Below are 121,896 nucleotides of genomic sequence, written 5' to 3' on the forward strand. Positions count from 1 at the left end.
CGCTATTGACGATTTTTCACAATAAATTCCCCAAAAATATGCAAAAAAATTTTTTTTCGGAAATGACTGTTGTAGTATGATTATCAGGTGACCCTTGTTGTGTAGCATGATTTTGGTCATCCTACACTGTATAATATTAACGCTATTGACGTTTTTTACAATAAAATTACCCAAAAATATGCAAAAACACATTTTTCTGAAATCACTGTTGTAGTATGATTATCAGGTGACCATTGTTGTGTAGCATGATTTTGGTGAGTATACAGTGTATAATATTAACGCTATTGACGATTGTTCACAATAAAATTCCCCAAAAATATGCAAAAAGATTTTTTTTCGGAAATGACTGTTGTAGTATGATTATCAGGTGACCCTTGTTGTGTATCATGATTTTGGTCATCCTACACTGTATAATATTAACGCTATTGACGATTTTTCACAATAAAATTCCCCAAAAATATGCAAAAACACATTTTTCTGAAATAACTGTTGTAGTACGATTATCAGGTGACCATTGTTGTGTAGCATGATTTTGGTGAGTATACAGTGTATAATATTAACGCTATTGACGATTTTTCACAATAAAATTACCCAAAAATATGCAAAAAGATTTTTTTTCGGAAATGACTGTTGTAGTATGATTATCAGGTGACCCTTGTTGTGTATCATGATTTTGGTCATCCTACACTGTATAATATTAACGCTATTGACGATTTTTCACAATAAAATTCCCCAAAAATATGCAAAAAGATTTTTTTTCGGAAATGACTGTTGTAGTATGATTATCAGGTGACCCTTGTTGTGTATCATGATTTTGGTGAGTCTACAGTGTATAATATTAACGCTATTGACGATTTTTCACAATAAAATTCCCCAAAAATATACACAAACACATTTTTCTGAAATAACTGTTGTAGTACGATTATCAAGTGACCATTGTTGTGTAGCATGATTTTGGTGATGATACAGTGTATAATATTAACGCTATAGACGATTGTTCACAATAAAATTCCCCAAAAAAATGCAAAAAGATTTTTTTTCGGAAATGACTGTTGTAGTATGATTATCAGGTGACCCTTGTTGTGTATCATGATTTTGGTCACCCTACACTGTATAATATTAACGCTATTGACGATTTTTCACAATAAAATTCCCCAAAAATATGCAAAAAGATTTTTTTTCGGAAATGACTGTTGTAGTATGATTATCAGGTGACCCTTGTTGTGTATCATGATTTTGGTCATCCTACACTGTATAATATTAACGCTATTGAGGATTTCTAACAATAAAATTCCCCAAAAATATGCAAAAAGATTTTTTTTCGGAAATGACTGTTGTAGTATGATTATCAGGTGACCCTTGTTGTGTATCATGATTTTGGTCATCCTACACTGTATAATATTAACGCTATTGACGATTTTTCACAATAAAATTCCCCAAAAATATGCAAAAAGATTTTTTTTCGGAAATGACTGTTGTAGTATGATTATCAGGTGACCCTTGTTGTGTATCATGATTTTGGTCATCCTACACTGTATTATATTCACGCTATTGACGATTTTTCACAATAAAATTCCCCAAAAATATGCAAAAAGATTTTTTTTCGGAAATGACTGTTGTAGTACGATTATCAGGTGACCCTTGTTGTTTATCATGATTTTGGTCATCCTACACTGTATAATATTAACACTATTGACGATTGTTCACAATAAAATTCCCCAAAAATATGCAAAACTTTTTTTTCGGAAATGACTGTTGTAGTATGATTATCAGGTGACCCTTGTTGTGTATCATGATTTTGGTCATCCTACACTGTATAATATTAACGCTATTGACGATTTTTCACAATAAAATTACCCAAAAATATGCAAAAACACATTTTTCTGAAATCACTGTTGTAGTATGATTATCAGGTGACCCTTGTTGTGTATCATGATTTTGGTCATCCTACACTGTATAATATTAACGCTATTGACGATTTTTCACAATAAAATTCCCCAAAAATATGCAAAACGATTTTTTTTCGGAAATGACTGTTGTAGTATGATTATCAGGTGACCCTTGTTGTGTATCATGATTTTGGTCATCCTACACTGTATAATATTAACGCTATTGACGATTTTTCACAATAAAATTCCCCAAAAATATGCAAAAAGATTTTTTTTCTGAAATAACTGTTGTAGTACGATTATCAAGTGACCATTGTTGTGTAGCATGATTTTGGTGAGTATACAGTGTATAATATTAACGCTATTGACGATTGTTCACAATAAAATTCCCCAAAAATATGCAAAAAGATTTTTTTTCGGAAATGACTGTTGTAGTATGATTATCAGGTGACCCTTGTTGTGTATCATGATTTTGGTCACCCTACACTGTATAATATTAACGCTATTGACGATTTTTCACAATAAAATTCCCCAAAAATATGCAAAAAGATTTTTTTTCGGAAATGACTGTTGTAGTATGATTATCAGGTGACCCTTGTTGTGTATCATGATTTTGGTCATCCTACACTGTATAATATTAACGCTATTGACGATTTTTCACAATAAAATTCCCCAAAAATATGCAAAAAGATTTTTTTTCGGAAATGACTGTTGTAGTATGATTTTCAGGTGACCCTTGTTGTTTATCATGATTTTGGTCATCCTACACTGTATAATATTAACACTATTGACGATTGTTCACAATAAAATTCCCCAAAAATATGCAAAACTTTTTTTTCGGAAATGACTGTTGTAGTATGATTATCAGGTGACCCTTGTTGTGTATCATGATTTTGGTCATCCTACACTGTATAATATTAACGCTATTGACGATTTTTCACAATAAAATTACCCAAAAATATGCAAAAACACATTTTTCGGAAATGACTGTTGTAGTATGATTATCAGGTGACCCTTGTTGTGTATCATGATTTTGGTCATCCTACACTGTATAATATTAACGCTATTGACGATTTTTCACAATAAAATTCCCCAAAAATATGCAAAAAGATTTTTTTTCGGAAATGACTGTTGTAGTATGATTTTCAGGTGACCCTTGTTGTTTATCATGATTTTGGTCATCCTACACTGTATAATATTAACGCTATTGACGATTTTTCACAATAAAATTCCCCAAAAATATGCAAAAAGATTTTTTTTCGGAAATGACTGTTGTAGTATGATTATCAGGTGACCCTTGTTGTGTATCATGATTTTGGTCATCCTACACTGTATAATATTAACGCTATTGACGATTTTTCACAATAAAATTCCCCAAAAATATGCAAAAAGATTTTTTTTCTGAAATAACTGTTGTAGTACGATTATCAAGTGACCATTGTTGTGTAGTATGATTTTGGTGAGTATACAGTGTATAATATTAACGCTATTGACGATTTTTCACAATAAAATTCCCCAAAAATATGCAAAAAGATTTTTTTTCGGAAATGACTGTTGTAGTATGATTATCAGGTGACCCTTGTTGTGTATCATGATTTTGGTCATCCTACACTGTATAATATTAACGCTATTGACGATTTTTCACAATAAAATTCCCCAAAAATATGCAAAAAGATTTTTTTTCGGAAATGACTGTTGTAGTATGATTATCAGGTGACCCTTGTTGTGTATCATGATTTTGGTCATCCTACACTGTATAATATTAACGCTATTGACGATTGTTCACAATAAAATTCCCCAAAAATATGCAAAACGTTTTTTTTCGGAAATGCCTGTTGTAGTATGATTATCAGGTGACCCTTGTTGTGTATCATGATTTTGGTCATCCTACACTGTATAATATTAACGCTATTGACGATTTCTCACAATAAAATTACCCAAAAATATGCAAAAACACATTTTTCTGAAATAACTGTTGTAGTACGATTATCAGGTGACCCTTGTTGTGTATCATGATTTTGGTCATCCTACACTGTATAATATTAACGCTATTGACGATTTCTCACAATCAAATTCCCCAAAAATATGCAAAAAGATTTTTTTTCGGACATGACTGTTGTAGTATGATTATCAGGTGACCCTTGTTGTGTATCATGATTTTGGTCATCCTATACTGTATAATATTAACGCTATTGACGATTGTTCACAATAGAATTCCCCAAAAATATGCAAAACTTTTTTTTCGGAAATGACTGTTGTAGTATGATTATCAGGTGACCCTTGTTGTGTATCATGATTTTGGTCATCCTACACTGTATAATATTAACGCTATTGACGATTTTTTACAATAAAATTCCCCAAAAATATGCAAAAACACATTTTTCTGAAATCACTGTTGTAGTATGATTATCAGGTGACCATTGTTGTGTAGCATGATTTTGGTGAGTATACAGTGTATAATATTAACGCTATTGACGATTGTTCACAATAAAATTCCCCAAAAATATGCAATAAGATTTTTTTTCGGAAATGACTGTTGTAGTATGATTATCAGGTGACCCTTGTTGTGTAGCATGATTTTGGTCATCCTACACTGTATAATATTAACGCTATTGACGATTTTTTACAATAAAATTCCCCAAAAATATGCAAAAACACATTTTTCTGAAATCACTGTTGTAGTATGATTATCAGGTGACCATTGTTGTGTAGCATGATTTTGGTGAGTATACAGTGTATAATATTAACGCTATTGACGATTGTTCACAATAAAATTCCCCAAAAATATGCAATAAGATTTTTTTTCGGAAATGACTGTTGTAGTATGATTATCAGGTGACCCTTGTTGTGTAGCATGATTTTGGTCATCCTACACTGTATAATATTAACGCTATTGACGATTTTTCACAATAGAATTCCCCAAAAATATGCAAAAAGATTTTTTTTCGGAAATGACTGTTGTAGTATGATTATCAGGTGACCCTTGTTGTGTATCATGATTTTGGTCATCCTACACTGTATAATATTAACGCTATTGACGATTTTTCACAATAAATTCCCCAAAAATATGCAAAAAAAATTTTTTTCGGAAATGACTGTTGTAGTATGATTATCAGGTGACCCTTGTTGTGTAGCATGATTTTGGTCATCCTACACTGTATAATATTAACGCTATTGACGTTTTTTACAATAAAATTACCCAAAAATATGCAAAAACACATTTTTCTGAAATCACTGTTGTAGTATGATTATCAGGTGACCATTGTTGTGTAGCATGATTTTGGTGAGTATACAGTGTATAATATTAACGCTATTGACGATTGTTCACAATAAAATTCCCCAAAAATATGCAAAAAGATTTTTTTTCGGAAATGACTGTTGTAGTATGATTATCAGGTGACCCTTGTTGTGTATCATGATTTTGGTCATCCTACACTGTATAATATTAACGCTATTGACGATTTTTCACAATAAAATTACCCAAAAATATGCAAAAACACATTTTTCTGAAATAACTGTTGTAGTACGATTATCAGGTGACCATTGTTGTGTAGCATGATTTTGGTGAGTATACAGTGTATAATATTAACGCTATTGACGATTTTTCACAATAAAATTCCCCAAAAATATGCAAAAAGATTTTTTTTCGGAAATGACTGTTGTAGTATGATTATCAGGTGACCCTTGTTGTGTATCATGATTTTGGTCATCCTACACTGTATAATATTAACGCTATTGACGATTTTTCACAATAAAATTCCCCAAAAATATGCAAAAAGATTTTTTTTCGGAAATGACTGTTGTAGTATGATTATCAGGTGACCCTTGTTGTGTATCATGATTTTGGTGAGTCTACAGTGTATAATATTAACGCTATTGACGATTTTTCACAATAAAATTCCCCAAAAATATACACAAACACATTTTTCTGAAATAACTGTTGTAGTACGATTATCAAGTGACCATTGTTGTGTAGCATGATTTTGGTGATGATACAGTGTATAATATTAACGCTATAGACGATTGTTCACAATAAAATTGCCCAAAAAAATGCAAAAAGATTTTTTTTCGGAAATGACTGTTGTAGTATGATTATCAGGTGACCCTTGTTGTGTATCATGATTTTGGTCACCCTACACTGTATAATATTAACGCTATTGACGATTGTTCACAATAAAATTCCCCAAAAATATGCAAAAAGATTTTTTTTCGGAAATGACTGTTGTAGTATGATTATCAGGTGACCCTTGTTGTGTATCATGATTTTGGTCATCCTACACTGTATAATATTAACGCTATTGAGGATTTCTAACAATAAAATTCCCCAAAAATATGCAAAAAGATTTTTTTTCGGAAATGACTGTTGTAGTATGATTATCAGGTGACCCTTGTTGTGTATCATGATTTTGGTCATCCTACACTGTATAATATTAACGCTATTGACGATTTTTCACAATAAAATTCCCCAAAAATATGCAAAAAGATTTTTTTTCGGAAATGACTGTTGTAGTACGATTATCAGGTGACCCTTGTTGTTTATCATGATTTTGGTCATCCTACACTGTATAATATTAACACTATTGACGATTGTTCACAATAAAATTCCCCAAAAATATGCAAAACTTTTTTTTCGGAAATGACTGTTGTAGTATGATTATCAGGTGACCCTTGTTGTGTATCATGATTTTGGTCATCCTACACTGTATAATATTAACGCTATTGACGATTTTTCACAATAAAATTACCCAAAAATATGCAAAAACACATTTTTCTGAAATCACTGTTGTAGTATGATTATCAGGTGACCCTTGTTGTGTATCATGATTTTGGTCATCCTACACTGTATAATATTAACGCTATTGACGATTTTTCACAATAAAATTCCCCAAAAATATGCAAAACGATTTTTTTTCGGAAATGACTGTTGTAGTATGATTATCAGGTGACCCTTGTTGTGTATCATGATTTTGGTCATCCTACACTGTATAATATTAACGCTATTGACGATTTTTCACAATAAAATTCCCCAAAAATATGCAAAAAGATTTTTTTTCTGAAATAACTGTTGTAGTACGATTATCAAGTGACCATTGTTGTGTAGCATGATTTTGGTGAGTATACAGTGTATAATATTAACGCTATTGACGATTGTTCACAATAAAATTCCCCAAAAATATGCAAAAAGATTTTTTTTCGGAAATGACTGTTGTAGTATGATTATCAGGTGACCCTTGTTGTGTATCATGATTTTGGTCACCCTACACTGTATAATATTAACGCTATTGACGATTTTTCACAATAAAATTCCCCAAAAATATGCAAAAAGATTTTTTTTCGGAAATGACTGTTGTAGTATGATTATCAGGTGACCCTTGTTGTGTATCATGATTTTGGTCATCCTACACTGTATAATATTAACGCTATTGACGATTTTTCACAATAAAATTCCCCAAAAATATGCAAAAAGATTTTTTTTCGGAAATGACTGTTGTAGTATGATTTTCAGGTGACCCTTGTTGTTTATCATGATTTTGGTCATCCTACACTGTATAATATTAACACTATTGACGATTGTTCACAATAAAATTCCCCAAAAATATGCAAAACTTTTTTTTCGGAAATGACTGTTGTAGTATGATTATCAGGTGACCCTTGTTGTGTATCATGATTTTGGTCATCCTACACTGTATAATATTAACGCTATTGACGATTTTTCACAATAAAATTACCCAAAAATATGCAAAAACACATTTTTCTGAAATCACTGTTGTAGTATGATTATCAGGTGACCCTTGTTGTGTATCATGATTTTGGTCATCCTACACTGTATAATATTAACGCTATTGACGATTTTTCACAATAAAATTCCCCAAAAATATGCAAAAAGATTTTTTTTCGGAAATGACTGTTGTAGTATGATTATCAGGTGACCCTTGTTGTGTATCATGATTTTGGTCATCCTACACTGTATAATATTAACGCTATTGACGATTTTTCACAATAAAATTCCCCAAAAATATGCAAAAAGATTTTTTTTCTGAAATAACTGTTGTAGTACGATTATCAAGTGACCATTGTTGTGTAGTATGATTTTGGTGAGTATACAGTGTATAATATTAACGCTATTGACGATTTTTCACAATAAAATTCCCCAAAAATATGCAAAAAGATTTTTTTTCGGAAATGACTGTTGTAGTATGATTATCAGGTGACCCTTGTTGTGTATCATGATTTTGGTCATCCTACACTGTATAATATTAACGCTATTGACGATTTTTCACAATAAAATTCCCCAAAAATATGCAAAAAGATTTTTTTTCTGAAATAACTGTTGTAGTACGATTATCAAGTGACCATTGTTGTGTAGCATGATTTTGGTGAGTATACAGTGTATAATATTAACGCTATTGACGATTGTTCACAATAAAATTCCCCAAAAATATGCAAAAAGATTTTTTTTCGGAAATGACTGTTGTAGTATGATTATCAGGTGACCCTTGTTGTGTATCATGATTTTGGTCACCCTACACTGTATAATATTAACGCTATTGACGATTTTTCACAATCAAATTCCCCAAAAATATGCAAAAAGATTTTTTTTCGGAAATGACTGTTGTAGTATGATTATCAGGTGACCCTTGTTGTGTATCATGATTTTGGTCATCCTACACTGTATAATATTAACGCTATTGACGATTTCTCACAATAAAATTCCCCAAAAATATGCAAAAAGATTTTTTTTCGGAAATTACTGTTGTAGTATGATTATCAGGTGACCCTTGTTGTGTATCATGATTTTGGTCATCCTACACTGTATAATATTAACGCTATTGACGATTGTTCACAATAAAATTCCCCAAAAATATGCAAAAAGATTTTTTTTTCGGAAATGACTGTTGTAGTATGATTATCAGGTGACCCTTGTTGTGTATCATGATTTTGGTCATCCTACACTGTATAATATTAACGCTATTGAAGATTTTTCACAATAAAATTACCCAAAAATATGCAAAAAGATTTTTTTTCGGAAATGACTGTTGTAGTATGATTATCAGGTGACCCTTGTTGTGTATCATGATTTTGGTCATCCTACACTGTATAATATTAACGCTATTGACGATTGTTCACAATAAAATTCCCCAAAAATATGCAAAAAGATTTTTTTTCTGAAATGACTGTTGTAGTATGATTATCAGGTGACCCTTGTTGTGTATCATGATTTTGGTCATCCTACACTGTATAATATTAACGCTATTGACGATTGTTCAAAATAAAATTCCCCAAAAATATGCAAAAAGATTTTTTTTCGGAAATGACTGTTGTAGTATGATTATCAGGTGACCCTTGTTGTGTATCATGATTTTGGTCATCCTACACTGTATAATATTAACGCTATTGACGATTTTTCACAATAAAATTCCCCAAAAATATGCAAAAAGATTTTTTTTCGGAAATGACTGGTGTAGTATGATTATCAGGTGACCCTTGTTGTGTAGCATGATTTTGGTCATCCTACACTGTATAATATTAACGCTATTGACGATTTTTCACAATAAAATTCCCCAAAAATATGCAAAAAGATTTTTTTTCGGAAATGACTGTTGTAGTATGATTATCAGGTGACCCTTGTTGTGTATCATGATTTTGGTCATCCTACACTGTATAATATTAACGCTATTGACGATTTCTCACAATAAAATTACCCAAAAATATGCAAAAACACATTTTTCTGAAATAACTGTTGTAGTATGATTATCAGGTGACCCTTGTTGTGTATCATGATTTTGGTCATCCTACACTGTATAATATTAACGCTATTGACGATTTCTCACAATCAAATTCCCCAAAAATATGCAAAAAGATTTTTTTTCGGAAATGACTGTTGTAGTATGATTATCAGGTGACCCTTGTTGTGTATCATGATTTTGGTCATACTATACTGTATAATATTAACGCTATTGACGATTGTTCACAATAGAATTCCCCAAAAATATGCAAAACTTTTTTTTCGGAAATGACTGTTGTAGTATGATTATCAGGTGACCCTTGTTGTGTATCATGATTTTGGTCATCCTACACTGTATAATATTAACGCTATTGACGATTTTTTACAATAAAATTCCCCAAAAATATGCAAAAACACATTTTTCTGAAATCACTGTTGTAGTATGATTATCAGGTGACCATTGTTGTGTAGCATGATTTTGGTGAGTATACAGTGTATAATATTAACGCTATTGACGATTTTTCACAATAAAATTCCCCAAAAATATGCAAAAAGATTTTTTTTTCGGAAATGACTGTTGTAGTATGATTATCAGGTGACCCTTGTTGTGTATCATGATTTTGGTCATCCTACACTGTATAATATTAACGCTATTGACGATTGTTCACAATAAAATTCCCCAAAAATATGCAAAAAGATTTTTTTTCGGAAATGACTGTTGTAGTATGATTATCAGGTGACCCTTGTTGTGTATCATGATTTTGGTCATCCTACACTGTATAATATTAACGCTATTGACGATTTTTCACAATAAAATTCCCCAAAAATATGCAAAAAGATTTCTTTTCGGAAATGACTGTTGTAGTATGATTATCAGGTGACCCTTGTTGTGTATCATGATTTTGGTCATCCTACACTGTATAATATTAACGCTATTGACGATTTTTCACAATAAATTACCCAAAAATATGCAAAAAGATTTTTTTTCGGAAATGACTGTTGTAGTATGATTATCAGGTGACCCTTGTTGTGTATCATGATTTTGGTCATCCTACACTGTATAATATTAACGCTATTGACGATTGTTCACAATAAAATTCCCCAAAAATATGCAAAACGTTTATTTTCGGAAATGACTGTTGTAGTATGATTATCAGGTGACCCTTGTTGTGTATCATGATTTTGGTCATCCTACACTGTATAATATTAACGCTATTGACGATTTTTCACAATAAAATTCCCCAAAAATATGCAAAAACACATTTTTCTGAAATAACTGTTGTAGTACGATTATCAGGTGACCATTGTTGTGTAGCATGATTTTGGTGAGTATACAGTGTATAATATTAACGCTATTGACGATTTTTCACAATAAAATTCCCCAAAAATATGCAAAAAGATTTTTTTTCGGAAATGACTGTTGTAGTATGATTATCAGGTGACCCTTGTTGTGTATCATGATTTTGGTCATCCTACACTGTATAATATTAACGCTATTGACGATTTTTCACAATAAAATTCCCCAAAAATATGCAAAAAGATTTTTTTTCGGAAATGACTGTTGTAGTATGATTATCAGGTGACCCTTGTTGTGTATCATGATTTTGGTGAGTCTACAGTGTATAATATTAACGCTATTGACGATTTTTCACAATAAAATTCGCCAAAAATATACAAAAACACATTTTTCTGAAATAACTGTTGTAGTACGATTATCAAGTGACCATTGTTGTGTAGCATGATTTTGGTGAGTATACAGTGTATAATATTAACGCTATTGACGATTTTTCACAATAAAATTCCCCAAAAATATGCAAAAAGATTTTTTTTCGGAAATGACTGTTGTAGTATAATTATCAGGTGACCCTTGTTGTGTATCATGATTTTGGTGTGTATACAGTGTATAATATTAACGCTATTGACGATTTTTCACAATAAAATTCCCCAAAAATATGCAAAAAGTTTTTTTTTCGGAAATGACTGTTTTAGTATGATTATCAGGTGACCCTTGTTGTGTATCATGATTTTGGTCATCCTACACTGTATAATATTAACGCTATTGACGATTTTTCACAATAAAATTCCCCAAAAATATGCAAAAAGATTTTTTTTCGGAAATGACTGTTGTAGTATGATTATCAGGTGACCCTTGTTGTGTATCATGATTTTGGTCATCCTACACTGTATAATATTAACGCTATTGACGATTTCTCACAATAAAATTCCCCAAAAATATGCAAAAAGATTTTTTTTCGGAAATGAGTGTTGTAGTATGATTATCAGGTGACCCTTGTTGTGTAGCATGATTTTGGTCATCCTACACTGTATAATATTAACGCTATTGACGATTTTTCACAATAAAATTCCCCAAAAATATACAAAAACACATTTTTCTGAAATAACTGTTGTAGTACGATTATCAAGTTACCATTGTTGTGTAGCATGATTTTGGTGAGTATACAGTGTATAATATTAACGCTATTGACGATTTTTCACAATAAAATTCCCCAAAAATATGCAAAAAGATTTTTTTTCGGAAATGACTGTTGTAGTATGATTATCAGGTGACCATTGTTGTGTAGCATGATTTTGGTGAGTATACAGTGTATAATATTAACGCTATTGACGATTGTTCACAATAAAATTCCCCAAAAATATGCAAAAAGTTTTTTTCCGGAAATGACTGTTGTAGTATGATTATCAGGTGACCCTTGTTGTGTATCATGATTTTGGTCACCCTACACTGTATAATATTAACGCTATTGACGATTTTTCACAATAAAATTCCCCAAAAATATGCAAAAAGATTTTTTTTCGGAAATGACTGTTGTAGTATGATTATCAGGTGACCCTTGTTGTGTATCATGATTTTGGTCATCCTACACTGTATAATATTAACGCTATTGACGATTTTTCACAATAAAATTCCCCAAAAATATGCAAAAAGATTTTTTTTCGGAAATGACTGTTGTAGTATGATTATCAGGTGACCATTGTTGTGTAGCATGATTTTGGTGAGTATACAGTGTATAATATTAACGCTATTGACGATTGTTCACAATAAAATTCCCCAAAAATATGCAAAAAGTTTTTTTCCGGAAATGACTGTTGTAGTATGATTATCAGGTGACCCTTGTTGTGTATCATGATTTTGGTCATCCTACACTGTATAATATTAACGCTATTGACGATTTTTTACAATAAAATTCCCCAAAAATATGCGAAAAAAACATTTTTCTGAAATCACTGTTGTAGTATGATTATCAGGTGACCATTGTTGTGTAGCATGGTTTTGGTGAGTATACAGTGTATAATATTAACGCTATTGACGATTGTTCACAATAAAATTCCCCAAAAATATGCAAAAAGTTTTTTTTCGGAAATGACTGTTGTAGTATGATTATCAGGTGACCCTTGTTGTGTATCATGATTTTGGTCACCTTACACTGTATAATATTAACGCTATTGACGATTTTTCACAATAAAATTCCCCAAAAATATGCAAAAAGATTTTTTTTTGGAAATGACTGTTGTAGTATGATCATCAGGTGACCCTTGTTGTGTATCATGATTTTGGTCATCCTACACTGTATAATATTAACGCTATTGACGATTTCTCACAATAAAATTCCCCAAAAATATGCAAAAACAAATTTTTTTCGGAAATGACTGTTGTAGTATGATTATCAGGTGACCCTTGTTGTGTAGCATGATTTTGGTCATCCTACACTGTATAATATTAACGCTATTGACGATTTTTCACAATAAAATTCCCCAAAAATATGCAAAAAGATTTTTTTTCGGAAATGACTGTTGTAGTATGATTATCAGGTGACCCTTGTTGTGTATCATGATTTTGGTCATCCTACACTGTATAATATTAACGCTATTGACGATTTTTCACAATAAAATTCCCCAAAAATATGCAAAAAGATTTTTTTTCGGAAATGACTGTTGTAGTATGATTATCAGGTGACCCTTGTTGTGTATCATGATTTTGGTCATCCTACACTGTATAATATTAACGCTATTGACGATGTTTCACAATAAAATTCCCCAAAAACATGCAAAAAGATTTTTTTTCGGAAATGACTGTTGTAGTATGATTATCAGGTGACCCTTGTTGTGTATCATGATTTTGGTCATCCTACACTGTATAATATTAACGCTATTGACGATTTCTCACAATAAAATTCCCCAAAAATATGCAAAAAGATTTTTTTTCGGAAATGACTGTTGTAGTATGATTATCAGGTGACCCTTGTTGTGTATCATGATTTTGGTCATCCTACACTGTATAATATTAACGCTATTGACGATTGTTCACAATAAAATTCCCCAAAAATATGCAAAAAGATTTTTTTCGGAAATGACTGTTGTAGTATGATTATCAGGTGACCCTTGTTGTGTATCATGATTTTGGTCATCCTACACTGTATAATATTAACGCTATTGACGATTTTTCACAATAAAATTCCCCAAAAATATGCAAAAACACATTTTTTTCGGAAATTACTGTTGTAGTATGATTATCAGGTGACCCTTGTTGTGTAGCATGATTTTGGTCATCCTACACTGTATAATATTAACGCTATTGACGATTTTTCACAATAAAATTCCCCAAAAATATGCAAAAAGATTTTTTTTCGGAAATGACTGTTGTAGTATGATTATCAGGTGACCCTTGTTGTGTATCATGATTTTGGTCATCCTACACTGTATAATATTAACGCTATTGACGATTTTTCACAATAAAATTCCCCAAAAATATGCAAAAAGATTTTTTTTCGGAAATGACTGTTGTAGTATGATTATCAGGTGACCCTTGTTGTGTATCATGATTTTGGTCATCCTACACTGTATAATATTAACGCTATTGACGATTTCTCACAATAAAATTCCCCAAAAATATGCAAAAAGATTTTTTTTCGGAAATGAGTGTTGTAGTATGATTATCAGGTGACCCTTGTTGTGTAGCATGATTTTGGTCATCCTACACTGTATAATATTAACGCTATTGACGATTGTTCACAATAAAATTCCCCAAAAATATGCAAAATGTTTTTTTTCGGAAATGACTGTTGTAGTATGATTATCAGGTGACCCTTGTTGTGTATCATGATTTTGGTCATCCTACACTGTATAATATTAACGCTATTGACGATTTTTCACAATAAAATTCCCCAAAAATATGCAAAAACACATTTTTTTCGGAAATGACTGTTGTAGTATGATTATCAGGTGACCCTTGTTGTGTAGCATGATTTTGGTCATCCTACACTGTATAATATTAACGCTATTGACGATTTTTCACAATAAAATTCCCCAAAAATATGCAAAAAGATTTTTTTTCGGAAATGACTGTTGTAGTATGATTATCAGGTGACCCTTGTTGTGTATCATGATTTTGGTCATCCTACACTGTATAATATTAACGCTATTGACGATTGTTCACAATAAAATTCCCCAAAAATATGCAAAAAGATTTTTTTTCGGAAATGACTGTTGTAGTATGATTATCAGGTGACCCTTGTTGTGTATCATGATTTTGGTCATCCTACACTGTATAATATTAACGCTATTGAGGATTTCTAACAATAAAATTCCCCAAAAATATGCAAAAAGATTTTTTTTCGGAAATGACTGTTGTAGTATGATTATCAGGTGACCCTTGTTGTGTATCATGATTTTGGTCATCCTACACTGTATAATATTAACGTTATTGACGATTTTTCACAATAAAATTACCCAAAAATATGCAAAAACACATTTTTCTGAAATCACTGTTGTAGTATGATTATCAGGTGACCCTTGTTGTGTATCATGATTTTGGTCATCCTACACTGTATAATATTAACGCTATTGACGATTTTTCACAATAAAATTCCCCAAAAATATGCAAAAAGATTTTTTTTCGGAAATGACTGTTGTAGTATGATTATCAGGTGACCCTTGTTGTGTATCATGATTTTGGTCATCCTACACTGTATAATATTAACGCTATTGACGATTTTTCACAATAAAATTCCCCAAAAATATGCAAAAAGATTTTTTTTCGGAAATGACTGTTGTAGTATGATTATCAGGTGACCCTTGTTATGTATCATGATTTTGGTCATCCTACACTGTATAATATTAACGCTATTGATGATTGTTCACAATAAAATTCCCCAAAAATATGCAAAAAGTTTTTTTTCGGAAATGACTGTTGTAGTATGATTATCAGGTGACCCTTGTTGTGTATCATGATTTTGGTCATCGTACACTGTATTATATTAACGCTATTGACGATTTTTCACAATAAAATTCCCCAAAAATGTTTTTTTTCGGAAATGACTGTTGTAGTATGATTATCAGGTGACCCTTGTTGTGTATCATGATTTTGGTCATCCTACACTGTATAATATTAACGCTATTGACGATTTTTCACAATAAAATTCCCCAAAAATATGCAAAAAGATTTTTTTTCGGAAATGACTGTTGTAGTATGATTATCAGGTGACCCTTGTTATGTATCATGATTTTGGTCATCCTACACTGTATAATATTAACGCTATTGATGATTGTTCACAATAAAATTCCCCAAAAATATGCAAAAAGTTTTTTTTCGGAAATGACTGTTGTAGTATGATTATCAGGTGACCCTTGTTGTGTATCATGATTTTGGTCATCGTACACTGTATTATATTAACGCTATTGACGATTTTTCACAATAAAATTCCCCAAAAATGTTTTTTTTCGGAAATGACTGTTGTAGTATGATTATCAGGTGACCCTTGTTGTGTATCATGATTTTGGTCACTCTACACTGTATAATATTAACGCTATTGACGATTTTTCACAATAAAATTACCCAAAAATATGTAAAAACACATTTTTCAGAAATAACTGTTGTAGTACGATTATCAGGTGACCCTTGTTGTGTATCATGATTTTGGTCATCCTACACTGTATAATATTAACGCTATTGACGATTTTTCACAATAAAATTACCCAAAAATATGCAAAAACACATTTTTCTGAAATCACTGTTGTAGTATGATTATCAGGTGACCCTTGTTGTGTATCATGATTTTGGTCATCCTACACTGTATAATATTAACGCTATTGACGATTTTTCACAATAAAATTCCCCAAAAATATGCAAAAAGATTTTTTTTCGGAAATGACTGTTGTAGTATGATTATCAGGTGACCCTTGTTATGTATCATGATTTTGGTCATCCTACACTGTATAATATTAACGCTATTGATGATTGTTCACAATAAAATTCCCCAAAAATATGCAAAAAGATTTTTTTTCGGAAATGAGTGTTGTAGTATGATTATCAGGTGACCCTTGTTGTGTAGCATGATTTTGGTCATCCTACACTGTATAATATTAACGCTATTGACGATTGTTCACAATAAAATTCCCCAAAAATATGCAAAACGTTTTTTTTCGGAAATGACTGTTGTAGTATGATTATCAGGTGACCCTTGTTGTGTATCATGATTTTGGTCATCCTACACTGTATAATATTAACGCTATTGACGATTTTTCACAATAAAATTCCCCAAAAATATGCAAAAACACATTTTTTTCGGAAATGACTGTTTTAGTATGATTATCAGGTGACCCTTGTTGTGTAGCATGATTTTGGTCATCCTACACTGTATAATATTAACGCTATTGACGATTTTTCACAATAAAATTCCCCAAAAATATGCAAAAAGATTTTTTTTCGGAAATGACTGTTGTAGTATGATTATCAGGTGACCCTTGTTGTGTATCATGATTTTGGTCATCCTACACTGTATAATATTAACGCTATTGACGATTGTTCACAATAAAATTCCCCAAAAGTATGCAAAAAGATTTTTTTTCGGAAATGACTGTTGTAGTATGATTATCAGGTGACCCTTGTTGTGTATCATGATTTTGGTCATCCTACACTGTATAATATTAACGCTATTGAGGATTTCTAACAATAAAATTCCCCAAAAATATGCAAAAAGATTTTTTTTCGGAAATGACTGTTGTAGTATGATTATCAGGTGACCCTTGTTGTGTATCATGATTTTGGTCATCCTACACTGTATAATATTAACGCTATTGACGATTTTTCACAATAAAATTACCCAAAAATATGCAAAAACACATTTTTCTGAAATCACTGTTGTAGTATGATTATCAGGTGACCCTTGTTGTGTATCATGATTTTGGTCATCCTACACTGTATAATATTAACGCTATTGACGATTTTTCACAATAAAATTCCCCAAAAATATGCAAAAAGATTTTTTTTCGGAAATGACTGTTGTAGTATGATTATCAGGTGACCCTTGTTGTGTATCATGATTTTGGTCATCCTACACTGTATAATATTAACGCTATTGACGATTTTTCACAATAAAATTCCCCAAAAATATGCAAAAAGATTTTTTTTCGGAAATGACTGTTGTAGTATGATTATCAGGTGACCCTTGTTATGTATCATGATTTTGGTCATCCTACACTGTATAATATTAACGCTATTGATGATTGTTCACAATAAAATTCCCCAAAAATATGCAAAAAGTTTTTTTTCGGAAATGACTGTTGTAGTATGATTATCAGGTGACCCTTGTTGTGTATCATGATTTTGGTCATCGTACACTGTATTATATTAACGCTATTGACGATTTTTCACAATAAAATTCCCCAAAAATGTTTTTTTTCGGAAATGACTGTTGTAGTATGATTATCAGGTGACCCTTGTTGTGTATCATGATTTTGGTCACTCTACACTGTATAATATTAACGCTATTGACGATTTTTCACAATAAAATTCCCCAAAAATATGTAAAAACACATTTTTCAGAAATAACTGTTGTAGTACGATTATCAGGTGACCCTTGTTGTGTATCAGGATTTTGGTCATCCTACACTGTATAATATTAACGCTATTGACGATTTTTCACAATAAAATTACCCAAAAATATGCAAAAACACATTTTTCTGAAATCACTGTTGTAGTATGATTATCAGGTGACCCTTGTTGTGTATCATGATTTTGGTCATCCTACACTGTATAATATTAACGCTATTGACGATTTTTCACAATAAAATTCCCCAAAAATATGCAAAAAGATTTTTTTTCGGAAATGACTGTTGTAGTATGATTATCAGGTGACCCTTGTTATGTATCATGATTTTGGTCATCCTACACTGTATAATATTAACGCTATTGATGATTTTTCACAATAAAATTCCCCAAAAATATGCAAAAAGATTTTTTTTCGGAAATGACTGTTGTAGTATGATTATCAGGTGACCCTTGTTATGTATCATGATTTTGGTCATCCTACACTGTATAATATTAACGCTATTGATGATTGTTCACAATAAAATTCCCCAAAAATATGCAAAAAGTTTTTTTTCGGAAATGACTGTTGTAGTATGATTATCAGGTGACCCTTGTTGTGTATCATGATTTTGGTCATCGTACACTGTATAATATTAACGCTATTGACGATTCTTCACAATAAAATTCCCCAAAAATATGCAAAAAGATTTTTTTTCGGAAATGACTGTTGTAGTATGATTATCAGGTGACCCTTGTTATGTATCATGATTTTGGTCATCCTACACTGTATAATATTAACGCTATTGATGATTGTTCACAATAAAATTCCCCAAAAATATGCAAAAAGTTTTTTTTCGGAAATGACTGTTGTAGTATGATTATCAGGTGACCCTTGTTGTGTATCATGATTTTGGTCATCGTACACTGTATTATATTAACGCTATTGACGATTTTTCACAATAAAATTCCCCAAAAATGTTTTTTTTCGGAAATGACTGTTGTAGTATGATTATCAGGTGACCCTTGTTGTGTATCATGATTTTGGTCATCCTACACTGTATAATATTAACGCTATTGACGATTTTTCACAATAAAATTACCCAAAAATATGCAAAAAGATTTTTTTTCGGAAATGACTGTTGTAGTATGATTATCAGGTGACCCTTGTTATGTATCATGATTTTGGTCATCCTACACTGTATAATATTAACGCTATTGATGATTGTTCACAATAAAATTCCCCAAAAATATGCAAAAAGTTTTTTTTCGGAAATGACTGTTGTAGTATGATTATCAGGTGACCCTTGTTGTGTATCATGATTTTGGTCATCGTACACTGTATTATATTAACGCTATTGACGATTTTTCACAATAAAATTCCCCAAAAATGTTTTTTTTCGGAAATGACTGTTGTAGTATGATTATCAGGTGACCCTTGTTGTGTATCATGATTTTGGTCACTCTACACTGTATAATATTAACGCTATTGACGATTTTTCACAATAAAATTCCCCAAAAATATGTAAAAACACATTTTTCAGAAATAACTGTTGTAGTACGATTATCAGGTGACCCTTGTTGTGTATCATGATTTTGGTCATCCTACACTGTATAATATTAACGCTATTGACGATTTTTCACAATAAAATTACCCAAAAATATGCAAAAACACATTTTTCTGAAATCACTGTTGTAGTATGATTATCAGGTGACCCTTGTTGTGTATCATGATTTTGGTCATCCTACACTGTATAATATTAACGCTATTGACGATTTTTCACAATAAAATTCCCCAAAAATATGCAAAAAGATTTTTTTTCGGAAATGACTGTTGTAGTATGATTATCAGGTGACCCTTGTTATGTATCATGATTTTGGTCATCCTACACTGTATAATATTAACGCTATTGATGATTGTTCACAATAAAATTCCCCAAAAATATGCAAAAAGATTTTTTTTCGGAAATGAGTGTTGTAGTATGATTATCAGGTGACCCTTGTTGTGTAGCATGATTTTGGTCATCCTACACTGTATAATATTAACGCTATTGACGATTGTTCACAATAAAATTCCCCAAAAATATGCAAAACGTTTTTTTTCGGAAATGACTGTTGTAGTATGATTATCAGGTGACCCTTGTTGTGTATCATGATTTTGGTCATCCTACACTGTATAATATTAACGCTATTGACGATTTTTCACAATAAAATTCCCCAAAAATATGCAAAAACACATTTTTTTCGGAAATGACTGTTTTAGTATGATTATCAGGTGACCCTTGTTGTGTAGCATGATTTTGGTCATCCTACACTGTATAATATTAACGCTATTGACGATTTTTCACAATAAAATTCCCCAAAAATATGCAAAAAGATTTTTTTTCGGAAATGACTGTTGTAGTATGATTATCAGGTGACCCTTGTTGTGTATCATGATTTTGGTCATCCTACACTGTATAATATTAACGCTATTGACGATTGTTCACAATAAAATTCCCCAAAAATATGCAAAAAGATTTTTTTTCGGAAATGACTGTTGTAGTATGATTATCAGGTGACCCTTGTTGTGTATCATGATTTTGGTCATCCTACACTGTATAATATTAACGCTATTGAGGATTTCTAACAATAAAATTCCCCAAAAATATGCAAAATGATTTTTTTTCGGAAATGACTGTTGTAGTATGATTATCAGGTGACCCTTGTTGTGTATCATGATTTTGGTCATCCTACACTGTATAATATTAACGCTATTGACGATTTTTCACAATAAAATTACCCAAAAATATGCAAAAACACATTTTTCTGAAATCACTGTTGTAGTATGATTATCAGGTGACCCTTGTTGTGTATCATGATTTTGGTCATCCTACACTGTATAATATTAACGCTATTGACGATTTTTCACAATAAAATTCCCCAAAAATATGCAAAAAGATTTTTTTTCGGAAATGACTGTTGTAGTATGATTATCAGGTGACCCTTGTTGTGTATCATGATTTTGGTCATCCTACACTGTATAATATTAACGCTATTGACGATTTTTCACAATAAAATTCCCCAAAAATATGCAAAAAGATTTTTTTTCGGAAATGACTGTTGTAGTATGATTATCAGGTGACCCTTGTTATGTATCATGATTTTGGTCATCCTACACTGTATAATATTAACGCTATTGATGATTGTTCACAATAAAATTCCCCAAAAATATGCAAAAAGTTTTTTTTCGGAAATGACTGTTGTAGTATGATTATCAGGTGACCCTTGTTGTGTATCATGATTTTGGTCATCCTACACTGTATAATATTAACGCTATTGACGATTTTTCACAATAAAATTCCCCAAAAATATGTAAAAACACATTTTTCAGAAATAACTGTTGTAGTACGATTATCAGGTGACCCTTGTTGTGTATCATGATTTTGGTCATCCTACACTGTATAATATTAACGCTATTGACGATTTTTCACAATAAAATTACCCAAAAATATGCAAAAACACATTTTTCTGAAATCACTGTTGTAGTATGATTATCAGGTGACCCTTGTTGTGTATCATGATTTTGGTCATCCTACACTGTATAATATTAACGCTATTGACGATTTTTCACAATAAAATTCCCCAAAAATATGCAAAAAGATTTTTTTTCGGAAATGACTGTTGTAGTATGATTATCAGGTGACCCTTGTTGTGTATCATGATTTTGGTCATCCTACACTGTATAATATTAACGCTATTGACGATTTTTCACAATAAAATTCCCCAAAAATATGCAAAAAGATTTTTTTTCGGAAATGACTGTTGTAGTATGATTATCAGGTGACCCTTGTTATGTATCATGATTTTGGTCATCCTACACTGTATAATATTAACGCTATTGATGATTGTTCACAATAAAATTCCCCAAAAATATGCAAAAAGTTTTTTTTCGGAAATGACTGTTGTAGTATGATTATCAGGTGACCCTTGTTGTGTATCATGATTTTGGTCATCGTACACTGTATAATATTAACGCTATTGACGATTCTTCACAATAAAATTCCCCAAAAATATGCAAAAAGTTTTTTTTCGGAAATGACTGTTGTAGTATGATTATCAGGTGACCCTTGTTGTGTATCATGATTTTGGTCACTCTACACTGTATAATATTAACGCTATTGACGATTTTTCACAATAAAATTCCCCAAAAATATGCAAAAAGATTTTTTTTCGGAAATGACTGTTGTAGTATGATTATCAGGTGACCCTTGTTGTGTATCATGATTTTGGTCATCCTACACTGTATAATATTAACGCTATTGACGATTTTTCACAATAAAATTACCCAAAAATATGCAAAAACACATTTTTCTGAAATCACTGTTGTAGTATGATTATCAGGTGACCCTTGTTGTGTATCATGATTTTGGTCATCCTACACTGTATAATATTAACGCTATTGACGATTTTTCACAATAAAATTCCCCAAAAATATGCAAAAAGATTTTTTTTCGGAAATGACTGTTGTAGTATGATTATCAGGTGACCCTTGTTGTGTATCATGATTTTGGTCATCCTACACTGTATAATATTAACGCTATTGACGATTTTTCACAATAAAATTCCCCAAAAATATGCAAAAAGATTTTTTTTCGGAAATGACTGTTGTAGTATGATTATCAGGTGACCCTTGTTATGTATCATGATTTTGGTCATCCTACACTGTATAATATTAACGCTATTGATGATTGTTCACAATAAAATTCCCCAAAAATATGCAAAAAGTTTTTTTTCGGAAATGACTGTTGTAGTATGATTATCAGGTGACCCTTGTTGTGTATCATGATTTTGGTCATCGTACACTGTATAATATTAACGCTATTGACGATTCTTCACAATAAAATTCCCCAAAAATATGCAAAAAGTTTTTTTTCGGAAATGACTGTTGTAGTATGATTATCAGGTGACCCTTGTTGTGTATCATGATTTTGGTCACTCTACACTGTATAATATTAACGCTATTGACGATTTTTCACAATAAAATTCCCCAAAAATATGTAAAAACACATTTTTCAGAAATAACTGTTGTAGTACGATTATCAGGTGACCCTTCTTGTGTAGCATGATTTTGGTCATCCTACGCTGTATAATATTAACGCTATTGACAATTTTTCACAATAAAATTCCCCAAAAGTATGCAAAAAGATTTTTTATGAAATAACTGTTGTAGTGTGATTATCAGGTGACCGTTGGTGTGTGGAGTGAATTTGGTGAGACTACAGTGAATAATGTTTGGAGATATTGAATATTTTTTGCTTTGGTACTGCACTTTGTAGACGGTCCCTAAGCGCTCGCAGCGCATAGAGAGCAATATATTTCCTGCAGCCTGGATGACGACTCGTTTTGGCGAAAATTAGTTTGTAGTCAATAGTCTACCTTACTACGATAGGAAAGAGCCTTTTTTTATGTTTTAACAATGTTTCGTTTATGAGCTATTGATCGCTGAAGTTGGAATCTGCCAATCTCTTTCTAACTTTACCCAAGTCTTTGTCCCTCCGTTGCGGGGCAGCTCTCCCGCATCACTCTCTCGGTCACCTGACTGCAGCTGGATCTCTCTCCTCTCTGACGGAGCTACCAAACTCAACTGTTTCTGTCAAAGATATCGTGTTGTGTCAGGCTTTTATACAAGCTAATGGACGTTAACATTAGAGCTGACCTGCTAGGTTACGTTACAAGGCTGCCGGTAAACGTTGGCTGCGCTGTTTCTTACCTTGCTCTACGTTGACTTTACTAGTTCCAGCTTCACCGTCACCACCTTTTTTTATTATATTTATATTTGTTTAGAAAATCTCCAAGGCCTCTATTTTCTTCTTCTTCTCTTTTCTTTACTTTTCTGAGCACCGGACTTGGGCTGACCGGACATTTTTAGCGTACTGAACTTCAAATGACAACATCAAATTGTGATCAGTGGCCAAACCATTTTTGTGTTGGGGGTGGGGGGGTTCTTGACCACTATTTCAAGAGCGATTTGGAAGAAAACAATTAAAAGCTTTTATGTAACTCAAATATTACACATCTTTTCCACAAATAGGCCTATTTTTAAAAAATTATTCCATAATTTAATGTGGGCCCAGTTCTGGGGTGGGACGTGAGGTCTGCACTGAGGTTAAGGTGAAGTTTAGGTTTATAAACTTCTTCAGCAGAGAGCCAGCAACACAGGTCACCATTTCTGACGGTCACAGATTTTGGTGTAATACAGGTTAAAAAAGGGAAAATATATTTTTTCAGACAATACTTGTCATACTATCATAACCCATCCTTACCAAGATATAGAAATTATTACCTAGATTTTAGTTTTCAACATATGACTGTTTTCATTAACAACTAGATCATATTTCACAATGTGACTATGCATGTAAAGCAGTGGCGGCTGTTGACAAAAATGTTTGGGGGGGGGGGCGCAGTTTGATGGTTGGTGGTCCTAGGGTTAGTGTCAAATAAGCCGTAGCACCACTTCATACCGCAGCAAAAAAATATAAATAAGAAAGAAAAACTAATCTAAAAACAACACAACACACTATAATGTCCCCTGGTTTGTCCCAGTATGGTATCTCTGACCCACAGAGAGAGGAATACAAAATTATAACCAGACATGATAAAATGCCCATTTCACTCACATCACTTAAAGATACCAGCAGTTAAAGCAGAGTTACCAATAAGGTAATATGCTTAAAAAGAAACACCACCTATATTTTAGTTATTGTGTCTTCAGTCCTGATTTCACTGTAATCTGTTAGTTGTTGCAATACCTAAACATGACAATAGATGGCGCATTAAGCACTATACACTGCTGTGATTAGGCATAATTTATTTAACTTATTTTAATAATGAAATGTACCCAAATCAACTGTAATAGTCAAAATTACTTCCATCATTTCTTATCCTGCATTTATGCATTTTAGTTTTTTACACTTCATAGTTATGTCTTTTATAAAGTATTTTTTAACACTTTACAATATTAATAAGAGGAATGCAGCTACTACCTGATCTTTTATATGTCCTGTTGGAGCTGCTGGATGCAGCCACTGACTGAATCTATGTTCCTCTTCTGGAGCTTGGCATAGCAGAGGTCTACATGTGGCCAGATGTGGTGAAACAGCTGCAGAAAGAGCTCAGCAATGCTAAGTCTGCTAAAAACAACTTAGCTCCATGCTATTGTCTCGAAGGCTGCAGCTTTCTGTTTGATTTTTTTCAGAGAGATGTTTTAGGTCTCGTTCCCCTGTCGTTGTCCACAACGTTTCGGTGCTGACACTTTGAAACAGCAAACAGATAAAGCAATAAAAGGAATAACTCACACTGCATCCAGCTAGCCAGCTCCGTTTATCATAACAGCAGCAGGAGATACTCTCAGCTCCTCCATCACCTGCTGCTGCTTTATCCTCTTTCTCTCTTCTAGTGAAAGTCTTGTGAAATTAAGTTTTTGTAGAGAAATTACAAAATAATCTTCTTTAATTTCCGCGGCTCCACTTTAACGTCATCTCCTGAACCTACCGTGAGCAGGAGTTTGGGTGACAGCAGCTGACGGGAGGGCGTGAATGACAGCCGGAACTGTCCAATCACAGTAGATTAAAAAACATGAAACAACAACAATTCGCTGCCAATAAAAGTGGGCGTGTCCGGGGCGCACTGAGCTGCGCCCCGTGGGAAACGTGACGCAGGCCAATGAGAGAGCAGCCTCAGGTCACATGCTTGTCAAAAGTTTGAGGGCTTGCATTGACTTCCATTAGTCCGGCGCCCCACATACAGGAAGTACATATAGAAATTAATAAAATACCATTTGGAATCGATTTATAATGAATGATGACAGGTGCTTAGAGGCTAACAGGACCATCTTGCTAACAAATACTATTTATTTCATAATTATTTAGCATTATCTAATTCATTTATGTTTAATATGTTTAAGTAGATTTTGGCCAGATATTTGATGGGGGCGGCGCCCCAGCGCCCCGCATTGACCGGCCGCCACTGATGTAAAGCCTAACCTTTTCAGGCATTGTGTCCACTATATTACAATTTAATCTGTGTGTAATAGCGTATATAAACATTTTTCAGAAATCCCATTATCAATATATATTGACTTTGTTAACCAGTGGTGTGTCATCATGAAGTATCTCATTTTAAAAAACTGTCTTGACTTTTCAGCAGTGCGCTGTGAGGACAATTGCCACAGAATGAGACAGCAGAGTTCATTGGAGCCGCCTGAGGCTACAGGTACTCATACCTTCTGATTAACCCTTTCATGCCTATATATGCATATATTTCAATTAATGTACAAATAAACATAAACATACTGCTGCTTCACTTTCTTACCTAGCTGCTAGCATTACCATGCTAATAAAATACCTACCTATCTAACTAATACATCCCACAGCAACAACATTAACAATTCTCGTTTACATACACCATCTCATTCACACATGGCCTAACATGTTCTTGGTTATGTGGATCTAATTTCAAACAACTATCTGATGCAACTAAACTCATGGATTATAATTTACTCAACAGCATTAAAAAACGCATTTGAAATATTTACTTTTCAGCTGAGCGCTGTGTGAAAAAGCGAAAGAGACTGATGAGATCATTGGAGACACCTGCAGCTACAAGTTCTCATACTTTCCAATTAACCCTTTAAGACATTTGCCCGTAACCAACATGTGGCCCCTGGTTATGTTTATCTAATTTCAGACAACATTCTGATTTTTAAGGTCAACGATGAATGGCAGCTCAGCAATGGAAAACAACAGACAAAACCAGAAAGAGGAATCAAAACTTCAGAAGAGCATGGACAGCTCCACACCAAGTCACACATGCCGTTCCATTTGATACACCTCACATGGATTAAGTCTGCGTCTCCTGCACTGCTTTTATGTTCCCTTGGGAGACATATAATTGCATGTATTATATAAATTCAAAGTGTCAGTTAACAAAGCCAGTATTACAAATATGAATATAAAAACAAAATGAACACAGCAAGTAGACAGAAAGTAAATAAATAATTAATATAAATGGAAATAAAAGCAGCCGAATCAATAATTAAAATCCGCTCTATATCACTGTGTTTTGAGGAGTCATTTAAAATGTGACACTGATTTAGCACACCTGATATCCTCATGCAGGTGTTCCAAAGTCTGTGGCCTCTGAAAGCAAATGTCACCTTGAGAATGGAGATAAGTGTAAAAAAAAATTATAATAATATATATAGAAGTAGTCTATTTCTTAATAAACACAGGATTTCATAATGGGATAAAGTTTTTTTTTAATAAACTTATTTTATTTTATTATCATAGACTAATATTAACTAGATCCTGTTCTACATACTCAAGTACGGTAGGTGGCAGTATCTACCTAAGAGGTGGCATTGTACTCCGCCAAACTACGCAAAGAAGAAGAAGACAATATGATGCCTTCAGGAGCAAGAAGTGTTTTATAATTAGCAATGATTTTCGTTCTTTTTCTCGATTCATTTGCTACATTGTAACATTTAACGACTCCCTGTGGTTTAGAACTGCAACATAGTATCTGTGCAACGGTGGCAACTGTTTTTACGGGTCTGGTGTTATATTTGTGGAGCTACTTCACAGACACAAGGGGGGACATCACTGGATCTTTGCCACATTTGCACCATGTATCCACACCTGAATGATAGCTTCTTACCTTGCTGCCCCCTGCCTTTTCGTTCTTCTACTGTTTTTCTTAAATTGTAAGATGAAATGAACACATTTATATATAACAAGCCTATATTTTTTCATCTAGCCAAAATGTCTTGAAGAAGTTACTCAATGACGTTATTATAGTAGTAGGAGCGTCCACACGGTAAACATTAACGTTGCATACTGATTTATATATAGCGAGATAGGGAAGAAAGCGTCGAAGCTGAAGTATCCTACATTACGAGGAGCACCCGAACACAACACCAGACCTCACCAACTGTCATGGCGTCTCTCTTGAAGGGGGTTTGGTGCTGGAGAAAGTAGCCGCTGTCATTTAGCAGTTTTCTCCTCCGCGCGTGGTAGCAAGTCCCAACTGAAGAGGCTTTTAGGCGCGGGTAGTAACCATGGGGACTGTCCATGCTAAGGTAAACGTCGTTTCTTCCTGACAGCTTCTTCTTACTGCTCATTTATTTGCCATGACCTCCCCGCCAGCCTGTGCTCAAAGCCTGCAGTGTTGCAGGCTGGGAGCTGTTGTCACAATGAGATAATATTTTATTAACGGCATTAATATTCGATTTACATATTGTGGCGGCAACTGGGGCAGTGTTGGTGCTTTTCAGGTGGTGTCTAAACAGAGTAGCGTTATATAAAAGCCATTTTATGAACCTAGAACAGCGTAATAATGTCATAAACTCATTGCACGTCTCTGTAATAGTGTTCCACTATGCTTCAATTACCGTAAATACCAGAGTATATCAAGTCTCATATGCTATAAATGCTGTTATGCGCCGAGTCAACTCTCATCTACTCATCTGAACTAACTGTACTGTGACATTCACTGGTCATAGGACATCAGATACTCACTGAAAGCCCCACCCACTGACTTTCCTGCCCTTTCTCTCCCAGACAGACAGCTGCCATACATAGCTTTTTGTACTGTGTTAGTTTTAAAGGACAGGTTCACTTTTTTTTTTTTCAAGTATGTCTCATAACAAGTCTCTTTCGTTGTTCATATGGACACCTGGAGAAATTGTGAACCTGCCCTTTAAATGCAAGCGTTCATGTTTTTCTCTTCTCTATCTTGCCTCACATTTTAAGATAAATAAATAAAGAACACCACAAAGCACAGAATCACTTAGTGGACCCAACTCCTCTCTGGACACAAAACATTTTCCCAGACTAAAATGAATTGTAGGGTTTTCATGTTTAATTGCATTTGACTGACTGATGTAAGAAAAAGTATTATACTTGTCCTTGGTGCAGAGTCTGGATCCTGTCCCGATGCACGGCAGAGACCTGGGCGTCCACCCCGATGACTTCGTGGATACTCCGGAGCCGGAGCACGAGGCCAAGCAGGAGATCCTGGAAAACAAAGATGTGAGTTGAATATCAATCTGAACACATTAGCATCAGTATCAGTAGGATGACAGTATTTATGAATTATAGATACGTACAAGGAGTTAGTCATTGTAACAAATAAAAAGCTCTGTGTCTTAACATATAACACTGATGTAAACATTTTTTACAGGTGTCAGCTGTGAGAAGGCCAAGTCCATTTTAGATGACAGTGATGTAGAATTAATCCACATAAAATCTTTCCTTGCAGGTGATCGTCCAACATGTGAACATCCAGGGTCTGGGCAGGACTAAAGAGGATCTGCTGGGCTACGAGATCTCTGATGTTTTCCACGCCAGAAACCTCATCGATGTATGTATTTATCACATTATTCACTCTAATTAGATTATTTTCATGTCTGCATTATGTTGAACTTCAGTAAGCACAGAGCTCTGTGATCACAGGTGATGAAAAAGGCTCACCTGGCCAGACAGAAGCTGCTCCGCCTGGGGATCTTCAAAGAGGTGGAGGTGCTTATTGACACCTCTGAAGGTAAGTCATTCACTGATACCTACAAAATAAGAACCACAATACATACAAATATATATAAACATATTCTAATCTCTAAGCTCTGATGTGAATTAAAGAACATTTTCAGAATTTTGCAGCAGATTTAATGTATCTCCTGCTCTTGAATTCATTTACCTGTCAGCTAACCTGTTAAATGTGACTGTATGATGAACCTTCTTTACTCCTTCAGGTGCGGACGCTCTGCCCAACGGTCTGGACGTCACTTTTGAGGTGACAGAGGTAAAGAGACTGACAGGAAGCTACAACACCATGGTCGGCAATAATGAAGGAAGCATGGTGAGACACTTTAAAATGTACTAATAAAGCTGTTTTTAAATGTTATTAACAAATGAACAATTACACTTATCAGCCTAAATGACCACTAAATATTATCATTTATCAATGTGTGTGTATTTGTGTGTTTGTGTGTGTGTGTGTGTGTGTGACCCTCTGTCCTATCTCTACAGGTGCTGGGTCTGAAGCTGCCCAACATGCTGGGCCGAGCCGAGAAACTCACCTTCCAGTTCTCCTACGGGACAAAGGAGACGTCCTACGGTCTTTCCTTCTTCAAGCCCCAGCCCGGACACTTTGAACGCAAGTATGGACAGAACACACACATCACACACACAACACCAGCTGCTGCAGCCAAACACTTCTGAAGCATCATAGATACACATATTAATGACTCATTTCATTTCTTTACTGCTGCAATTTTAACCCTTTACACCCCCTGGAGGTTACTTTCATCAATAATCACACTCCCCCTAATAACTCAGTCAAATTCAATTATATGGTATTAAATTTAAATAACTGTGTGCCCAACCATAATGGCAGTCTGTTTTTTTACTGACTCTTCAATCCCACCCCCCACCCCCATTGCATTATTATGCTATTATATTATCATTATATCAGTGGTATAAAATGATCTTCAAAATGACAATATCATTTATTATTAAATATATTAAAATTATCATATACATATTTTCAGATTCAGAGTGGTTTGTGCAGATGTTTCAATCAAAGAAAAATGTCCATAAATTTGCGTTGAAGTCTATATTTAAAACAGACACTCCTCATAATTGCAGATGTTTCCTTATAATCATCAGGTTTAGAGTTTTCTTCAGTATCACAATAATCAGCAATAGGTGTCTATATGTCTGTGCTCACAGTGCAAACAGGAAGGGCTAATAGTTCATTCAGTAGGACTTTACATGCTGACATTTGTTTTTTTTATTCATAAAAGAAAAAAATACATAATGCACGAAATATACATAATACATGCAGAACATTGAGATTAGAAAAAGAGAACAAGAACAATAGAGAAATGTGCAGGATGAGCACTGAAACACATAAGGGCTTGTCAGGTGGTCCTCCTATTGAGAGACTTATAACATCAGAACTATAGAGTAAAGAAATCCATTATTAAAGCTCAGAATGTCCTATCAACATGCTTCTTGGTTCATGGAACACTGGCAATCTTGAATGTTCATTCAAGCTGGAAACTTTACATACTTAAAATGTTACAAAACTATTTCATACATTAAATTATTCAGTTGTTTGATATTGATTGAACCACCATGTAGGAATTTTTATTGATGTCTTTCTCTTCTGTTTCAGCTTCACTCTAAACGCGTACAAAGTCACCGGCCAGTTTCCATGGAGCTCCTTAAAAGAGACTGACAGAGGCTTGTCTGGAGAACTAAACGTAAGAGTGTGTGTGTGTGTGTGTGTGTGTGTGTGTGTGTGTGTGTGTGTGTGTGTGTGTGTGTGTGTGTGTGTGTGTGTGTGTGTGTGTGTGTGTGTGTGTGTGTGTGTGTGTGTGTGTGTGTGTGTGTGTGTGTGTGTTCCATACTTGTCTTGACCTTACAAACACACATCCAGCAGCTAAAGGTAAAGATTGGTTTACTTTAATGAATGTTCTCCACCTTCCTGTCCTCCCTGCAGTTTCCTCTGGGGATGACCAACCACACGCTGAAGTGGGAGGGTGTATGGAGGGAGCTGGGCTGTCTGGCACGCAGCGCTTCCTTCGCCGTGCGAGAGGAGAGCGGACACTCGCTGAAATCTGCCCTCTCGGTACTTTCTCAATCCTTTTACTACTATTAAACCTACAATGTGTGTGTTTTTCTATTGATGAAATGTGTATGGTTGTGTCTTTTGCAGCACACTGTGTCCGTCGATTCAAGGAATTCTGCCATCTTCCCCAGCAGAGGTGCCTTACTGCGGATCAACCAGGTCAGTTTGCATAGATTAGCACATATACATACACATGCACACTGATACTGACATCCGGCCCAGTTGCTGACTCTGTTTCAAAATAAGATGTATGAAGTAATTTAGTCCATTACTGACTTAATACTGTACATTCACTTGTTTGCAATTACAGATATTTTCTCATTTCTGCAGCTTAACATAAAAGAGAAGGAAAGAGTTTTCAATGCAGACAGTACACAGGACAGAATAGAGAACCTGAATTGGGAGCAGGTGGAATTGTCTCACTTTATTGTGGAAGAAAAGAGTTTTAGAGCTGAATATGGCCATAAATGATCTATTCAGAGGAAAAGAAACTGCAGTGTAGCCAAGCCTCAAACGATATGCTTTTAAAAGCCAAATAACATCCGGAGCTGAAACTATGAATCTATTATTGGATACTAGTTACATAAAAGCAGAAATGATGGAACTCGCTGGTTCCAGCTCATTGAAATGTAAGGATTTGCCAGTTTTTTTCTGTTTTCTATCATCATTAAGTTAATATTGTCGGGTTTCGGACTGTTGGTCGAACAAAACAAGACATTAACAGATGTTCAAGAGAGACCTCATATAGAAAAAAACAGATAATGCAGAAAATAGGCAGTAGATAATTGTCTTATTTGCAACCCTAGCTGGTACTTGGTCCTTCATCAGGACGGTTATTCAGTAACAGTGGATGTGAAAGCTCACTGCTGATGAGCACAGTTCACAGTGAAGTTTTGAAACATCCCTGTGTGACGTTACAAACTGTAACAAAATCACAGAGTCTCGTATTTTTGCTTGTTTTCTCTCTTTATAAAAAAAAAACACATTGCATAACTGTCAGTCTCTTTAAAGTACTGCATGTATCTTCCTTGTTAAGTCCAGTGATGCATACATGAAACTGAGTGTGTATGTGTGTGTGTGTGTTTGCCCCTGCAGGAGCTGGCCGGGTACACAGGAGGAGATGCCAGCTTCTTGAAAGAGGATTTTGAGCTGCAGCTCAACAGACGGCTCTTCTTTGACTCAGTAAGACAGAAAAAGTCCCTCCAGACCTGTTCAGCAGGATTGTAGACTGTTAGAGGTGTACCAAACACCAGGGGGCGCCAAGTCATTATTAAATAGTTATGATTTTGGTATACTCTTTTCCTGAATATTTTCTATGTGAGGTTTTGTGTATTTAAGGCAACGTTTTGTGTCCTCAGGTCTTGTCTGCATCTCTGTGGGGTGGAATGCTTTATCCCATTGGAGGACAGCAGTCCTGCATCGCTGACAGGTTCGTCTCATTCATCCAAGAGTCATCTGGCTTTGACACATCACTGCCTGCTGTGGGAGACCACAACAGTTTATAATTAGAACAAAACTGGCTTTGTATGAAGAGAATGATCTCAGACTGTTAAAATCAATTCCTCTTAATGGCTTCTTTATGAAAAACTCATTTTATCTTTAAAGTCATATTTTTTGCTATAAATGTGTGCTGTCAATCATCTCACTTGTTTTAAAAGGCAGATATTTGATTAGGAGATGAAGCTGAACTCTGATTGGATGATTCAGTGATATTTCTGTGTTATGTGCAGGTTTTATCTCGGAGGTCCCACCAGTGTACGAGGATTTGGGATGTACAGCATCGGTCCACAGAGTGAAGGTAACAATGATTCTTACTGTCTGCCCAGCTGAAAAACTCAAAAACTGCTTCATATCTGAATGTCTGCAATAAGTAAAGATTCTGGTTTTGTTGTAGTTAAATAAGGGTTTTATGGGTTTATGGGTTATGGGTTCCATAAGAGGCAATACAGCCATATTTTGTTGTCCTCAAATTGAGACAAATTAAGACTATAATAATCCTCAGTTACAGTATCATTCAAACAAAAAACTACATTTATGCATCCATGGTTTCATATTTTATCAACATTTCAAAAGTGAACAGTGAATAGTGGTGTGTAAGTATCTGAATGTGTGTAAAATGAATCTAATGTGAATGGCCTTGCTGTGTTTCAGGGGACTACCTGGGTGGAGAGGCGTACTGGGCAGGCGGTCTACACCTCTACACCCCTCTACCCTTCCGACCAGGGAAAGGCGGTTTCGGAGACCTTTTCAGAACACACTTCTTCCTCAACGCCGGCAACCTGTGCAATCTCAACTACGGTGGGCGGGACTCAGAATATCACTAGATACTAGATCTCAAGACAGACTGGATTGAAATGAAACGGTCTTGGTTGTGGTGTGACATTAGTGTTTGGTGTGTGTGTGTGTGTAGGTGAAGGTCCCCGGGCTCATCTTCAGAAGCTGGCTGAGTGTATCCGCTGGTCATACGGAGCTGGTATCGTGCTGCGCCTAGGAAACATCGCAAGACTGGAACTGAACTACTGCGTGCCCATGGGAGTTCAGAGTGGAGACAGGTAGGAGCCAATGACCACTGCTCAACTACACTTATCATTTTACTGTATTTTTAAGACTCATCAATATTGCTTTTATATCAATCTCAACCCAAAAAATACATGATTTTGAGAGGTGTGTCACTACATCCAGGTTTATAATCCTGTTACTAATTTTCCTAGCTGTACTACTGCAGTCACAAGAACAACACACTACACATGTCCACATGTTCCTGTAGTGTAGAGTGTGGTGTAGTGATGGCTAATGAAACATAAAAATAAGATTTAAGGCTTTAAACGTACTGAATGGGGGCCAAGCACTACAACACCTCATTGATTTTATAGCTTTAATCTCACATGTGTGTAATACAAGTCCAGTCATGCATGTTATTTAGAAAGCTCTAACACTCTTGTAGCCGACATATACAATCCTTTTGTTGACATGATTAATCACGATTTAATATGATTGGGGAATGATGTTCATTAAAATGATTTTTATTACCTTATTACTTGGTATCAGCTGGAAGAGTTGCCATACTTATTGTGTTTCTCTAATGTGTTAATTGCCATAAGTCTCAGTTATTCTCTGTTGTTATTAGGGCTGGTTGATATGAGCAGAATCAAATATCACAATATTTTTGACCAAATACCTCGATATCGATATTTGACAATATTGTAGGGATGACTATCAGTGCTTTCACAAAATATTTACACAATGATATTTTTGATAAATAATCATCAGTAATGTGTATGTAATGACTAAGTGGATAAAGGCAGATAATAGAACAATCAGTTAAGGTCAGAAAGTTACATTTTTGCTGTCATGCAGCTTTTAAAAGCAGGAAAAGACACTTATTCCACATCACCATAATACAATATTCAAAATCTAAGACAATATCTACAAAATATCATGATAAAGATATAATATGGATTTATTGCCCAACTCTAATTGTTATCCCACCAATGTGGGCATCACTTGAAGTAACTTTTAAAACTTTCAGAGCAGCAGTTCTTTTCCTCTGTAAATAGGCCTGTCACAATAATTATCGCCTCATACAATAATGTAATCATCATGTCTATATATGGACTTATCGTATGATACATGGACATGACCTTGATCTTTTTTTTTACCTCAGTATTGCCACTCTCCAATTCATTTCTCTTCCTTTCCTCTCGTAGGATATGTGACGGTGTCCAGTTTGGAGCAGGAATCCGCTTCCTGTGAGGTCATCACTCCGCTGCTCCTCAGTGTTAAGTGCTCCTAGCAGAGGCTGCGATGTGAAAAAGGGAGATCGTCTTGTCATTTCGTCACCTGTAACTTGTTGTAGAGTGTATCACTAGCATGGGTCCTACGTCCTGGGGAAATGTGCCTGAACCCCCTCCAAAAAACCTTCTTTTGATGCACACCGTTTGAAGTCGAGGTGCCAGTGTTGGAAAACTTTGTACAAACACTATTTCACTCATAAGTAAACCTCAGCAACAATCACAAGCAAATTTGAGCAATTATACAATCATGGTGGCTCCTTCACTAAATTTCTACAGTATATCAGGAATGGTTTATGGTTTTGCCCTTAATTTAATACACTTTGGTGGAGATGTAGTTCAGGAACACTCCAGCATTGGCACCTCATCTGTGCAAAAGTCGTCTAGCGGTGGTTTCCTGTGGTGACACAAAGTAAATTATTCTACAGAATGTTAAGAGAGATTTTTTTTTGGCATGTTCTCTGTTTGCCAAGACGACTTTTGTCTTTGTTTGAAAGTTAAATGAGCACCACACACTCACACTGATGATTTGCAGCAGCGTCGAATGAACGAACTGAGGGAAACCAGCACTTTTTAATCAAAGCAGAAAAAGGCTGGTGTAAGAAAAGGAACGGACCCTCCTCCTGCCGAAGCAGTTCTTTGTCGTCGTGATGTGAAGAACAACGGTTTGATCTCTCGGGCCGGCAGAAGAGGTGGAACTTCTCAAACCTCCCCCCCACCCTTACCCACCACCCCCTCCTCCTACTCCTACTCTTTGAGCAACATCCACCACCAGTGCTCTTACTGTTAGTCCTCTTTTTTTGATGTTGTTGAAACAGTTTTGTTCTATATACGAATAAATCACAGTTGCTCCCCTGGATTCTCTTTTGGATTCTTTCTTTATTCTAAAAAAATACACATTCAACCAATCACGTGAAAGAATGACGCAGGTGCCAGCTCTGGATCAGGGTTCATGCACACTATGATTAATGTGGTATTTATTAGTGCTTCATGCTGCCTTAAATAGAACTATTCTTCTGTATTAAAAGCTTGGCCTGACCTTGATCAGGTGTATAACATTTTACACCTGTCATACATGTTAAGAACTTTGGTTTTCTGGCAGCTTTGCAAAGGTGTAACAGCATTATAATTTGATTGATGAACAGATTTATTGCCATATGGGACAAAGGGACATCCAGTTTGTGGATTAAAAGCTAGATAACCAACCAGAGAGTTCAATTCAGTCTGCTCTTTCCTTTCCAGATGATATGAATGAATGTGTGTGTGTGTGTGTGTGTGTGTGTGTGTGTGTGTGGGTGAGGTTACAGGCTGACCGCTTCACTTGAACCTTTGCTCCGCGTGAACCTGAGCGAGGCAGTTGAGAGTGGATGGTGCCAGACGTGTGTTTGATCAGGGTTTGTTCTGTGTGGGAGTCTGGGCAGGTGTACAGCAGGTAAAAGACCCAGAGCTAATGCAATGATATTTCCGGAATTAAATTACATAGAAGTTTGTCTTTACTGGGAATAAAATGGGTTTCATTTAAGGAAACGTTTTCAGTGTCCTTAAAATGATAAAAAAGATAGTACCAGTGCCAGCATACTGAGCAGCAGGCTACTTTCATGGTTAAACATTAAGTCATGTGTTTGATGAGTGCTTTATTAATGCATCCTAACTTTACTGAAGAATACTACCTTGTTACACATGTGGCATTTTCTTCAAAGGACAGGTTAAAGCTCAGAAATAAATATCGATTACATGAATGATTAATAAATGTATCAATCTCACACAAGACAATTTGTTTAGCTGCTATTATGTTTGAATGAATGTGTAGTAGTTTGAGGTTAAACACTGAGCATTAAATGATGAATGGTTGATGACCTTTGGCTCTTGGCATCGGTCATCAAAGAGCAGCAGAAAAGCTCCATGATGATTTTACAGCATTAGTTAGACAGCAGAGTGGGAAGTGATACAGGAGTACAAACTGTAATAAAACATAAGTACATTTATTGATTTAGAAGAAAAAATTAAAGATTTCGATAAATGAATAAATGATCAGAGTTGTTGGAGTCATATGAGGCCAAATATGAATGGTTGTTAAGTCTCCTGGGAAGGGATTAAAGGACACCATTGTAATTGGGTGTAGCCCAGATGACCTCAATTGAACCCTCCTTGGATACTATAAGAACGTGAATTAACCTTTATATATGCACATATTCCACCTCACTTTTTCCATTTACATTTTTCAATTTAACTAATGGATTGTATTGTTGTTTTGTCACTCACAGATGAGTTTTTTGTTTTTTCCCATTTTTGCAGGTGTATATCATATATGATGATATACATAATATTCTATCATTCAGTTACTTTTAATGACATGTTTTGACCATCTCATGTCCAACAGCATGTCCAAATGATTAGACCCAAGGAGTTACAACATACACTGCCTCTGGTGATTGCAACAGCTGAAATGTAGTGAGGTGGGGAGTTCACCAACCTTTCCATGCTGAGGATCTTCAAATATATAGAACAGAAACCTTTTGGTGTGGAACCCCATTCAAACTAAAAGTGGTACAAAACATTGCCAGAGGTATAGAAGTAGATAAGTGAAGAAGGTCAAATGTATTTGGTGTGTGATCTGTGAGATGATGATAATAATTCACCTCAGTAAACAGCTGTTTTAGTTCGTACTTATGTGTCAACAAACCAGTCCTCTAGATGTCACTAAATTCTACACACTGCATCTTTAAATTGGGATTTCCTTGTCTTTTCAGTGTGTTCCTCACTTCTTTTAACATTGTAACTGTTAACTTAAACATCATTAACATATGACGAGGTGTTTGCCACAGAAACATCCTACAGTTTACCACAGATCTACTCTCTTACTGTCCTACACTCTTTGAGAAAGTAAAGAAAATCATAAACTTTGTTGTTTTTAAAAAAAAATTATCTGACATGTAAAATGCCATTCAGCAGCGTTTAGACAAGCAAATTGTTGCCACTAGATTTTCCAATTTGGCGCCAGCGTGTGTTGTCATCACAAAGTAGGCGTGGTCGTCATGACGACGAGGAAATGACGTATACGCGCTCTGATGTATAAGCCTGCTGAGACGAGTCCAGACACACTGCTAGTCACACACTGACACACACACTCACAGAGGCAGGTGTGTGTGTGGCCTCTGCAGCGGCTCCAATTAATTCTGCAACATTCGGATTTATTTTTGTATTCATATTTTTTTTTAAATTTTTTAACACACATAAAAAAACACCGCCATCATGTTGTGGACAGCGAGTCAAGTGTTGAGGAAATTCTCCACCTCTTCTGTAAGTAATGATGCCTTTACTGCTTCACTGCAACAATCAATCAATGCTTCTATTGATACTTGTGTTGCATTCAATGAAATAAATCACTGTGGTAAATAGTGGAATCGTGCCAGATCGCGGTGACATTAGAGGACTGAGCCGGGATCGATGTGTGATTGCGGATCAGTGAGTCATAGTTCAGATCCAGGTCTTGACAAGTCCCTCTGTGACTGTATTGGGGGGTTTAAAACGAACAATTAAGACAATTAAGCCGGTAGCCTATCAGTGCCAGATGCCACGTTACTGTGCCTCTCTCCCTCTGCTTCAATGCTCGGACTGTACTGGCCTCTACTGTACAAGACCTGCAAGAGTTGCATCAGCTCTGAGCTTCATACTGTACACTGACAACGGCTTAGTTCCGATCCTGAAGATCTCCAGGCATCAATCTACTCATCCACTTATGATCAGTGAGGGGTTTTACATCCAGGAACAATATAACCCCCCCTATATGTCTCTGTGTATGTGGAGCTACCGGCTAACGGTGCTGTCAGTGTAAATGAATGGCTTTGAACGCATCATTTCAGCATGGGGAAACATGAAGCCTTCCTTCACACATGTGCTGCAACTAGGGGGCCTCTGGCATGCACTTGGACTGCTCAATCTGTGTATGAGGGTTGTTCTCTCTGTCAGCCAATAGCTTTTCTCAGATCTGCTCTAACCAATGGTAAAGATTGAATGACCATTAGGGCAGGGGCGGACTTGAATGAACAGGGAAAGGCAAGCATGGGGTCCCCTGAAGCCCATGCTCTGTTTATACATTGACAATCAGTGTGGATAATTAAAGGGAAAGCTACAAGAATTAAAAGATTTTTTTCAACTATGAAGGGTTTAATGGGTCATTGGGGTCATCAGGTGGGAACCCATCCTTCCTTAGTGTTTTGTTAAGAAGCCCACACAGTCACAGAATTTTAAGAGGATCAGTCTGGGTTTCTTCTGTACAGCAAGATTTGCAGATTTTCTCTCTTTTAAATCTCTGTGAATGACATAAAAACATTATTATGGGGTTTTGGACTGTTGGTCAGATAAGAGAAGCTGGGCTCTGGGAAACTGTGAGGAGCGTTTTCCACTATTTCCTTCTTTATTGAACAAAAAAAATACCTGACCGGTCAGTCGATAATAGAAATACTTATCTGTAGCTGGGTCAATGACGTATAAGGATTTTCAACAACTCAATTTTAAATAATAAAAACAAGCATATCTAATGCAGTCGTTCAAACATTCAGAATGTTGTGTACCTGACAATTCATATTACAATTTGAAAGTGATTTTAGTGGGGGTTTTTCAAGATTAATTGGCACTGGCCTGAAAAAAAAAGTCATGTGGTGCGACCATGATTCATCTTGAAATATCTTATATAAATAAAAGATCATCATTTACAAAAAAATGTTTAAAAAATGCAAATACTTTGTTTCCAAACACTTTATATTACTGAAAACTTGTAAAAAAAAGATGTGAAACGTGTTAAGTATATTAATTTATTTCAAGATGAATCATGGTCGCACCACATGACTTTTTTAAAGGCCAGTGCCAATTATTCTTGAAAAAACCCATTAAAATCACTTAATTTCAAATGTATAATATGGATCTTCAGTTACACAACATTCTGAATGTTTGAACTACTGCATTAGATATGCTTGTTTTTTATTATTCTACAATTGAGTTGTTCCAAATCCTTATACGTCATTGACCCAGCTGCATTGTCACTTAAAGTTTCCAAGAAATAGAGTTTCTACTATTGCTAGAAACACTATCAGCATTGGTGATGCTGTTGGTTATTTTGCTGGGGAAAAAAAGGCTTAAAGATATTGATGAATTAGTGAAGGTTTGACAAAGTAACCCTGATGATGTCATAGTGATGTCAGCAGGGGTTAGCTCAGCTTGGGTTTGAAGGCTACATGCTTTTATTTGAATAGAAACTGAAATTTGAAAGATATTTGAAAGACATTATCAGGCATAGAGAGACAAACAACATTTCAAGTTGCATTATGGGTATTGTAGGATATAGCATCACCCATACTAGAGAGTTAAAGTCAGGAAATGTTGGCGTCTGTTGCAAGTCCTCCAGCTTTATGGAGGTACAATAAAAAAGTGGTGTTTTGTTGGCTCTGCTCTCTCCTGTCTCTGCCTAGTATTTAAACCGCCTCTGCATTGAGGCGTTCTACCAGTTGCATAACATCTATAGAAATAACATAAGGTCTACTGAACAAAAGCTCAATGTACACATGATGCTTATCAAAGCACTGCGTATGAATAAGATGTGATGCAGATGAGTATTTCCTGTACCTCCAGTAGTTCCAGTTAGAACTAATGTGTTTTTCTCTCTTGTTACAGCATTATTACCAGAATAAGCTGAAACTAGCGATCATTGGCCAGAGCCTGTTTGGCCAGGAGGTGTACAGCAACCTCAGGAAGCAGGGTCACAAGGTGGTGGGCGTGTTCACGGTCCCTGATAAGGATGGCAAGGCCGACCCACTAGGTAAGTTACCTCTACCTTTCCTCTGTGTTGGTTCTCTAGTTCTCTCTGATCTGTGCTGTACAGACTGCTATGAATTCATGTTGGCCTGGTCCTTCATGAGTTACTATACCAAAGTATTCAAAGGAATCACTTTAGAATGGTTTATCTGATACCTGGAGACTGAGTCCTACAGTTTGGTTCAAATGGTGTCATTTGATCTGTAGTTACAGCTAATAACCAACTTACTATACAATACTTTATCTTTCTCCAAGCACATGGTTAGGAGTGAAAACACAATCCAAAACAACAGGAAACACTAAAAAATACCAAGCTTTTATAAATGTAAGAAAATATATGTGACAGCCAGCAGTTGCTCAGATTAGTAGTAACATTATTTACTCTAAGTAGTTCTCAATTTAACTCAAAATTCATTTTGTATTTATAATAAAAAAGTTCTTGTTTGACTGCTTGACATTTGACAGCTTTTGCTTCTTTTAGTTAAAGCAGTATTAATCATTTTTTTGCCAGTAGAACAAGCTATAAACATAAAGTTAGCATATTATCAACATGTTAGCCAAGTTGTTACGGCTAACATGTTAGCTAGCGGTTGCTTATTAACAAATCCAGCAGACACGAGGCAACATTATTATTCATTGTGAGTAGTGTTTATGGCCACCTGGTGAATGTAGGTCTAATATTGACTTTTCCTTTTAGGTCAGCTTTTGGTCTCCACCAACTCCAATAAATAAATACTCCACTATGTTCACCAGCTAGATGCTAACGTTTTCTACTGCAATTATTAAGAGGAGGGAGATGGCTTGGGAAAAAGTTGCTGACACATTATTTACGACGAGCGGTTCTCGTCCTTATTTATGGTTTTATTTCCGTTAATAAATTAACATTCAGAGCACTGACTGTGGCTGAGCTCTTATAGTGATCACATCAGGTCAAATATCACTATCAGATATTACAACCAATTTCATATATCTTTATTTCTCATGCATTACCATCCAATGGACACTTGTGTAGCCCTATTATTAGGCTACATGAATATGAAGTAACAGACTGGGCACAGTGCGTGCACATTTTTGAAGCAGCAGGGCTTCTGACTTTTGCCAAAGACAGACTCCTTCTTTTCCTCTGTGGCAGAACAGGTGAAGAGACCCCTTTATTGTCATAAGTTGTATTTGTCATTGAGAGAAAATGACACTGTGAAAATGGAAAATATATCATTTCAACACTCTACATTTTAGAGCAAATAAAAGTACAGTACCTATATTATTGGGACAGTAATGTCATCGAAACTGATTGTGAGTCTATTTCTGGAATATGTCCATTTAAGCCTTTATTTACCAGTAGATAATGAACTATGCTTCAGTGTGTAAATACAGTCAGACTCTGTAGCTAAAAGTAATTAACTTACCAAGACATAAAGTACGTCATCTAAATATTAATACAAGAATAAGAGTTCCCTGGTTTCGCTGTAGGTGAGTATTAAATACTCTGTATAACAAACATAGACCTAGTTAACATAAGTCAACTAATACAGATTTTACAGTGTATATTTTTCCTTGTGTATAAATGGTTCTAACACCTGCATCACTTTCTAATTGGACAGTGTGAAAATATATAAAAAATGCATCAAAAGAAAATATTATAAATAGAACAATAAAGTTTAGGTGTGGTGTCAGATGTGCCTGTGATGATCCTGTGTGTTCTGGTTCCTCTGTGGGTCAGCAGGGGCCTGTGCTGTGGCTGAGGTAGATGCGTGTTGACTCTACAGTGCTCCTGGACAAAGACGGGCCTTTATCCTGCGTTAGTTGCGGGATAGTGGATCCATTGTGTGTCCGGGGTGGAGAGGCCCGTGTGTGGCTCATCATCGTCGTTGTTGTCATTGTCCAGCTGGGTGCTCTGAGCCTCCTCCTCATCTCTAAGATAGTATCCGTGTCACAGGTGGTGTGTATCAGGCAGCAGAGGAGACTCAAATGCAGACTATAGAGGCAGCAGGGACAGTTCAGTGAGTTTATTGTCGAAAGGGAAGATACAGAAAGCTCACAGTCACTGGTTGCAGGGGTGAGATACAGTAGGGTCCAGACAGGCAGAACAGCAACATGATGAGGATCTGGGCCAGTATATAAAGTAAATGGTTGATGAGAGAATGAAGTGCAGGGGAGTACAGTGAAGATGGGAGTAGCAGGATTTGGAAAAGCAAGGATTAAAGTCTAAGGGCATCTGGTGGACTGCTGGAGAATGGCAGCTAGATTTGAGGAAATTTGAATGCAGCTGGAGTAAGACATAAGTAAGACATAGAGCCAAACTGTGAAGATCCAACAATTTCCTCTCACTGCCTCTGGTCATGAACACATTCCTGCTGTAGCTGAACTGATTTGAGTTTTTATTCTTTGAAAGCATTTCAGCACCCAATTCCAACCATTGTTATTTACCACATTGAATTGAATCTGAATCATTGAATTTGTGGCCAATCACAGCCATTGATCAGACTAACCAGAGCAACCTGAACAATTGATAAACTACATTTTTTTTAATGCACACTACTGTATTATATCACTATTTCAGGTGTAATATCTCTTTCAGTTCAACTGTGCAATATCAGTATTAGACTCAGGTATGTTATCATTATGACAGCACCGATATTCCTCTTGTACATAATGTTACAATTTTTTTTTATTTCTTGTTTTACTTCTTATTTATTTTATTGATGCTCTCTCTATTTCTGCTATCTACATTGCTGCTGTAACGCTGTAACTGTCCCAATAATAGGACTAATAAATGATTATCTTATCTTATCTTACAAGCCTGACCGGAATACAGTCTCATATTACAGTCAGTGAATATGAACTGCAATCCAACAGTTTAGTTTGTTTAGTAGATTGACACAAAATTGATCCGTTTATTTATTTTAAAAGCATTATCAATCAGTCAATTAATTGATTAGTAGATAATATTAAGTAAATCCAATTCATCAACTTATGTATTAAATGCAAAATGTCTAAAGGTTTTAGTCAGACAGAAGAAGCAGATTGAAAACATCAGTTTATCATATTTTTTTACCAATTTTTTTGCATGATATCGATTGAATGATTAATCGAGAAATATAACAGAAGATCAATAATGTAAATAATCATTAGTTTGATGATTGTTTTTATTAATAGCATTGTTTAAGCTGTCTATAAAACACACTCACAAGCTCTCACAGTGAGACCTGACCTACACCTTGTTACTATTCTTTGTCCCCCTAACCCATTTAGTCAAATCAGACTATATTTCTATGTTAGCAGTATTATTGGTTTTGGAGCAGTTGGGGCCTGTGACTCTGTGTCTCTTGTGACCTCAGTACTCAGTAGTGTCATGTGGCACATGGAACCAGCTGTAGGACTGAACAGGAGAGAACTGGTTCATCTGCAGCACTGTGCCGTGTTTATTTCAGCTTTGTATGTGCAGGAGCAGCAGGCAGGACCGGTTCTGACAGGATTCAAGATGAGAATCCAACATGTGTTACTAAAGCATCACAGGCTCATCACACAGAACAATTTAACCCAGTTTTTTCTATCATTAGAGTTCATGATGTATTACCTCAGCAAGCAGGTACCATTCTATAAGCTTTTCTTGTTAGTGCACCACCCCTATTATTTAAATAACTCACGAAATGATGCAGAAATTATAACATTATCTGCTTCCAGCTTCTTAAACATGAAGATTCACAGTTGTACTTTGTTACATATAATTCTAAACTCTGGTTACTCTGGTAACTTCTGGTATTTTACAGTTGTTACAGCTGCCTGAATCATTTATTACGTTGTTAAAACTCTCAAAAAAACATCCTTTTTGTTGCATTTAAAGACAGTCTGATGTTAAAACACTGATTGGCAGTTGCTAAAAATCATTTTAGTGTTCACAGTACACAGAGGTGACTAATTAAATCAAGAAGATAGTAAGTAAGTTTTATAAAAAACAGCAATGTGACTGTCTTAATTTGTTCACCTCACTGTTCACGTCAAATAAATAATACGACACATTTTTCCTCTTAACCTGGCTGTCAAAACTCAGATTTTGGAGCATCCTTGAACACACCAGTAGGGAGAGTTTTTAGAAAGTTCCATGCTGGGATATGTAGCTCACACATGTTTCAAGTCACTGCACCTTTTATCACACATTAAAATAATCTGAAACGTGTGTCTGGAAGGTGTGAAATGAGTCTTAAAACCAGAGGTGGAAAGTAACAAATTACATTACATTACACTCGCGTTACTGTAATTGAGTAGTTTTTTTGTGTACTTGTACTTTTTAAAGTAGTTTTAAAAATCTGTAATTTGACTTTTACTTAAGTATGTTTTGTGTGAAGTATTGTACTTCGCTACATTTTAAATCACATCCGTTACTGAGTTAAAAAAAATGGTTTAAAGCAAAGGGGATCGTACAGCATCAATAACCAGCATGATACAATAACTTAACATTCATAAATGATTGCAGCCTGTGACAACCTGGCAGATAGCTCTCGTGTGCCGTCATCTGTCTCGCTCCTCAGCTGTCTCACTCTGCAGCTGTCTCACTCTGCAACTGTCTCACTCTGCAACTGTCTCACTGTGCAGCTGTCTCACTCTGCAACTGTCTCACTCTGCAACTGTCTCACTCTGCAACTGTCTCACTGTGCAGGTGTCTCACTCTGCAGCTGTCTCACTGTGCAGCTGTCTCACTCTGCAGGTACAGGCATTGAGCATGATGCGTTCACGTGAAAAGGACAGCGTCGGAAATGAGAGAATTGAGCGAATGGTGCACAGGGGCACAGCCTTTTAAACAGGGGTACTTAAGTCAATAGAGTCCCTTCCCCCATTAACAGGAGGTAAGAGCTTCCATTTCTGCTCTCTAACCTGCATCATTCCTCTCCTCTTGACTCTTTCAGCGGTGGCGGCAGAGAAGGACGGCACGCCCGTGTTCAAGTTCCCGCGGTGGCGCGTCAAGGGGAAGCCCATCCCAGAGGTGGTGGAGGCCTACAAGGCGGTGGGCGCCGAACTCAACGTCATGCCCTTCTGCTCCCAGTTCATCCCCATGAACATCATCGACCACCCCCAGCACGGCTCCATCATCTACCACCCCTCCATCCTGCCGCTGCACAGAGGAGCCTCGGCCATCAACTGGTGAGGAACAGAGGAGAGAGAGGGGGGAGACTATACTCATACAATTTAGCACTACAAATATAGTGCTAAAAGGATAAGCTACCCATGAATAAAGAAATTAAAAAGCTGAATTACACACATTTCACAATCTTTACAAGCACTGGACAGAAAAAATAAACATTGTATTGAAAGAGAGTGCAGTGGTTAACACCCCACATTTCTAACACCTGTAGTGCTGGTCATGTGACCTCAGATACCAAAAATCTATAACCTATGTATAATGTAACACAATGTGATGCGGTGCTTGAAACATCACTTTATAGGGTGTTAAATTATACAACCTGCAGAAACAAATAACAGAGTGATGTGCAGAAACTTTCAGAGTTGTGCATCCACATCATAAATCGAATCATTTCCCACAATGCAACAGAAGTCATTGCACAACTGTTTTTACAGGCTGATTGATTATCCTCATGACAAGTTAATTGAACTTAATTTATAAAGTCGGTGTTGCCACTTTAACCTACAGTTCCATCCCTGGTTACTGTGTGTTATTGCTTTTAATTGGACCTGCACTGAATGTAGCAAAGTAGTAAACGTCCTCACACAGGTTAAACTTTACTTTTGGCTCACTGCCCACATGAATTCAGAGTAGTAAAAAAAACATCTGTCGCCATAAATAAACAAGACAGATAACAGGTGCTTTTCTGCCTGAGCGTGAACAGCTGGCAGGTAGCCAACAGTAACCATACAGACTTTATGCTTTAACTGATACATACAGAGAGCAGCCCCGCCAAGACACCTACAACTGTAGCAGTCAATCAGGGAGATGCAGCACATGCTTTAATCATTTACATGGCAGCTGGTAATTGCAGCTCATTAACAGGATTAACAGTGTTTATGTAGTTTTATCCTCGCTAATATGGCCGACCTGTAACTACTGCATGATCACTTTCTACATTTACAGTATGCAACAGTGGTGGAAATTAAAGTACATTTACTTATGTTCTATACTTATGTGTCAATTTTCAAGGAACTGATGCTTTACTGATGCTGTATTTCAATTTCATGCCAGGCCTGTCACTGGCATGTGTTACTCCACTCTATTTATGCAGTAAGCTTAAAAAACACAATGAATTGATAAAGATTAAACTCAAAGCTTACTCACCAAAAGGCTTTTGCTCTGCACTACATAACTAAATGTATGTACATATATATATAGTTCACAGACCTTGACACCTGTATGTTTACCTGGTCAGAATAGAGGAAGTGGAGGGTTTACAGCCATCTGTCTGGCATACGAGAGGTTTAAACCAGTTCAGTTTGACCCCAACCTCAACTGAGCTGGTTTTCTTATCACCCCCACTCCTGCTAGTCTGGTCTGTCCTCCACCCTTTACTATCTCTCTGGGTTTGTTATCACTGTGTGTGAATGAATAGTTACCATCTGTTTTTAACTGAAAAAACACAACTTGAAATAATTTTTTTTTACAAAGATAGTGTCTGTTAGGTTTGGAGGTTTGAACCTTTGCTGCTTCTTTACTCCCTTGTTGAGTCAGTCATATCCAGTCCACTTTGCACCATTTCCTTGTGACTGCCCTCTTGATCACCACTAATAGAACATGTATAATATTGATATTTCCCTGTGTTTGAAATACAACCCAACACACTTTTTTGTGTAACAAAAAATCCTTGTTTTTCCATGTGAATTCCTTCCATAGCCTGGAGCTAATGGCTGTATGTTGTACTTTACACATGCTGTATTCTACCAGGAATGATTGATTATAACAACCTTGAGTTCAGATTCCCATTTATATCTTAATATACAAAGTTAAGTTCCCTCTGTCTGTCATAAAACCTTGATAAGACATTGAAGTCTCTCTACCAGTAATCCTCTTGTATTACTCAGGGTCATTATTATGATCAAAGATCCCTGTACGTGTGATCATGACTAGTCTAAACTCAAATTCAAGATATCTTGAATGTGGATTGAACTACTCTCATTTTTAAAGGAGGTACTCAAAATGTATATTTTAGGTAGTCAAAATGTAACTGTACAGCTTTAAATGAGTGCACCACCCATTTATAAATAGTCAGAAAAGGTTTTATACAGCTTTCTTTCACATATGTAGAAGTACTCCCAAAGATGTGTATGCTCCAATCATTCATTTGTCCATTCTCTATATATGCTGGGGGCCAGTCCGTATGTGCATAGGGAAAGAAAGCAAGAATATACCTGTACAGGTTTCCAGTCTTAACACAGGGCTAACACTAATTGGGGTTTATTACATATGAATAGAAAGAATTACCAGTCATACGAATTAAAGAGAATGTAATTAGATATATTCTAAATTAACATTTTGACATGGGGATATTAGTAATATGAATCCATTCAAGCTAATATATGCTAACTAGTCTTGCCACTGGCCCATATTTATATATTTATTGCCCAGTACGACCTTCCATTAGCTCATACTCTTATCAACAGTCTGATAGCCATTGTCTAATTCTCTCCAGTTGCAGTCAACTTTTATCTCTTCTTTATCAGTGTCTGGTCCATTTAAGTCAGGTTTATGGCCTATTTTATATCTAAAGATACATGTGTTATGGCATAACTCCAAGTGTTTATTTTCTCTGTGCGTATGTGTGTGTGAGCAGGACCCTGATCCACGGTGATAAGAAAGCCGGCTTCACAGTGTTCTGGGCTGACGATGGTCTGGACACCGGACCAATCCTGCTGCAGAGGGAGTGTGCTGTCGAACCCAACGACACCGTGGACACGCTCTATAACCGCTTCCTCTTCCCAGAGGGCATCAAGTCCATGGTATGCACTTGGAATTGAACCTTTTTAGATGAACCAGTTCTTTTGATGTGTGGTTCCCAACTGGTGCAGCCTCATAGTCCAAATGTCCCATCACACATCAGATCAAGATTCACACCCGATTTAATATATTGCCATCCACCTGGTATGACTGCCAGTGGATTGAAACCCAGCTTCACAGCTCTTACTGTGAGCCTCACATGTCTAATATTCACAAAATGAAGGCTGAAATATCAAAAGTAAGGACTTAAAACCAAAAGTGTTGCAATAGCCCTTACAAGATAATGATAAAGAGTTTTTCCAGCAAGATCTCAACCCAGGCTAGTACTTAACTGCATAAAACCTTTTCTGTCTTCCTCTTTTGTGTGTTTAGTCTAAGTAAAACCAAGTCACATGACCTGCATTGTTCTTTGAATTCACAACCTTTATGTTTTTTTCGTTATGTTGACCCAAAAGTTCGAGACCCCTAACCACACACAGTAGACTCTCCAGCTGGGAACCACTTCCTTGACCATGTAACACAGAAAGGATTGTACATTTCTCACATTCAGTAATAAAGAGACTAGTCAAGGCTTTGTAATTCATACTCAACTCATACTACAAACCATGGAGCATACGATAAGATTCATGTTGTCATTAGTTGTAAGCCAGCTGTTGCTGTTTTGTGGTGCAGGTTAAGTCGGTGCAGCTCATCGCTGATGGAAAAGCCCCTCGAGTTCCCCAGTCAGAGGAGGGAGCGACCTATGAAGGCATTCAGAAGAAATCCAATTCCAAGGTGAGTTTTGTCTTTATATCATTTAAAGTCAGAGGATGAATCCTACTGGCCTGATCCCGTCACTTTACCTCTAGTGTCACCATGAAGTCGACGTTATTAGCTTTCAGTGAAATATCTGTTGGATGGACTGTCATGAAATGTATTCAGACAGTCATGTTCCCCTCAGTATGACCTGTAATGACTTTAGTGATCCTTTAACTTTCCTGTAGTTCCAGAGGTTTGCGAGCTCAGGGACGGTCTGTGTCGAGCTAGCTCAGATTTAGTTCCAGAACATCACATGAGCAGAGCCACAGAGGCCAAAATAACATGCAGGTTATAATAAATAGTTCAAATCTTGACGTAAGTGTCCTGACTGAAATAAAAACTCATACCTGAATTTTCTCCAAAGCAAACTAAGCATGTTACCATTGTCATTGAGCAATGCTAGCATTGCTAACATTGAGCATGTTAGCCTGTTGACGTAAGCACCTTGCTGTGCCTAAATACAGCCTCACAGAGCAGGGCTGTAGCCTCTTGTTACATAATCTGGAGGCCCTGACTCATAGAGGTGGTGGGGCTCTAGACATCTTCTGTAAGCTGTTAAACAGAAACAACAATTCTTAAAAGGCTGCTACTGATCAGTGTCAGTGCTTTATTAGCAGTGAGGCCCATATGTCATTTGTGAGCCAGGGTTCCTGACAGGTTCATCCAGCCCTGCATACTGTATAGCCCACTAACCTCTCTTACATAAAGACACTGCTGGTATTGTGCTGCTTTAAGCTGCTCAGTACTTCATTCACTGACAAGCATGGAACTTTCCTATCAGCTCAACACGTTGCTCAGGGTCAGAAATGTATGGCTGAGCGTCTGGCTGCTGTTTATCTTACAAGGAGAAAGTTAGAGGTGGGGCTGACCTCAGCTGCTCTCTGATTTGTCACTTGCTGCTACGTTCCTGGCAGTGTGTAAAATATGTGCTATTCTTAGTACGCCGGGTTATTTTCCACGTGAAGTTGAGCTAGCGGCAGCCAGCTGTTGGATTCCCCTGTCGTTCTAAGAAATTTCATGCAACTGTGTGTGAAAATGAATTTGAGCCCACTGACTCCAGCGCCTCTCTGTCCCTTAGGTCAACCTGGCTCAGCCAGCTGAGGCCATCCACAACTGGATCCGTGGCCATGACAAAGTCCCCGGTGCCTGGGCTGTCATTGGTGGTCAGGTGAGTTTCCTGGAACACACAAGCAAAGAGAATACACACACTAAGTGTCGACTGTAAGGTCAGGTGGATAGAGATCCTGATATTTTTGGTCTCAGGCTGACATTCAGTACCTTGAACATACGGTCACCATGACCTGGAAAAATTCTTAAAATGACTGAAAATGTTCTGAATTTTGGCCTTAAATGATTTTTAATTCAGTTTTGATAATAAAATGTGACTACTGCTATGGCCTGGTGGTCGAGTGGTTAGGATACATGCCACATAATTGCAGTGTCCCTGGTTCGAATCCGGCCAGGGAGCTATGCTGCAGGTCATTCCCCTCTCTCTCTGCCAGTTACCATCTGAATAAAGGCAAAAAAAGCCCAAAATAAATCTTTAAAAAAAAAAAAAAAAAATGTGACTACTGCTAAATAAAGAAACTTTTGGTATACACACACACACACACACACACACACACACACACACACACACACACACAAAATATGAATTTTTAATGCTTCTCCTTCTGTTTTCTCCCTCAGCCTGTGACTCTGTATGGCTCATCCGTGTTGGGGGGGTCTGTCCCAGCCGGTCAGCCCCTGGAGATCGAGGGGGCGTCACAGCCCGGCCTGGTCACCAAGAACGGGCTCGTCCTGCATGGAACTGATGGGAAAGCAGTGAGTGTCTCTCGTCATACTACAAAACAAATATTCAAAGCAAACAAATGTAGAGCGGGGCGAGTGTGGCAATGCCTGTGTTGACTGTCAGCTGTGCAGCCGGTTTATTATTTTACTACAGCTGAAGATCATGCAAATAAACCATGTGTCGGTATGTCTCCTCTTGCCTTCCTCCTGTATTTAATCCAGTCTGTGTTTGCTCCACAGGTCATGGTGAAGAACCTACAGTTTGAAGATGGGAAGATGATCTCTGCCTCCAAGTACTTCTCCTCGGGAGAAAGCTCCAGCGTGGAGCTGACCGACGACGAGAAGAAGATGGCAGAGGAGATCAGGGTAAATTGTTTATTTAATTGTAAACCATCCTTCTCTTGGATGATATGTTCTCTCCATGATTCAGATGTTCCTTCCTTTTTTTTTACCTGGTGTTCCTCACTTTTATTTACCACAGAACATCTGGAAGGGCATCCTTAGCAACGTCTCAGCCATAGAGGACACCACAGACTTCTTCAAAGCCGGGGCTGCCTCCATGGACGTGGTCAGGTGAGGGAGGAATCCAGTGCAGCAAGTCTCACATTAGTAGTATCAAGTTATAGACAAGTTACAAATTAATCAGGTCTACGTCATTTAGTTAAAATCATAGTTGAAGTTTCTAGTGCTGACTATTTTAACATTTAAAAAACCTGTTAAACCATCTAAGATTTATCTATATTCTGAAGCACTCAACTACATGACACTAAAAGTCAAATATTACTAAAAATCCATATAACCAAAGATCTCTCATGGTCCCTTAACACCTCCCACCTGGTGAAGAAAGCTCAGCAGCGGCTTTTCTTCCTAAGAAAACCCAAAATTCCATCTCAGGTCCTAATAAACTTTTACAGAACCTTCATAGAGAGTATCCTCTGCTACTGTGGCATGTTATTTACCAGCTGGTCCACCAAGAAACCGAAGGACTTAGTCAAGGTGGTAAAAACAGGCCTAGCAACATCAGTAAGGACCCAACCCAGCCAGGCCACAAACTGAAGAACAGCTTTTTCACCAGAGCTGTAACCTCCATCACCTCCTACCATCCCAAAGCTGCTGAGGATGGAGGACTGTAAATATCACCACCCACCTCCTACTTCCCAATTGCTGCTAATGCACTCCAACACTATTACATACATCTGGCTTGATGTGCGATACCTTTTTTTTTTTTTAATTATTTATTATTTTTTATTATCTTGCTCTCTAGTGCTGCTGGACACTGAGAGTTACCAAATGTAATTTCTTAAGTATGTATTAAAAACAAATTTAGAAGGTCAGTAGCAGACCCAAAACTATTAGAAAATATGAATCCAGTTGACGTGTCACATGCGGTCATGTGACACTCACAGAGATACTAGAGAAGAGAATACAGTTGTTGTTGATGTTACACTGTCAGCTGCAACACAACATGATACTGGATAGAGAGCTGCAGACATACAGAGGCAGCTGTCACAGTGAGAGAAGCTTCCTAGAAATGATTGAAATGTAGAAGCTGCTTCACTACAATATATATATCCTAAAAATCTAAAGGTAAATTTAGTAAAGTGGCAGCCATGATGATTATATTTAAATTCCCAATTAATTCAGATTAGGGCATTATATTTGTAAGTCAAACAAGTGTTGCTCTCAGAAGATGATATATTCATGACATGTAGACAAGGTCCGGAATGCAACAAATGTTCTTAAATCAATCGTACAGGCATCTCAAGAGCAAATGTGTTAGTACTGTACCAGTGCGTCCTGCATGAGGCTCAATGAGTCTATCCTACAACATGGTATTAGAGTCAAGTTCAAGGTCTGGTGAAGAGAGCAGGGAAGATATTGTTCAAATATTTGGCTGGCCATTAGGATTTCATCTGATTATTCTCATGTATTGAACTGAGTGTGAACTAATTCCATTCTGGTAAGAGGTACAAGCTCCTATTGTACAAACACAGTCATTACCAACGTCAAACCACCAGTTAGAAGGATATTATGTAAGGTTGTGTACTAGTGATAGACACAGTTGTACTAGCCGTCACCTATGGCAACCACGCATTAGTATTGACTTCTGCAGTACTATATTTGGTGCTGTATTTACATCCAAGTCTGTCAAGCACAACAAAATACTTCCAATACACAAACAAGGACGACAAAAAAACGTGATAGTAAATATTGGTCACAGAAAATGTGATTTGTGTATCTTTACATAAAAACTTAGTTCAGTTCAAACCTGTTCTGTCAGGTCTCTTCATTCTCATTAGTTGCTCAAATTGTAACTTAAATTTCTTGCATGACTCGCATGTTTTTACCAAAAAGGAATAGTAGCTAAGAAGAAGACAAGTAGCCTGTGAATAGAGATCCACCAGTTCAAATGTCCTGACATCTTGGGATGATCTGGCTGATAAAACTAGTAAAAATCAGTCATTCTTTACCCTCTTCGAGCGACTCATGTGGAAGTTCGTGAAAGAACTTGAAGCAGTGGTGAAGTGTTGGTGTGTGTGTGTGTGTGTGTCCAGGCTGGTGGAGGAGGTGAAGCAGAAGTGCGAGGGCGTCCAGCTGCAGACCGAGGACGTGTACATGGCCACCACCTACAAGGACTTCATCCAGATGTTCGTCCGCAAGCTGAGAGGAGAGGACCAGGAGGAGGAGCAGGTTATCGACTATGTGAGTCCGAGCACCGACGATTATTGTCTCCCGGCAAACCCGTGTTTCTTCTTCACCTTTGAGTCTCTGTGGGTGATTTTTGATTGTTGTTTTGTAACCAGGCAACCAAAGACGTGAACAACATGACAGTAAAAATGCCGCACCAGTGTTTCCTTAACGGCAGTTTCGAGGATGCAGAAGACGGCAAGACCTACGCTACCGTCAATCCTACTGACGGATCGGTGAGTACACAGAAAAGCTTCTAAAGAATCTTTTGTTATATAATATTAACTCATACTCAATATTGATCTGTGTGTGGCCGTCACATCTCACCAGGTGATCTGTAACGTGTCCTACGCCTCAGTGGGGGATGTGGACCGGGCGGTGGCAGCTGCCAAAGAAGCTTTTGAGAATGGACCATGGGGCCGGATGAACCCTAGAGACAAAGGAAGTCTGCTTTACAAGTGAGTGGCTCCACCTAGAGGACTGTGGTGGAATTACAAAAAAAACCCAAACATTCAGATTCAGATTGACCAATATTATAAAAACAGAATAGATTGTTGAGGCATTTGTTTAGGACAGGCTTATATAACAGATAGGCTTTTTTTTCTTATTCCCCCTGTTTCCCTGTTTTAATACAAACTTATGCTCTTTATAAATTCAGTATTATGTCAATATTCACAGCACACATTTATTACCTCAGAGGTCATGTCAGGTGTTTTACTTTGCCTTTTTCCCCCTTTATAATGACTGCAAAAGAAACTCAACACAAGTAGATAATAGATCAAATAAATGACCAGACCCTCTACCTTGTAGGCTTGCAGACCTGATGGAGGAACACCAGGAGGAGCTGGCAACCATCGAGTCCATCGACTCAGGAGCCGTGTACACGCTGGCCCTCAAGACCCACGTAGGCATGTCCATCCAGACCTTCCGCTACTTCGCAGGCTGGTGTGACAAGATCCAGGTATGTAAACATTCAACATGTTCCCCCTGTCACTGGAAGCTTTATTAACATTCATCACTGATTATAACTCTTGAGGCTCATGTAACTGTTATTTGCTGCAGGGTAAGACCATTCCCATCAACCAGGCCAGACCCAACCGCAATCTGACCTTCACTAAGAAAGAACCACTGGGGTAAGATTTATTGAGCATTAGATCAATTTAAAAAAGGGCCTTTTGGGATTTATTGTATTCAATAAGTATGTTGTTTATGTAGTATGGCCGTTCATTAAGTGTGTTTCTCTCATAGTGTGTGTGCCATTGTCATCCCATGGAACTACCCTCTCATGATGTTGGCATGGAAGAGCGCTGCCTGCCTCGCAGCTGGAAACACACTGGTTCTTAAACCCGCACAGGTGACCAAACACACACACACACTCTTTCTCTCTCACACACAAACACACACACACACACAGTTTAAATAAAATCATTCAAACTGAATACTCACCTCTTTAAAGGTAATACAATGACCGCAAACCAATCCAGCTGTTTTGTTAGAAGAATATAGTTTTCACATCTTATTTGTAATATTTACAGGTCACTCCGTTGACAGCACTGAAGTTTGCAGAGCTGTCAGTGAAAGCTGGATTTCCAAAAGGAGTCATCAACATTTTACCAGGCTCAGGTAATAAACACAGATACAGCATCCATGAAAACATCTCAAGGCCCATTCAGCATCAAATGATCATCAACAAATGGAGCATTTCTAATTGCCATGGAGCTGTAGTTGTACATAAGCTAATACTGAATTGAAGTATTTACAGTGTGTCTTCATCACTCCTGACCCCCTCTGTCTCTCTCTCCTGCAGGTGGGATGGTGGGACAGCGTTTGTCCGATCACCCGGACATCCGCAAGCTGGGTTTCACCGGCTCTACGCCTATCGGCAAACAGATCATGAAAAGGTATGAGCCAGTAAAATCCCTTCCTATCATTTGAGGTGATTTGTCACATGACACTTAATGCTCTCTCTGTGTAACTTCCTCTCACAGCTGTGCACTCAGTAACTTGAAGAAGGTTTCTCTGGAGCTGGGAGGGAAGTCTCCTCTCATCATCTTCAGCGACTGCGACATGGACAAGGCTGTTCGCATGGTGAGAGAGGGAGGGGGGCTGTTAATGTTGTCTCAGGGTGGGAGCACACTAGAGGATTATCAGGCTGCTTTTACATCGTGTTAGAGCTGAAACAATTCTGTGTATGTGTGTGTCTGCTGCCTCACAGGGAATGAGCTCTGTGTACTTCAACAAAGGTGAGAACTGCATCGCTGCCGGCCGTCTGTTTGTGGAGGAGTCCATTCACGATGAGTTCATCAGCCGAGTGGTGAGTGAGCCAAAACTCTGACACACTGTATATTAAAGGAGTAATCCAGCAATTCAGTGTTGCACCTACATACGTATATATGTGGGGGATTGATGAGGATGCAACAAAAGGCAGGGATATCTAGACTTTTAATCCCTAATAAGAGTGAAGCTCTAATGAGGTTAAATCCTACACTTCCCATGATGCAATTTAATAGCATCTCTTCATTAGATTCTCCTTAAGTTTATTTGCTGAGGTTTGATGAAGCTACCCTGATGTGTAAAATCTATAAGTTCCTCTTTAATTATAAGAGATCGCAGCCTAACACAGCAGGTTTCTATTTCGTCACTCTCACCCTTTTTAAGGTGGCGGAGATCAAGAAAATGAAGATCGGAGACCCACTGGATCGCTCCACAGACCACGGCCCTCAGAATCACAAAGCCCACATGGACAAGCTGCTGGAATACTGCGAAGTCGGAGTGAAAGAAGGAGCCACGCTGGTGTACGGAGGCAAACAAGTGGACAGGCCAGGTAACACACACACATTTTGTCTACAGTCTTACATTTTGGCTCTTATTTTGAAAAGTTGCAACTTGCTAGTACATTTAGGCCTGCAACAAATGATTAATTTTACTATCTAACATTATATATATATATTTATAATTACATACTAAAATTCTAAATATGGTTGTGAGGAAGATTTCTTACTTAGTTTTAGCTTTTAGCATTCAATAAAAAAACCTAGGTTAAAGAGAGATAGCGCTTCACTTTATGCTAAAATTAGCAACGTAGCAGATATTTTCATTCAGGAAATGACTAAATTAAAAATATGTTTTAAAAGTGAGATTTATTCACTTCAAAATGTGAATTGATAAGCTGTCTGTGAATAGTTATTTCAGTATTTGCCACAGAGGAGCTGCTTTGTTCCCTTTTCGCTCTTCTCTGTTGAAGCTTTAGCATCATTGTTAGCATGCAGCTAATCTTCATTACTCTCATTTCCCCTCAGGTTTCTTCATGGAGCCCACCGTGTTCACTGACGTCGAGGATCACATGTTCATCGCCATAGAGGAGTCCTTTGGGCCTGTCATGGTGGTGTCCAAGTTCAAAGACGGGTGAGTCATCACAAGAGCACCTTGCAGCAGCGCTATGGCGCAATTTCAATCGCTAACGTTATCCTCTGTCCTCTGTCTCCGAATCCCAGCGATGTGGAAGACGTGCTGCGGAGAGCCAACAACACAGAGTACGGCCTGGCTTCAGGCGTGTTCACCCGCGACATCAACAAGGCCATGTACGTTAGCGAGCGGCTGGAGGCTGGAACAGTATTCGTCAACACCTACAACAAGACCGACGTGGCTTCACCTTTTGGAGGCTTCAAGCAGTCCGGCTTCGGCAAAGACCTCGGTGAGTAGAGGCATGGAAATTATGTCATGGGGACCACATCTTGGACATTTTCTGGTTTCATAGTTAGGACATGGAATTCCAAGGAATTCCCAACAATTAGAGAACTATAACTTGCTATTTATTGTAGTATTAAGTTTGAGGTCTTCATGGATTAGTAGAAAGGAGGATTAGAAAATGTCTATTTACTAAGAGTCCCATGTGCCAATAATTTAATTTACATATCACAAGAAAAAGAATGGATTAGGTCACAGCTCAGACTAGTGGTTCCCAATCTGGGGGTCAGGACCCACCAAGGGGACATCATCACAACACAAGAGGACTAAGAAATGAATATTAATATTTCTGTCAAACAAAATGATTTTTCATGGCTTTTTGAAATATCATTAATATTCATGTAGCTTCCTGACAGTTAAAAATCCCTATTTGTAGTTTATACACATAACTGTATATTTAGAATTCTATCCAGTAATTACCAGATAAAAGTTAACCTCCACTTCTCCGGGTATTCTGTGTGTGGGTATTGATTATGTATCATGTCTTTATCCCTTGTTAGACTTTCTTTCCTCACTAACCCAACACACTTAGTATTAGTAAGTAGTATTGAGCTGACACATGTTTGTTGTGTCTGACCCACAGGAGAGGACGCTCTCTCGGAATACCTCAAGACCAAAGCAGTGACTGTGGAGTACTGAGGCACAGACTCTCCTAACGAACTCTGACCCACATCTGGATAGGAAGGGACTCATCTGTCTGTCTGCTCTGATCAGACATCCAGCTACATACAGCATTTCTTCTGGGACAGCGTGTGTGTGTGTGTGTGCGCATGAGTGTGTGTGTGTGTGTGTGTGTGTGTGTACAGTACGAGTGAGAGGAGAGCTTTGTTGTTTATGTCGGCTCAGTTTGAACAATGTGCCTGTCTGTTTTTGGCTGTCTGCGTGAAAATTGACATCACGGACAAGTAACGTGAGGTTTTTCTTTGTTTTTTTTACCCGCCTCTGTATCAACACATACAACACACAGTTGGACGCCGCTTTGCCAGACGGGAGCCGAGCTTTCTGACTGTTTTCTTTTATTCTTTTTAAAGATTTCAGTTCTTCCACAATCAATGTGAAAAAACACAAGAAAGCTGTTTTTTACATCAAAACACTACTCACAAAGTTTCCCCTGAAACCTGTTTTCCGTTCATCAATCATGTCAGTTAAAAATGTAGACATAATCAGCCTTTTTTTATTAACTGTGAAGCTGCCCTCACCATTCCTTTAACATCATTTTTTCTACCTAGTTTGGTAGCTTGTAGGCTGTTGTGTATCGTAGCAGAAAAAAGACAAAGGCATTACATATGAGATAAGTTAATTTGTATATGAGTGTGAATGTTAAGTGTGTGCAGATACCTTTTTGGGTTCAGTTTTGGAGAATATGGTGCCCTTACAGGACTACACAGGAGAACTGCATCCTAGAAGCAAAAAATAGTCCCAATAATGAAGCTATTGATCAGAATTGAATGTCAGGTTGATGGGGAAACAGGGTTCAGGTTAAAAAAAAAAAAAGTCAGTTATTTTGAGTCCTTAATCCACATGAAACTAGGTCTGACAAAGTAATCTCAACTCAAGGTCTACTTACTAAGTTTTAACCCCACTCAAAAGCTTACAACAAACCTAGTACATTGATCTTGAGTTATAGAGTATCTTCACAAAAGGCTGAAAAGCAACATTTCACTGTTTTCTCTGGTTGGACCTGTGCGCCTCTACCTGTAACCATACCCAAAGTGAATGATCATGGTGCAGTTACACACCCTGGAGTACGGTATAACATCTCTTTTTCACTACAAGAGGTGTTAGGTTTCTCTTTTAATTATTATTTTGTCAGACTATTATTTCCAAGCTCAAGAATCAACTTTGACACTTATAAAACAAACTGGTAGCATTGAAAGAAGGGACTGTTTTAGGAGTGTTTTATTTAATTAACTGATTTAAGTCTTAAAGAATGAGTATTTATGACGAACAAATGCTGGTGAAGAATTATACTTTTAGATTGATTTCCCTCCTCCCAGGCACGCATTAATTTCAATTAGTTTCACACACTGGAAGTCTTGCAGATTTGGTTACAACAAGGTAATCCATCACAGTAAACATTGAGACATGTATATGTAACTGAAAGCTGGGACTCCTTCATTTAAGTGTGTTTGTGAAACTGTGACATCCATGGTAGTAAAGATGACTATCCTGAAAAGAGCAAGTCGTTTCTCGCATTAAAAATCTTGCTTCCTTACATTTGACTCTAGAATCTCAGATTTCGCAGCATCCTTCAATGCAACATCAAGGAATTCTCGAGATTCACTGTAACGTTTACAAAAAGTAATCATTTCCTGTGATGGATTACCTGCCTCAAACATATTTTAAATTATTGCTGTTAATAGTCTTCCTTTATTTGTTTGTGAACATTGAAAACACAAAAGCACCAGAGTTTGTACACTCTTAAAGCACTTAAGGTATTTAAAAGTGCCAAAAAGTGAATTTTGTGACATCTAGCGGAATTGACTTGGCAGAAAATGTAATATAATATTTATAATTACACTAATTAAAGTTTTAATTAGTGTATAATCACAAGAAAATAAAAATTTGAGTTTGTTTTTATATTCCTACATACTTGTAAGGAATGGGCGAGGGGTATTCAGTTAGTTGCAATCTGCAACCTCACCACTAGATGGCACTACATCCTACACACTGGTCCTTTAACTGTTGATTTGGTAGTGAGCCATTTTTATTTGACTCTGGTTGTTCACATCATGTTCTTGCAGCTGTCTGTTCCCACATTGTAACTTAAGACATTTACTCTCTCTTCCCTTTTTTCAAATTTGACTTTCTTTGTAAATATTTTTTAACAAAAGAGGGGGGAAAAGGACTTATTTGATATATTTTTGACAATGTATTTGTCAGACAGAGGAAGAGTGTATGTCGTAACACTATATTATATTTGTCAAAAACACACCAGCTAGATGTTTTTATGCATCACTAAGTTGTGAAATTAGGTTTTTTAATTTTAAATTTGTCCCATGTTCTCAGTAGAGGCAGTAAGGGCTAAGAAGCAAATGTTTTCTTTCTCAGTCTTTGTGAAAATGGAGAGCACTGTCCCCTCAATCACCACCCCTCAAACAGTATGTCTTAAACCAGTAATGTCATACAATGGTGAATAAAGGTTGATTTGAATTTTACTGTACAATGCTGCTGTTACTCAGACAATGTGCTAACAGACTTTGTACATGATGGGAGGAAAAAGTCATGCTGCTCTTTCCAGAGCTGCTGGTGCTATTGTGTAGTATTTACTGTTATATTTAATATCACTCATTTAAAGTGTCTTCCTAGAAATATATTTACAGTAAATGTAATCTTGGACAAGCATACTTGTATCTGATGCATATAAAATACAATATATAAATTCTGCACAATTCAACAGTGATATAAATGAGTTGGTACATTATTGAGCTTCATAATTAGCTTTAAAGCCAGACTGTGTAGCTGTTGCTGAACAATGGCCATATTTATGTGTTGGCCATTGTTATGACCTTCAATAATGGTAAATAGGAATTTTTCACAACCTGCCAAAACAAAAGTATGCTATTAATTGCTTATAAAGGGATTTATGAAGGGGTCAGTAAATATGTATAAGCTTCTAATTAAGCCATTATTGAATCCTTATAAATCCTTTATGAAGGATGCCTAATAATGAAATGGTACCGCTATCTATAGAAAGTATCCTATACCTCTGAGTGTTGAATAGAGCAAATGTATTTTATTGCTTATGAATTTAACATATCATTTTTAAAATGAGCCTGGGTTCATCAGCCTGGGTTCAACAGAGGTTAATGGTTATTCTAGTTTGTAGCAGTTAAGATTTGCCACAAACTATCAAACTGCAACACATCTTTCCTTGTTAGTCTGGATGCTCTGAATACACCTGAACATTTGGATTCACACAAAGGCAGACATACAGTTTTACTTCTTGATTGTATTCCTTCTGAAATTAATACTTAAAATAACTTTGATAATAAATATTTTCAGTGAAACTACTGGACTTGTAAATATCACCAGTCAAAATATTAATAACCAGATCCATTTATTTTACTAGTTAACTCATTTTTCTAAGAGAGTGGGATCTGACAAACTTATAGCCAACTTTGAGCAGCTTGTGTTTTGTTTGGTGGTTGGTGATGGTTTTCCCATGTTTCCTGCAAATCATGTGTCATACAGTCAATGAGCTGAAATGCTTTACCAATAACACAAAAGCAGACTGCGTCACAATCTGTTCTGGTGAGTGCGGATCAGTGGCTGCCAGTACAAATATACGGCTGGGATTTCCACTGTTATTGTTATTGCGTAAGTGAATAAAATATCAGACCCAAAAACCCCAAAATATACCCAAAGTATCAGTCCACAGTCCCAGATTTGAAGTTTTACCTCAAATGCTGATGTTTAAAGGTACCAAAATGTTAGGGGCCATTGTACTTTTTTCCTTTTGCTAACCGCAGAGTTGTATTAAGTGACTAATTTAATTTAGATACCTATTTTTTAATGTACAAAACATCATTAAAAATCTAAATATTGCTTTTCAAATGTGATGTCAGCCGATACTGATAGGATGTCAAAATGAATGACATTTTTCTCCAAACAGACAACACAGTATCCACCTTTTAAAGTATTGCTTCAAGGAGCTGAAAATCATGTAGACATGCTGCAAATACCTTTTTAAGTGACAAGTGACACAGATATTTAAAAGTAGACCTTTAGATTATTTTAAAAGGTCAAAAAGGCCAAACATTAGCATGCTAACATGTTGATGTTAATCATAAGGTATAATGGTTACTGGGATCATCTTAGTTCAGTGTGTTAGGATTTGAAAATTAGGACTAGGCACAGAGTACAGCTGAGTTTGATTTCTGATGTTCCTATTATAGATTTCTTCATAGATTTATGTTGAGAGATGTTCTGTGTTTTGACAGATAGCTCTAAAGCCCTTGCTTCAATCCATTTTGTTCAGTTTACAGTCTTCCACATGAAATCCTCTTGAATCCCTGATCTTTGATAGATCCTCAGAACTGTCAGATATGAAGACAGAACTCAAATCTGCAACTCATGTAAAAGGAGCTGTTCTCTTATCCAGGCCCCAGGTGGAGGAGCTGCTGTGGAAGAACTGTAGCCACTACAAACTGCAGTGGATTCACAGTTTAAGAAGCATCATGTTAACCCAACATCACAGAGAGTAGAAGCACTCACAAGATCACTTCAGATTTAGTTTTTTTTTTTTTTTTTATCGAATTCCACACCACATCTTTAAAAGACAGTCACAAATATGAACAATAGGTTGTTAAAAACTGTAAAGGGAGCAACTGAAGGGGCATTTTTTAATAAAATAAAATTCATTGATATAATCCGAGTAAGGATAAATAACTTTTCTTCTGTTTCAAAATCACTGCAACAGCACTGTCCATGGTCCTGAAACAACAGCTCAGCAATAATCACATGTGCCAATCATTTTTGTTGTTTTTTACTATTTTTCTATAGGGGTTACGAGATCCTTTATGGATGAAAGTGATGCTGGAGCTTTCTAGGATGGTTTCTTGACTTCCACACAGGAGTCCTGCCATGAAATCAAAAGCAAACATTGTTAATTGTCAATGAAGGTAGCTGTAAGAAATATCATCCATGTAGTGTGTGTGAAGTTGGCTTTAGCCTATCACCACATCACGTCAATTTAGATAGTTTTGCATTCTTAATAAGGGGCTTACTTTCTCTGTTAGTTGACTGAAACCATGCTCTTGTGCTTGTCTTTTTGAATGGTGGAGGAGGGTGGGGTGGGGGGTTTAGGGATTCACCTCTTCTGATTGGGTCTGGAAGAAGGTTTGGTGCCATTAACACATCTTGAACATACAGTATGTTTATGTCAATTTTGGTGATTTTCATAGTCTTGATTAGAGATTTACTTGTTTAGTCTACTGAAGCTTTTCCAGCTTATCCTGTGGTCTGTCCAGTTTTCTTCTTTGTTATCACAGAAAACCCTGGATGTGTTGCTTACAGGTTGAATCTCTGTTCTCCATGTTGGATGTCCTGGGTGAAGGTTAATGAGGTTCCTATAATCCTGGAGGCTGCGTATATACAACAAAACAACAGCATGATGGAAAGTAATCTGCTCTTTTAAACAGGGTGGCCTTCAGAATGTGGAGTAATAAGAACCTGTGATACATAACTCTTATTGAAGTGTGAGGTTGTGGCTCTCAGGATCAGGGTTGTCTGATTGGTGGATGGGTGGTTGCTGGAGATTAGCATGTGCACTCACTGGTGGACAAGCTGCAACACACTGAAGCTCTGTGGACAATGCTGATTGAAAAAAAATACCATTTAACTTGGTGGGGTCAGTTGCTGTATACATTTTAAAAAACTAAATAAAACAATAGAGTATTTTTTACTCATTTAATGAGTGACATAAAATGGATAAATAAGACATCATTAAAAAAAATAATAAGTGAAATTAATTGGGGAAAAAACAGGTCACTTTCATTCCATGACAGAAGCTTTTACTTACGTTTCTTAACATTAAATTATTTGCAGTTGCGTGGGTGGTCGAATGGATCCTCTGTTAAATTAAAGGTTGTTGTTTTCTTCAATCCCTGGCCCCTGCCAGTCACAAAGGCCAGTCCTCAAGGTTACAAAGAGAAAATACAGCTACAAATGAAGATGGATGGCTCGGCCCTGGTGCAAGACGCGACCTAGGACATACAAGCCCCACCAGGTGCAAAGGCTACCCACAGAATAGTCAGCCCCATCAGATGTTAAAAAGAAACCCACAGCCCTCAAGTACAAAAGCCTTTCCAGACATAAAGGCCCACCTTCAGGCTTTCAAATGCAGAATCAAGCCAATACATAGAGATAGACCCTGGTGCCAGACGCTATCGAGGGCTACTACCAGCCCTGCCAGACGCAAAGGCCCTCCTTCAGGCTTTCAAAAGCAGAATCCAGCCATAACACTGAGATAGACCCTGGTGCAAGACGCAACCGAGGGCTACCACCAGCCCTGCCAGACGCAAAGGTCAGCCTTCAGGCTTTCAAATGCAGAATCCAGCCAATACATAGAGATAAACCCTGGTGCAAGACGCTACCGAGGGCACTACCAGCCCTGCCTGACGCAAAAGCCGGCCTTCAGGCTTTCAAATGCAGAATCCAGCCATGACATTGAGATAGACCCTGGTGCAAGATGCTATCGAGGGCTACTACCAGCCCTGCCAGACGCAAAGGCCCTCTTTCAGGCTTTCAAAAGCAGAATCCAGCCATAACACTGAGATAGACCCTGGTGCAAGACGCAACCGAGGGCTACCACCAGCCCTGCCAGATGCAAAGGTCAGCCTTCAGGCTTTCAAATGCAGAATCCAGCCATGACATTGAGATAGACCCTGGTGCAAGACGCAACCAAGGGCATTACCAGCCCTGTCAGACGCAAAGGCCCGCCTTCAGGCTTTCAAATGCAGAATTCAGCCAATAGATAGAGATAGACCCTGGTGCAAGACGCTAACAAGGGCACTACCAGCCCTGCTTGACGCATAGGCCAGCCTTGAGGCTATTAAATGCAAAATCCAGACACAAATTTGAAATAGACCGTGGTGCAAAAAGCTACCAAGGGCACTACCAGCCCTGCCAGACGCAAAGGTCAACCTTCATGCTTTCAAATGCAGAATCCAGCCATGACATTGAGGTAGACCCTGGTGCAAAAAGCTACCAAGGGCTACCATCAGCCCTGACAGACGCAAAGGTCAGCCTTCATGCTTTCAAATGCAGAATCCAGCCAATACATAGAGATATACCCTGGTTCCAGACGCTATCAAGGGCATTACCAGCCCTGCCTGACGCAAAGGCCAGCCTTCAGGCTTTTAAATGCAAAATCCAGCCACAAAATTGAAATACACCCTGGTGCAAGATGCTACCAAGGGCATTACCAGCCCTGCCAGATGCAAAAGCCCGCCTTCAGGCTTTCGAATGCAGTATCCAGCCACTAGATAGAGATAGACCCTGGTGCAAGACACTACCGAGGGCTACCACCAGCCCTGCCAGGCGCAAAGACCAGCCTTCAGGCTTTCAAATGCAGAATCCAGCCATGAAATTGAGATGTTGAGACAGTTGGCTCCTCTTCTCCATGGCTTTCCTCACAACTAGAGTCTTCAGAGAATGTGCTCCATTCAACATCATCATCATCCTCATCATCATCAGGTTGTCTAGCTGTTCAGGAAGATGATGATGATGCGCTTGACGTTCAAGAAGCTGATGAAAAAGTTGAAGATGCGGATTAGCATGCTGAAGATGTTGTTGTGGCAGTTCAAAATGCCAATGAAGAAAATCAAGATGTTCTTCCGCTTCCATCAGGTCGTCCCAGCCTGGTTCCAGTGCTGGTGGACCTTCGAAGGGAAGAGGTCCCATGTTTTCTTCATCCCTATCAAACTCATCAAAATCCTCATCATTGCCATCAGCAGCATCATTGCCATCGTGACCCTGATAACCATCGTCATCGTTTTCATCGTCCCCTTCCATGGACTCATACCCAGAATCATTGATGCTTCTGTCAGACAATTCAGACAACTCATTACTATCATCAGTGTCTTCGTCACTCTCAGCCTCTTGACGATTGTATTCCTCGTTCTCATCTTCTTCACTGAAAGATCTGTCCCTCAAGACACCCTCAAGACCATCATCAGCCTCTTCTTCCTCTCCTTCACTGTCCGAGGACAGAGGGGAAATGCCTTCACCTTCATCTTCTTCTAGAATGATCTCTGCTTCCTCATCGTCCGAGGAGATGTAGATTGGGAAAGCATCACCTTCATCTCCGTCGATGATCCTGATTAGCTCAGGGATTCCTTCAGCGGCAGGTTGTTCAACGATGTACAAGACACCTGCAGGGACCAGATTAATAATAGATAAAAATAATTACATTTAAGAACTATCAATCTGCTTGATCCAGACTGAGTATGTGGTTTAGTAAGATTGGATTGACAGTGGTATCTTTCTTGCAGCATCAGCGGACAATCATTATTATTATATATAAAATAATAAACCAGACATTAGCTTTTTCCAACGCAGTAACATCTTTAAACAAGAAGAATGACAAACACATATACATGGGAAACATGTATGTATGTATGTGAAACAGGTAGCACTCTAATTTTGGCAGATAATATGGTATTATGTTTATATATGGAATCGCAGATGTCAAGTTGCAAAGGTCATGTTCTGTGAAAGAGTTCGAGGCAGAGTGTATGTGCAGAGATTTAGCTAAAGAGCAGGATATGTGGTGTGAGAATGCAGGAGATCAAGCGCAGTTTGCGAGCAGAGTATGATGATTCTCCACTTCTACAAAAATAGTTTACAGGTGACCTGGTAAAGCCTACCACATCCTTTACTATCACTAATCAATATGCATATCATTTTAACACGAATATATTTGTGAATTAAAATCTAATATATGGTATTAAATACATATTAATATAAAATCCATATTTACATAACACCGTTTTACATCCAAAACAATAATATTTTCCCGTGGGCTCACCACAATCCAATTTATCTACAATTCAGCTTCATCACATCATGTAGCTATTCTTTTGGAAAGGAGACAAACATGAGATCACTGGAAACAGACAGTTCATAATCTGTGTGTTTGCAAGAAATGTTTAAAATACTGAGCTGTAGCCTTGCAGTTTTCCAGTAGCCTATACGTGTTCATAGATCATGCGTAATTAAGCACGCTGGACCCTTTGAATTTTAACAAATCACAGGACTCCTATAAATAACAGCACAAACACCTGAGCCTCTGTGCTCACTTTATCTGCTTATTAATCTCACACTTTATGAGTTGTAGGCTACATCATCATGGAGCGTGCAGGAGACTGTGGCCTCCTGAACGCACGGCGCGCACATTCAGTCACACGCACAGTTGCATAACAAATCAACAAACAGGCACCTCTTCTATTTTCTCTCACTAGGAACGAAAATATATTTCAGTGCAAAGATAATAAAATACACGTGTGGCTGTATGAAGAGGGTTGATTTTTGATAGGTAATGATTATACTCAACAGTTCAAAAACAGACAACTGCTTCAACCTCTCGCCTTCACGCACGTTCATAACAATATCTAATGTTGCGTTTGGAGGAATATGTAAAAATGAGTTCAATGAGGGGGCAAAACTGTGACTTTAAAAGGACTCCGGATCCTTTTTATAACATCTCAGCTGTCCAAACAGTATGAAACGGGCTCCGGTTTGTTTACACATACGCGTTCTTACGTGCTGACGTGCTGACTTATAGCTCTCCTAAAACTTCCATTATCTCCATGGTTACACAAAATATACATTTTATGATTTTTTTTATAACGCCAAACCTAATTAAATGTATGCACTCAAACCAACAGTGTTAAATCCATACACTAGCTACTGTTAACACTTTCCACACCTTTCCTGACACATTATACATACATACATTAATACATTTAATAATCATTTACAGAGAGAAAACGTCATGTGTCACCCAATCTGTGTTTTTCTAACTGTTCATAAACAATCCAGCACTTGTCCATCTTAAAATTGAACAAATTATGTTCATTTTTTGTACTGAAGAAGCTTTTGCATTTTTTTAGGGAGATGCATGAATGATGTAAAACATGAATTTATTTGTCTTACCTTCCAGCAGATGATCGGGGTCACGCAGGTGTTCCTCTCTAATGGGTGGGGCGTTGACAGGCATTTTTCCAGCAGGTTGCTCTTTCCAAGTTAGATCTGTTATCCTCCGGTTTATTTCTCCAATAATATCCGGGTTTTTCCCCCCAGATATATAGATATTTTCCAGCGGTCAGGATTTGCCAACAAGTCCAACAAGTCCAGTCCGAGTTCAGAGTGAGACAGAGGAAAGCTCGTGTCATCGTTCTGTTGCCATGACTGATATTATGATATGTTATTATATTTTCTATACTTTATATTGATAGAGTTTAACATGCTGACTGATGCTCTTATGCTTGGAAACATTATTTAAAAAGCTGATGGTGTTACATCAGATAACATGTTATATTCTCCTGCATGTCTTTAAGAATTCAGTGTAAGCAAAGTTTTCATTTACCAACAAAATCTTATTTCATTCAATTACAATGAGAAAAAGATTTCTGAACTAAGTGTTATGTTAAGTCAACAGATTATAAAAATGAAACAATAATTTCTGAAAGAACTTGAAATGTTGAAAACTCAACTTGTATTCAAATGTTTTTTTATTTATGAATCATTATTTATGTTTTATTTCAAAATGGCATTTTTCCTGATGACATTTTTATTCCATGTCACATTTTATGTCTCCATCACTTCTCTCCACATAAAACTTTACTGTGAAACAAATCAGTTCTTTATAACTTGTTTCCCCCCCAAATGTCCTCAAAAAGTTATCCATCAGAACTGGAGAATTGAATAAAGTGAAGTAAAGGTGTTGATCAACTATAAAAAAAATACAGCCATAAATTCAATCTAATCATCAGCAGAGTTGGAATGAATGTCTGGTCATTTTTTATCGTAAAAAATATTCATTGATTAGTTTCTAATTTAAATAAAAATCATACTTCATTTTAGGCTTTATTATATATTTCTCCAAGTAACTTACTGTAAAAGTAGTTTTAGTATCATGTGTTGGATCAGCAACAGTTTAAATCATCATACTGTCATGTTGTGTCAGACTAAACACCATTTATAGGAAAAAACAATCTCTATATAGTTTATTTACCTCCATACAGTAAAATAACTGAATAGAATACAAGTTGGCAATAATTGACAGTTATCTATAATGACTCACATACACAAAATCATTCATCTGTGCTTCTTTAAATGTGGCTGTACGTTAGGAATCATATTCCTTCTTCTCCATCACATCACAAAGGAGCCTCAGGAAGGTTGTAAATATGATGGACAATGATACACAGGTCAGGAGCAGCTTTAAAAACAACTCTAATGACCTGTGGTTGAATCAGATCTCCACATACAGATTTCAATCCACTTTAAAATGTGTTACCGTTGACTCACGAGCCTGTAGCAGAAGGAGAACTGCACCAATCCACACAGACTGAAAGCTGCAGCTACTGAACACTGACATGAAGGGGTTAAACACTGCTGCAAAACAGGTATCTTGTTTTATTTTTCTAATCACTTTGACATTAAAGTCTGTTGATCAGTATCTAATAAAAATGTTTTCTCAATGAATCGATCAGTCATTTGGTCTGTAAAGTGTCAGAAAATGATGAGAACTGTCATCATTATTTCCCAAAGGCCAACATGCAACTTAAAGTGTCTTATTTTGTCCTGATCAACAGTTAAAACTCAAATATATTCAGTTTACAGTCAAACTGAGGACTATAGAAAACAGAAAATATTCACATGTAATACACTGAAACAAGAGAATTTGAACTTTTCTGCATAAAAATGACTTAAAATGATTCATTTATTTTCAAAATAGTCACTTATAAATGTTTTGTTGAATTGTTGCAGCTTTACTTCTAATCTCGAGACATGTCCGACCACACAAACTTTACATGTGCCTTATAAAAAGGAGAAAGTCTGCTGTATAAAAACATGTATTTCCTGTGAAGAAGGTGATAGAAAAAGAAGCTGAAAACAAGAGGATCCACACATTGTTGTGGCTGAATATGACAAATGAGAGGTCATAGCGTACAGACTGGATCTGTTCTGGCTCCAAAGGCACTTTGAAGAATATGACCTTAATGTGTAAAAAATAATAATAACTGTTGTTCCCATAGGGATGAGGAAGGTCCACATCTCTCCACACATGAGCTTACTGTCCACTGTCTCTGTGGAGCAGGTTTATAATCCCTTCACTCCTGAGGTAGAGGAGGTTTCATCGTCTCCTCAGAGGATGAAGGCAGAGAAACCTGATACACAGCTGACTCGTCTACTCCACCTGCTGGCCCAGGACTTGGATGTTGACTTTCTTCTTCTTCTTGGCTTGGTGTCCAGGGAGTTTCAAGTTCTGCTCTGTGATCTTGCTTTCGTCATCGGAGTCCGAATCCTCCGACGATTCCGAAGAGTCGTCGTCTCCTTCAGAGTCGCTGTCCGACCCGCTGAGCTCCACCAGAGCTACGTCCTGATGGCGAGAGAATGAAATCATGACTCGGCGCCACAGTTGGTGTGTTTTATCTCTGGGATTGTCTTTCTAGTTCAAATATTAAAATGTGACACTCACCATCTCTATGACCCTCTCCGCCTCCTCCACGCTCTCTATGTCAAAGCATCCAGCGGGGGATTCCTCAATCTGCTGCTTCAGCTTCTCGTTGGCCTCGGCCATCTGTGGGAGGAAGCTCTGCAGCCGCTCCAACACTGAGGCACAACAAAGCAAAGCACACACCATGACTCCTCTAGCTCTATTTTTTTTAAATCTTAGTTTTGTGCAATTAAAAAAAAAAGTATAAAACCAAATGAATAGCAAGTTAGCATTGAAGGATGTTGAATCTCACCGCTGCTTCTTGGGACTCTCTCTGTCTGCAGAGATCCGCTGGCCTTTGGCTTGAGGAGAAGCTTCTCATTGAGACCTGGAAGCACATTTAACATTCATATTAGAGGATGTCTGAGTTGTATTTTCCTTTAAATGCAAGAAAATGTACTTTGCAGCTGTAACCTGCCTCATAAAGGTTGTGTAAATATTCAATATCAACCATCAGATGTCAGTCAAACTATATGATGATGATGTGATGTTATTCTGTTATCATTAAACACATTTCTGTTGTCAACGTGAATGAATCTGGGCAACCTCTCGTTAAAAATGATTCATTAAAGTCTTTGTTTGACACATTGAAGAATTTGGTCTCATGTAAAACATATCCATTAATCGGATTATTTCCCCATTAAACTCATTTTACATGTGTTCTGTAATGTTAGCAAACTGTGAACATGTCCATTACAAGTTCCAAGAGCTTGAGAAGAAAACTAAAGAGAATCAATTTATTGTCATAGGAGAGTATAAAAGCAGAAAACATTGACATGTCTTCTCAGGCACTTGATCATTTTATCTAGCACTGGTCTTTTTAATTGCTGCTGCCCGTACAGTATGTGTTTCTTAGGTATGATTAGTTATTCATTCTATTTTCTCTTGTGCTTTGGTCCTGAGAAACGCAATTCGTTCCACTGTATGTATTTAATAGATATGGTTGGAATGACAAATAAACTTGAACTCGATTTGGAACTCAAAATCAGCGACATTTTGACAATTTTTGCTTAAAATTGCAGAAATACCGGCATCTACCTTTTTTACTGATCAACTAATCAATTAATCAACTAATCATTGCAGCTCTAGCAGTGGCTCTGAGATGCAAAACACAACAACATTTCTGGGGAATCATTTTCTGAAATGTTTTTTGTGTTTTTGCACCTCAGGGCCACCGTACACTCTACACACAACATCTTTTAGCATTAAATTGACTCTTTTTGTTGTGATTTTGCACACATTTACCACATTGATATGATAGAAGATGGTTATTAACATTAAACTTATATCAGGATGATTATTTTAACTATATCAGTAAGTTCCACATTTCTGCCTAGAGAATATACATGTATTTGTTTCTTAGTAATTGTTGTTTATTTTGATCTTTCATCTCTTCTTTATGTTAGCACTGGTTCTGTCTTACTATCAGCTTGTCAATCAATTATGAAGCACTGAATGAACTACATTAACCTGTATGCAAGCTGCTATATAAATACAATTTGACTGATTGATTTCTTAAACATGAATCACTCTTTGCATGACACTGCCCATGATTTTGCTGCCCTAATGTCTTACACTACTGTATGAAACTGTACTTATATACATTTAACATGTACATTATTTTCTCACAGCTTTGGAAATATTTCAGTTATCTGCAACATGTCCAGAGCTGGTACATATTTATACAAATGACAAGCTTTCCTGTGAATGAATGAACTCATGTGAGAGGACAGAGATAACCTACAAAACACTTTAATGTTATAATAAGAAACCTATAGAGATACAATGAAGTTAATGTAAGAATAACGTTATACCGCATATGGTGAGTTTAGGTAACTTTCCATTCTATCACAGCCTAACAAGCATTTTACATTCTAACTCTCAACATTTCTTTAACACTTTAACACGAAAGAAAAACATTCAAACCTCCTCCATTGCCACATGTCAGCAAATCCTGCGAGCTCGTTTTCTTTATATTTAACTCCATTTGTGAGGCGATGTTGTTTGCATCGGTACCAACATGTGTAGCTGGTGAGACTAACATCCGGGTGGAAGGTAGGAACATTACTGTGTGTGCTGTGCTTATAGCGCCCTCTGCTGTTTGGGAGGAACTCGGTGTAACACTTGCAGCAAACATTACAGGACTACAGCAGGTATGAAGGCTTCACTTTAAATTAATTTATCTCAAAACACGAACAATAAAAACACGTTTAGATATATACTATATTTGTTATCTACGCATGCGCACTTGCGCAGTACAATCAAAATACCTGTGTGGCACTTTTTGTCCTAACTGGAAAGAAGGTGTGGCAAAAGAGGTCTCACTCTAACTTACTTTTGTTGTGTTTTTTAATTCTGCCAGAGTCGATTTTTACAGAACTCATTGTTTAAACTGACTGTTTAAAGCAGAAAATTGTATTTTGAGTTTTTGATTAGAAAATTAGTCTCCCAAGAAAACGCAATGACTAAAATTAGGAATGAATCATCTCGACTGTGGAAAATCTTTGAATTAATGTTTCATACTACTACTTCAAGTTTTTCTCAAGAATTTCTATGAGCTATATTACAATTAATTTACGCTTATGCTATTATTATTAACCTATATACGCTCGAGTCGTGACACACTTGGACAGTTTTATTAAAACTACCGAGTGAACCTCCTGTAGATATACGATCTTCGGTGGCACTGTTAGCTCTGACGGGGCTCTCTGGGAAGAAGAGAGTCGCATCTTTTTCTCCTGGCTGAAACATCTCCGTGGCGGAAAAAACGACGGTGAAGTTAGCTTCTGATACACCGCAAAAGGTAACAACAACTGCGAAGCTTATATAAGTAGTTTGCTATGTTCTTCACACAGGAGCAAGTAGGTAGCCGTGCCTCCTGCTGTTTTGATGCCTACATAGCCAGCTAACATAGCCCAGTTTAAGCTAACATAAACAAATATGCACAAATAGGGCTTTTCAGTATTAACCGGTGTAGCAGAGAAAACATTAGCTTATTATCTCTACTACAACATATAAATGCTATAAACTGAGACTGAGAAAGAAGGTAGTTGTTTTAAAGGCCTTATTATTAAAAATTAGTGAATTGCTAATGAAAATGTACGCAAACTACGTTTTCTATTAATGTGCGACAAACAACACTGGTAATCGCAAAACTGTTATTAATTTCAGAATAAAGGACATTTTCCATTTTGTCATATGCACTCTGTCTACTCCAGCTAAGCTGTTAATGATGGTGTTCAGTGAACTCTGTTTAGACATGACTCATATTAGGAAGTGAATCAGCCATAAAAACCACTAAGTGCTTAAAATGAGAACAAATAACAGATGTATTGTTTTCGTTGTTTTTTATCCTCGACTTTTAATGTGATGATACAGTATCTTTCCTGCTTTGCTTTCACTTTTACATTCAAACTAAACCCTACCAGTACTACATTCCTCTGCTTGTTATTTACATTCATAGTACGTGACTGTCTCTGTCTGTGCAGCATATTGGCTGACAGCAGTGTGAGATGTTGATGTGTGTTTTTTTTAGGCTGTGGTTGCCAACACATTGTCCAGCAGTGAACTGTGAACATGGAAAAGTGTATACAAGATATAAACATAACGTGATCCCCTTTGGCTTCAACTGTTGGAGCTCATTTAGTTAAAGATAGCCTCCAGACATGTATTAAGACATGTCAAATATTCAACCTAGAAGAATAATGTGTCTTGACATGTATGATGACCACGTTAACATGCTTAAAATGACATCGCCTCTACTCTTATCTAACTTTATTCTTAAAAGTAAAAGAAGCTATAAATATGCTTAAATATTTTTCATTTCAAAAGTTTAACTGCTAGACACAAGATGTCTCCTTCTGCACTTTAAAGTCCATTGTCCGTGTATGTGCGCTAATGCTGGGTGATATGGATAATATCAAATACATTAATATAAGATAAGATAAGATAGCCTGTATTGTCATTGTACAGTCACCTTTACCTATCCATATTGTGACAATATTGTAGGGATGAGTATTGGTGCTTTAAGAAAATATGGACACAATATAGGGTGAAGGCAAATAATAGAAAAGCTAGAATAGTCTGGTAGGTTCAGAAAATGACATCACTTTACTTTAGCACAGCCTTTAAAACCAGAAAAAGACACTTATGCTATTTCACAATATTATGATATCCAAAATCTAAGACAATATCTAATCTCATATCTATATAAAATTGCTATATTGCTCAGTCCTGATGTGCACTGAATGCTACACGTTTCTACATCACACCTAAAGTTTAGGTAAGGGGAGGGTAAACTTTATTGATCCCCCTAGGGGGAAATTCAAAATTGACGTGATAAAAATACAATTAAAATAAAAAACGATGTACAATAAAATAATCTCTAAATACTATAAACAATAAACAATAAGAATAATCTAATGAAACCAGAGTTGGCTTCCAAACTAGTTGTGTTGTCACAAATCCTGCTCACAGGTTCTCCTCCTTAAAATCAGATTTTCAGTGAGCTCAGAGAAACTTTCCACTCTCAGCAGATGAATGTGAAAACAAACTCTTTACATATATTATTCTGCACAGTGAAGCTCAAACATTCAACTGAAGGAACAAGAAGAAAAACATTTTTTTAAATGTGTAGTTTGTGTAAAAGCTGCTCTGTAATTCATTAGAAAACAGCATCACTCTGGTTTCCAGTTGAGGATGTTTTATTTACTCTTCATAAGAAGTGACTCAGCTGTTACATCAGCTTAAATATTGTTCATCCTCCTATTCTCTGCTCTGTTTTCTTTCATTGTGTATTCTCTCCAGGCTGATGATGAGTCCCTGAGCAGGACTTCTAACATGGACGGTGCACCTTAGCCTGCGTAAAACTAATTTTTGCTGAGTCTCTCTTTTGACATCATCCTCAGACTGGATGACGGGAGATGAGACACCGCAGCCTTGGACCGCATCATGAGTATCCAGAGTCTGGGAGGAGCTATAGGGGAGTCCCTGGGCTCTAGCCTGACTGTGCGTATGAGCGGAGCGGGTGGCGGGTGGAGCGCTCTCTCCCTCAAACCTGTTTCCTCTGGGCGCATCGCCTCTATTTTCCAAACCATGGTGCCCACCGGCTACACCAAGCTACAGGAGGAGCGGCTGTCCATGGTGGACCTCGGAGCTAAACCAGACATTGGCTCGCTCCAGAACGGCTACAGGCAGGAGACGTCTCACATAGAGGGCAGACGGCTCCTGGACCGGGCCTCTAGGTCCTCTGTGACTTTATCAGACTGTGGAGACGGAGGTTACTCTGAGACTGAGCCCATGCTGGCTGAGAGGAGGCTCTCCGGGGAGGAGGCAGACGAGGAGGAGGAAGACGACGACGACGAGGAGGCAGGGCTGGGACCCGCTGCACAGAACATGCCCAAGGAGTCGCCTCTGGCTATGGCATTGCAGATCCTCTTGCCTTTCCTGCTCGCTGGATTTGGAACGGTATCAGCTGGAATGGTGCTGGATATTGTGCAGGTAATCTGAGACACAATGCAGCTTTTATTCAAACAGGAACCAGCAGAGTTCAGTGCTCAAGTCAAGCTGGAATTAAAGGTTCATTCCAGTTTATTATGACATCTGCAGTCTTGATTTCATAATTGTAGCCGTCATTTCTATCAGTTATGACTTTACACTCTGCAGTTACTAACATGTGGGCGAGTGTAGTTTCTTTTTTTAACAAATAAAAGTTATGTTTATACAGATGTTACTCGCTAAAATGTATAATGTGTGTTTCCCTGAGGTCTAATGATAATGTCGGACACATTTCCTCCCTTATAAAACATTTTTAAAGCCAGTTCTTCTTAAAAGTTTGAATCCTGCATTGTTAACATGTTTACGAGCCCGTTCCCAGGCTCATTGCTGCATATCATTGTGCAAAATAAGTTCTGTAGCACTACTAGAGGTAAAAAACTCCACAGGGTATCTTTTAATTAAACAGACACACATTTGTTCTATTTTATTTTTATTTTTTTTGTAGCATTTTTGAGACATTTTTGCCTTTTTATTTGATAGCAAACTGCAGATGAATGGCATGAAGTAAGGAGGGGGGAAAGCTCTGCATGTTTCCTGGAGCTCCAACAAACATGTTGAACATATCTAAATAATGTATTATTTATATTCATGAGTGCAAGCTTGCAGTCTTCTTCTTCGTCACTGCTTTTGGTGGAACATCTCTACATTTGTTGCTACATTACTAGCAACTGTTGATTGGCAGAAAAGCATGAAACCATTGGCACATGTTGTTGCATGCTCGTATGCAACCATGTGAAATGATATTTGCACCATTTTTTTAAAACCAAAAGTAAGACTGAATGCTCCTGAAAATGTCAAATGGTGTAACCACAAAATAATAATAAATATTCAATATTTTATCCACCTACAGTGTATTTAAGTGTAATTACTAAAAAATAATGTAAATGTTTCCTGATCTCCATGATTCTCCAGAGTAAATGTAATATATAGAACAATTGTATTCCATTATCTTTATTTAATATAAAAGTTATAATGTAAGATCATGCCAAACTAGTTGATATGGTGTTTTATTGAGAATTTAGTTTTTTTAAGCAAGTTGAATTATTTGGTACAAAGTTTTTATGGTTACACCACTTAGACATTTTTACCATAATCCTCTAATATATTCTCTCTAAATGGATTAAAAGCAGAAATTTGATGCTGGGTCCACAAAAAAAGAATGTGTGCAAGTTATTCATACGTTTATTTTCACATATTAACCCCTTTAAATTTAAACTAAACCACATGGACACAAGAAAACCTCATTGAGCCCTTTTTAGAGAAGATGGGACCCATACATGTGTCAGCCATCTTTGCACGATAATGAGAATTTCCCGTCAGATGATTAATGGAATAACTGTTTATTAGAAGAGATGTTGAGTTTGCAGTATTGTGTTAAGTCGTCCCTCCTCTGGAGGACATGGAGATATAAAAGAGCTTATTTGACTGTATTTTTTTGCCTAAATTAGCATTTTCGGTTAGTTTTAAACACTTCAGTCTGATAACACTGTTGAATATAATTCATGCACATTTTTAAAGAGGTTTTCTTTATCTAAATTGTAGCATTATGCTTGAATTGTAAAGCCAAATGAGGCTGTGAATGAAAAGAGAGTCACTATAAGATCAGAACAAACGTTACAACAAATGTCAACACCGTCACTTCCTCGTGTCGTCTGCAGCACTGGGCGGCGTTCCAGTACATCACGGAGATCTTCATCCTGGTTCCTGCGCTGCTCGGCCTGAAGGGAAACCTGGAGATGACTCTGGCCTCCAGGCTGTCCACAGCGGTGAGACAAACACACACCTACACACACACACACACACACTCTCTGACAACATTGAGGAAGACACACCGCCGTGGTATTTTTATGTGCAGTGTGAACTATAAAGCATAGACTAACCAAATAAAGATTTTAGTTGTTGTAAAGGATTCAGCTCTTGTCAATAAAAGACTGGAGCTATATTAGATAGTAACTGTGTGACTGTAGAGCTGCATTCATATATACTTTTTATCTGTCTGTAGCTGCTTTAAAAAGAGCTCCACAGACTTTTATTTTTTATTGTTTTGTTTTATTTGTTTAGTTTTCAGACACAACTTTCTCTTCTTGTAATTGGGTGGCTTGAGTCCAACATTCTGACCCATTTTACACCAAGCTACTTTAGATTGTGTTGCACTCTAAACCCTCGAAATCAAAGGTGGAATGGAGGATGTAGCCACGCTCCCAATGTCACATCCAGCAGGCGTGTCAAGAGGGAAAAAAACACACACATACTCGCACGTGTTGAAGTGCGGCGAGTCATCATTACCTCTTCTAACTTGAACCTGCAGCCAGTTAAAGACACCATGGCAACCGCTGATATAATAGGAGACGCATCAACCGAACTCGAACCCCCTCCCGCTTCACTGAAATCATCCATGTGGAAATATTTTGCGTTCCCAGTGAGTTCTGATGGAGATTATATCACTCATGACACCATGTAAGACCACCTTTATGAAATAAGAATTTGAAAATGAACACCCCTAACTGTAAAAAGAGTCGGCTTAAACTCTGCTTGACAAGTTTCTCCTTCTGTAGATGCAGGTGGTGTATGTGGGTGCGGAGGTGTGTTCACTTGTTATTGGACTGTAACTCTTCTCTTCTGTCAGGTGAAATGAAGCAGAAAACACAAGTGCAGCTGTCTTCACTTTCATTTTCTCAGTACAGGTTATATTTATGTACTCTGGAAAGTTGTTCGGGAGCATCTTGAACAGATTTCGGTGTAAGAGCCTCGCGGATTTGGAATTAGCGGAGGAATTTGCTGACGTAGCGGAGCAAGGGGTGATTTCATGTAGGAGGAGGATAGTCCAAACAGTCAGGTGGTTTATTGTTCCACTTTAATCTCTCACAGTGTGAAAAGGGGAAGAGAGTTAAAGGGAGGGAACAGGTACATACTGTACTTTATCAGCCATAAAACTGTGTCATAGTCCCCACAAAAGCTGCATAATTACAGGTTAAGTCATCGCAGATAAGTCCACAGAGCACTTATTCAGCACAACCTGTTATTTCTCAGTGTGTGTTCACATCTCTGTGTTTTGCCTCCACCCCCTTAAAAAAAAACAAAAAAACTCTGATAGAAGAAGAAGAAGCGACGGAGCAGAATTCTCTCTTTGTTTGTTTTTCGGCTCTTCCTGTTGGCCTCCGGTTCCCCGTGTACAGACTCCACATTCATTCAGCGCTGTGTCAACACGGACAGCAGAGCTCAGTGTGAGCTGATACTCTTCAGTACCGTCCCTCCAAAAAAAACAATTTACTGTCCTCCTCAGACCCAGCTGTAAGACAGACAGCGAGGGTAAACCCAAACATGCTCTTTTCCTGTGTCATTTAAAATGATGTTATTAAAATAGTAAAAAAATGATAGATTAATTGACTTTTTAAAAATGTTATATATTATATATTTTTATGTATATTTATATTTAGTTTTTTGTTTTTATTCATTTTTTATTGATCTTTTCTTTATTGTGTTTTTATGTGTGACTCTTTACATTTTATTTAGGTTAAACGGTGTATATTGTATTATATGAAGCATCTTGTGCTTCATATAATGCTGTCCACCACTAACAGGAACAAACTGACAAAAATAACACACACCGCATTCATGATCATCAACCATCCCACACCACAGAGCAGTCACACGCCTCGCACAAGCAATAACTAACGACCCGGACACCCTCTCTACCCTCACTTCACACTGCTGCCGTCTGGTTCAGGTACAGGACTCTGAGATGGAGACAGGCACGCTTCAGCAAGAGCCTGGTCCCGTCTGCCATCTCAGCACTCAATTACCTCCCCCAATAACCTCATATGGACCCAGCCCTCCTGAGTGTGATAGATATATGTCGGTTGTTCAATGTTTGGTGGAGTTTGTGCAGTATGTGTGTATTTACATGTTGCTCAATGTTTAGTTAAAATAACAATGACAATAAAGGGCTATCTATCTGTAACTTCAGTTTGGAAGGTGCTAAAGACTCAAAGTTCACTATTATTATTATTATTATTTATTTTTTTAAATATGTATTGATATGAAGTGTTGATATGAGTTGCGAATGTGGGACAAGACTGAAGTTGAAACCCATCCAGGCCCAGAGACACCTGTTTTTAAAACAGCTGCTCACCTTTGGCTCGGTGCGCCTGTCGATGATGTCACACTCTTAAGATATCAGAGAGATGAGCTTTGATACAAATGATCGGCCGAGTCAGTCACTTGTTCTCAATCCAGCTGAGGTCACGTTTCACCCGTCAAAGGCCAGACTTAAACCAAAAAAGTCCCTGAAACAAGCCAAAAAGATTTGTTTTGATATTTGTTTTCAATTTATTTTCCACTGATTTAAAAAAAAAACTTGCTATAGTGAATTTACTGCTCAGCCTCTGAAAAGCAGTTATATAATGAGGTTCAATGTGGTCTGTGGCTTTATAGGAAGGTTGTCAAATCCGGAAAAAGCAAGAGGAGATTATCTCAGCTTTTGGTTTGGTGGTGACTCATTTTAGCTTGTTTTTACAAACTTAACAGAGTAGAGTTTGAGTAGTGTGTGTGTTTACGGAGCAGGGAGGTTCTAACAAAAGATGTTATCGACCTGTATTGTGGGAAATGTACAACTAATAGTCAGGATGTTTTGAACTATGCTGCTACTAATTTTTCCACTTACTCTTGGTTCCCTAAAATTGTGCACTGACGTAGTTCTAACCATTCATATGAAAAACTTCTTCTTTTCTATGTTCAACACAGGTGAATGTGGGCAAGATGGATTCTCCCATAGAGAAGTGGAATCTAATCATAGGCAACCTTGCACTGAAGCAGGTAATCACACACACACACACACACACACACACACACACACACTAATGCTGCCTTTGATCATCCACTTACATGTCCGGTCATATAAAAACAATAATAATAATAATACTCTTTAGTGCTTCACAGGGCAATAAAACAGAACAGATTACATAAGAGTAGAGACAGCAAGAGCTACTACTACTAAAAACAGAAAAGCACTAAGATAGATCAACAACAAATAAAATAATAGAAAATTAAAGAGTATGGAATAAAAATCCATTAAAAATAATAGAGTAAGTAGTAAAAATGTGCCTGATAAAGTTTCACAGTCCCGTTTAATTATATGTGATATATGGATAAAATCTCACTGTCATATTTATGTTAAGTTATGGTACATTATATGACATATCTCTATCTCTATATCTCTTGATATACATAACATAACAAATGTGGTAATTGGTCCAGGTGGGCGTTGACTCAGACTACTGTATTGATCTCTTTGTGTAGTAGGAGTGAGTACAAGCTCTGCTAATCATCTACCCACACACTGATAAACACACCGTAACACACAAAACATCACAGAGTTGTAATGAGTTGTTGTTTCACAATAACATCTGTCAGCAGGAAGTTGTTGTCAGGTGTTACGTAATAGAAGTGCCTGCTTTGACATGCTTTTAATTACATTATTTTACAACCATGTGTATATGGAGACTTACCTACTATAATCCTCCTGTTGTTTTTCTTTCTTTTTTTTAATCAATAGAAAACACTACAATACAAGCTGTTTGATTTGTTCTGCTTCCTGTCATTTCATCCATTATCTCCCCTGCTTCTCTTTTCCAGGTTCAGGCCACCGTGGTGGGTTTCCTCGCAGCCGTAGCAGCTGTGGTCCTCGGTTGGATCCCGGAGGGGAAGTTCCAGTTCAGCCACGCAGTGTTGCTGTGCTCCAGCAGCGTGGCCACGGCCTTCATAGCCTCCCTGCTGCAGGGTAAACATACACACACACACGCTCACTCTAACAGCTGAGACCCACTGGTTAGAATAAACTGTTAACACTGTCCGTGTGGAGACGCTGGGGTCACGTCTGTCCACGCTGTCATTGTAACTGATCTCCCAAAACACTTATTTCTTGCTGACAGTGCATGTTAATGATCATGTTTAAATGTTACTTGTGGTTGCTGAAGTGCCCCCCCCCCCTCCTCCTCCTCCTCCTCCTCCTCCTCTTCTTCATGTCATGCTCAGGTATCATCATGGTGGGTGTGATCGTGGGCTCAAAGAAGACAGGCATCAACCCAGACAACGTTGCTACACCCATTGCAGCCAGTTTTGGTGACCTCATAACCTTGGCGATCCTGGCCTGGATAAGCCAAGGCCTCTACAAGTGCCTGGGTGAGTGAATAACTAACTACTTAGTCTAGGTCTAGTCTAGGCTCTCACTACAACAGGTAAGGACATGGCTGTTGTTATTTAAAATCCTCGTATAAGACAGCGCATCACTGAAAGATATTATTCTTCACTCCTTGTAGATTGCAGAATATGTAATGAAAAAGTCCTAATGGCTGAATGATGTAATCAGAGGAAATACACTGAAACAGAGGATCAGACATGAAAGTATGTGATTCCTGTTAGTTTGTGTTTTTATATCAAGCAGCTACAGTGATGCAGTGTAACATGAATAAAGCTTATTAGTTTCAGTACAGATAAAAACAATACTTCTCACTACCTTACTCACTTTGAACATTCTCTACAAATCATGCTATTTCATCACAGAAGCCAAAGTTCCTAAATGTGAAATGTTTAAACACAGGGTGTCCTCTTTGGCTAAGGAACACACAGTGCAATTGCAACACCCTTAGATCGATTCCAACGTCATTCCCAAAAATTCCCAACACGTCATAAGAAGAAGTTGTTTGAACACAAGCAGTTGTACAAGAACTTTGCCCCAATAAAATACATTATAAATAAATAAGCTACATTTTTATTTAAATTTGAGTGTCTGATCAAAGAATAAGGAAACAAGACTATAAAACTGAATTTGATCCACTTCGTTTGTGCCTTTTTTTTAGGTGCAAATGTGACGCTTTTTGTCCCAAAACCCATGAGGTGTGTTTATCTAGCTGGGGTCATAGTTGGTGCGTCATTCCTCTTAGTGTGTGTAAGGTCCACTCTCAGTATTACATATGCATCTAATGTAGGATCAGGCAATTTAAAAGACGCGTTGACAGACGTTGATAATGTATTCTGATGCATTAGCTAATTTGTGGCATTCAGAGTGCAGATTGGTGATGAGTCATGAAGCAGGTGTGATAGGAAGAAAAACTTGACTTTACCATCATCATGACATCAGACATCCGCACCACAAACACATCCAGAGACCTGCATTTAATTAGTTATCATTTATATAAACTTTAGAGCTATAACTAAATACTTGCAATGAAAAATATAGCTATAATTAATAGTGAACGTCAGGGACCATCAAACAGACAGAGTGCAGATAGTTGTAAATGTTGTTCATTTAACTTGCACTTAAACTTGATTACTTTATAGCAAAATAACTAGAGGCTGCAACTGCACTCTTCTGTCTTTATTTAATGCATTTAACTGCCTACATTTAACTCCTACTGTAGTGAAACACACATTTGTGCTGCACCTTATTGAGGTCCAATATCCATTCCTAAACATGCCTGATCATCAGTCTAAATTTCTCTCTTCTTTGGATACATGCATAGTTGATGTTGACATTATATACCATTTTCCCAAAGTTTCCAGTTATAATAGAGTTTGAATCCTCAGTTTCATAGTCCTGCTAAACATTTGTTAACATGGTCTCTCCTTCCAGAATCTCAGATGCTTTTCTTCTCATGGTTCTCTGTAGCGAGTCACTTCCCTTAGTCAGCCAGTAGAGGTCCCTCTTGCCTCACTTTGTAGCGATGCTGCCCACTGGCAGCAGAACAGACCATCTCTTTTTCTCTCACCACGCATTCCACGTTTAGTTCATGTCACACCCAGGCCTGTGTTACACCACCATGTATGACTTAATTACAATGAACACTGGGAGCTGTTTCCTCTGGCAACCGTCTCATACTAACTAACCCTGTCAGGTCTAATTGTATGACATAGATGTTCATCACTATGAAAGGAACAGTTTAAAGGGGACTTATTATCCTTTTCCTTATTTTTACACACATAATGTTTCAGTGTTGGATGTTCATGTTAAAAGTGGCCAAAGTGTCAAATAACAAGGTAAAAATACAGATATAGAAGTAATCCCGGGCTCTGTTTGCTCTGTACACTCGGTTCCAAACGTTTTTTTCTACCTTCAGTTTGAGCTGACATCAGCTTGGGACGGATTTCTTTATATGGTCATCTGCTCCACACAGAGCGCGTGAGTTCACTGCTCCGCTCTGTTTATATTATGGCATTTTGTATTGGGGGTAGTCACTGAGCCATGACTTCAGCTGAGCTGTCATACTGTGTGTATTTTTCCATTATACATCAGGGAAAAGTAATAAGTACTACAGTCTACCTGTTGGAGGTGAACTGGACATCTGCAGCTCTTCATCATACAACATCATCATCACTCGGGCGGTTTATACTTGTACTATTTCCCCCTGCACAAACGGCTCTTAATATCGTCTGGTTTTAGGTGCTAATGATGCTCTGCTAATTCAGTGAGGAACTTGTTTCATTTCCTGAAAATTCTTCAGAATAAAAAGTCTCCTGTTGTTTAGTCATTTAAAAGCTTTTCAATATGAAGCAGTGGAGCAGGAACTGTTGGGTTCAGCGGTAACGTAACACAACTCTGATATGTGCTTCCGGAGAACTGACCAATCAGAACAGAGTGGACTCATTGGGAGGGGGGCCTTAAAGAGACTACCTGTTAAGAGACAGAGGCTGAACTGAGGAGCTGCATAAAGGGCCAGCGTAAGATACATTTTTTGAACTGCGAATCATGCAAATCTAAAAAATACAGAGCTGGAAATGAGCATAATAGATCCCCTTTAATGCTGAGAGTTAATTTATTAAACACATTTCATATTTCCATGGCAAGGCTGAGCAGTGAGGCTGTCTGGCTGTGTCACTTTCAAGACAGTGGCTCTGTTGTTCTTGAGCCCAGCCACGCTGACACTCTCTTCCAAAATTGGAAGTGGCCAGTTTACTCTCAACTGAACAGAATTTAAATCATGCTTATCTATGCAAGTTCCTTCTGATGGTCAGGCCAGCACCTTAAAGTGTGTGTGTGAGAATTGCATTTACAATTTATCCTATACAGATAAAAACGTAATGTCCCTAATGTTTCTAATTGTAAGGGAAACCAGCTGAGTAGACAGGCACTGGACAGAGGCGAGACTAAGTATTTGCAGGAGCCAAGTGGAGTCCAGTCAAGTTTATTTACACAGCGCGTCCAACAACAAGATTGTTATAGAGTGCTTTACTGAGAGGGCTCAACAATAGATAAAAGCACGGATAATGGGAGCATGAGATGGAACACAAACGCCAAGAAATGGAGCCCAGAGCTTCTGAGCATGCACGGAATGAGTGCGTTTGAGTGTGTTTGTGTCGATGTGGCACCACTGGGCCATTTCAGGGCAATCCACAAGAGTGATGAGACGAAAATGAAGATAGATTGAAAGAAATGGCTCATTAATACATCAGTGTTTGTTTAGATACTGAAACACTGGCTGCATTTATGCCGACACAATGGGCTAATCAAATATCACACTATTATGACATTATTCTCACAAGAAAATATTAGATAGAATGGGGCATCATCTGCAATATCGGATAGGTTTTTTTTTTTAATTTACAGATTTATGATGTGCTGGCAGAAGGCCGTGCCAGAAATCACAACAGGTCTAATAAAATGTTTGGAGAAAAGGATGAGAGCTACTAGATTTACCACAAAATATTTCAGCAAACAGTTTCATATTTAGACTTCCAGCAGACTTGCAGCAACATTTTCTTTTGAAGTTGTGTTAAGGCCACCTGAAGAATGTAAGTCCTATAACTGCTTTTGTTCTTTTTAATCTCCACCGACTGCTGAGAAATAGATCTGACACTTAAGCTGCTAAACGCTCCTCTATTTGAACCAGCTATCCTCTAGCTTTGTCTGCCGTTTGTTGTTGGGCAGTGTAGTGTACACTGGGTTTATCAGAGCTTTTTTATATGCCTACTGCTGCTGGAAACAACCGTAATCGGTGAGACTGAATCAAGACAGTAAAGTTGTCTGCCATAAAACCAAAACAGTGATCTGAAAGATGCTAAAATGCTCTGTAGAGCTGAAGAGAACCATTGTTAATTCTGTGTCGGTATGTCTCTGTGAGCAACCTCTTTTATGGACGTAGTCATAGTTATACTTATAGTCATTTGACTCATTGTTGTGTGCAGCCTTAGGCTCAAGGGTTGAATGTTTTCTTACCAATATGCTTTTTTTTTTAGAATTGTAGTTGACATTTCTCCAGATGTTTCTATGGACCCAGGCTTTACCTGACTTATTGGCAGATATTCATATCATTTGCCTACCTGGTACTGATGATTCAGCCAGTAGGGTTTCCTGTCCATACTAGCCTCAGTAGAACTCCTTGTCGGTCGTCTAACATTGTCTATGTACACAAATGAACAGGACTTCTACATTTGGAACCCTGGAGGCCTGAAATAACTCCTCAGTAACTCAAATCAATAAAACGTACAAGCAATAATTATTAATAGCGTTATACCAAAAGAACAAAGTCATCAGTACTTTTAGTAAGATGGTTTAAACCCTGTTAAGTGATGGTAACCCTGACGGTCCTTGGTTCGTTTAAACCTGCTTTAGATGCCTCATTACACAGAAACATCATACAGCTTTACTTGTACTTTTCTACATTTGCTAACTCATGCTGGGTTTTGGATGCACTTCTATCATAAAGCATGGAAGCCAGAGGGTACTTATCATCATTATTGGGATCATTGTGTCTTTCCCGTGCATTAGAAGCATCTTTCCATTCCTCAGCTAAAGGGGATAGTTGGCAGTCGCACTGTTCTTTTTTTTTTCACTTTTCAGATCGTTTTAGCAAAATGTATTCCAGGGGAGATAGACAAGAATATCAATTGTTGGTTGGTTGGTTTATTCATGGCAACAGGGAAACTGAATGGCAGGGTGTCAGAGGTATATGTAAACTGTTTAACGTGTTGAAGACCTGCATGTTTAGCTGGTTTTACCTTCTGTGTTCATGTCTAGAACTTTGCTCCAGAGGGAGGTGTACTGCCATGGAACATAGCTCTACTTCCCAAATGTGTGCCTCAGTGTACCTGCTACAGCTTTATATTTTCGGACTGCTAGAGCCCATTATACCCTAAACTGAACAGTGGGCCCTTTCTCTTCTCTAGCTATGAAACCATCCAGATAATAAATCTGGGACTGTTTCCTAATGACAGTTATTTAGTACTTGGAACATAATCCTGCTGGAAACATCTGGTGGTGGCTCTAAAGCAGGTGCCTTACCCTAATTACTCTTTCAAAATAGTTGCGTTGTGCTATATTGTAGTTGGAACAGAAAGGAGCAGTGATAAAGAGAAAGTCAGAGAAACCTTAATTGTGTTGGTGTGTGTTTTCTCTCTGCTCCACTTTTTAAGAAACATGTAGGTAAGGTGGTTTGGAGAGTAAAGGTAGGATAACAAGTTAGACCCTTTTTTGTTTCCGGACCAATTCTTTAATTTCAAAATGTCATGATGTTATGGTAACTGGACTGTACCGGGAAACAAACCACCAATCTTCCAATTGGTGGGTGGTGCTCTACCTCCTGAGCCACAGCCGCCCTGATGATGTTTTTTTTCATCATCTAAATGTTGATGGAATATTTCTGGATTGCAAATCTTTCCTTTTGTTTGCTGTATCTCAGGTTTCAGAAGTAGACAGTAAGTACCTTTCACTTTCAGAGAACTGACCCATGTCACTACTGTAACCTTTCATGTCCTATAAGTCTGTAAAAAAATTCTTATCGGTAAATATTGAAGGACTTTTGTAGAATATAGTAACAGACACTCAGACATTTAATACAATGATGGTAGTTGACTTGATGACAGTTGTATCTTTTATGAGGAATTTTGCTCATTTTTGTGCACTTATTATCAACGGACAGCAAAGAGATGACAGGACCAAGAGACAGATTCACAGATTTCAAGGGGAACTCGGACCAAGGACGTTTTGATTCATGGTCACCATCTTAACCCCTAACCCCAGTTTGCTATTGTACTCGCAAAGTATCTTATTTTAACATTAAGAGTCCTCCTGAGCGCTGAACATTTCTAGCTGAGAGTTTCCTCTTTAAACCTATTCACAAAGCCACTAAGAGCCACTTTACTGAGGAACTTGGAGAACCTCTGCACTAAGAGCAGTGGCAGAGTTGACCCCTTTGCTATGGATGACATCATGTTTCATGAACAAACTTGCTTTGTCTAAAATAAGTCACATTTGGGTTAGGGTGAACTGACAGAAATGTGTCTGTAGCCAAGGCTGGATAACCACACAGTTTAAAAAAAAAAAAAAACAAGTCCTCAGACCCTGGTATGTAGGCTATCTGTAAAGCACAATATCACCTTAAATGGCAATGAGGTGGGTTCCAAATTAGCTGCCCCTTTTTTCTGTTAAAGGCCAGAAAACATGGTGAAAGCTAGTTGTAAGTAAGACCAGACACAAAAAAAAGCAATCTTGCTGCCTGGTAGTACTCCAGGAAAGGAGTGCTGGTGGTTGTCTTGGCTCTAGGCGAAATATAATTAAGATGTCATGTGTATTTCTCTTCTTGTACACACTAATCTGTCGAGAGTGGGAACAATGGGGGTCACCGGCTACCCTCAGCTTAGTTTTGCGCCCCCCCACCCCCCTCCTTGTAGGTAAATCCAGTCATGTCCTTGAATATTTAAAGTTGTCAAGTACTGAAATGTGGCGTTGAATGCTCGATCAGATCTTCAGCCTTGTTTAATTATTTGAAAATCACATATCTCCTCACCTCCTACCTAATTAAGGAGTTACTGATTTTAAGCATGTACTGCATGTGGAATTTCTTCTACAGCTGTTTGTGTTGGTGTCAGGTCAAAAAAAAAAAGGAAAAAAAAGAGACTTCCGAAAATGTGAAGTAGGAAAAATGAACGTGTCTCCTCCTTTTTTCCTCAGATTCCTACCCATACGTGTCGTCACTGGTTTGCGCTTTCTTCATGTCTCTGACGCCACTGTGGATGGTCATCTCCTCCAAGCACCCAGCCAGCCGCACCCTGCTCTACTCCGGATGGGAGCCAGTCATCACTGCCATGGTCATCAGCAGGTGTGTGTGTGTACGTGTACGTGTGTGTTTAGTCTTCAAAGGGGGAAAGAACAGCTATTCTGCTATTCTGCTAGTCTGCGACTCCCAGTGTCTGGTTTGCTTGATGACTCATCCCCTAAACAAATTGCTGCACCCGAGCGCATACACCCTCGGGTCCCCTTGAGCCTGGCAGCCACACAAATACAGCTAGCGGGAAGGGAGTGATTGTCTCCCTCACTCTCGCTAACTCTCTCACTCTCACTCTCTCTCTCTCTCTCTCTCTCTCTCTCTCTCTCTCTCTCTCTCTCTCTCTCTCTCTCTCTCTCTCTCTCTCTCTCTCTCTCTCTCTCTCTCTCTCTCTCTCTCTCTCTCTCAAGCACTCTTTTTCTCAGCACTCAGGTGAAACCACTTATCTCAAGCTTTAATGGAGGAGTGAGAAAATACAAATATTGGCTGTGGGTAGCCTAAGCTGAAAACAATCGAGAAATCTTTCTTTCTATGTCTTGTTCTTCCTCATTTAGTGCAGCTGATTTTTAGTGGCATTTATAGAAAAGCACACAAAATTCACTGTGGACGTCATTTTGCATCATTCTGTTGAGAGAAATAGTGTTCTCTCTTCCTCATTCCATGTGCCTTTTTTGTCTCTCTCTTTCTGTCTCTCTCTCTCTCTCTCACTCACTCACACACACACACACACACACACACACAGTAACACCATTTAAATGATCTATTTGTGTTGTGTTCTGCAGCATCGGAGGGCTCATCCTTGACAAAACAGTGTCAGACCCAAATCTGGCAGGCATCGTGGTGTACACGCCGGTTATCAATGGTGAGTCACAGTATTGGCACCGCTTCTTCTTCCTTCACTCTGAATGGCATCAAGGTGTCGCTGCCATCATTTGCCCTCGGGACACGAACACACGAGGAGAATCTGGTCAAAGATTTGACCAAAGATTTGAATGAAACAGCTTCTTCTTCAATCCGGGTGGGATTTAGACTAGAGCTATGTTTTAAAAAACCTCACTGTGTGTGTGGTTAGATCGCTCTAATTTCACATCCCATTTCTCCTCTGTGGAACTGTAGAAAGCATCAGCATTCATTATATACCTCCACTCTTTCATTCCACTCTTTTCAATCTATATATGGAGCACTTTATGGAGGCACCTAAAATTGTCCAAGGTTACTACTCAAGGTAATTTAAAGTTATTTCACATCAAATACTCGTCTGTATTTTTAACCAATTCTCATTATGTTCATGACTGTAGGGCTGGGTGATATGACCAAAACTCATATCCTGATAATGATACCTATCCTGATATAGCACATCTTAATACAATGTGTGGATTTGATTACATTACTCTACTTGGCTTTTTACTCCTGAGGCTTGTGATGCTCTTACAGTAACACAACGAGTGTAGTTGTTCTCAGCTCGAGTACTTCACCTGGTTCACTGTCTCTGTCTCTGTAGTGCACACCCAGCCCTGCCAGGGGGGGGAGAATAGAGCAGGAGAGAAACACGACCATAAATGACAGCAAAATACAGCTTAGACTCTCACATCGAGCTGAAATTAAACAAGAGCACATGAATTTAGTAAACAACTCAAATAAAGACAGTCTTTGCTGCTTTTTCCTGTCATTTATAGTCGCCATCTCGCTGTTTGTCTTCTCTTTCTCAGCACAGACGGGGCTGAGCCCTCCGTGTGTGTAGCGCAGCAGAGGAGAGACAGACAGCAGTGGAGAGATGGAGAGTTGATGACAACTAAACTTGTTCAATCACTCATTTTAAATTAGTTCACCCATGCATGTTTATGCGGCTACGTCAGCTTGCTAGCAGCATACTGAACAACTGATCTAAGCCACAACTTGTTTTAGACGAGCAGCAGTGAATGCATGGACGCTCAAGGCTTTTTTAGTTTTTTTGCAAAGTGAGAGACACACTCAATGACAGCTAACAAATCGTTGAAACTCATCAAATTTTCATATAACCAAAGATTTCTATCAAGAAACTATTTACAACCAAACTACCTATCAAACCAAGAAAAACTAGTCCCAAAATAATCAAATTAAACTGGATCCCAAAAGGCAGACTCCCCTCTGCCACACCCAGTTGGCCTCTCCCACTTCTTGCCTGCCACAGTATAATATATACCATTTTTACTGGCGCTGCTCCTTTCAGCAGCAAGGAGCTTTTGCTGTTTTGCATTTTAATTTTTCTTCAGTCTGAAGTGAGTCAAAATAGGAGTAAGTGGCTTCAAAATAGAAGTATGAAACTCCCATTTTAATAACATTTAACTAACAAGCTGCACCTGTCTATGCAACTTAAACATAAATACATTTGCAAGGATTAATAGCACTCTGATTTACCAGCGTGCACCTGACACTAAATCACCCCTCTTTAAACAGAAAGGGCTGAATTGAAGCACAGACAGTTTTAAGAGAGTCGGCCAGTTGATTCTTTTTTAGTGGAGTTTATTATGTCAGTTTCCTGTCTCGTCTGTAAGGAGAAAGTCAAATACAATCTCAAGCAGCATTACTCCACTAAACACACAGAGCGGTACGGAGAAAGAGAAGCAAGAAAGATGAGTTGCTCATATTCACTGTACGTATTTGAATGTGTAGCCTGGGGGGGGGGGGGGGGGACACACACTAGGGGTTTATCCTTCACTCCTGGAAGTATAAAGCATTACTCCACTGTACATATCTGACTGTGTAACCGGCTTTCAGTGTGGAGAAACATGGCCGCTCTGTAAGAAACATCTTATCATGTTGACTTGAATTTATTTCTGAAACTGTTTATTGCAAGAAGTGAACCATATTGTGAGCTACACTGGTTCATTTAAAGGTTTCTTCATGAGTTGCAGTTTAATTTTACACATCAGACAGCAGTAACCACTCCACTGAATATCTCGACTCTCCCTCTCAGTTTATTTTTTCAACATTATTTTTTTGGCATTTGCCTTTTATTGGATAACAGATGAAGTGGCAAACGGGAAACAAGGGGATAGAGGTGGAGGTATGGCATTCGACAAAGGTCACCGACTGGAATCAAACCAGAGACGATGCAGTTATGTGGCACGCACAGTCACAGCTCCCCCCTCTCCATTCTGTAATTAATGCAGTGTTTGACCCTTCGAGTCGAGATAGAGACAAAGTGATTATACGCAAGATGGATGACGCTTCATGGAGTCCATTTGTCTTGTGCTGTGCAGCTTCCAGGTGTGAATGTGAAAACTTGAAAAGCTCACTCAACAGTCCCTGGATAAACGAAGGTTACCCAAAAACAAAAACAAAAAAAAATCCTCTAAATGCTAATCAGCATAAATAACTTACCTAATGAGGCCGGTTTAGGCATTCAGCCACAGCCTGTCTGTCTCCACTTCATAAAACTGGTCTTCTTCCATTTCCTTCCGCCACCCGTCTCCCACTGCTAACGGGCTCAGCCACGGCTGCCAGGGCCCTGGCACCTCCACAACAAAAGATAAGCTTTTAATTAAATGGCATTAATGAGAGACATTTAACGAGATGGAAGGCGATTCTGACTCTAATTGGTTTTCCGTCCAGACATATCGCAGACACTGGACAGCTGGGGAATTGAGCGTGCGTCTGTTTGCGAGGTTGAGGATGCTTTTTTTATTTTGCCTCTGAAAGATCCAGGTCTCAGCAATCTTTTTTAACTGTCTCTGATTAACAACATTTTATTCCCGGGTGAGGAAACAGCGAGGCGGTTTTTCTTCGTGTATTTTGCTATAGCTGATAAAAATGCATGGCTGTCCCCCCCGTCCTCATAAAAAATATAATTCAACAAAGGGCATGTGGAGCAGACACTGTGAAAAGATGGTGTGTGGACATTTGATTAGAAAAGGGTGAAGAAGGAGATGTGTAGAGCTCGATAAGAAGAGACAGGTGAAATGAAAGATGGAGACGCTCGCTCACCTCCATTATTTCATTTAATACATAATATTAATATTTAAAGTCTTAAAAGGTGTATTTAAACCAAGCATTGAAGAAGTGTCTGCTTGTTCATTTTCTCTTATAATTGTTCTAGGCAGGAGGGCATTCAGTGAAGGAAAATTGAACAGATTTTTGTACTCCTAATAAATATATATATATATATTTAAAATTTTTATTCACACAAATAATAGTAACAGTGTCTACATCATCGCTATGAACTTGTCTTGGCAAACAGTGTGTTAATATAACGGAACAGGAAATGGACCAATCACAGTTTCCCCCCCCCCCTCCCCCATGGTATCTGGGTGAACTCCCAGACGCTCCGCTGCCAGGACCCTGATGTATTACAAGAGCTGGATAGGGCGCCGCTGCTCAGCCATCTGCCAGTTTTCCCCAGCGGTCACTTGCGGTATTGCAGCGAAAAATCCCTCTGCGGCCAAAAAAAATAATTTCTCCATAGACCACCATCTATAAAACTGTTGGCAGGACACCTCAGACTGCAAACAAGGTCAATTATGACTCTTTATATTATGAATTTTTGATCCATGGAGGTTTTATATTTGTATAAACTTTCCTCGAGCCAAATAAACCGATTTTTAAAATCTGTGACTTGGCTGAGGGAAACTTGTGGGCGGGGCCAGTGGGGAAACACTACTGTACATATTCGGTGGGCCGCATAACGCTTAAGTAAACCCGAAAGCTAGAAACTTTTTTTGGCGGATGTGCCAGCTGAGCAATTATTATTGGACTGAATGTTATACTAGATATTTTACATTCATTCCAGCTAAACAAATATATGAAATAAGTCAAAAATAAGCCTAGTCATTTACATGTCATATTAAATTTAATGATGTCACGACAGACAGCTTTGTTTGACTGGTTTTCCAGAATCATCTTTGTGTGTTGTGAAGCCAGTGAGGGCATAAAAACCTTTTAATATGCTGAACTTCCATGTGACAGAGCTGTGGCTTTGTTTTTATAGCTATATTTGATTTTTTTTATTGCCGCATGTGGTCCTATTGAAGGCCCAGGGTCCAGGGCCACAACTCACCACTGATTTGTTCTTATTCTCCTTATTTCGTTAGAGACAGTATAATACATCAGAGACCGGCATATTGTTCTTTCCTTCCTTTTGATTTTAAATTCAGGTGACATTTTAAAGGTCCTAAAAAGCCTCTCATGGAGCCTCTGAGACCTGAACATATCACATTATGTTATGCGTCTGGTGTTTTTTCCTCTAGACAGCGTTCAGATACAACTGACTCTTTAATCTTTGCTTGTCATCTTGGCATATTTGCCTTTTTTTTCTCTCTATTCTTGTTTGTACGGAGATAAGCCGTCTACCTATTTTACATCTCACTTCCACCTCCATCATTTGTTCCCCCTCCTCTCCCCATGTTTTTCTTTCATTATATTTTATCTACGTGTGTTTCACTGTGGCACATCCAATGCGTTACCTGCATTTAAATAAGCAAAAAATTCAACATTGTGTAGAGGAAGGGTGATGAGATGAGCGACCAGCAGACAGCTCCTGTGCCCCCATTGCTCCTCCCTCCTCTCTCTCTCTCTCTCTCTCTCTCCCCCCTCTGGGCAGACTGGCCCAGCAGAGGGGGAGCATGGACCCCCTGCAGCTCCCACGTGGCCTCTCTGCAGTCCAGACCTCCTCACTACTCTTCACCCTCACTCCTCCTGTCAGACCCAGTGACCCGAATCAGCCAGATCTCCCAAAAACTCCCTTCAGTCTACTTCCGCACACCCCCTGCTGAGTGTGTACAAGCACCCCCCAACCCATCCCAGCTTGCACCAAACCCCAGACATACAAGGACACAAAGTCAGAAAGTCAAAATGTGTGCACAGTCCAAAGAAACAGTTATTGAAATAGAAAATGAAATAGCAGATTTTTGGAAAGGCATTTCACTGGCCTTTTTAAATGTGAAATGCTGGTAATATATCAATGCACACCTTGCACCGTAAACTATATTTAGCAGTAAAGTAAATTAATGGTGTTTTGTGTGAACATTGTCATCTGTCCTCTTCTGTACTAGCTTGTTGGCTCTTTATCAGATAATGTCCCATCTGTAACAGCTGTGTGATGTGATGTGCGACCTAGAGGGAAAAAAAGCTCCATCCATTGTTGTGTGGTTAAAGCCAACTGGATGAGTGTACATGTGAGGCTGGATAAACATGAAGCCTAACTCCAGATGATAAACAACATCAGTGGTACAACACTAATTAGTATTGTCCATGAGAAATAATCAGTAATCAAATATATGTTAAAAAAAAGAACACAATACAACTATCTACCAATAACCCTGCTCCCGGAGAGCTATTGCACTGCATGTTTTAGGTATCTCTCCACTCTTAACACACCTGATGCTAATTATTAACTCGTTATCAGCAGCTGAAGCTCATCAAAGGCTTGATAATGAGCTAATAATTAGAATAAGGTATAGGACTGTAACTCCCCAGTAGCAGGGTTGGCGACCATTGATGTAGACGTGTGTGTGTGTGTGTGTGTGTGTGTGTGTGTGTGTGTGTGTGTGTGTGTGTGTGTGTGTGTGTGTGTGTGTGTGTGTGTGTGTGTGTGTGTGTGTGTGTGTGTGTGTGTGTGTGTGTGTGTGTGTGTGTGTGTGTGTGTGTGTGTGTGTGTACTAAGTGCCACATTGCACAATATGAATATTTGTACATTAATATTTGTACAGTAGTAATCAGGGATCACATTCACTCATCCCCAAAAGGACATTTAGCCTCTGCACCGATAGAGATTATTTGGTCATTTAGCATTTAATGTTATTGGCATGGTTTCTATATTGAGTTTTTTCTGTGAAATGTAAGGTGTCAGGTCAGATATGTCAACCATACCATCCTTATTACCTCCTTAAATCATATACTGTATTAGCAAGGTAACATTAGCTATGTCATTTGGTTTATTCAGCTAGCAAGAGTTCCACCTGTTAGTTAGTAAGTGTGAATATTTAGTAACAACGGTTCCAGACACTTCCATTATAACTAAGCTAAATATAGAACTTTTTAATAGCTGTTGCATCTGGCTCCAGATCAGATGTGTGGAGGGCAGATATGGACATAATCAGGTCATGAGGGCCCGAGTGTGACGTGAGAGGACGGGGGCAGACAGGGCCAAGTGGGTGTGAATACTCAATGTTAAGTTATGTCTGTTTACAGGCCCAGTGGGACCGCTGGTAATGCTCCAGTTAAATGTCACCAGGCAGACAGAGAGCCACAATAGAGCGAATTAAGTGGACATCACCCTTAGGTGGTGGCTGTGTCTAATTTAATATACTCACCACAATAACAGGCCTGGTTAGGAGAAGAAGAGACACCCACCCCGCCTATTATTTTTCTTTTTATATGGTTTCCAGTTCTTGACCTCTTCACTGAGTTTTCCCTCTGAACTGCAAGCATTGAATTATGCATTCTTTATGATTCTGAATAAAGAGACCTAATTTCTTTTTCTAGCGTTGCTTAGTGCCACCCTGAGCAGTTTGTGAAAGACATAAAGGCACACTTAGCAAAAGGCTTTTCTTCTCTCCTGAGCCTCCTCTGTGCCCACCTGTCTGCCGCTTTGTTGTTTATATCTGTATGTATGTGAGCTCTCCTGCAGGGCTTAGTCACCACTCTCTGGCTTCAAGGGTGAACACAGGAAGTTAGTCTGTGTTCTACTTGCTAAAAGAAAAAGTGTGAACGCCGCAGCATGTGAATGTAAAACGGTCCTGTGTTTTGTCAGTACAGATGGCGTCCCACATTCATATGACCGTTCATCTGCTTAATGTTAGCTCAAATCTAACATGAAGAAAATAGAACTCCAAACCTATATTAGACAAGGAAGGTGACATGGTAACATCAGTGAAGTGGAAAAATATGCTTTATTTTCAGGAATGTAAAGACATTATTTTTTCGTGTGTAGCCTTTCACAAACACAGCTACAAGCAGTACCTGTAAAATAACTCTTTGACATCTGATCACAATAACTGCCTTTGTTGGACGATATATTGTCTCAGAAATAATCGCGATAAACGATATTATTGTCATTTAAAGATCATTTTATACCACTGATATAATGATAATGTAATAGTATAATGTAAGGGGGGGTGGGATTGGAGAGTGGGCGCTACACTTGTGTAAAAGCACAGACTGTCATTATGGTTGGGGACAGAGTTATTTACCTTTAATTCTTCTACAGTCTCCACTCAGGACGTACAGGTGAGGAATGGAGGACACTGCTTGTTTAACCAATGTGACATGAATAGTCTCTTAGCTGCTAATGTGAAGTGTGGTAATATTGAGGTCAAAAAATGATCAAGGTAATGTCCATGTATCATACGATAAGTCTGTATATAGACATGATGATAAATATTGTACTATAAGTCGATAAAGTAATTACCGTGACAGGCCTAATCCCTGAATACTAAACATTAGTGAGCTGTGAGCAGTCTCAGATTGTTTTGTTTATATGACTCTTTGGCTTGAAGAGATAAAACTATCCAGTATTTCAAGGTTCTCAATATAACTATTAAGAAGCTATTCACATGTATTTATCGTTTTTCTTATAGCAAATGATTGAATGGATATTAACGTAACTCAATGAGATATTAACTGACCTTGTCGGTTGTGTATATCAGCCTGTACACTGATTTTGATCAGGGTGCACCGGGCCATCAACTGCAATAGTATTGCGTGTGCGAATTGCAAATTTAACGTCCACAGGTGTCGCTGTTGAGAAGGAATTTACTATTTTTACATACAGAAAACACCCAAGATGAGTCCAAGAAAACATTTAACAGATTTTAGTATCTTCTTGTTTCTTACCACAGTAATAATCGTGCCATCCATTATTTTTATTAGTATCAATGTTGGTGTTATTCAAAAACCAGTATCTGCCATACTATACTTGGAACTCTGTGTGAGGGTTCCAAACACCAGGTTGGGAAGCATTTCTCTACAGAATGGCTTTTCTCTCAGGACCTATTAAAGATGTAGCAATATGTAGCCATACCAGTAGTGGCATTAATAATTTAGTGTGTCATGAGGTTGGGAAAGGGAAGTTTCTTATAACCTATTTCTTCGCAGACACTTTGATTTGCGGTAACAGGAAAAAGCAAGACGGTCCTCCCAAGAAAAACAAGTGCATTAGTCATTTCAGAAAATGCCCCCAAAAAATGGCCGCAGGAATAATGACTGTTGTCTGCTGGGAGCAAAAGTAGGAAACTGTGTGAAGTCCACAGAGTGATGAGGACTGGGTGGATGACACAGGATGCTGCTCTTTGTTTCCTGTTTCCTACCAATAGTCAACCACAGTGTTGTTATTAACGTAAGCATGACGATGAAGGTGGCCCAATCATAACAGTAGTGTATTTAACCCAAACCACGATGTTTCATTAACCTTAACCAAGTTGCCTTTGTGCATCATTAATGAATCCTTAACCATAGCACTGTTGGATCAATGAAAGGTTTTACTTTTACATTCTGGAGGTTCATGTATGTGGTGGTTTAATTTGGAGGATTTGTTGGGAAAAGCACAGGTGTAACAAAACATTAAAGGACAGGTTCACATTTCTTCAAGTAGGTCTTAAAACAACAGTCAGGTTGCCATGTGAACAGTGAAAGAGGTTTTCCTTGCTTTAATCATTCCTCCTGTTCAAACTGGTTATTAAAAGATCAAATGTGCTTTCAATGGAAGGGATGGAGGACAAAATCCACAGTGTGTCCACACAGTCATTTAAATACAAGTAATGTTGAAAAAGGCCTATTAATAACGAGCACTGATGTCATCATCTTCAGGGCCACCCATTCACAGGGCAACAACTATTACACAAATATGACTATCTGCCAATTTACATGTGACATTTTGCACATTGTAGCACAGAGCGTGACTGATGTATTACCATGGCTGATAGAAATGTATGATTGGAACTCATCACATACACTGTATACACAGTACTAGCTGAAAGTGTGAACACACTTTCCATCCCCTTGAATGAGAAAGTGTGTCCAAACTTTTGACTGGTACTGTATATAGCACCATGTTTAAGGTCATTTAGAAACAGTGACACCAATTATACATTTTTTTAATATCCAAATTTAATGGATGTTCTTATGCAAACCTTTTTTTTTTTTTTAACAATGACCATTAACAATTCTCTGGTTAAAGGTGATAAATAGCCATTATGTGTCATGATTGACAGTCACAGGATGCTCTGCTCCATGATTGTCTATCTCATGAACAATCTCAATCATTTCCAGGTATCGGGGGTAACCTGGTGGCCATTCAGTCCAGCAGGATCTCCACTCACCTGCATTTCCACTGTGCTCCCGGGGAGGTTCCGGATGAGGCTAAGGGCTGCTACTACCCCTGCCGTACATTCTGGGGTACAGGTCAGTACTGCATGAGTAATGTTCATAGAATCTCACATTGTCCAACTCCAGTGTGATATGTATGAAGAACTTTAACTCAGTTTTTTTTAGCTTTTATAAATATTAGACTGTAGTATATATGTTTTAAACCCTGTAGGTTCGGAAATGAAGCACTGTGGAAATGCTGTCAGGATTGCAACAGGGCTTTAAACCATGTTAAGAGTTGACAGTCTGACTCAGTTCTGTTCCCGTGCAGCTGCAGTACCTCTGGACCTCAGTTAATTGTATCTCCAGGTGTCCCAGGTGTGGAAGTAATTCCTTGTTAGTAGTCTAGAATGAAAACCAGCAGGACTCTGAATGCTGGGGACAGCAGGTGGGCTGATTCAACCAGCAACAATTTACCACAAAATGATTGAATCATGCATTTTTATAAAGACGACATGTACAATTGTAGATTGGTTTATTTTCTCCTGTAAAGAAATTCTACCCTTACATTCACCTTAAACACATCTCACATCCTTTATTTCCCTTTGCATTCTCTCAGGGGCCAATCACCGATCCGCTCAGGTGCTCATCCTTTTGGTGATCCCTGGTCACCTGATCTTCCTCTACACCATTCACCTGATGAAGAGCGGACACACCACCCTGACCCCCATCTTCATGTCGGTCTACCTGGCTGCTGCTATGCTGCAGGTAAGCACACGACGATGAACAGAATTCTAAACTGCTGTTTTATATTCAGCGCTCATCATTCACCATAAAAGTATTTAAGTGTAAGTGCCTTTTTTTTTTCTTTCTAAATATAGCAGACATTAATGCTGCTTTATAGAAAGATTTATCGTCAAGATCATTCTTACCCCAAAAAACAAAAACATTAAGAGAAAGTAGACCCCTGTGCTTTTAATTGTCCAAAGCTGAAATCTATATTTTATATTAAAAATTAATAGTAGGAGTTCTTTAGCCTCTTTTAGCTGTTTCGGTGTTCCTACCTGCATATTCCACCCTCATCAACCTTGTTTCCAGCAGCAGCAGGCAGCTCTGATAAGTACATTGCACACTACCTGCTCAGCACCAAACTGTTTACTGTTTATTCCAACAACAAGCAGATGAACATAGTGCAGCATTTACAATTTAAAAAGCTAAATCTTAGGAGTCAGTGGAGACTTTATACAGAGCTAAAATGAGAGCAAATATCAGTTTTGGTCGATGGATGGAAAATGTATCAATATGTAGGCCTATCAATATAAATGCTGATGCTGCTCTGTGTCTGCTAGATGTGTAAATAGATCATTGTCAGCAGCAGCTTTAAGTTGTTTTATTATTTTTGTATTTGAGTTATCACCAACATTCCATCCATATGTGGTGGAAATTTAACAGACTTTCCAGGCAGTGAATGAATGCATATCTCCATACATTACTGTTGATTCATCAAGATAAACAGCTGGTGGTCCGTCATGTGCCATTAAACCACTGCAGAAGAAGAGCGCACGAAATGGACATGGAAATGTGACATTTCTGTTTCATGTGTTAATTTGAAGAACATTACGGTTTCTTCAACGCGCTATACAAATCTGATGTTTTTGTCTCTTCAGTGGAAATGTTTTTCCATTGTGCCTCATTGCATTTTGTTTTGAAAAAATTTGAACAAATTAAAAATGTGCACAATAACAGGTGGATGGAAACGCTTTTACTCCCTAATGACTCAGGTAGCCTCCTACACACCGTCATTATCAACTAGAATCATTTAATATTATAAATGGGACTGTTCAATAATTAAGGCTTTCAAACTCGCTAAAAGTAAATTATATTCCAGAGCAGGAACATAAAAGAAAATTAGATGTTTTTGTCCAAATGTATAACAAAGGATCACTCCACACCATCTGTGACTGAAATCCAAATAAGTCTGCACTGTTAACTGTCATTTTTTGCATCTGTAAAAGCTCATCTTACCTGAACTGTTTCAATTATTATTCAGAAGAAGAAATGATTGTCTTGTTTCTTGTGAGCGAGAATTGGAATAGGTGTGTTTCACTCTTAACACTTGCAGTGAAAGGAGGAGAAGCAGGTGTGTGTATCCTGTGAATTCCTCGAGCGTTGTGGTTTCGGGCGATGCCTGGAGGAATCTGACTTGTGTGTGTTTTTTTTTGTTTTGGCAGCGGTTAAGATAATTATGAAGGATCGACTCGAAATTCTGAATGACTGCTTTTACTTTTCAGGCACACTGCGACCTGTCTTAATGTCTGGAATTTGAAGAATTTAGGCGGCATGTTTGTGTGTGTGTGTGTGTGTACACGCTGGACGCTTGCTTTTGCTCTAAGGCTTTTTAAGGCCCCCTTAAATCTTTAATGCAGACATGGAACATTAGGATGTAATCCTGGCCACTGAGGAGTTGGAGACTTTCCAAATCAATTAAGTCTGTAGTCAGTAGAGCTGCTTTAAAGGCGCTTCAGTCCCAGATAGAACATCAAATGGCAGAGACAAGCCTTTGGGGTTGCAGGGTTGGAAAGAATGTACTTCCAGCCTCTTTCACATCTTAGTATCAACAGTCACTGAAGAGAGAATTCTGATCAGTTTATTGATCGGACTTCAAGAACTTTAAAGACCCCCTCCAGACATGTTTTAAGATGTATGTAAAATACTCTAATTTGAATAATAAACTGTGTCTGATGTAGTTTTACCACCGCAAAAAAATGTTAAGTTATCTTGTTACAATCCTTAAAATGACATCACCTCCTTCTCCCTCATTAAAAATCCAGAATCTATGAATATGAAAATGTTTCTAATTAGCTGCTGGACACAAGATGTCTCAGACTTCACTGTAAAGTTCATTCTCAGTTTTTGTTCTCTGGAGGCCTCAAGTTTCTACATCACACTTGTGGAAGTTGAATATTTGTGATGTGATAAATCCTGCTCACAGACCCGCCCCTTTAAAATCTGATTTTTAATGAGCTCAGAGAAACTTTCCACTTTAAACAGATGAATGTGACAATGAAACTCTGCACATACATCATACTGCAAACATTCAACTGTAGGAACGAGAAGAAAACATATTTTTGAGGATATTTTGGAGGGGGGCTTTAAACACAACTTTACTCTTTTGATTTTTAAATGTTGCAACAGTTTACAAAGTGGGTCAGGCCAAAAGGCAGATAAAGCCACCGCTCATCAGAATAATTCATGAACTTCATTGTTGTTATTGTTGAGCGGTCTCTGAGATGAGATAACTTTGAGTTATTTTGTCTGCACAGCTTCACAAGCAGCAAGGTTATTATGGAGCGCTTGTTTATTGAAGCGTACCGCAGAAATGACTCATAAAAATTAGTGCTTCATCTACTTTGCCATCATTTCATTACTGTACACGCAGGCGGAAAAAGCAGACGCTAATGATTAGGCTGAATGATGCACATAATATGCAATGTTCAATACTAATTGTGCGTTTAGATTTTTGTTCTCGTGCCATATTAACTCTGAGGCTCATTTAAAAACCACAGTGAGATGCTAGCGGGGAAGGCTATGCTAGGTGTGTGTTATTAAAAAGGAAAAGACAACTGGGTTTAATGTTGTTTTCTCTACTGCCCTCACAAGCTTGTAGGAGAAGACACAAGCAGCCAATCACAGCTCTTGCATCTCCCAAGTGGAGAGTAGCTGCTCCTATCATGAATAAAAAGGATCAAAACACTAATAAAAACTGGTCAAACCGATGCCGTAATCCACTTATTATACAGATTAAAAACGCTTGCTTCTATCTCAGTCCAGCACATCTGCATTTCAGCCTTGTGTGCTGCTTTTTTTTGTCCGTGGATCAGTTTCACCCTAATTAGTTGGGTAAAGAGCTACAGGCTCTTGCTGCAGTTTGTTCAGACTTAAGCCCTTCAAGCACAAATCACAGTGAGCTTCTCCTTGTGGTTCAGGTGAGAGGAAAGACTGACTAGAATTCAGGGGGTGTCCTAGACAATCTGTCACCGGGGAGGGAACGAACAAAACTGCACGGCTATTGCACTCTGTAGTTCAGGGCCGGGCCAGAGTGCAAGGCTTTTAACCGATGTCTTTATCTCTCTAAAAACAAATGTGTGGGTGTTTGAGGATCTGGACCAGGGTATAATTGTTGCAGCGGCTGCACCTTCAGCGAGTCTCTCTCTCTCTCAACCTATACTTCAACACAGGCACTAATGACGGTAATAAAAATCCTGCCACTCTCATCCAAACCCGCCTGACAGTAAACTCAAATGAACTCATAAGCTCAACATTTTAAGGGTGTTAAATGAGGGTAAAGAACGGTCTGCCTCTTTAGTCATTTATAATTCCTGATTTCATGAGTAACATTTATTTAAATCTTCTTTTTTTTTAATCCGTAATTGGGATAGATTGTTTTGACACTCAGGAAGAGATAAATCAGAGAAGTTAAGAGTCTTGAATGTGGTAGACGGCAGCATTAGTTAAGTGTCCTCAAAATACCCCAGTTCTCTATATCCATGCAGATGTGGTTCATTTAGTATCCTGGACTAAAGAAATAAATGTTAAATTCTCATTTGACAGTTTAAATATCCAATTACTGGAAACTCTAACACAGATTCAATACATCTGTATATTTTCAGAGCTTAAAATATAGTTCTTATATTTTTTTTCTCCCGACATGGAGCGAGACGTAATTTGGTTTAAAGAAAAAAAAAAAAAAAGCAACATGGTGGAATTTGATAATGTCCTTCGGTTAAACTAAAAAGTACTGTAACCGTCTTCTCCTTTTAATAGTGGCGATAAGCGGAAATTGCACACTCCGCGGTTTGATAATGTTCTATTTAAAGTGAAAGCCATAGAAAATTAGGGGAGAAATTGAAACATTTCTGCAGAATGGCTCGACTTATTGTGATATCTCCACCAGCCTCACGATACAGTCACTGAGCAGAAAAGAGGAAGGAGAATGTAGTTAAATTGACTGGAATTCTGCATATTTTGGCACGCAGTGGTGGATGGTTTTACATGAATCCATAGTGAATAAAAATACCAAACAAGAGTAGAAACATAAACAAAACATGATTTTAAAATACTGCATTTTTCAGCACATTGTAAAAAAATATGAGAGAGGGGAAAAATAGAATAAAGCAACATGGTGCAAGAAGCCATGGAGGTGTCAGAGAAAACTCAGGGGGAGAGAAAGAAGTTTGACAGTTAAACAGTCAAGAAACTCAACTGTGAAAAGGTTACTGAAAGTGCAGTAGCGATGAATATGCATGACTTATGCTAATGGGACGTTTATGGGAATCATGATACTTTGACATTTAATAGCACTGAGGCTAAAAGTGATGAGGTCAGTACATGGTCAGATACAAACCACAACGGTAACTATAAAGGAACTTTTAACAAAAGGGTGAACACCTCTTGCTCCAAAGCCCCAAATCTCATTATTTCAGGTAAGACTGGGTATCAGATGTTATCAGCGTTATCTTGACAGATCGGGAATCCAGCACATCTAAAGCTGTGAGAAAGTAGCTTGATCTCTTATCTGTCAGCTGAGCTTTTGGCCCTCAAACAGCTCAGCTATGCTCAAGAGTAAGGCCCACAAAAGCACAATTTAACACAAGGCTTTCTAAGGTTAGACAAAAAATATTCTACCACTAATTGTATGATAATGTTAAGATCCGAACATGCTTCTCGACAAAGTAGTACATTTCCCATTTTCCTTTTTCCAAGATGTCAAATATACAAGTATCACCGTGTAAAATGAAGATAAATTCACTGATGGTTTTTTTGTTGGAGGACTGTGTTCATTACCAGCTGTTTTTCTAGTTTGAAAGACTGACTGCGTTGAATGGAGAACAGAGGCAATATGTACGGCAAGACAAATTTGTGCAAACCGTCTCTTTTAAAGCAGCTCAGTGGCCAACAGACTGTGACTGTGTTGATCAACTTGGTGTGAAATCAGTGTGGGATCCTGCTGGAAAAACAATTTCAGTAGATTAAAAAAAAAAAAAACAATTTCACTGCCTCATACTTTTTCAAAACATTTTTCTTGACCTTAACTTGACAGCTATGAGACTTGACTCCATGAAGGCTTGACTTGAAGCATGAAGGCAAAAACATTTAAGTGTCAGTCTTTGACCTGATAAAATCCCAGAATGATGAAAAAGACGGGCAGGTGGTACTTCACATGGCCACACAGCTTAAATATTTAATTATAGGAGCTATGAAGTTAAATGGACTTTGTTGTAGGCTTAAAAACAGTTGACCGTGTTAATATGACGATTGTGCAAGGTGCATCCAATGAGAAAGAACACAAGATGTGGTCAAAAACTATGGAAAAAGATGTAAGTAAGAGGACCTTGAATTATAAAAAGAAAATGTTTGGGTTATTTTAGTCAGCAGTCAGCAACTTGAAAGACCTGCATCTTGACTTATGAAGACTTGTGACTTGGACTTGCTGTGAAGGACCAGATACTCACTTCGAAAGACTTCAAACTTGATGCAGACTTCTCTCAAACAGCTCTTGAACTTGCTAAACCACCACAAATTCTCCTCTTCACTTCCCCTTCCCCTCAGACTTCCCTATAAGGCCCCGCGTCAGCACAAATTGAGACAGATGAGTAGATTGACTCCCTTATCAAGCCTGGGAAAATGCCCTGTGATATCATCCGAGAGGTTAAGCTCAAGGCCCTGAAGTCGTTTATGGTGCATATGACGTCCCACTGCCGGAGAGTTACATGCATGAAATCCTATCAGCAGATTTACCTCCTGTAAATCCTTGTAGACCAGACACATAAAAAGAGACCACTCCAGTATAAATGCAAGATTGATCGAATGCGTGCCAAAATGTTTGCCAAGGTGACTGTTTATTTTTTTATAATTTAGGTGATCCAGGAGTGACAACAGATGGTGCGGGAGATGAAACACTTATAAAACTTGACAGGGCATATATTGACAGTAAAAGAGATGTTTGAGAGGGAGGTAGCGGCAGAACAGAACTGTTGATGGATAACTAAAGGGTCAAAGCAAGAACTCAGGAGTTTCAAAATAGCTCCATCCTCTCGCCTGTCTCTGTGCTTCCTCTGTAAAAGCAGGAGAGGATGCTCAGTACGGCTGTATGATGACCTGAACAGGCTATAGCAGTTTGATGTTGAAGTAATTCTGGACTTTAATACATTCAAACTCGTTTTTGGCAGACAATTACATGGCAATGAGGCATGCAGGCACCAGGAAAGAACATCCAAATAGCTCAGGAACGACACCGGAGAACATATTGTGTCATTTGGCAGCTTTTACTTTGAGGCTGAAGAGGTTGGAGGGACTCGAAGTGATTTTAATAACAGCCAGCTTCACTAACCAGGACACAGTACACTGAATGTGAAGTATGGCAATTGGATGAGCTAATAAATGTCAGTAGGTATCATTTGGGACTTGTCAAACCTATGAGGTAAAGTAGGGGTCTTCTTCCTTTTTCTATCACTGTTAAACTCAGCCCTCTCCACACCTGCTGTAACAACAGTAAAGGTTGAAACTATAAGGATTCCAGTTCCACGCATTTCCAGTTGCATTTACATTTAAAACTCGATCTAAGAGTAAAAAGAAGAAATGATTGCTTGTTTGCGTGGATGCCTGATGAAAGTCAGTGAAAGAAATGTCTCCACAATCAATCTACCGCTGATAGTGTGCAACCTTATCTTTCACATGATTGCATTTTCTGATGCACCTGTCCACCAGGTGTAGATTAAATAACACTTAGTTTGTGCCTAAAGAGAAATCTGTAATTACACGGAAACTGGTAAATGCAGGGAGTTCTTTAAAATCACTTATATGAGCCACTTAGGAGCAAATAATTTCAAGTATTTGCACAAGTGGTTGTTGTATAAGGCCCACTGTTTACATATTCCATGTCTTTAGAACCAATTTCTTCTCTCTAAAAGGCATCAGTTTAAAGGGAAGCACTTCATATTATGTATATTCAAGTGATCCCTAAGCATAATTTTATTCAGGTCGTACACTAGAATAAGTTCTTCTACAATATCGGATCAGTGATGTGAAATGGCTTATAATGGTCTGCAGATCAAGCATTACTTTAATAGAGCACAGATAAATCCAATGTTTGCCCAGATGATACATAATTGAAGTGTTTTAAAGTAGTTATTAGGATGACATTAAGTGATGCACTCAGTGTGTTTTTTCAGGCAGGATTTGCAGATTCCTATGAAATCAGGATTAATAGTTGTGTATACTTGCATGGTTTAGTGGAGCGTAGATGCAGACGGGGCTCCGAGAAGTAAATCTCAGCAAACAAAGGAGAAACGTTGTGTCCCTCATAGACAACAGCTTAAAACAGGGATTGTATTTGAGTCAATGCACAAATATGCCACACTGACAAAAACTTAATATATTATTTTAATCTGTAGACATTCATATCACATTCCTGGTAGATTACTTTTTAAACAGAACAACATTCTAGTGTTTATATTAGAACCATTGAGTTGGATAATGAAATGACTTTTTAAAGTAGCAGAATTCTGAAGTTTAGTACTTTTAAGAACCACCATGGATTGTTGTGGTGTCACCATTATGATTTTTTGAAATGCAGTAAGACCTTTGGTGTGGACGCCTACTAACAAGTAATATCTAGTTAATTATCGGAATGACTATCAGATACTCTAGCAGGTTCCCAAGTTGTCTTGTAATTCCTCAAGAGTTGTAAGTCACAAGCTTGCTTTAGCACCTGAAGCAACATGTACACAACAGTGGAAACGGAAGACGAACGTATAGAACTTGGTATAGGGATGGCATTGTTGATCCGTCAGCCACTTGGTCCAACTCTTTGGTTCAGACTGAAATATCTCAACAGCTGTTGGAGGGATTGCTTTGAAATCTTCACCAGACATTCATGGTTCCCCGATGAATCTTACTGACCTTGTTGACTGCTGACCTTTCCTTTAGTGCTTACCACCATGTCAAAATATCCACTCTTCACATCCAGTGAGACAATATTTTGTGCAGACATTGATGGTGTAGCGACAATGTACCCTACTGACTCTTGGGATCCTCTTTTCCTGTAGCACCACAACAAGCTTCACAGATGAAGTCAGCAAGCCTTTAACAAAAAGAGAATACAGAGTACATAATAATTTATCATTAGATCAAAGAGAGGCTCTGTATGAACTCAAAAAAGACGAAGATGTTGTTGTCAAGCCAAACCAATTACACCAGTTACATACACATTACCAAAGATACATTATAATTTAGAAAGAAAAAAAATTCTAAAACACCATTTTACTTTCTGCCTTTATATGTAAAATATTTCCTGCTGATAATATGTTACACTTGATCTGGAACCATTTTATACCAATATAACACATGATGGAGGCACTGAAGCACTTGTTTTTTAATCTACGCTCCTCTCATTCCGATATGAATCCCAAGATTGCGTGGTCATAAAAAAAAGAAAATTGTTTTCATGTACAAGATTCTTTTTATTTTCATTTGAAAGGCAGAGCTATGGGTAGCACCATGGTCCCAAACTACACTTCCTTATACGTTGGATACTTTGAAGAGTTTCTGTTGAATTCTTCACATAATCTTTTTTTCATTACATAGTTCTTTTGTGAATCTACATTTATAATATTCCTTTTTTGGTCTGGTACTATAAAAGAATGATTGGATTTCACGTTTTCAAAATGTCATCATCTAAAATTTGCAGTTAATTATGATTACTCACAAATCAAATTTCTGGATATTTTTAACAAAGAACAAGACAAATTGGTAACAGATCTTTATAGGAAACTGACAGACAAGAACATAATATTACATTACAAGAGTTTCCATCCCAGCCCTCAAAAAAAAAAGGTCTTCCAATGACTCAATTTAATAGAATACACCACATTTCAGGCTCAGATGAGTCTTACAATAAACATAGGGGTGACATGATGGAAAGATTTAGGGGATAGGCAGTAAGTAAAGGCTGGATCCAGAATGCTGTTGAGAGATTTAAGAATGTCAGCCAAGGTGAATGTCTCATCAAGAGAAGGATTGATTTGGATAGAGGAAGCGCCCTCTGTATTATACAGTACTCTCCTCTGGGAAAGGATTTTCAAGAGATCATCCAGCAACATTGGCATATTTTGAAATCTGATTCTAATCTTAAATCAGTCTTTAAGGATTCCCCATGCATTGTTCACAAACACTCTCTGAACATTTGTGATCTCATAGCCAGAGCTGCCCTTCCAACAGAATCTAATTTCACTTTCAAATGTCACACATTTGTTTATCTGCATTCCAGTAAAAAATTGATATCAAGGATATCATGACTTGTAACACAGAAAAACATCATCTACATGATCAAATGCACCTGTGGCTTGGCTTACATAGGAAACATAGTCCCGTAATTCTCACCCGTACAAACAGTCAAACAAACCCTGTGGCTATGCATTTTTATTCATTCAAACACAACATATCCACACTGAGATGCACTAGGATTAAACCCATAAAAAACCCCAGAAGGTGAGGGGACATCAACAACATCCTTTTGAAAAGAAGCTTAAATTTAAGTATTGATCTTAAACCTTTTTTGTAAGTTGTTATTGTTGGAAAAAAACAACACATTGTTTCTAAGTATGATTGACAGATCTTATTTGACTTTTTTAGATATCTTAACGAATATGATTGACTCTGTCGAAACATATCTGTTGATGCAACCTCCCTTTTCATTCTCATTATCTTCCTTTTTGTTTGTGTCGTCTTTCCCATCATAGATACCATATACTGAATGATTTATGTGATTTACGATAAACATTTCACTCAACTTCTGATGTGTGGTATTATATATGTGGCTGTATAATATTGATCTTGATTTTTCTATTTTTTTTATTTTTTTTTACCCTTTTCATAGAAGCTCTATCCCCCATGTGGGAGCCTCAGACAGCTTTTGATTGGTCCAGCTTGAGAGTAGATTAGCTCAATCATGCAGATCACGATCACCTCTGTGATGAATGTGTGTGTCTATATATAGCTGATTCTGCTTGTGATGGTGCTTTGACAAGGCCAGATGAAGATCTCTGTTAGATTGAGACATTGCTTAATTAAAATTGCTAGGAGCTTGTAGAACAGTGTGCCTGATGGAAGAATTCTTGTCCAGCACCTGTAGAAGTTTTGGGTTTTTTTTCTTTGATTTTTATTTTGTGGCATTTTGCCTTTATTAGACAGTAGCTGGCATAGAAGCCAACAGTAAACAGGGAGAGAGAGGGGAATAGCTTGCAGCAAAGGTCCCTTGCCGGAGTCGAACCAGGGATGCTGCAACTATGTGGCATGCGCTGTAACCACTTGGCCACCAAAGCACTCCACCTGTAGAAGTTTTTTGTTTGTGCGTATACTACACCATGTTCATCAATGATTGTCAGGTTCCCTTCATGATGAATTGTAACCAATTTTATGATCCTGGAGCGCTTCAGTAGTCGAGTGGTTGCAGTTGTTCCCCTCTTTCTCTCCGTTTCTGTTGGCCTCAATGCCGTGTACTTCGAAATTAAAGGCAGAAAAATGCCCAAAAATAAATCTGATGATCCTCTTATCATCTAGCGCCATATTGGGTCAGAATGTATGTCCAAATACCTTTCAATGCCTGTAGCATGTTACCTTGCAGACATTAGCATATAGCTCAAAGCCTCACAGAGCCTCTCCTGTTAAGTCTTTGGGGGCAAGTCAAGTCTGAAGTTGTTCGAGAAAAGATGTGAAGTGTAGAAGCTTCTTCTCTGCCACCACTCAGAATTTGATTAAGGAGGCAGATACAGAGACTGAAAAAAGGCCGTCTGCGTGATGGATCAGCACTCATATTTGTCTCTTTCATTTTTGAAATTGGATGTATCTGAATCCTTGAAAAACTGACAGCCTAAGACTTTGCACACCAGTCTCTCTTACCAGTCGCCCTCCCTCCCTGTCTTTGTTTGTGTGTGTGAGGGAGGGAAAACAAAGCTAACCATCCTGGATTGGAAGTTGTGTTCCGTAAATGATGGATTGTAGTTGACAGTTTAGAAGCGAGTGACGCTACGAAAGCAGCAATCGCAACAACTGAGAGGATGTCCAACTGTGCCACCCTGTCATCACGAATAAAAGACAGAGCCGTGACACCCTCGCCTGTGAAGAGTCGGGTTTGAAAGCTTGTTGTTCGTCTGTGAGAGGCTTTCATCGCACCACGACAGAACATTATTGGATAGGAGCGCAGGAAGCCATGTTGTTTACCACTATTACACATTCCCATCACAAAACATTTCCCCACATTCAAGGACGAGCGTGGCTGTTGACAGATTATCAGAACTCATACAATAGTCTTTTGTTCTCTACTTTTTATAAGCAAAAAGATATATTATCATGATCAATTCTCCTCTGCTGATACCATCACCTCTGCTTGTAATCTTAGCATGTCAGTATCTTTTCATGAGTGCAATACTTTTTTTGTTTTTATAATGTTTGCGCTGACAACTGTGGACAGCTCATTTCCCCTTAAATTATAGACTCATCCTTATCTTTTAATAGACTTCTCTTTTTTTCTTCTTCTCCTCAGCACCGTTCCCTCCATGCGTGGAAACTTGAATTATGAATAACACTCACTTACTCGTCTCTCGGTCTGCTGCTCTGTCCATTACTCCTCCTCCTCTCCTCTCCTCTGTTCTCCTTACAGTATAAGTGTTTATGCCATTCTGCAAGGCATTTTGAAGCAATTATTCCTTTCAGCCTTGATAACGCAAGCTGTTTCGTTTCTTCATCTTGCTTTTCTTTCTGTTCTTTGGTTAAGAATTACACTCAGACTTTCTCTTTTTTCTTGCCAAATTATTCTTTGCCAAACAGAAAAAAGTACTCCAGATCAAGTGAAAAGAAAGAAGAAAAGAGAAAAATAAGTAGGGAGTAGGAGTAAATAAATGTAGTTATAGTTAGGAGTTGCCAGATTCAGGCCCAGTCAACTCTACAACACACTAGTAAAATTAGTAAATGAATGTCATCCTAATGATTGAGTAACAAAGAAGAGATCATCAAAGTCATTAGGGTATCATCCAGTACGTCTGTACAACATTTTGCACCGGTTCACCTATTAGACATTGAAATATTTCACTGCAGAACTGAAAACATTAACTTGCAAGATGAAAAGTTGGGGGATCACCAGTCATATCTGTACCAAATTTTCCAGCAAGTCATCCAATAGCTGTTGAGATATTTCAGCCTGGACAAAAGTGGTGGACCGACTGACAGATTGAAAATAGAGTAAAAATAACTTTAGCAAACCAAAAACCAAACCATAATTTTAACGCCATCAAAAATTCGATGACAGCAGACCCAGTCCGTGTAATTTTACTGGTGTCCGATACAGCCTATTAAAAGGACCAGTGTGTAAGATTTACGAGGATCTATTGGCAAAAGTATGTTTTCATTAGTGTATGATCACCTGCAAATATGTATCACTGTTTTTGTTACCTTTTAGAATGAGCCTTTTATATCTATATAGGGAGCGGGTCCTTTTCAACGGAGGCCGCATTATTGCACAACCATGTTTCTACAGTAGCCCAGAACCGAAAAAACCAAACACCAGGTCTAGAGAGGAACTTTTGTGTTTTTGTGAGTTTTGAAGCCACTGTAGGTTCTCCTATACCAGGAATGTCCAAACTATTCTGTAAAGGGTTTATGTGGCTGCAGGTGTTTATTCTACCAAGCAGGAACACACCAGGCTCCTATCATTTAATCAACTGATCTTCAGACAGCTGATTGGTCAAATCGTGTGCTCTTTATTGGTTGGGACAAAACCCTGCAGACACACAGTCCTTTATGGAATAGTTTGTACATGTCTGTCCTACATACATTAAGAAGGGGAGGGGGAGACGAGTGGTGTTGAGTTAGTAGCAATCTTCAACCTCACCACTAGATGCCACTAAATCCCATGCAGTGGTGCTTTAAATACCAACTGGATTGATATCAATCAGGCATCTCATTAACCAAAACCTCCAAGTCCAAATCACTCTGAGACAGTTTCCATGTTGCTTTAAGGTTTCTACTGAATTCACTAATAAGGTAAAAATCGATTGAATTTACCTCATGTGGCAGACTACAGTTGCTTTTGATGTTTGAGGCAGTACCAGTGTACAGGGGGGGGTCTGGAACTTGGAGCACTAGTTTTAGATAGGCAGTCCTAAAGTTGTAGGCTTTGCCAGAAGTCATTATTTTGCTATCTTATTAATGCACCAGCTTGTACAGAGAGCCTATATTTGCGATCTCAATAGGAAGTCACAATCTAATCCTCCTCTCTCTCTCTTCCAGGTGTTGCTGTTGTTGTGTATAGCAGACTGGATGGTGCACTCCATGTGGCGCAGCGGCAAAGACCCGGACAGTTTTTCCATCCCCTACCTGACAGCTCTGGGTGACTTGTTGGGCACCGCCCTGCTCGCACTCAGCTTCCACTTCCTGTGGCTCATAGGCGACCAGGACAGCGACGTGGGCGACTGAAGCGGTCTTTAACGCTGTCTGTCATCCAGTTTCTCACGCCCTTTAGCCTTGTGGGAATGTGGGTGCTTTCTGTCTCTGGCCAACACATTCCTCCTCTTCTCTAACTGGATGAAACTTCATTTAAGCCACATGATGGTTCGGAAAACTCTGACTATTTTCTTCCCTGACTTTTTTTTATACTCTACAAAGGACGCTGTATTCCACCAATTTAGACTGTTTTCAGTAGAGACTTTTTGATCTGCGTTGTTTGCACCAAAGCACTTGCATATTGTCTTGCTGGTCTTGTTTAAGGGGAGCAGGAAAACACCAGCTACCACCCACAATGCTGAGGAATCCTTGCTTTTGGCAGGTCAGTCAACTCTGCCAGCCAAGCATCAGTCGGAGGTCCTCTACTAAACAAAAATATCTCTGGCTGGTATATATTTTTTTGGGATTTACCACCCAACGTGATACAAAATGTATTACCTGCCCTGTGTATTACCACTGTGCATCAGTGGAGAGACTCAGAGACAGTTTGGGGTGGAGGCCCGTGAAGATGGGAGTGTGTTGCTGTTTTGTTCCGGATCAGCTCTTCAACACACTTTGACACTTTGCCTTTTTAACAACTCTACCAGCATCAGAGTTTAAAGGGAGTAACATGAACTTGTTTTGTTGCGATGAAAAGTCAGCGTTTTTGTTCTGTTTTGTGTGTCTACCCTTTTTAGCTTTTTGTTGTTTTACAAGTGTCTTAACTCAGTCTGTATAATAGAGTTGTGGTTTTCATATGTCTGTATTTGTGTTTTCCTAAACTGTTAACCTCCGCAAGGTTAAGACTGCAACATTATTCTTTCCCAGGCTTTCCCAACAAACCTACACAAGTGTCACTAGGAGACTTCTGCATGGCATGGTTTTCTTTTACACTTGTACCCACTTGAACATGTGTTTTTTCTGCGTCCTAACATGACATCAGGATCTGGATCAGGTTTTTTTTTTTTTCAACCATTTTGGCTCTGAGGGGCCGGAAAACAAATTGAGTCCAGTCATATGGACCAGCACTACAACTCTATATTCTACCCTGACGAAAGGCTAATGACTTCATGCCAAGATTTAGTTTAAATTTAGATTTAATCATTACAGTAACATGAATGAGATACAACTGCAAGTGCATTTAAGACTGTCTTAAAAGATTGTCATTTTATAATAAGTCAGCTGGAAACAGCATTTTTAGCCAACTCATGCTGCATGCCAAACTTGGTTGATCTAGAAATAACACGCTTCATTTGAAGTCAGTGACCTATTGTTTAAAAGAATTTTGATGGTCAATCTGCTCCTATTATGTACTGTAGGTGTAGCAACAGACATCGGAATTGATCCACAGAGACATTTACTGTCTGGCTATATTTGCAGGCACTCATTTTCCAGCCTCGGCCACCTGATATCTTCTGCAAATTGTTAACCGCACTTCCCCGACACTCGTGTAAAACAAACCATGAATTCCTCTGTATATTTTGCCAACCTCCTCAGTTCTCTCTCATTAATTTCCTGTGTTTGTTTGTCCTGTCTTCTATCCTCGGTGGGTGCCTGGTTGTCACACACGCACACGCACACACACACACACACAGGAGCAGGAGTGGTGCATCAGTCCAGCACGAGCATTTAACATTCCATGCTGGATGTTTGCACGTTGTTGTTTACATGCTTGCGCACTATTAATCAACAGTTTTCACAGTCTGATTTACATCATCATATCAGTCTAATATCATAATCAGTGTTAACATCATCGGATAAATTGCTGCATTTCTGCTCGATTTTTACTCTTTTTTCCAGAATATGTGTTGTCTTTTATAAGGTCGGAGAAGATTGATCCAGATTAGGCAACCTGATTATTAAATCGATCCCTCTAAGTCTAGGAGGTGTGACTCTTAAATCAAGCCGCCACCTTAATCTGATCATTCAGCAGCATATTGTGTGCATGTGGATGTAGCCGGTGGCTCTCTTCAACTCCAATATGTGCCTCTTGAGATTCACTTGGTAGACAAGGTGTTTTTTTTCTCTGTCATGCCATTAATGCAATTTCCTTTTTACTGCATCGTAATACTGTGCAATTATTCCTTTTTGTACTTACTTACAGTTCCTGAGACGACGGACTATTGTATTTTATTTAAAAAAAGGTTTCTTTCCAAAATGAGATATCCACCATTTTAATCACTGGCATGAAACTGCTTACAAATATTAAGGAGTTTGGGATACAAGGTGGATGTATATCCTTTTGGAATTAAATCCTTTTTTCTTTTCTTTTTTCTGCTTTTGTGGCTCATAACGGGCCTAAAATGTCTAAATAAATGCCCTTCCATTGACAAGCGTCTCATTTCTGGTTATTTGTGCTGAAGGGTTTTACTGGCAAGTAGCTTTCCTCTTATCCACATGAGCATACAGCGATCGTCATTACATTACATTCACAGGAGAAGACAGACATCACATGAGCTCTGAATGCAGCAGATGAAAGCTTAAAATACTGAGCCAGGGAAGAAAAGCAGGAGTTATGATTTAAATGAACAGTAAAACTCTTCATTCCCCTTCTGTTTGCCTGAAGTAAGCCCTAGATGCAGTATAATCTATGTTCTCCGACGGTCTCCATGACAACACGACCAGGCAATGCTCATCCTTTTCGGTTAACCTCAGCGTTTGGGGAAAAACATGCATTTCTGCACAGATGTCACACTTACGCCCACCTCCAACACATACAGTAGCTCGTGTTGCACTGTAGAAGCTTCTGTTGAGTTGCAGTTCTGTAGTGATGGAGAGCTATTGCAGTATTTTACCAAAATGAACATCAACGAATGAAGTTGTAAAATGTCTGCTCTCACAAATAGGTTGAGATTGACTGGTATTGATGAATATCTAACTAGTGAGAGGAGAGAGTATTGTAATTTTTGTGATTTTGTTAATGAATTTTGGTTGGTTGTTTTTTTTATGTGTAAAAAGAAACCAAACCAAATGGAAAAAGCAACAAATTCACCAGAGACAACCAACAGTAGGTTTAAAATGCCCTTAAAAAGTCAATATGACATGATGTGTTTGCCCCTAGTCATTTTCTATGCTCAGCGTGAAATTAGCTTAACGTATCAAAGATTAGCATGTAAACCGGGAACATCCACACAAAAATAAGGGAAAGGTCACAAGAAAAGGTGAAAAGTTCAGTCTGTGTCTAAGATATTAGATAAAAGAGAAACAAAGTAGTTATTTGCACAAAGTCACATAGGTTGAAGAGTTATTGATAGCTTATTTGAATAAGCTTGCTAGCTAAGCATTATTAGAGTTATTAGAAGTTTGGTAAGCGAGAAATTAGCTTAGGAAGGTATCAAGGATTAGCATGCGATGTGAGACCTGCAGTGACACAAAAATAAGGGAGAGGTCTTAAAAAAAAAGGTGAAAAGTTCAGTCTGTGTCTAAGATATTCGATACAAAGAGAAACAAAGTCGTTTTTGGCTAACAAAGTCACGTAAGTTGAAGTGTTACAGAAAACTAGCTAGCTAGCTGCTAGCTGCTAGTTAGCTCGCTTGTATTGAGGTTCTTCTGAGTCTCTGAAGTTCAGAAAGATGATATTATTTGAGCTTTGAACACAGAGTTTAAAAAATAAATGTCCTTCAGGACTTTTTGGGCTCCATATCCAACAACTATTATATGGAACAATTTTCCACCATCCATCCGTATTTCTTTACTAGAATTGTATTACTTGCTGTGTGGAGGCCACATTTAGAACCTGAAGGACAGGTTCACAATATTTCAAGTGTCAGGTGTTCATGTGAACAGTGAAAGAGTTTTTCCTCACTGTAATCTTTCATACTATTAAAATATCCTCTTCAAATGTGCTGTCAATGGAAGTGATGGAGGATAAAATCCACAGTGTGTCCACGGTGTTTCCCTGTTGAGCTGTGGTGAAGGGATAGTTACAAAAAGAGGGACTTTGGCACTAAAAAGACTGTAATGTTTAAAGATAAACAACAAAAGCTGACCAAAGTGCTTTATAGAGACTGGGAAATGCAATTCAATGAAAACACAGACATGGTTATGAGGACCAAGGGGAAAATTAATAAAAGAGCAGAATGAAATAAATAATAATGGGATTTAAATCCTTAAAACAAAACAGCGTTGCACAGTGAACAAATAATTAATAGAGAGAGAAAATAAATAAAAAAAATAATGTCTTCATGATGACTATTAAAAGGCTGAAGAAAAAGAAATGGGTCTTAAGATGGGTTTTTAAAAATATCAGAGGAGGGGGAGGATGTAAGAAAGAGAGACTGTTCCACAGCAACAATGCAAAATGCCCAATCAACTCTGGATTATAACTGGGACAGTGTGGAATGATGAGCAGTGATTGGTCAGCAGATCTGAAGGGTCTGGCAGTACAATATGGGGTGAGGAGTTCAGAAAGATAAGCTGGTGCCGGTACATGCACTGCATAACAAACAAATAACATAAAATCAATTCTGCATTTCTCTGGTTACCAGTGAAGAGAGGCCACTACAGGAGTGACACTGCCTCTCTTTTTGGTACCAGTGGAGTCTCACTGCTGCATTGTGAACTAGCTGCAGGCAAGATAAAGCTGACTGACTAATTCCCATACAGAGAATTACAATAGCCAATGCAGTAGGAGATCAAAGCCTGCAGATCCTTAACAGACAGAAATGATTTTAGTTTTTTTTAGTGTGTGTGTTCTATGATTGAAGAAGCTGGTGCTGGCAGCAGAGTTGTCATGATATTTTATTAGCTTCAGATAAACTTTTAAAGAAGGAGGACAGTGGATTTAGTCCTCCATCACTTATATTATAAGTACATCATGAAGGGATCTTCTAATGGTCAGTATGAACAGGAGGAATGATTACATCAAGAAAACAGGTTTCAATGACCATTTGTGCTCCTGACTGCAGTTTTAAGACTTGAACAATTGTGAAACTGTCATTTAATAATGGAAAATATTTTTAAAAATATAACTAAAATCAATACGATAAAAGAAATGTAGATGATAGGTACTATACAAGGACTGGGACTCATGCCTCAAGTATTCTTGAAACCCTGGCTGCAGGCATCTGTCTTTTTCACTTACCTCTACTTGATGGATAATCGGTATGACAACTGCCATTGTAGATGAGGGTCGACCAATTCGCTAATTTGGCCCAGTGAATCATCTCTCAGTGAGCTGCAACACCATCGAACATCAAAGCATCTTCAGAAGTAGCCTCAGGATCGATCGAGCGCAGCCGACCCTACTGTACCTCTGTGAGCCGATGAGGTAACGAACGTGAACCGACGAAGGCTTGCAGACACGTCTCAGGGACTGCATGGCTTTCTGTGAGAAAACAGCCGAGCTAACATGGCAGCATGGAAATAAGATACAACTTCAAAGTTGAATGTCACAAGGTGTTTTCTCTCTTGGAAACAGGAACAGGCAGTTATAGGATCAAAAGCAGAAGGGGGGGCACTTACAGACCTTGTGCGTGGTTTAAATTTAAAAGTCCTGGGTTGTATAACTGATGGATTTCCCATATCTCTTTGAACACGTTGAGAAGCATTCCAACACTCATTGCAACTTTTCAACATCGCCAAATGGATTTTCTTACCTCTCATGTGATCAAAGCCAAAGGCAGTAGATACAGATTATTTATGCTTATGGATTTTCTTCTTACAAGAGAGAATCAGTGGCGTTCTTCAGATGAAACTCAGGTTTGTATCAAATGAAGACCTTATTATCACAGCAAACGCCAGCCGCACATCATACTGTACTGTTTTATTATTAAAAAGGAGGGGGAAGCTATGATTAATAGATTTCGGTTGGTGCGTGAGTGCGTGTTGTGTTTAACAACGCACCTCTGTGAGTGTCTAGACGCTACATTTTTAACAAGGTCGATCGGACGTTGCGCTCGCTTGATAAATCGAGCTGTGATGTTTTCGGGGTACACGCTCTCTCCTCCAGTCTGGCGGCTCGGCGGCGACTGTGACCCAGACAGGACCAGAGGGCCTGTGAAACCTAACCCCCCCACCCCCCCGCCTCTGTCAGTCATCCAGTCACCCTCGGGGCTATTAGCAGTATGTTAATGTGGAACCTGCAGACAGAAGGGGGTTCTGGGAGGTCTGGCAGTAGCTCAGGAAAACAATAGATGTTTCATACATGGTGTAATTGGAAACAGATTTCTCCAGAGGTCTGTGCCAGTCAAGCTGAGGTGAGCAGACACTTTGGAACAGAGTGCCACAGTCAAATCGGGGACCGTAAATTACACCGTGAGGCAAAAGGAGCAAAAGGTTTACGAAGGTGACGCTGAAACCCATAAAATTATAATTTTATGTGGTATTATACGGTCAGTGTGAGGGGGCGTTCACATGATATAAACACTGCAACATGCTGCATGTGGGGGTCCACAGCTGTTAAGGCCTCAGTGTGTTTCAAACAGAGTACCTGTCAGATTGCCTCAGACAGACAATCCAACAGATTGGGTGATTGAGCAGGAATGTTAAAGTGAGGCAGGGTTTAAACCGCTCTCTTTCTTTCATTCACACAACACATTTATATCATGTGAAGAACTGAGTGCAACACCATCAATACCTGAGGA

The 121,896-nt window shown here is 38.0% G+C and overlaps 4 protein-coding genes across 5 annotated transcripts; 3 read left to right on the forward strand and 1 right to left on the reverse strand.

The window, feature by feature from the left end:
* The first annotated feature begins 28,412 nt into the window (after positions 1–28,412).
* samm50l (sorting and assembly machinery component 50 homolog, like) lies at positions 28,413–36,758 on the forward strand. Its single transcript, XM_062444027.1, has 15 exons — positions 28,413–28,556; positions 29,395–29,508; positions 29,738–29,839; positions 29,932–30,019; positions 30,228–30,334; positions 30,505–30,635; positions 31,655–31,742; positions 31,982–32,110; positions 32,198–32,269; positions 33,206–33,292; positions 33,469–33,539; positions 33,841–33,908; positions 34,262–34,408; positions 34,521–34,662; positions 35,818–36,758. Exons 1-15 carry the CDS (start codon positions 28,536–28,538, stop codon positions 35,861–35,863), a joined length of 1,413 nt encoding a protein of 470 aa, XP_062300011.1. The 5' UTR covers positions 28,413–28,535; the 3' UTR covers positions 35,864–36,758.
* Positions 36,759–39,016: 2,258 nt separating this feature from the next.
* Positions 39,017–61,841, forward strand: aldh1l2 (aldehyde dehydrogenase 1 family, member L2). Its single transcript, XM_062444055.1, has 23 exons — positions 39,017–39,201; positions 41,572–41,716; positions 46,617–46,851; positions 49,488–49,653; positions 50,324–50,425; positions 51,528–51,617; positions 52,139–52,273; positions 52,481–52,606; positions 52,722–52,813; positions 54,796–54,943; positions 55,045–55,164; positions 55,259–55,386; positions 55,739–55,889; positions 55,991–56,061; positions 56,177–56,282; positions 56,464–56,551; positions 56,736–56,829; positions 56,917–57,016; positions 57,144–57,242; positions 57,587–57,752; positions 58,228–58,333; positions 58,423–58,622; positions 59,259–61,841. The coding sequence occupies exons 1-23, from the start codon at positions 39,154–39,156 to the stop codon at positions 59,312–59,314; spliced, it is 2,772 nt and encodes a 923-aa protein (XP_062300039.1). The 5' UTR covers positions 39,017–39,153; the 3' UTR covers positions 59,315–61,841.
* A 9,599-nt stretch (positions 61,842–71,440) lies between these two features.
* On the reverse strand, positions 71,441–73,917 carry nopchap1 (NOP protein chaperone 1). Its single transcript, XM_062443981.1, has 4 exons — positions 73,830–73,917; positions 72,157–72,231; positions 71,886–72,019; positions 71,441–71,786 (listed from the first exon to the last, which is right to left on the reverse strand). The coding sequence occupies exons 1-4, from the start codon at positions 73,888–73,890 to the stop codon at positions 71,595–71,597; spliced, it is 462 nt and encodes a 153-aa protein (XP_062299965.1). The 5' UTR covers positions 73,891–73,917; the 3' UTR covers positions 71,441–71,594.
* A 674-nt stretch (positions 73,918–74,591) lies between these two features.
* Positions 74,592–117,639, forward strand: slc41a2b (solute carrier family 41 member 2b). 2 transcript variants are annotated; one of them, XM_062443687.1, is made up of 11 exons: positions 74,592–74,706; positions 76,811–77,402; positions 79,118–79,225; positions 82,203–82,274; positions 83,094–83,238; positions 83,493–83,639; positions 90,403–90,550; positions 91,279–91,358; positions 100,742–100,873; positions 101,397–101,545; positions 115,121–117,639. In XM_062443687.1, the coding sequence occupies exons 2-11, from the start codon at positions 76,854–76,856 to the stop codon at positions 115,304–115,306; spliced, it is 1,716 nt and encodes a 571-aa protein (XP_062299671.1). In that variant the 5' UTR covers positions 74,592–74,706; positions 76,811–76,853; the 3' UTR covers positions 115,307–117,639. The 2 variants fall into 2 exon arrangements, with proteins under 2 accessions (XP_062299671.1, XP_062299670.1); XM_062443686.1 differs by having other exon boundaries at positions 74,610–74,706; positions 76,710–77,402.
* The last annotated feature ends 4,257 nt before the right edge of the window (positions 117,640–121,896 follow it).

This window comes from Scomber scombrus, chromosome 22 (assembly GCF_963691925.1).
Source record: "Scomber scombrus chromosome 22, fScoSco1.1, whole genome shotgun sequence".
In the NCBI taxonomy this organism is placed as follows: Eukaryota; Metazoa; Chordata; class Actinopteri; order Scombriformes; family Scombridae; genus Scomber; species Scomber scombrus.

What these genes read in the sequence shown, in the direction of transcription:
- aldh1l2 (XM_062444055.1), top strand. Translation starts at nt 39,154, where the DNA reads ATGTTGTGGACAGCGAGTCAAGTGTTGAGGAAATTCTCCACCTCTTCT. An exon ending in GGAAATTCTCCACCTCTTCT is followed by an intron (nt 39,202 to 41,571) that starts GTAAGTAATGAT and finishes CTCTTGTTACAG; the next exon opens with CATTATTACCAGAATAAGCT. An exon ending in TGGACAAGGCTGTTCGCATG is followed by an intron (nt 57,017 to 57,143) that starts GTGAGAGAGGGA and finishes GCTGCCTCACAG; the next exon opens with GGAATGAGCTCTGTGTACTT.
- samm50l (XM_062444027.1), top strand. Translation starts at nt 28,536, where the DNA reads ATGGGGACTGTCCATGCTAAG. An exon ending in GCTTGTCTGGAGAACTAAAC is followed by an intron (nt 31,743 to 31,981) that starts GTAAGAGTGTGT and finishes TCCTCCCTGCAG; the next exon opens with TTTCCTCTGGGGATGACCAA. An exon ending in CATCGGTCCACAGAGTGAAG is followed by an intron (nt 33,909 to 34,261) that starts GTAACAATGATT and finishes GCTGTGTTTCAG; the next exon opens with GGGACTACCTGGGTGGAGAG.
- slc41a2b (XM_062443687.1), top strand. Translation starts at nt 76,854, where the DNA reads ATGAGTATCCAGAGTCTGGGAGGAGCTATAGGGGAGTCCCTGGGCTCT. An exon ending in CCTCCAGGCTGTCCACAGCG is followed by an intron (nt 79,226 to 82,202) that starts GTGAGACAAACA and finishes TGTTCAACACAG; the next exon opens with GTGAATGTGGGCAAGATGGA. An exon ending in CATAGCCTCCCTGCTGCAGG is followed by an intron (nt 83,239 to 83,492) that starts GTAAACATACAC and finishes TGTCATGCTCAG; the next exon opens with GTATCATCATGGTGGGTGTG.
- nopchap1 (XM_062443981.1), bottom strand. Translation starts at nt 73,890, where the DNA reads ATGGAGTTAAATATAAAGAAAACGAGCTCGCAGGATTTGCTGACATGT. An exon ending in GACATGTGGCAATGGAGGAG is followed by an intron (nt 72,232 to 73,829) that starts GTTTGAATGTTT and finishes ATGTGCTTCCAG; the next exon opens with GTCTCAATGAGAAGCTTCTC. An exon ending in GAGAGTCCCAAGAAGCAGCG is followed by an intron (nt 72,020 to 72,156) that starts GTGAGATTCAAC and finishes GTTGTGCCTCAG; the next exon opens with TGTTGGAGCGGCTGCAGAGC.